Genomic DNA, 144179 nt, shown 5'->3' with positions numbered 1-144179 from the left:
TTCTTAAAATGACTTTATTGATTTGATGTTGACAATCATAAGGTCAAAAACCAAGGAGGCGAAGAGTTTGCACGGACTGTGCTGTTTCTTTTTTTTGTGACATCGCATCAGTAGAGAGTGCGTCAAATTAACAATGCATTCTGTCCTAAATGGCAGCGCATACGCTTTTTTATATTTCCTAAAGGCCAATGTGTCTAAGTTTGCTCATTAATATATTTTGACAGTGTATTTTTGTGAGAATGGTTTTAAACATATTACCCATGTTCATTTCCCATGTAGATATGTAACGTTTGGTGAGAATAAATAAAAAGTAACAACACATATAATAGTTATGTTGCATTGTTTATGATTAACAAAATTCATAGTTTATCTGAAATGTTCTACTTATACAGTCAATTTATTCCACTTCTGAAGGTGTACATTGTCGGTATTCTCCATTGCAATTGCCCCAGAGTGTAAGGTGTGCCAGTGCAACTGAAGGGTGGCAGACGAGCTCACGTAATGGGTGACAAGGCACATTCTCACCCTGATGCCGAGGCTCTTGTCATGAATATTCCCATCTTGTGCTTTTTCTCGTTCCTGCCAGTTTACTATTATTATTGGACACGTATGTAGAGGGAATGTGTGTCTTATTTTATGTCTATGAAAGGAAGGATGGTAAAGCCTTGAATGACACTGAGTGTTGATACTTTGGGTGACACGACAGGTGAGGAGCAGGGAACGTTAAATGTGACAGTGACTGCGGGGGATTGTGGGACAGGAAGATGGTTTAAGAATACAGAAACGACAAAAGCTTAGTCTTTCAATAATTTTATTTACATCAATGATTTACTCCGTTGAGCTGCAGTTTGGAAGATTACTTATTTACCCCCGGCGCAGCCTTTGATAAGATGCATTCAGAAGGAAAGGATGTTGCTGACAAAGTCAGGCGTTATTTTGAAAGTTTGGCTCCAGATGTGCTTATCCAGCTGCTCCTTCTTGTCAGTACTTGAGTGATCTTTATGTTCACCTCTGGATGAATTCGCAAAGTTTCTTTACAACGTTTTTGTCTCATGAACGCAGAACTCCCGAAGCTTTCCTAAAATTGCAGAAGACAGTTGTGATTAGTTATGCAGCACATGCTTTTACTCACATTGCTTTTTGGAAATCAGTAATACAAATCAGCTACAGATCTGGGAATCACTGAATAGTAAAAACGTTTAATGAGAGTGTCTTGCGCATATACTGGTGTAATGACCACGTCGGCTTTAGTGAAGCGTTTCTTAGCCTCTCTGATATGATCGACATGGCGTAGAGTAGATTCTGGATTGTTATATTACGTGCTACCTTACGCAAAATATGCTCATTAATTTGTTACAGATTCTAGGTGGACACGATTCCACACCAAGGAAAAAGGTGCCCCATGTAAATCGTTCATAATGTCTCCAAAATATATTTGTTAACTTTCAGACAAGTACTACTTAACTGTTTTATACAAAATTCTTATTTCAACATATGCGAGCCTAAATTAGGATTTCATCTCGGGTTAGCGAACCTTATCGTTGTAGCAAGAACAACTGCTTTTACGCTTTGAGCCAAAGCGCTTTAACAGACTAGTGAATGACCAAATCGACTGCTGACTGTGCAGATATCAATGACGTCATTACGCAAGCGTGACTCAAAATCACGTGACGGGCGCATTTGAAGCAAGCCTCGAAGCGGCGCTTCGATCTCCAGTGCTTCGAAAGCTTGACACAGTGTCGAAACCTGAGTATCGAGCGGCCCATCACTACTCGACACAGTGTCGAAACCAGAGTATCGAGCGGCCCATCACTAGTGTCCGGGCAAGTCTCACAATGGCGTCCGAACAGGGACCTTCCGCTTGTTTCAAAGTGGGGGACCCGACAAATAAAATTTTTGTGAGCTGCCCGGTACCTCAGTTGGCCACCCACACGTCCGGAATGGAGACGGTCCACACACGCACCGCGGACGTTCCGCGAATCGCCCTGAAGCCGTCAGAGACTCTACAGAGGGTTATCTTCCACCCAAGGGGGTTGAGATGTGCCAGCCAAGGCAGAAGAGAAGGGGATTCCCCAGCATTAGTCGTCGCTGGAGGGACTGCTATAGGCGCAAGTACTGACATGTCAGGAGAAGCTTACCTGGTGCCGCGTCAGTGGCTGGAGTGTGCCTATCCTGTCTGCGAAGCCGGGACGGCATCGCTAGGTGAAGGGGAGGATCTGCCGCGTCTCAGGAAGCCGAGGCAGGCTGGCTGCGAGGAGTCGCACAGACACCTTGGGAGAATGGAGCAGATGGCCGAAGACTGGAAGTCCCACCCCGTGACAGGCGGGGGATTGGACGGTGTGTGTCGTGTGCCCGTCGGAGATTGGCTGAAGACGGGACAGGCGAACGTCCATCTCGAGCGAGGGGAGGGTCCAGTGGAACCTGGAAGAAGGCTCCAGTGTGTACAGCCGGTGAGTAGGAATGATTTAAAATTAAATCCTCCACTGGCTGATACTATATTTGTACCTGCAGTTCCAGAGGAATCAGAGACAATGCTTCGATTAAGGCAGAGGATCAGGCAGGTGGAACACGACCTCCGTGTCTGTATAGACGAGCTGAAGAGGAAGGCGGTCGCGTCACAGCAGACGCAACGTCATAGGGAGGAAGAACGTGACGCTGGAAACTTTGGCCGGGGGTTTGTGGAGGTAAAGGTGAGTGAAACCGTTACTGAAAATAAAAAGGGAAGTGCGAGCGAATTCGTTCCAGGATCACGTGGTACCAGGGACTTAGTAGCTGCATCTCCAACAGTGGAAGCGAAACGAAAGACTGATCGCTGGGAAGGGGTGGAGCCCGGACGCCGGCTGACAAGTGCCGTGGGTCCTAGTGCTCTACCGCCAGAGCGAGCATCAGCCTCGCGTCAGTTTGCAGGGGCACAGATGGCAAGGGGTCTTTTCCTCTCCCGTAGGAAGATCCAAGCCATCAGAAAGCCCCAGAGGAATAGGAAGAATCGAAGGAGGAAAGCCGGTTCTTCCTACAGAGTGAGACATGAGCCCGTGAGCTCACGTAGTGTGATTGGTCGTCCTCTGCAGAGGCAGAGGGGTGCTCCAGATCCAGCGAGGGCGATTCTCCTAAGTACCCGGATGACGGGGAGTGGATCAAACTCGAGCGGGTGCCGAGGTTTTGGCGACCAGGGTGCTGGTCAAAGGGGGGAGCGTTGGCCCTATTTCAGAGAGGAAAAAGCCAGACAGTGGCGTCAGGGCAACGTCTCCGCCCCTGTGTCATTTTTTATATCCATATTTATTTTATATAGGACCAGGCCATGGAAGACAAGCAATTATGCCCGTTTCGTTGAATTTATACACTCGCGGGACAGGCCGCTATGAAGGACTGTTCTTCGCTGGTGGTTGGGCACTGTCACAGATGACTGGGGTCATTACCTGGCCAGGATGCCTGAAGGGACCGGAAAGGAACACTAACAGCTTCCGGGGCACAAGGGGGCAGCCGCCCTGGATAAAAAGAGGACCACGGGAAAGGGACAAAGAGGCTCTGACCTATTGGGAACCGTGGCCACCGCCAGGGGGCGCTTTAAGCCTCAGGAGACCTGGATATGGTTACTTCCGCCACACTCGGCAAGATGGAGGAAGGATCGGCCAGGGACGCCCGGAGTGCTTCTGGTTCAAAGACACAACGAGCATGAAGATATCATAAGCAATTAACACCTGCTAAATCAGAAGGACCATGAACTGTTAGGGACAGGGTGCTGTTCTTTGTTTGTTCTGGAAGCATCAGGAAATGATTTAATGTGATGCAGGTGATTAACTCGCAAAGACTTTTGATTTATTAACAAACATATTTCAGAACATTTGCAAAAGATGCATGTCTCAATTACTCCCAATTGCAACCTGCTGGTTTTGCTCTTCCTACTGTTCATGTAATTACATTGGATATCTGTTCATAACAACTTTATTTAAAATGTAAATTCACATAACACCCCCCCCTTTATCCATTTAATCAGTTCACTGCTTGTGTGCTTGTGTAATGCTGGGGTCAGAGGTCAAGAGTACTTGGACCACCATTGGAGCTTAATCTTTTCCATTGGCCCATTACAAAATCTTCAAATCTTTCAAGTATCTTGACAACCCTGCCACTTCTAGTGGATCTGTCTTGAACTTCATTTTACATTTGGTCTTCTATTTGGTGGCCTTCTGGAAGTGGTGTACCAGCATCTTCTCGTGTTTTGGCGCCTGTTCTGTACTATAGTAGTCTTCTTCCTGCTTTTCAACTTCAGAAGTGTTACCTTTAAGTGGCTTCTGATACCGCCTGTTACTTCTATACTTCTGACCTGTTGAAGTCACAATGTCACATGACCTTGGTTCCTGATGTTTCCACACCACCATTGTCTGTTTCTAGCCTTGAGGGGTTTCTACACTGACCATTGCTCCTGGACCAAGGATAGAAAGTGACTTTGTGTGCTGATCATACCCTTTATGTTTTTGTTGTTGCTGTGTTAGTCTCTGTTTTACTTTCTTTTGGTTTCTGGGTTTCAGCATGGGACTTGTTACAGGAGGGGTGCCTATGAAAACATGGCCCACCAATAACTCTGCTGATAAGAAACCTAATCATGTTACTGGTGTATTTCTAAGACTATGTAATGTAAGATGTGCATATGTGTTGGTCTGCAAAGCATTCTTAAACATTAGTTTGATTGTCTTTATTGTTCTGTCTGTCATACCATTTGGCAGAGGATATTCAGGGCTTGAAAAAGTCCATGTTATATCCCAGTCTTTTGCAAACTGCCACACCTCTGCAGTGTCAAAAGGAACGTGGTCACTCATCACTTCCTTGAATTCTATGCCTTGAAAACACAGCTTTCAGCCTTGCAATCGGTGTATGTGCTGTTTTGTTGCTTCCGCCTGTTTTATGGGCTTTGGCCACCCGTTTCTGTGCATAACCCTCAACGTTAGGAATATTTCATCTTCTGAGGTTGCTCACTGTAGCTGTTTATATAGCTCATCTCCAAGAGCTTTTGTTGCTTCCATGACATAAACCTCATCATCCACACAAGTATTCTTCATTATCATATGCTCAGGATAAGTCATCAACTATGAGCATATCCTTGCCAGATGTGTACTTTACTTGGATATCATAGTGTTGCAATTGAAGAGGCATCCTTTGCAGACGTGCCAGCATCTGTTATTAGGGCTTTATGAAGATTGCTTATGATCTGATTGGATGACTACTGGGGTGCCAAAGATGTACTGATGAAACTTCCTTGCCAGAAATACTACTGCCAGCAACTCTTTCTCAGTTTGTTCATAATTGCATTCTGACTATGTCAGAGCTCTGGATGCATACACAACAGGTTACCAAGCTTACAAAGGACATAAATCAAGTTCATCTTTTGAAGCATCAGCCTGAAAAGCTATCCTCTGCTGTGGATCATGAATAATTGGGTTGAAAATTTCCTTTAAATCTGCAAAATTGAAAACTAGTTAACATTAAAAAATACATTTTAGTGGTTGTTTTGTAACACATACAAGCTTCCAACTTCAGTCTTTTCCACTGTTTGCAAACTCAAGGCTGCTTAGATGATTTAAGCTAGGAACTTTTCCAGCAGACCCCCACGACCCTATGTTAGGATATAGTGGGTTGGATAATGACTGACTGACTGACATTACTTTCTTAAAAACATAATGAAAAAAACACAGCATAGTTCATGACCAAATAATCAGCACATTGGTGGAAGCTAGTGTAGTTCATATCTAGTTAGCCCAAATGTTTTTGATTCCATCTAGTATTGATTATGTGTAGGACAGATTAGTCTGGTGTGCTTTTTGGAAAAGATCAAAAGAGCAGCCATCTAATGAGCAGGTGTCATTACTGTTGAGCTCTCAACAATTTAATAAATTAGACCAAGACAATAACAAAAAATCAAAATTACAAATATCTATAATGTTGTACCCCATTGTTGTGATGTGTAAAATCTGAAATTTTGTGTCTATATATCCATTAAATTTTGTTCAAGCCAAACAAGATGAATTTAAATACAGGACACATGCATGGGCAACATCAAAGCATTATGTTTTCCTGAATTGTGCCAGTATTAATCATAGTAACATATGTTTAAACTGAGCAGGAATTCAGGAGATGCCTCAGGGTGTATTGATGATTTTATCACCTGTGAAGAGATGGGAACCAGGACTAAATTGGTTTACAGCTTGGGAAAGGAAGACATGCTGATGATTCAAGTGGTATCTGATTACTTTACAACCTGTGAACAGAAGGAGATGTCGTAGGACCAGAAATTGTGAAACTAGTTTACAGTTTGAGACAGGAGATTCTTAAAACATCAAACACTTTATTATTTGGAAAAAACGAATGTACTCATATAGATTAAAGAAGTTCATCCATCATATTGACAGCCCGGTGGCGCAGTGGGTTGCGCTGCTGCCTCGCAGTTGGGAGACCTGGGGACCTGGGTTCGCTTCCCGGGTCCTCCCTGTGTGGAGTTTGCATGTTCTCCCCGTGTCTGCGTGGGTTTCCTCCGGGCGCTCCGGTTTCCTGCCACAGTCCAAAGACATGCACGTTTAGGTGGATTGGCGATTCTAAATTGGCCCTAGTGTGTGCTTGGTGTTTGTGTGTGTCCTGTGGTGGGTTGGCACCCTGCCTGGGATTGGTTCTTGCCTTGTGCCCTGTGTTGGCTGGGATTGGCTCCAGCAGGACCCTGTGTTTGGATTCAGCGGGTTGGAAAATGGATGGATGGATGGATATTGACAGCCAGCCAATGTGGTGTATATAACAATCACGTGCTGTGAAACTCCTGTGGAATTTTATAATTAATATTCTTCGTCTGAGAGTGACGTCAAGAAGAGAAGAGAAAACAGTATCAGGAGAGGGCACCAGCAATGTGCGACCTCATGAACAACTTCGATTGCTAGATCAATGTTGCCCTTGGACATTTATCTTTGACATCTTTAACTTTTCATAATCCTTTTTCTAAAGACTATATATGTCCAGACTTTGCTATCAACATTTTCTTTTATGCTTTCCTCTATTGGTATTATTGCTCTTTAAAAAATAATGCATTGGTTTTAACTTTCTATACTTTGTCTTCATATCTAGAGTGATTGAAGTAATAAGGTAAATTTCTTAGAGCACTTGGAGCAGTGAGGAAGTGCCATATGATCCAAGCTGCAAGGTTTATTCTATCTATCTATCTATCTATCTATCTATTGAGCTGATGTAGAGATTTGTCCAATAATCAACTGTGTGTTAAAGTAAAACATTTACTGGTTCATAAATGGCTTATATCCAAGGGTGTTGGGCCTTTTTATGTTTGAATATATTCTTGTAGAGCAAAGAATATATCTAAGACATCACACGTTGTTCATGTCTATGATAAGTAAGTCTCTTGGAGTACTAGGGAAAGCAGACTGTGTATTTTTTATTCATGTGGTACATGTGTGGGCCACAGTCATGTGATCTTAAATCAAAGGCTGTTGTTTATCCCACCTGTTACTTTCCTGAAGCTGTTGCCCATAGTACATGTTGTGGGGCATCCAATAAATTTACTCATGCTGCAGACCTGAAATTACTTGATAACCAAAAAATAAGGTGTATAATTAGACCAAGAGATAAAACCAGACCCTCTACCAGGGGCACCTGTAGTAGAAAATTTAAACAAAAAAATATATCACCAGTTCAGAAGGAAGTATGCCGTTTTAAATGCTGCTTATTGAACATTCGCTCTCTTGGAAATTAAGATGTTTTGGTAAATGATATTATATTAAGAATAAAATCTGATCTGCGTCTTTTCACTGAAACCTGGCTTAGTAAATCTGACACTGTTCCCCTAGCTGAGGCATCACCAGATGGATACACATTCCTTCATAAATCTAGAGATACTGGTTGAGGAGGGGACCTTGTAATAATTATTTTTTTTTTATATATTTTATTGCATTTATTAAAATCAAATAACATTCCATATACGCAAGTGAAATTTTACAAAACTAGGTACGAATCAAATCAACCCCCACTCATGAGAAAGAGAGCTAGGCCAACAGAGTAAATTTTAATTGTAGGAAAAATAAGTAAATAAATAAATAGAAAATAAATAAATAAAGAGGATAAAAAAGGGAAGAGAATCCGCTTCCTCAATCTAAATGCTTATTCTAAAATGTTATTGATTAGATCCTGCCAGGTTTTAAAAAAGTTTTTGCACAGATCCTCTAAGTGAGAATTTGATTTTTTTCCAATTTTAGATAATATCTATATATAGGTATCTACTGTTTGTTTGTCCTTCTCTACTTTAAGCCCATCTGGAAGTACATCAAACACAGCTGTTAGTGGGTTAGGAGAGCATTGTGACTTCAAGGCTGTCTGAAAGGCTTTTAAAGATTTTGGTCCAAAATAATGTTAATTCTGTGCAGGCCCAAAACATATGCCCAAATGAGGCTGGAATTTGATTGTAATGTTTGCAGTTTGGATCATGCCATGGAAACATTTTGGACAATTTTAAACAAGACAGATGCGCTCGGTATATAATTTTAAGTTGAATGATTGTATACTTTGTGCATATGGAGCTCAAGTGAATTCTGTGCATTCCACTCCTTTTCTGAAATACTGAGCGAGAGATTCCTTTTCCACTGTACTCTAGGATCATTGAAAGGGAGGGATTTTAAAATGTTTTTTATATTACAGAAATGTTTTCTGAGTCCTCAAGACTGATCAATATTTTTCCAGAATAGAGGTAGGTGGGAGGTGAGGAAAATTGGGGAGGTTTTGTTTAGCAAAGTTTCTAATTTGGATGTAGCGAATGAAATGTGTTGCTGGAAAGTTAAATTTGGAGTGTAATTGTTTGTATGATGCAAAGACGTTGTCTATGTACAGATCTCTAAGTGATTTAATCCCATTTGTTTTCTAGACATTAAAAATTGCAAACATTAGGCCTTGTAATAATTCATTGTGTCAAAATGCAAATTGCTTCTAAAAATGTAGGCAACTTGAGATATTCATTTTAAATATTAAAATAAATTCCAACACAATTGTAATGCTAGTCTACAGACACCAGTGTCATATTCATTGTTCATGACTGAATTTGGCAACCTTTTATCTGATTTGGCTATAAATTATGGTCCTGAACTGTTGATGTGGTGATTTTAATGTACACACTGATGTGGAAACTAACACTTTCAGCAAATGTTTTACTTTTTTGTTAAATTTAGTAGGATTGTGTCAGATTGTCAAAGGTCCAACTCATAATCATAACCACACATTAGATTTAATTATAACTTACAAAGTTGAAATTCAAAATTTAAATATTTCTCCATTAAATGAAGTTATTTCAGATCACTACATAATTACATTTGATTTGGATCTGCCCTTTCCAATAAACTCACAGATTAAAACAAAGACAGTGCGACATCTAGAATGTGATTCTGCTTCAAAATTTATAGCTGCTTTGAGTAAGTCAAGTGTAATTGTGGAAAACCATTTAGATCAGTTAACATCAAATGTAAACATGGAAAACAATTTAGATCAGCTAACATCATATTATAATATGACATTGAGAGATGTTTTGGACAACAAAGCTTCTGGTCTTTCAAATTGCATCGACAGAGACTGTAAAAAACTATAAAAAACCTGTCTTTAAAGATCGCTCAGACTACTATTCTAAAATAATAGATAACAATAGAACAAAGTAGGGTAAAATGACACCTTTTATTGGCTAACTAAATAGATTACAAATGCAAGCTTTCAAGGCAGCTAAGGCTCCATTCACCCTACTTTCTCCTGTATCAATTTATGGCTAACATGGTACAACATTCTACTGCTATATATAACAATAATAATACTTTGGTACTGTTTAGAACAGTGGCTAATTTAGCAAATAGAAATTCAGCTCTACAGTGAAAAATACCAACAGACATTAGCAGCACAGACTTTATGAACTTCTTTAATGATAAAATTTAAAATATAAGATCCCAGATCTCAGCATCACAGTGCAAACCGCATACTAGCTTGGCAGAACCTGTCTCACATTGCATTCAACTCCAAAATTTTAATCCTGAGCAGGAAGTCTTGACTTTAATTTCTAATATGAAATCTACTACTTGTTCTCTAAATCCAGTGCTAGCGATCCAGTGATGTTCTTGCAGCACCTATTCTTAACATTATTAATAGTTCATTATTGCATGCCACAGTATCTGATGCACTAACAGTGTCAGTCATCAAGCCATTACTTAAAAAGTCAGATGTAGACTCACACATACTTAAGTATAGACCTGTTATAATTTTCCCTTTCTCTCTAAAATACTTGAAAAAGTAGTCACCAATCAGCTTCAGTCACACCTTATGCATCACAATTTATAAGAGAAATTCCAGTCTGGCTTCTACACTGATCATAGTATAGAAACAGCACTAACATGTTTTAAACAACATTCTGATATCCTCTGATGAAGGAAACTCCACTGTAATTATGTTGTTAGACTTAAGCACAGCGTTCAACACCATTGACCTTTCTATTTTACTGCACAGGCTGGAAAATGATGTTGGGCTTACAGACACTGTCCTTACCTGGTTTAGTTCTTATTTATCAAATCAATTCCAATATGTACAGAATGTGCTGACAGTACTCCATCATTATATACAGAACTGAGATATGGTGTCCAGCAAGGCTCAGTATTGGGACCTTTACTGTTTTCACTTTACATGATTCCACTTGGATCTATCATTTGAAAACATAATGTTAATATTTTCACTCATACTCAGATGTCACCCAGTTATACCTTTCTTTTAGACCAAATGAAGTTTCTCAGATGTTGGCTTTAATTAGTTGTGTTTGTGAATTAAAGGAGTGGATGGATGAGAACTACTTGTCTTTAAACAAAGATAAAACAGAGACGTTAATTATTGGAGGGAATGATAATGATCACAACAATATTTTGTCATCATTTAACTCAGTTTGAATCACCATTAATATTACTGAATCAGTGCGCAATCTAGGCGTTATTTTTGACTCTAGCATGTCATTTAAAGCGCACATTACAAAATTGTCTAAATCATGTTTCTTCCATCATAAAAATGTTAAGAAATTAAGGCGTTTTCTAAATGAGCGGGATTCTGTAGGATTGACTACTACAATGCAGTGTTCACTGGATGTTCAAACTGTTCCTTTATATAGCCTCCAGTTAATCCAAAATGCTGCTGTAAGAATTACTACAAGAACTAGAAAATACAAACACATAAATCCAGTTCTTAGATCCCGATTAAGTTTAGGGCAGATTTCAAAATCCTCCTTTTAACATATAAAGCCTTAAATGTTCAAGGTCTGGCTTACTTATCTGAACTTATACATATGACTTTACAAACCAGAATACTCATGAAGATCTCAAGATGCTGGTCTGCTTATGATTATGATTCCATCCATCCATCCATCCATTTTCCAACCCGCTGAATCCAAACATAGGGTCACGGGGGTCTGCTGGAGCCAATCCCAGCCAACACAGGGCACAAGGCAGGGAACCAATCCCGGGCAGGGTGCCAACCCACCGCAGGACACACACAAACACACCCACACACCAAGCACACACTAGGGCCAATTTAGAATCGCCAATCCACCTAACCTGCATGTCTTTGGACTGTGGGAGGAAACCGGAGCGCCCGGAGGAAACCCACGCAGACACGGGGAGAACATGCAAACTCCACGCAGGGTGGACCCGGGAAGCGAACCCAGGTCTCCTAACTGCGAGGCAACAGCACTACCACTGCGCCACCGTGCCACCCATTATGATTCCAAGAATTAATAAAATAACTGTGGGAGGTTAAGCTTTTAGTTACAGGGCCCCAAAACTGTGGAATGGTCCACCTGCTACTATAAGAGATGCCCCTTCGGTCTTAGCTGTCAAATCCCAGCTGAAGACTCACTACTTCAGTTTAGCACATCCTGACAAGAGCTGGGGCCTCATGTATAAACGGTGCGTACGCACAGAAATGTTGCGTACGAACCTTTCCACGCTCAAATCGCGATGTATAAAACCTAAACTTGGCCTAAAGCCACGCACATTTCCACGGTAACTCATACCTTGGCGTACGCAATTTCTCCGCTCGGTTTTGCAGACTGGCGGCACCCAGCGTCAAAGCAGTGCTACTGTTCCTATGTGGTTACTCTTTCTCAGATCCACATCCACGGCGGCGGCTTTGTCAAATACACTGAAATTAACCGCATATCGTTCATAAATTTAATGCATCTGATTGTAATTAACCTGTAACAATATAATGGTCCACAGAATGGTCAAACTACTGTTCCTGTGTGCTCATCCTTTCTTTCTTAGCTCCACATTCCTGACGCGGCTTTATAAATACACTGAAATTAACTGCATATTGTTTATTAGTGTAATGCATCTGATTGTAATTAACCTGCTGCAATATAATGGGCCAGGGAATAGCCATAGTATTCCAAATACCATAACTGCTTTAGCGTTGTTACGCTCACTGCATCTTGTTCTTCTTTTTGCTGTTCCCGTTAAGGGTTGCCACTGCGGATCATCTTTTTCCATATTACTCTCACTGCACCACTCGGAGTATTTATATCACTGTATCTGAGTGTGAATCACAGCAGCAGATGATCGGAAAGAGAATTATCGGTATATAGTTTCAAGTACACACTACCTCAACCACGGCAAAAAGCGTCAAAGCCTTTCCTGTACGGACCTTGCGTTTCAGAAACAGTTTCATCCCAAGAACTATAAACGCACTCAATCACCTCACTGTAAACTTGCACTACAGTTATAATATTGCACAACCTGCGCTACTTTATAAAGCGCGTATGATGACAATATCATTTTTAAGATGAAATGCAGCAAAATATGTTGCTTACAGTATACAGATAAAACTTTAACTTCATTTAAATAATCTGTATTGTTAATAAATAAACATGTGAGGACACGGTGCCGCAGCGTATAGCTGGTTCAAGGATAGCTCCTGCCTTGCGCTGTATTCTTGCTGGTGCTGACGTGACACTGGAAGGATAGACGAATAGAATAATTAAACATGTACTACGAAGATATTTCAATGTTCCTTAAAAGTTTTGAAGAATCGGCGTTCTAAGCTTACAAATGGCTTAACGTCTATTACAGAGCTGATTGTGTGGCGATTGGAGAAAGAAAAGTATGGACAGGAATTGGAGGTTTGAAAGAGACAGTACTTCTGTAATAAATTATTTCATCGAAGGTCGCACATGGTGCAGCAAGCCTCTTGCGTGAGATATGAACAATCACTGCGCCACTGTGTTCCCATGTTTAATAACATGCTTTCATTCCTATCATCATGAAAATGATATCACGTATACATCTCAGTATTTTAATTATTCAGAGAGCTGTAATATGTCGAATGTAATGCATTCTGTGCCCTGTCGGAGAAAGAGAAAGAACGGAAGCACGTAGTGATTCACACACACAGCACATAGAAGATCAAACACAGAAAAAAGCATTTAACATGCTACTTGAGAAACTAGTAAAATAAACGATTTTAAGATGAAGTTTATGATGTTCTACTTTAATGGCAAAATAAACAACGTGATTAAAGTGGAAATTTCGAGATTAAAGTTGACATTTCGTGCTTTTTTCCCACTGTGTGCCTATGTTTTTTGTTTGTACCCTAATAAGCTTTCATATGACACTCAGACGGTGGGCTACAACTCGCCTTTTCACAGCGACTTAGATATGTGATTTCTTTTTTATTTCGGGCACTGTGCGACTTTGTGAAGTTGAGCCTTCGAGTTTCTCCGACACTGTCACTCGATCAGCTTCCTTTTGTTGATTATACCACTGTTTAAACCAACAAATAGTACGTTTTTCATTTGCCTCCACTTGGTATTCGCTGAAATTCTTATATTTTCTCCCGTGCTTTTCCCATTGTCTTTTCACAGAAGGCTATTTATATTGATTTGCGTATTCAAAGAGGCGTAATTCTGGGAGGAGTTGGGGCGGGACAGAAGGCGCGTGCACGTGCGTTACTTTTCATGCAAATCGGGATTTATGTAGTGGAAGAACGTGAAAGTATGCGTGCGCACAGATTCCTGCATCTGGATTTTTCTGTGCGTACGCACAATCCCGCTTTTGTGCTTACGCCATGTTATAGTGTGAGTTCTACGCACGGCGTTATACATGAGGCCCCTGCTGATTAACTGTGCATACTGCATCTCTGTTGTTAATCATTAGCACTAAAACATAAGTAATATGATAGTTATAATTTGTTACTAACCTCACCTATTCTGTTTTTCTTCTCAGCATTGAAATGTGGCACTTGGTGCCACTGCCCTACTGCCAAGTTGTTTTGCTTGTAAAGTCATCTCTGATAGAGGATTGCAGGAATTGTCAGTTAGAGGGGTCCTTTTCATCATATTAGCTAGCCCAGTGCTGACTCAGCTGTGGAATGGCAAATAGGGGAGGGCAGCTTGATGGCCGAGGTCTCCAGGGACTGTGAACAAATCCGAATCTTATTATCTACTGTTGAATTCTGCTCTATACTTGTAATATTTCTATTGTGCTATTATATTATATTGAGGATTACTTGTTTTCTGTTCTGTGTATTGTATTGTATTTATCCCCTTTTTTTAACACGCACTGCACGCTCAACCTACCTGGAAAGGGGTCTTTCTTTGAGCTGCCTTTCCCAAGGTTTCTTCCATTGTTTCCCTACAAGGTTTTTTTTTGGGAATTTTTCCTTGTCTTCTTAGAGAGTCAAGGCTGGGGGGCTGTCAAAAGGCAGGGCCTGTTAAAGCCCATTGCGGCACTCCTTGTGTGATTTTGTGATATACAAAAATAAACTGTATTGTATTGTAAAGTGCTAGGGAATAACGTGCATGTGTATACATCTTTCATATGGTACTTTTGTGGTTAGGGTCTGTGTGTATGCGTATATGTAGGTATGTGTATTAATGTTAAGGTGCAAAAGTAGACCAACCCAGTAATGAACCTCATGAGCACACTTATCCCTGAAGAAAACGGGTAAAGGGTAAGTAGAGGAAAATATCACGATAACCCACCCATTTCTTCAAGTGAGTCAGTCTCTTATTTTTAAATGCTCAGATGTGATGTTGCAGATGCAGGTCTCCTGGACAGCTGTATAAAATACCCAACAGTAATCCTAGATGTATTATCGTGGAATTTGTGAGATGTACCAGGTATGATTTCTAGGTTCATTTACACCCCAGCTGGAAAATTAACACTGTGATGGAAACAGGAGCATTAGCGACCCCAAACCCCAACATGAACACACACAGAGTCCCAAGTTCAAATAAGGTATGGTTTTTATTAAAAAATACCTCTTCAAAGTAACACAAGCACATATTTTCTCTCTTCCAATCACCTCTCCACAATTCCTCTCACCGCAACATTACCCTTCTCCAGTTGAGTGTTTCTGTCAGTCCTACCAGCTCTGACTCACCTGGATAAGGAAGTGTAGTCCTTTTTATTGAAAACCCGGGAGTACTTCCAAGTCATACGGAAGTCCAATATAGCACAGAGCAGCTCTCCCTGCAGTGCCTCCTTGCAGCATGTCTAGACCCCAGCAGGGCTGTGCTACCTGACTACAATTCCTGGCATTCCCTGCTGATTCCTGAATGGGTGCTGATTTCGAGGGTTGCTGCCATAAGGGAATATCCCTGTCCTCTGCTTTTATCCTGGCCAGAGAAGGTACTGAAATCATGTCTGGCCGTGACACCTGTCCATTTGCCCAGTACCTCTCACCTGGGTAGGGTATCTTCTCCAGCTGGGATGTCCATCCATTCCTTAGGGCAGCCTTATCCAGGTGCGACCACCTTCTCTGTCTTGGCTGGGATGCCTTTCTGTATTCTTGGGGTCTCCTGTCCAGGTAAGGGTTCTTCCCAACTTCCTGCCAGGATGCTTGTCCATCCTGTATGCCTCCTACAACACACACACACACACACACACACACATACACACACATACTCATAGAGATCCCATCCAAATAAAGTCTTGGGTAATGCCAGTTGCCATTTGAACCACCATTTTCCACATAGAACCCCCTTCACATAAGTACTGTCACACATGCTCGATTAGAGGGCAGTCAAAGGACCCAATGTGCCACATGAACCCGCAAGACAGGGGAGTGGAACAGTGTACTAACCACACTCTCTTTTCTCTCTCAGGAAAGACGAACCACAAAAGAGCCCGGTACCATGAATTCACCTCCAGCCTTCCATTCAGACGGCTGGGCTACTTCCGCATTCCTCAGTCGCGTGCTGTCCCTTCCTGATAATGTCACCATCATCCCAGGATTCCCCGCTCCTCCCAGCATCCTTTCCTCCATCCCCTCCTCCATAAATACGCCCATCTAACCACCAGAACTTGTCTTGTAAATGTGTATAGTTGTGAAATCACTGAACAACCTTGACCGAATTTCACTATACGGGGATGGATCCCCAACCCTTAATGCTGTGTCTGTGTGCTTACTTTACAATATGTATAAGAGTGATGCCAAATGTCTGTCTCTCTTAGTACTCTGTATAAGGATTCACTATCTCCAGCACTAACAATCATATGGGTGTCCTCATGACACACAAAAGCTCAATTACTTTAGTTATTGGGCCACTTTCTAAAGAAGTCTTATTTCTACCGTACTTGTTCTAAATATAAAGGAGCGACCTCTCACTCTCAGCCTAGTAAACCCTATGGGCAAGAAAGTGGCAATCTTCCCACACTAGGTCTGCTAATATTTATTTAAAAAATTAAGGAAATAAAGACAAAGTATTTAAATGTAAAAACAACATGGTATTTATTAAATTATAGATATAAATAAGTATAAATAGAATAATAGAAAATGAAACAGATAGCAAAGTCTGAATGTATATAGTATTAGAAAAGCATACTGAAAAATTTGCAACATCAGGAGTGGGTGCTGTTCTGGGCAGGATTTTGATTTAGTGATCAATGTTGTTCATAGTTTACATTCTCCGATGTCCAGATGAAATGGTCACATATGTCTTGATTTCTGACATTGCATTGTATGTCATTGCTGCCTTGTGTGGTTGCCACTTGGTCTCTTAGATGAGCTATATTTGTGTTAAAATTTTCATGTGAGGCTTTGGGACATTTGACATTGCACACATTTGATTGGCTGGCTGTTTTTATAATGGATGACTATGCTCAAGGTCTTTGATATTTCTACATACATGGCACTGCTTTCCTTTCCCAAGCTATAAACTAATTGAAACAGCTTTGATCCGTATTTATTTTATGTTCTCAAGTTAAAAAAACTAATTGAAACAGATGCCTTAAGGTTATAAATTACTAGTTCAATACAAAAAGAATGTATGAAAGAGAAATACTTCCAATGTGAATTTAATTGATAGTTAAATTGTTTTTAAGAGTCCTGTAAATTCAGTTCAATCTGCTTCATTTGAGCCAAAAAAAATACAAATAATTTAAGCAGTCTGCAGTTTTAAAAATTGAGGATCTTCTAATCCAGGATACTTAAGTAAAAGTAGACACACCTTTCTTGAAAATGACTTAAGTAAAAGTTGCCCATGAGAAAACTAATCAAGCAGAAGTTTAAAGTATACAATTTACATGTACTTAAGTATCAAACATAAATATAGGATCTTTCCTTATTTTTATATAGTCATTTAAAGTTCTTACATACTGAAAATAATCCAGACTGCCTTCTTTTTGTCAAACAAACATTTTATTACAGTTTTTCTCAGTTGCTAAAACACTAAACCCCATTCTCTGAACCACATTCTCAGTGGCCTCAACTCATTTTTCGAACCAAATACTCTTTTTGCCAAAACCTCAAACACTGTTCAGGTACTTAGACACAATTTACAAAACTCATCCACTCTTTTTTCTAAACCTTAAACACATTCCCAGTCACTAAACACATTCCACAATGGCGGCAAAATGTGAACACAAATCCGACACATCTCTAGCACACAACAAATCAAAATTGAATACACATGTTTCTAATGACCAATTAGGCAGGATAAAAGTCAGTTCAGAGTGCACAGGTAGCACATGTGCATCCATCTACAATGGACAGAAACTCACAGAGAGGCAGAGGAGGAAGAGTTTGTGTGAGAGGTGGTGGACGAGGAGGGAGGGGATGAGGAAGACAAAGAACAGTCATCAGTGATGAAATTCAGGTAACTGTTGTACACCATGTCCTTGTTCATGTGATGACAATGAGGGAAGCTGGACAAAGAGTCCAACCCAATTCGAGCAGGTTCTCTGTGGTCGGCATCATCAGGACATTTAAAGAAGAGAACAGGTAATTGTTCCATGCTGTACAACATTTGACATACAGTATACTATACTGTAAGTACTGTAATGTTTGTTAGAATACTGTTTCTACTGGCTGTATACGTTTGTAAGTACATCATCCCCTCTGTAGAATTGAAGCACAATGAAATGAGGGTGAAAGGACCACTCTTTTCTCCTAACAACAAGAAGCACTCACTGTTGACATGGTGCTTCAAAATAATGCTATCCGACTCTGTGAAATCCAGCAGAGAGTGATTGAAGACTATGTCAACTTTGATGGAATCAACAGTGTGTCTCTGTCAACTATTGACCGTGTCCTCCAACACAACAGACTTAGCATGAAACAGGTGTACAGAGTACCCTTTGAGTGCAACTCTGCAAGAGTCAAATATCCACAGTTTTTATGAATTGCTAAAACACTAAACTAAACCACCTAGTGAAACACAATTTGCAGATCTCATTGACTCTTTGCAAAACACATTCTCATGCAATAAAACACATTTTGCACTACATTGCACTTGTGGTGCATAATGGTAACCCCGAGTAGCACAAGGTAAACACAAATAAAGCACAGTTGTCATAAATTAAACACTATGACTCAGAATTGATAACACTTGTTTCAAATGATGTGACACAACCAATATAAGCCAGTTCAGAGTGCACACAGGTTGTTGAAGGTTCATATCAACAATGGACAGAAACAATCACAGATGCAGAGGACAAGAGTGTGTAAGAGGTGGAAGAGGAGGGGGACAAGGAGGAGGAAGAGGGGAGTGAGGAAGATCAAGACAATGAGTAGTAGGGTAATTTCTGATAAAATGTGAGCTGCTGTCATAGACCGGGACAAAGGGTACAACCCAACGTCAGCAGACTCTCTGTGTCCACCATAGTCCGCAGATTCAGACAAGAGAACAGGTATAGTATAACTGTTTTTTTGTCTTTGAAAGTTCACAGTGGGCGGCATGGTGGCGCAGTGGGTAGCGCTGCTGCCTCGCAGTTGGGAGACCTGGGGACCCGGGTTCGCTTCCCGGGTCCTCCCTGCATGGAGTTTGTATGTTCTCCCCGTGTTTGCGTGGGTTTCCTCCCACAGTCCAAAGACATGCAGGTTAGGTGGATTGGCGATTCTAAATTGGCCCTAGTGTGTGATTGGTGTGTGGGTGTGTTTGTGTGTGTCCTGCGGTGGGTTGGCACCCTGCCCGGGATTGGTTCCTGCCTTGTGCCCTGTGTTGGCTGGGATTGGCTCCAGCAGACCCCCGTGACCCTGTGTTCGGATTCAGCGGGTTGGAAAATGGATGGATGGAAGTTCACAGTACTACTGTATGCAGATGTTTCAGTAGACTTGGAGGAAAGTCCATCAATGTTTATATTGTACTGCATGAATACTTTTGTAATTGCATTTTCACTTTTTGTAGAATTGCAAGACTGCCTGCCACAGGAGGGTGGAAGGAAAACTATGTTCAATCAGCAGCAAGAGGCCAATATAGTTGACATGGTCCAGCAAAACAGTAACATTAGACTGCGAGCAATACAGCAACAAGTTATTGAAGACAACACCGATTTTGAAGGAATCAACAGTGTCAGCCTTTCCACCATCGACCGTGTCCTCCAAAGCAACAGGGTGCGCATGAAGCAAGCATACAGAGTACCCATTGAGCGCAACTCAAAAAGGGTCAAAGGGCTGCGATTTCAGTATGTGCAAGTAAGCATACATTCAGACACATTTACAGTAGTCCAGATTGTTTACAGTATACAGTAATATTACTGTATTCATGCTACTGTGAAGCTCAATGACATCACAATATGTACAATGTATGCAAATCAAGAGTACATATAGTGCACTCTACAGCATAGGTCTGCCTTTCTGTAGCACTTACAAAACTAAATCTATTTCTACATATAGAGAATGTTTGAATTGGATTCCATGGACAGACCCCATGAATTTGTTTTGGTGGATGAAGCAGGGTTCAATCTCACAAAAAGGAGAAGGAGAGGCTGGAACATAATTGGTCAGTGGGCCATTGTTGAAGTCCCTGGCCAGCGTGGTGGCAATGTGACTATATGTTCTGCCATAAGCAACTGTGTGGTTCTACAAGATCATGTCACACTGTGGTCATATAACACCCAGCATCTTATAGTTATGTTATAATTTGAGACAATGTCAGTTTTCACCGTGCTGAACAGATAAAAGAATGGTATAACATCAACAAGCAATTTATCAACATGTACCTGCCACCGTACTCCCCTCTCCTCAACCCAATAGAGGAGTTTTTCCGTACATGGCGGTGGAAGGTGTATGACAGACAACCCTACACCAGGGTAAATCTCCTACAGGCCATGGAATGGGCCTGTGGTGACATAGGTGTGGAGTTGTGTCAAGGGTGGATTCGGCACATAAGAGGCTTCTTCCCTGATTGCCTGGCAAGGGAGAATATAGTATGTGATGTTGATGAAGTGCTGTGGCCTTACCAAGCCCAAAGATGTGAGGAAGTCCAATGACCAATCACTTGTTTACAGTCCTTTGATTTTGTACCATTTACAGTGCATTATAGACTGTAGACTGTAGTGTACTTTTCATTTACAGTATGTAAAATTCTATCTTTTCTCATACTTCATTTTATTTTATGTAGTGTAAATGGTGAATCCACTGAGTTATGAAATCTTTTTTGTTTTTTTTGGAGATGCAAAATGCATTTACTGTATTGTAAATAAACATTTCTCCTGGAGCCGTATGCCCAGAATACAGTTTTTTCGTTTTTTTGCTGTAGTGTATAATGACTTCTCAGTAGTGTTTATGTACCGACTGACTTGATGCATGATCTGAAAGCAGTGTTTGTTGAGCAAAGATAATATAGTTTTGAGAACATAGTTTGATTTTACAAGACGAGTCAAAGTTTTTGTGAGTGTAGCTTGAATTTTAGGGTTTGTGCTTATAGTGTTTTGAGAAAAGGAGAGGAGATTTTAGGAAATGTGTTTAAGCAATACAGAAAAACTGTAAGATGTCAGTATGTGCAAGTAAGTGTAACCTACAAACACTTTCAGCACTGATGCTTCCAGTACAATTCTTTGCTTTATTGGAGGCAATGGAACATGCCTGTGATGATGTAACAGTGAAGTCTTGTCAAGGCTGGATTTGGCACACCAGAGGGATTTTCCCCAATTGCCTGGCAAGGGAAAATATTCCCTGTGACATGATGTTGGAAAATAAATCTCTATGACAGGGATTGTGCAGTAATTTACTTATCATTTAGGTTTGTTTTTTCTATTTTTTGTTATGAAGCACGACCAAATGTAGATATCACTTTGCCTGTGATCATTTTTTGCTAATTGCATTTACAATAAATATTCTCTGTTACCTACATGCCCTGGATGCTGTGTCATACATTATTTTATGTAGTGTCTAACAAATGCTCTGTGGTGAATATATTTATACTTGCTGTGTGTATGATATGAACACATATTTGAACACAGAATTACTGGTTTTGAGGTGATAGTTTGGTTTTGATAGGAAAGTCTGAGGTTTTGTGAATGTAGTTTGAATTTTCTGATTTGTTTTAAAGGTTTTGAGAAAATGTGCAGAGGTTTCAAGAAATGTGTTTTAGCAATTGGAAAAAATGTAAAATAGACAGTTGTAGTAAAATACTCAAGTAAATGATTTTCTATCTCTAATAACTAAGGACCAAACCGTCTTCCTCCCGTGCCCTGCATACTCTTCTACATACCAACTCTTTAAAAACAATCGCTTTCAGTAATGGAGGAGCTCCCCGAAGACCTTTGAACAGCTGAGCTGCGAAATAGCGGGCACCCAGCACCTACTCTCGGGGGTTGCCGAACGAAGCGAGCATCAAAACACGTGTTGTGTCTAACCATGACAGAGCACACATGGGGGAAGGCCCCAGTCTAATGACCTGTCAGTTTTATCTCTCTTTGCTATAATGGATGCATTTATTTAAACAACACTTTAGGCTGCACTTTTGTTCTTGTTGTATTAGTGTGATAATAATAATATCATACATGTATCAAGAGATTTCTGTCCATACTAAAATTGCAGAGCGGTCAAATCTGATGCTCCGATCAATTAGTTATAGTCCCTCTGTGTTTTAGCTCATACCATACATTTGAGTGCATTTTTATCATTAAGTGGTATAATATATCATCTTAAATTTCAATTTCTTGTTCATATATAATATAGATGGAGTTTGAAATATGATGGCATACCTGAATTTGAGATATCTTAAAATGAGTGGGAAGTTATTTTCTCGAAATATAATTAAGATATCTCAAAAAGCATTTAAGATAACTTAAAATTCACTGTTGTTTAAGATATTTAAAATACATTTTTAGATATCTAAAATTAATTTCATGATATCTTAAAATGGGTCTCTGATCCATTTCAGATATCTAACAATGTATCTCAACTTGTATTTCAAGATATCTAAAATGCATTTTAAGATATCTTTAAAAAGACACTCAATTATTTCAAGATATCTCAATAGCATTTTCAGATATCTACAATACAATTAAAGATATCTGAAATACATTTCCAGATATCTCAAAACAGCTTCCTGTCCATTTTCAGATATCTCAAATACATTTTCAGATTGTAGCAGTGCTACTTTATAATAACTGCATCTCCCAGCAGTCCTTGCAGGGGCTGCTGGGGTCAAAGGTGGTCAAAGGAGGTTTAAAAGAGGGCAGAGGGCAAAAGGAAAAAAAGTTTGTTTTGTTTGGTGCGTTGTGTGTCGCGTTCATCTGTCGTGCTGCCTGCTGTTATTGGAACTCTAATTAATCATTGTGTCATGGACTGTATTTGTTTGTTGGGGTCTGGATCGTCTGTCTACCTATGCACTGAGGACTGTGTTGGATTCATTGGTTTTCCGGAAGAGTGGAGCACTCCTGAACCATCCATCCATCCATTTTCCAACTCGCTGAATCTGAACACAGGGTCACGGGGGTCTGCTGGAGCCAATCCCAGCCAACACAGGGCACAAGGCAGGAACCAATCCCAGGCAGGGTGCCAACCCACCGCAGTCCTGAACCATCCATCTGATTTCATCCTTTCAGTAACTACCGGTAGGACTGTGTTTTTCCTTCACCCTTTCAACCTACAGATCGCTGAGCTTAATTTCGTCACTTCCCATTTTTTCATCCAGATTGGTTTTCATGGACTTTGCTGTGTGGTGTTTGTGTGTATATATGTTAAATGTAATATCGCCGAAGGGGTCAGGGGTGGTATTACTGTTTTCATTTAGTTAATTGTGTTTCATTATACTTTTAATTGTTTGCCTTTCCCAGTGTGTTTTATTGGTCTCTGTTGTGAGTGTGTGTGGGTCAGTCCAAGGCTGGGGACGTTCCTGGGATCTCTTATATTAAAATAAATAAATCACCGTCAGCCTGGACGGTGTGAATCTTAGCGGCCCCTGACGGCTACAAGATATCTCAATATCACTTCCTGCTCATTTCAAGATATCTCAAATACATTTTAAGTTATCGATATTACTAAACGAGAATGGTAAACCGGATATGGACGCAGGGACATGGGCCGTGGACGCAAAAGACGTAGTGCGCAGGCGCCACACAAAGCCCCCCTCCAAGCAACGGAAAATAAGAAATGAGGCGCCGGGCCCATAGCACACAAAAAAAAGGAGTCAGACGCAGGCGCCACACAAACCCTTGGCACACAGCGCCACACGAAGCCCATAGCACACGAAACGGGACGCACACAAAAAAGAGGCTTCAGACCCACGACACACAAAGCCCCCCTCCACTAACAGAAATAAGAAATGAGGCAACGCGCCCCTAGCGCACCAAAAACAAAGGAGTCAGACGCAAGCGACAACACAGCGCCACACGAACCCCATAGCACACAAAACGGGACGCACACAAAAAAGAGGCTTCAGACACACGACACACAAAGCCCCACTCCACTAACAGAAATAAGAAATGAGGCAACGCGCCCCTAGCACACCAAAAACAAAGGAGTCAGACGCAAGCGCCACATAGCACACGAAACGGTATGCACACAAAAAAGAGGATTCAGACCCACCACACACAATGCCCCCCTCCACTAACACAAATAAAACATGAGGCAACGCGCCCCTAGCACACAAAAAAAAAGGAGTCAGACGCAAGCGCCACACAAAGCCCATTGCACACGAAACGGGACAGACTACGGACATAGCACACGAAACGGGACGTACACAAAAAGGAGAATTCAGACCCACGACACACAAAGCCCCCCTCCACTAACAGAAATAAAAAATGAGGCAATGCGCCCCTAGCCCCCCTGCCCAGAGTAAAACGAGAAAGACTACGAACCGTCTGACATGCCGTAAGCAGGATAAAGCGAGGTCAGAAGGAAATTCACATTCTCCAGCAGCAGCATACTGATACAATAAATAATATTAAATTAAAGAAAGATAATAATGCAGGTGAAAAACAGACAGTAACTTTGTATAAGAGCAAAATGGGAGAGACTACGAACCGTCAGAGTAGGAAACAAAGTAAAACGTCATAAAGAGGTTAAAGAACAGGGACAAACACATAGAGAGCAGGTTACAGAACAAAGCCCCCCTGCCCAGAGTAAAACGAGAAAGACTACGAACCGTCTGACATGCCGCAAGCAGGATAAAGCGAGGTCAGAAATAAAACACAGAGTAGATAGATAGATAGATAGATAGATAGATAGATAGATAGATAGATAGATAGATAGATAGATAGATAGATAGATAGATAGATAGATAGATAGATAGATAGATAGATAGATAGATAGATAGATAGATAGATAGATAGATACTTTATTAATCCCAATGGGAAATTCACATTCTCCAGCAGCAGCATACTGATACAATAAATAATATTAGATTAAAGAAAGATAATAATGCAGGTGAAAAACAGACAGTAACTTTGTATAATAATGTTAAATGTTAACATTTACCCCCCCGCGTGGAATTGAAGAGTCACATAGTTTGGGGGAGGAACGATCTCCTCAATCTGTCTGTCGCTGAAGCTGCTCTTCTGTCTGGAAAGTGATCAATAAATAAAAATAGTAAAATAAAAGTAGAAAAGCACACATTCACATACAGTCATACAAGGAGCTGCTGGAAACGAAGTAAAACTTTATAAAGGGATTAAAGAACGGGGACAAACACATGGAGAGCGAGTTACAGATGATGAAAACTGAAATGCAACAGCTTCAAAAAAACCTAGGCACGAAACACATACACACCGAGATACAGAATATAAAGGCAGAAACAACGACACTTAAACGTCCACACCACACAGCGCAGGCGGACCCGTACTCCACAATGCACCGCATAATAGTATGGACGGAGCTCCATTTTAACAGTGGGGGGCCCCAGAGTGACACGGGCGAACGCTCCGTATTAAACATGCGTCATCCTCACACGTGGCTGCCCAGCGGGCACGGGTTCAAAACGCTGGGGGTAGGCGAGCAAAGCGAGCAGGGGGCGGAGCCCCCTTGTCTTATAATAAACAAGAAGTCCCATTGAAATGCAGTTTTACAGGAAATGATTTTGAGATATCTTAAAATGCATGAAAGGTCAATTTAAGATATCTGAAAATTTGCATATTTGCTATTGACTTTAGAAAGCAGAGAAATTAAGCTGGTGGTTTATTATAATCCAAGTCCTGAAGTGGAAGTTCTGGAAAGGCAAAAAGGCAAGCAACAGGACTGGTATAGAGTTTGTCCTTCACCTATATCTCCACAGCTCTCACATGGCTAGATGAGCCAGGAAAGGTTCTGATAATTTGTCCTGTTATCCAGAGCACTCGGGGAAGATGAAGATCAATGAACATGACTACCATTCTCATTGAGAGATCTTTAGATTTCTATGCAACCTTTGTCTGGTCTGAAAGTTGAGTAAATAATACCTGAAAAAAATTGACCAGAATTGGTCAGTGAGCACTTGACTCTGTCTTCACCTTCGCTGCCCTATTAGCACTTCAGCAGGATATACAACCTGTGGCAGGAAACTATCAGGCTGTGCCATAAGCAGCAAACTGGGTGTAACTGGGTTCAAGTCAGCCAGATTTGGGGGACACAAATCCTAGAGGCTTGTTGTTCAGGATTCCATCTATTTCTATGTGGACAGTTTTAAGTATTTCCCCGCATATAACTGAATATACTGTGGTGTAAAGGGCATGATTCAAAGACCTTAGTTATTTTAACCCATGCACCACCAAAATGTGATGCTCCTAGTGGGTTGAAATGAATAATGATTTTCTGATTTGCCATCTGTTTCTGAAGGTTTGGACTGAGGGTGGCATATGCTTCTCTTAACTCCCTCTATCAACTATGGAATTTTGTGCCTTTGTCAGACAGTACCTCATAGGATGTGTCCCATTGGGCTATGAACCTTCTGAATTCCATTAGGGAAGAATCAGCGTTAACACTAGTCAGAAAATCCATTGGGTAGTGAGGCGCTTGAAGATGATGCCCTACCGTTTTCATAGTGCCTAAGTATTTTAAATTAGAATGGTCCAAAGCAATCCATTCCAGTGCTGAAAAAGGCAGGTTTTGTGAAGCTTCAGTCTTGCTGGAGGCGGGTCAGTACTTTTAGGGAAAAGGAGTTTTGCCTTCCACTTATGGTAATCATTGCAAATATGGTGGAATAATTCCTTCTCTGCCTCTTAGGATCCATATGTTTCTCCTAATTTGTCAAATACTATCTTAGGAAGTGGATGACAAGGTTTAGCATCATATTCTTGAATAAAGCATTTAGTTATTGGATGGTGAGGACCTAAAATAACAGGATCATTTTCTGGAAGCTCGATCTCTTTAATGAGCTACAATCGGCCTCCAACTTGAACAAGCTGACAGTACTCATCAGATTCTTGTGCTAAAGTAAAAAAGCGACTTGTGGCAGGAAAGGGCTTTCCAGCTTTTAGCACCTTGTGTTTCTCAGCAAAACTGTGTAATTGGGAACTTTGAAATATAAGTAATTTTGACAATAAATAATCTACAGCTGCAGGAGAACTGGTCTGAACATTTCTTCTGTTATGTTCTGAACTTACAGATATGATGTCATAGAAAATGCTCTTCTGTTGCACTACTTCATTTTCAGGAACAACAACTGTCAGCATTATTAGCCATTCTGCCTCTGGATTTTAAAGAAATAATGTGTCAAAATTCCATTAAGTGTGATATATACAATTCAACTGGTGTTTGACACCATGTAAGATCATCTACTGGAGTTCACATACCTCCTAGAAAGCTGGTGTGTTAATTGCTGGATTTCGGACATCTGGGTTCCCACAAATATTTTAAAGTGACATATAAAATAATAAATGAAGTAAACATTAATATTTTTCCATATAAATAGATTATAAAAATTACAGCCATACTTACACTTCTCATGGAATATGTTGGCAAAGGAGCAAATGAATCAGGTGCCTTTTAGAAAAAATCATATGTTGCTAACTAAATGTGAATTGCTGTCTAACTCCTCCAGACAACTATACAATAATCACAGGAAAAATATCACTTGTAATCACTCATGTTCTGTACTACACGTAATAAAAAAGATCACATGCTAATCTAAAAACTGTTGGTGCTGCAGTTATTTGAGTTAGCTGAAAAAAAGAATACAGTACACCTTCGAAATTTGCAGGGGTTACGTTCCTAAACCCTAAACCCTAAATATGCCCCCAAAACACTTTAATTTAATTTCAAACTCAGCTTACTACATTACCTAAAAAAATAGAATGTAAAGGTAAACCCATATACTGTACAGCACTGTACTGATATGTCACTCGCAATGCTAGAATGTAAAATACTGATGTTACTGCTATATGTACTGTAATTCATGCAAGTGCGTTTTCATTGCCAGAAGCTTTAGAAGGTGCAGGGCGTTTCGATGGCATCTTGGGGCTTTAACCCTTAAACTGCCACATACTTGGGGTTAATGCATCCGTGGACACCAAATACTTTTTTGCTGAGCTATTTAAGTAAACATCACAATTCACAAAGAAAAAGTGAAATTTTAATGGAACACATTTTTTTTCATCCAAAGAGCATCACAATTACTGCAACACTGATCATTTTACACACTGCCAATGAACTGTAATAACTATTTTAAAAACTACTGGAAGGATATGTACAAGGCGCAACTGACGCCATTGATGAAATTCAGTAAATCACTGAGCCAACTGCGCACACTGAACTGTATGCAAGCTAGCACACAGAGGTAAACACTGACACTGGCAGGCTAGTCTAGTGCAGCAGCTCAATCCCAGAGACAGTGAGGCTGCAGTGCTGCAGGGGCCGGCAGTGGTCATGAGCTGGCTGCTCAACGAATGTACGGCACTGACTGATCAGCTCCGGTGTGCTGGTAAATTGCACTGGGAACCAACAATAGCTGGTTGTGGCGTTCAATGAATGTACGTCGCCAAATATACTCTGCTCCTATGTGCTGGCAAATGGCACTGGGAAACGACTATAGCTAGTTGCGGCGGTTTAAGGATTAAGAAGAACAAAATGGAAAACACGAGAACACTCGGCTGGAGATGCGTCACAGGGCAGTAGTCAATCAGTAGAAAGGAGAAATGAATAACGCTGTAGTGGTCCAGTGCCACTAAGATTCACACCGTCAAGAAGACGGCGATTTATTTATTTTTAAGATGGAGATTCCAGGGACACACCCAGCCTTGACCCAACCCTCATGCACTCACAAACAGAGACAAAAACAAAGCAAACCAGTAAACAAACAGCAAATAAAGGATGTAATGAAACCAAATGAAAACAATGATACCACCCCTGTTCCCCTTACGGCGATCATACATTAAATACAACAAAGCACCAACAAAACACACACAATAAAGTCCATGAAAAACGGCAACGGATGAAATGTAATGATGAAAATAGATAGTCCAGAGATCTGCATGTTGAATGGGAATGTAAAGATAGTCCTACCGGTAGTTCCTGAAATGGTGAAGATGGGTGGACGGGTTCAGGAGCACTCCTTTCTTCGCAGGATAGCAATGAATCCACTTACAGTTCTCATGTACATAGGCAGATGGCAGACAATCCAGACCCCAACCATGAAACGATCCAGGACAAAACGAATAAGTACAGGTAACCCAACAGAAGGCAGGCAGAGAGACAGGAACTTGAAACACAAATTACAAATTTTTTTTTTTTTTGCTTTAGGTCACCGGCCCCTTTTTAAAAGCCACGCTGACATCCTTTGACCCCAACAGCCTCTGCTCCCTCAGCAGAACATAGACATAGAATTACTAGACGCCGCATGACCAGCAGCATCGTACGTCAACATCGCCGCCATATTGCGAGTGGCACTGCTGTGCAGTGAAGTAATGAATAATGTGCTGCTTGGGATTGTACAAACCGCTGTACGCTCCAAACCAGATTCTGGGGGATTACATTTCATAGGTAAGGCTGAACAATTGTTTTGGTTATATTTGGTCATTAGAAAATCCCGTTTTATAATCTTAGCACTCAAGGTCACCTTACAATAAAATTAAACAACATTAGTAAAATTGAAACAAGAGAATGATAAATCAAAAAGAAATAATTAGCAAACAAACAAAGATAACTGACAATAACAGTGCAAAATTCACAATTGGTATGCCAGTTTGAAAAGATAAGTTTTGAGGGCGGTTTTAAAATGTGCTATTGAATCGAGCTGACGTATGGGAGAGGGAAGAGAATACCAGAGTTGAGGAGCAGGAGAGGATGCTTGAGCTCCCATAGAACTGAGTTTGATGTGCGGTACAGAAAGTAGAGCTGCAGATGAGAATTTGAGTGAGTGAGAGGGAGTGTAGATCTGTAGGAGATCAGTGAGGTTGTGGAGAGCTTTAAATGTTAAGAGCAGTATTTTGTATTGTATTCTTTAGGGTCTACTGTGTAAACTCACTTGAAATTGCATTGCAATGGTTTTACACAACTTGGAATACAAAATGCACTGCCAGCATTTTGATGTGGGGAAAGGAGAACACATGAAGAGGCACATGGACAGAGTGAACTGCATGTAAAGATAACACTGCTGGAAGGAGGCTCATTCAGTATATTTCCACAGATGTGATGATGTACTGTATGCAAATGTGAGAATAAACAGTGGACCGTCCTTCTGAACATGGTAGAAATGATGGAACATAATACTTGGCTAGGAATTCGGTGTGCCTCTTAGAAAAAAAAGATATTTGAGTACAGCTATATTAAAATGCTGGTGTACATATTGAATCCTGTACATACACATCCATCCATCCATTTTCCAACCCGCTGAATCCAAACACAGGGTCACAGGGGTCTGCTGGAGCCAATCCCAGCCAACACAGGGCACAAGGCAGGAACCAATCCAGGGCAGGGCACCAACCCACCACAGGACACACACAAACACACCCACGGGCCAATTTAGAATCGCCAATCCACCTAACCTGCATGTCTTTGGACTGTGGGAGGAATCCGGAGCACCCGGAGGAAACCCACGCAGACACGGGGAGAACATGCAAACTCCACACAGGGAGGACCCGGGAAGCGAACCCAGGTCCCCAGGTCTCCCAACTGTGAGGCAGCATCGCTACCCACTGCGCCACCGTGCCGCCCGTACATACACATGCAAGTATAAAAACCATATACACAGAAGTGTCAGCCTTGGGCCTTGGACACCAGGGCTGCCATCTATCGCAAGGTACATTTTTGCAGCCCTATATATCTTTATTAGGCATGTGGTGATGCACATAATTCACGTATAGTACATTCTCTTGTACAGGCATCTCAGTACATTGCATTCTCTGAACATCTGACAATAAATAAATAAATGACAAATTGTTTTTGGAAAACATGAACAACAATGAAAAAGATTAGCTTTACAGTGCTTTAACTGCTAGGGCATTAAAACTTACACTCCAAATGCAATACTGCAAAGCTTAACCTCTGTTGCCTTATTGATGACACCTTTTTCACAACCTTAGACATATTTTTCTCCCACACACAGATTTACATATCTACTAAACACTCTTTTTATAACCCTAAACACAAGTGCCACAGTTAACCTTGACAACCATGCCATTGTCAGTGTCCCTAGGAAGCATGGTGGAAATGTCACCATATGTACTGAAATTGGTCACCATGCACAACTTGGTCCCTATAACACTCTCCATTTGCTAACATTCCTTGACAAACTCAAAAATATCTTCATCTTCCCACAGGAAGAGGAACCAGAGCAGCATTTTCATTTGGGATAATGTAAGTTTCCACCATGCTGCTCTGGTCCATAACTGGTTCACCAACAACCCATGTTTTGTAGTGCTGTACCTTCCTCCATAATCCCCTTTTCCAACTCCAATAGAGGAATTCATTTCTGCATGGTAGAGAAAAGCATAAGAAAGCAGACCCCATGAGCGTGTGGCACTACTCCAGGCAATGGAGAAGGCATGTCATGATATATGTGCTCTTCTGATTACTGTAAATAATCGTAAAAAACTAAGTGCTACTTTGAGCAGACCTGAAAATTCGACACCTTATGGTTTTTATTGATCACTTTGATGCAGTTCTCACATCAGGAATATCATTCTCCTTACTATTAATGCAGTTTTTAAATCTGTAACACATTTCCCCACTCATATTAGCGTTTCTCATTGTCTTTGAACACACTGTTACTGTTTCTTCACATACTTGACTACTAAAGATGTTTTGTCATTGTGTTGACGCATTTCTCATCTGACTCTGACATCTCATCAAAACAGTTTGCACTTTTTTCAGTCAGAACTACAGATATCTCACTCACCTTAATACTGTCCAGCATTGCATTAGTGTTTTCAATCAAATCACTTTAAACTTTTTTCAAATATGTATGAAAGAGCAAGGCCAATTACATATTGTCAGTGTTATTAGTAAATTGCCCTTCAATAGAACGCAAATAGAAAACTTGTTCTTAGAAGAGGTTTAGTTGAAACAAATAGAAACAAGCTTTAATTGTGATATTTCTTACTCAGACCGGATGCTGGCGCTGTCACCTGATCCTTTCTCCTTTTGTCCCTCAGCAGACCAGCCAAAGACGCTGCCTCTAAATGACATCACCACTGGTCTGTCCCCTGTTGACTTCACTTCCAGCACCCTCTGATGACGTCAGATCCAGTATTCAGAACCCATCTTCCTGCCACGTCAGTTCTTGTTCCTACATTCAGCAAAATTTAAAGAGCAGCTTTCAACATGTTGGTCAGTTCTGTTTTGGACTCCTGTCTGTAAAGACATGCTTATTTTTTTTCCCGTCAATTTTTTCAAGTATACAGGGTGGCCATCCCCAAACCTTTTTGTGACTCTTTTTTGTCTTCATTACATTCCAAATAGTATAATCTGTGACCGCTGTATAACAATTGGTAAACTGATCACCTTTGTATTGTCGGAATAGTACCATTGCCTCTTTCTGGTGGGAGAGGGCCACTTTTGTCACAGCAGATAGCAATTGTGGACATGGTGAGAGAAACAATGCATTTAGGCTAAAAGAGATCCAGTGAGCTGTTGTGGAGGACAATAGAATTTTTCAAAACATTGCCTCTGTGAGCTTCTCCACCTTAGACAGGGTCCTGAAAAGACATATTGTTTCTGCAAAACAGCTGCACAAAGTTCCATTTGAGAGGAACAGTGAGAGAGTAAAAGAGCTTAGGCACCTATACACACAGGTAAGTATATTCATATATTTTCTCTGTTTTCTAAGCTACACTATTCAAATGTTTCTAATGTGAACACACTTTTTGTGTTTTACAGAGAATACTTGAGTTGGAGGCCATTGAGACACCACACAATTTTGAGTATGTGGATGACACAGGATTTGACCTGAATAAAGTAAGGAGACGTGACAGGAATGTCAGAGGGCAATAGTGGATATGCCAGGCTATTGTGGGGGCAACATCTCAATGTGTGCTACTATTGCTAAACATGGGGTAATTCACCATTCTGCACCCACTGGGCCCTGCAACACAGACAGGCTTCTTCAGTTCTTAGATAGGATGTACAATGCCTTCCCAAAAATGAAAGGGTAATTGTGAGAGCCAACATACCACTTCATGTGGTAATTTTGGATGATATATGTTTTCACCCCTCAAACCTTGTTGAGGGAATGGTTTGAAACCCTCCAAGAAATGATAGTGGTGTTCCTGCTACCATTTCACCATTCCTCAACCAATTCTTCTTTGCTTGGAGGTGGAAGGTGTATGATTGACAGCCTCAGATTATATAGAATAATCAGATTTCTGTAGTAGAAGCAATATTTGTTGGCTGTGAGGATGTCACAACTGAAGCTTGCCAAGGCTGGGTGTGGAATGCAAAAAGATTTTACCCTCTGTGTTTCAGAAGGGAAGACATCAGGTGTGATGTAGACAGGATGACTCTTAAGAAATTTCATATTTTGACTTAATAGTAGTTTTAGAGTTATATATAAATATATACATATATGTAGTGTGACTTTAGTAAAGTAGTTGGTGCTATATTCTAAGTTTGTATATTTTTTCTTTGTGTATCTTATTGGTTTTCTCAGTTTCAGCAATTTTATTGTGTAAAGTTTTAAATAAATCCTTCATATTTCAATTTTGTGTTTAAATGTTTTACTCGACATTAGGCCTACATATTTTTAGTAAGGTTTTGATAAAAGTATAAAAACATTTAGTTTCTACGTCTTTAAACAGTGCTGAAAGGTTTTTATTCTTTGGTCACAGTGTTGAAGTGATTGACTGACTTTGCATGTTTTGACACATGTGAGAAAGATTTTGATTGTTTTAGTGTCTTCTGCACAGGTGAGTCTGTGTTATGAAAAATGCCTTAACTGTTTTGAGAGACATTCCTATGAATGGGAAAATCTTCTTCAGGCAATGGCGATGGGTTTTAATGACATAGCCTTAAAAGTCCTTCCAGGGATGGATTAACCACAGCAGGGGGGTAGTTGCCATGGTGTCTTGCTAAGGATGACATAGCATGTGATGTTGATATGGCCATTTGGTTTGACAAAGAGTGCTGACATGATGCAGATTAACTCATACTTTTTGTATTATTTTGCAAAACATATATTTTTGTATTTTTTATTTAATAGTTTTGTCACATTCTATTGATTGTATAATTTTGGGGATGAGTGGAATAGACGTTAAAAACACATTTATTATCTACTGAATCAACTTATGATTATCAGCATTGTGGTCCTTCTACATTCACAGTTTATACAGACTTGTGTATTTTTCCCTTGTGTAGTTTGCATCAATTCATCAAAATTTTTGTTTTGGCAACAGTGTTTTGCTTTGACTACACTGTTGTCAAGGTGGCAAAAGTGCTGTCTAAATCTATGGTCCATGTGTCTGTGTTTTGGTGAAAAAGTTTAATTTTGGGCAAAGTTAACATTTCTTTGAGACAATTTTTGGATTTTGACAGACAGAGGTACATTTTGGAGAATATAGTTTTTACATTTGTGTTTAGGGTTTTGTAAAAAGGTGACATAATTACAGAAAATGGATTTTTAGCATTACAATAAAACACAAAATAGGCATTAAAAACAAAATAAATGCATAATTCAAAACTGAATGTAAAATGAAACTCTGTGTCACTCCTGCCTGCTTCTCTTGGCTGTTGCAAACTGTCCTACAACTCAAACGGCTCCTGCTCTTTTTTAATTAAACATACAAGGTGTGATCTAAGAGATGTTTAAAAGACACTGTGACTGACAGCTCAGACAGATTTAAAAAATCAACAAAATTTTACAAATTTTTTAATCAAGTTGTCACAAAAACGACTAAGAGACATCAGAAAGGTTTGGAGCAGCCACCCGTATAATATGCCTGGCTGCAAAAGGTAATGGTTGAGAGTTGTTCACAGGTCAGAGTCCCAAAAAATCTGATTTAGGTAGTCAAAGATGGCAGCTTTATATGGCACCGACACATTATAATCACTAGGGAAAAGGGGGAAAACACAGATGAAGATTCAGCAACAACAACAACAGAAACAGTAATAGTAATAATAATATTCGGACTAGAGCATAGGAGACACAAACATGGCAAAGTAAAATTAAACAATCAAAACGCAACAAGTCTGCAACAGTGGACTCTGAAAACAATTCTGCAGAGTTATTTTGTTCCAAGTATAAGCATCTCTTAAATTGGCTTACTTTAAATTTTATGTTAAAACTCCACAAATATCATCTTGTGTTGTTCATCAGCGTTAGTGACTTTATGATTATTTTCTTCACATTCTCTCCTGATACGCTAAACAAATACAGTTGGCCTCTAGCTTGGAAAACTGATGCCATGTATTGATTAGATGGTGATACAGTACTGACTTATTTGCATTTATCCAGGATACAGTAAACATGAAGCCTGAGAAAATATTTAGAGATAATCATTATACAGTACTTTGATTTCATTGAATTTTGTAATTATATTATGCCAGTCAGTATAGTTGAAAAATAAAATTGTAATTGTGCTGTCACCATCAATGTAAACTACTTAGTTAGCTGGAGCCTCATGTATAATGGCGTGTGTAGAATTCACACTATAACATGGTGTACGGACAAAAGCGGAAATGTGGTTACGCACAAGAAAATCCAGATGCATAAATCTGTGCGTACGCCAACTTCCACATTCTTCTGCTACATAAATCCAGGTCAGTGTGAAAAGTAATGCACGTGCACGCGCCTCCTGTCCCGCCCCAACTCCCCCCAGAATTACGCTTCTTTGAATATGTAAATCAATTCAATTAAGCTCAGCCTTCTGCAAAAAGACAATGGTAAATGCACGGGGGAAAATAGAAGAATTTCAGCGAATACCAAGTGGAGGTAAGGAAAAACTTACTATTTGTTGGAATCCATTACATTCATAATATTACAGCTCTCTGAATAATTAAAATACTGAGATGTATATGTGATATCATTTTATTCATGTTATTAAACATGGGAACACGGCGGCACAGTGATTGTTCATGCCTCACGCAAGACGCTTGCTGCGCCATGTGCAACTTTCGATGAAATAATTTATTGTAGCAGTACTGTCTCTTTCAAACATACTAACCCCCAATTCCTGTCCTTACTTTTTTTTCCCCAAATACCCAATCAACACACAATCAGCTCTGTAATAGACGTTAAGCCATCTGTAAGCTTAGAACGCCGATTCTTCAAAACTTTTAAGGAATATTGAAATATCTTCGTAGTACGTGTTTAATTATTCTATACATTCAGTGTCACGCCAGACCCAGCAAGAATACAGCACAAGGCAGGAAAAATCCATGAACAAGCCAGATCCTTGCTAGCGCAGCGACACCATGTCATCACATGTTTAATTATTAAAAATATACTGTAGATTATTTAAATGAAGTTAAAGTTTTACCTGTATAATATAATAAACATTTTGCTGCATTTGATCTTAAAATGATATTGTCATCATATGTAAATACGTGCTTTATAAAGTGGCTCAGGTTGTACAATATTATAACTGTATCACAAGTTTACAGTGAGATAATTGTACTTATAAGTACAAACAGTTCTACAAGGAGCACTTGATGGACTGATTGAGTGCGTTTATATTTCTTGGGATGAAACTGTTTCTGAGCCGCGAGGTCCATACAGGAAAGGCTTTAAAGCGTTTGCCATGTGAGAGCAGTTCAAACAGGCAGCATGGCTGAGGCAGCGTGTGCTTGATGCTGTATACCGATAATTCTCTGCTTGTAGATCTCTGATTCCCCACTCAGATACAGTGATATAAATACTCCGAGTGGTGCAGTGAGAGTAATATGGAAAAGGATGATCCATTGTGGCAACCCCTAACAGGAGCAGCTGAAAGAAGAAAAAGAAGGTGCAGTGAGAGTAACAACGCTAAAGCAGCTATGGTATTTGGAATACTTTGGCTATTCCCTGAACCATTATATTGTTACAGGTTAATTACAATCAGATGCATTAAACTAATAAACAATATGCAGTTAGTTTTCAGTGTATATGATAAAGCATATTGGAGTTGAATCACTGGCCATATTAATTTAAATAGTCAAAAAACAGAGTTAAATACAGCCAGTTTTGATTTTTCCGCTCATTTTTACCATTTGATTCTTTGACGCTAGTAGTATGGCAAGGCGCTGCAAATTACATTATGAGAAATTTGAAACTTAAAATGAAAATATTTTTATAATTTTTGAAGATAGTAAATAAATAAGACACTAAATGTGTATGGTAAGTGTGACTTAAGAGAGTGAGAGTCAAAGGTTTGGGATACTGAGGTCTGCATAGAAAGCACTAAGTATAGGGTCATCATCAGACCTTTCCATGGCGAAACAATCTACTTTTGTGGAATTATGAAAAGTAAAAGGCAACTTATGTACAAATGAGCACTTTATATAAATTTTTAAAATTTTGCTGTTGTGATAGTAAAATCCATATGTGATTTCAATATCTCAATAGCTACTTGATTTTAAGAAGAACAGATGATTTATTTACCTGCTACTATTGACTTCTTCTGAAGCAGAAGAAAGAATTTTTCTTTTAAGGGTCTCTGCGCATTCTTGAGATCACACCCAGGTTCCCCAAAAATATATAGTGAACACTTTCAGCAATAGGACATTTCAACACATGCTGAGATCCATTCAAGATAAGGAAGCCATGTGCAATAGTATGGGCTAAATCCATTAAATGGGGTAAAAGTTTCAATTCAAATTTCATGGGGTTTTAGGAGAAGATTTAACGGGTAGGTTCTTTCAGAGGAAAGAAAGTACCTATTTTACCTGCAGAACAACGTGAAAGAACCATGAATGAAAAAATCAACTGTTAATTCTTGTACAATATGTATATCTTGTACAATATGTATATTCTGCATAAGAACAATTTGTAATTGATGTGGCTCAAAAGATAGGAACCTGGCTGTTAGAGTGAAAGATGGGGAGAAAATATGAATGAAGCTTTACTTTTTGCATCTGTAATGATACTAAGCTTATGGGTAAACCAATGGAGTTTGGAAAAACAAGTATACAGTGTATGTCTCAAGGAAAGCCAGCAAAAAGTTAAAGAGAAACTATGCTTTTACTGTTGTGAATCAGGTCTTATAGTAGCCAAGTGTAAGAAGTTGCAGGGAAACTAAATTTTGTATTTTAAGTGAGGATTAGTAGGGTGGGCACTTGTAATCATTTATGATTCATACTTGAATTAAGAATATCGATATTATGGAAGTGAGAGATTCAGCACCAGCAGAGAATTTTATTAGCTCTAATTTAGTGCATTTATTGGAAGTGCCAAGTGTACCTTTTAAAGTAACCCCTTGGGTTCTTTCAGTTGATTGGAAGCCAATTGGTTTGAATTTTTAGAACACACAGCATCCCCATTTCTTGTGCAAGAGTTATATCAGAAATTTCTCCCCTTTTCATCTTACAATTTCCTTTTCTCCAACTGTTTCTGAGTAATCCCTTAGTACAGCAACAAAATCCTGTTATTGATTGACAGCAGAAAGGCATTAAACAATGGAGTGCATATTGAATTCAGAATTATCTTAAGTTACCCATATTTTGTAAATTTCAAGTTGAACCTCCATTTCCTCAGGTATATTCTGAATACATAGACGTATTTAGTAAGACACAGACATTGGTATTATCCCCATTCTGCAAATTGATTCTGCTATTGATCTTTTATCTGACACTCTTCTCACTAAGGATAATGTATATGCCCTTTCCAAACTGGAGATTGAGGCCATAGAAAACTATATTCAAGAGAATCTTGATAATGGTTTCATTGCACCATCCAATAGTCCTATTGGGTCAGGATGTTTCTTCGTAGGGAAGAAGGATGAGGGATTAATGTACTGACTGTGAGAAGGGCATCCAGTCCAAATAATTAAAGAAAGATGATGAGGAGAAAAAACTGAGTCAAAGGGCAAAGCAATAGTCAAAAACAAAACTAAAAAATAAAGAAAAACCAAATCATAAACTAAAAATCGAAGTTCAGGAACAGAACTTTGTTTCAAAACACCAGTAACTAAAGTTCAAAGTAAGTAACATGCTAAGTTTGGTCAAATCTCAGATGCCACTGAGTATTTTAGGGTGATCTTTATACCAGTGCTTCGTAGGAAATCCTCATGGAAACACCAAATAGAGATCCCCTCTCAAAAAGTGTTTTCAGAATAAAATGGTGAAAATTATATAACTTCTTAACCAGGGCTCAAATTTCTGATTTTAGAATTTTATTATTTGGGTAACAAAATCCCCAAAACGATACTAAGATATATACTACAGCTTCAAGGATGCCCAAGGAAAAATAAAAATAAACTTCACATATAATAAGTAATTGTAACAATTCCGACTGTGCATGGTTTATCAGGGTCTTAACCAAATTATGGTGAAAAACAATCTTTCCTTTGATTTCTTCAGTTTTGAACCAAGTCACTGGGTACACCATTTTCTCTAAACTAGACTGAGAGTTATGTAAATCTGACTAAAGTTATGGGTTGCCAGACATCCTGATTTGAGCGGAGCTGTCCCAAGTTCAACAGAAAAATCCAGAGCCCCGCATTGCCTCTGAAAATGTACATAGAAAAAAATCTTAATTCAATTTTTCTCTTGAATATCTAGTTAACGAGACTCATTAAATTTTTGTAGACAGCCCGGCATACCACCTTTTATGGATAAAATCTGTAACTGTCAACTGAATCTGAGTGTTTGAACCATGTGTGTTTGTGTACATTGTGTGCTCATGTTGTACATTTCTCATGCTCATCATGTGTAATTCTTTTTGAAAGTGAAGTAAAGTGATGCTGATAAAAACTTTTCAACTAACAAGGTAGGTCATATCTGCATATCTATATTCTATTTACATACAGTATATTGTACCATAATACATGAAACATGGGTGGCGCAGTGGTAGCACTGTTGCCTTGCAGTTAGGAGACCCAGGTTCGCTTCCCGGGTCCTCCCTGTGTGAAGTTTGCATGTTTTCCCCGTGTCTGCGTGGGTTTCCTCAGGGTGCTCCAGTTTCCTCCCACAGTCCAAAGACATGCAGGTTAGATGGATTTGTGACTCTAAATTGTCCCGTGTGTGTGTATGCGTGCCTTGCCCGGGATTAGTTGTTGTCTTGCGCCCTGTGTTGGCTGGGATTGGCTCCAGCAGACCCCCATGACCCTGTATTTGGATTCAGCAGGTTGGAAAATGGATGGATGGATACATGAAACATAAAACATGTTACAAGTTAAACCAAACATACTCATACAGTATCTATATTTGAATGAAAAAGAAATAAGTGAGGTTATATGCAAAACAAAATGTTTACCATATATTCATATTTATGTTAGTTTAATATGTATCGAAATATTGCATTACTACTCATACTACTTTGTGACTATTATATTTATGTTCTCTGCTGTATCCATCCATCCATCCATCCATCCATTTTCTAACCCGCTGAATCCGAACACAGGGTCACGGGGGTCTGCTGGAGCCAATCCCAGTCAACACAGGGCACAAGGCAGGAACCAATCCCGGGCAGGGTGCCAACCCACCGCGGGATCTCTGTTATATATATGAACTTATTTACATATACTTATATGTTTAGAATGTATATTTTTATATATTTATCATTATAATTTAATTAAAACAATCTATTTTTTTTGTTTTCCTTAGTTCCTTACATCTTTTTTTTTTGTCACTTTGAAATGGTGGCTGTCCCAGTCTATGATTTTGGAAATTTGGCAACCCTGGGAAAGGGAATGATTGGAAGATAGCCATTTAATACTGTTACTATTAATTAAGGTTATAGAGCAATACCCTTTTGATTAGCCAATCTACTGGTGGTACTTCAGTCATTTGTTAGTTACATATTTCGTGATATACAGTATTAGGAGCATATGTTTTGGTGATATATGAATAATATTCCCATATTTTCAAATGATCTGGATACACATGTTAACCATTTAAAAGTGATTGAGCCCAAAACCACTTGATTGCATGAAAACCACTTACTGTATTTGTTAAACTGGAAACATGTGAATTTTATAGGGATAAAGCTTTGTTTCTGGGCTCTAACATTACTCATAATGGGTGGTTATGGCCAGGTGTAATGCCACTGCTATTCTAGAATGGAAAAAAACTGAAAACAAGAAACGAGTTCAGAAATTTGTGGGCTTTGCAAAATATTACTGCTGTTTCATGAAGAAATTTAGCTCTATTATTGTTCCAATTACTTTGTTAATAAGAAAGAGTGACAGATATTTTTTGTGGATTGCAGAAGCTCAGAAGTCCTTCAATAATCATATTTTTTTATTTAAAAAAGGCTCCTAAGTTGAGACATCAAGATTGTATTTCATTAATTATTGTGGAGGTTGACACGTCCAATATTGGAGTTGGCACAATACATTCTCAGAAATGTTATGATACTGGTTTAGTTCATCCTTGCCCTGTTTCCATCAAAACAACTTAGTCTGGCTGAGCATAACTATGATGTAGCTAATCAAGAACTACTGCAAATAAAATTAGCCTTGTAAGAATGGAGACTTTTATGTAAACTACTTTTCTATTAATGATTTTCACAGATCATAAGAACCTTACATATTTAAAAGACACTAAGAAACTTAATGATTGTCATGTCAGATGGGCTTTATTCTTAAGCCATTTAACTTTTTGATTTTGTATCATCCTGGGCATAATGAGAGTAAGGCTCATTCCTTCGAGAATTCATCAACTTAATGAAGTATCTAATAGTCTAGAGCTGATTTTGCCTACACACAAAAAATAGGCATCACTTTGATAGCTTCTATAGAAAGTGTTGAAGATTTTCTTGTTCTCATTCTTGAAAATGTTCAGGTGTCCTGGGTTCACTCAAACTTTAGCAAACATTAAGCAAACTTTTTGGTGGAAAAATATGATACTTCTATATATATTTCAACCTATGATGTGTGTTGAAGCAAAACCTTTTAGGGTTTCCAATTGGACTGTTGCATCTTGTACCAGATCCTAATCATCTATGGGAGGCAATCTTCAATATGTGTTATTACTGAACTTACCTGATCCAATAGATTCACAACAATATTAGTTTTGCTGTATCACTTTTTGAAATATATGCATTTTTTCTCAATTAAAAGGGTTACCTTCTGCTTGAGTTCTGGTTGATTTATTTCTATGGTGCATTATATGCCTTCATAGGTTTCCATCTTCATTTGTGTCAGACTGCAGTGCTTAATTTGTATGTTGCTTCTTGTTTTGGTTGTTTTATTATTGGACGGCTTGTGTAGCTAATTTGATCAGATAATCATCCTGAATCTAATGGATTGACAGAAAGAGTCAATTAGAACATGGAAAAATCTGTTCTTTTCATATGTGACTTCTTACTCTAACTTGACTATATTAATATTAGTGGCCAGATTTGCATGATACTTATTGTAGAGTTAGGTCCATAAATATTTGGACAGTGACACAATTCTCATAATTTTGGCTCTGTACACCACCATAATGGATTCATAATAAAGCAATCATTATGTGATTGAAGTGTAGATTTTCAGCTTTAAGTTAAGGGGTTTACCAAAAATATTGAATGAATAAAGGAGTGACAGCCCTGCATAGCCCCGTCCCAACCCCAATTTCAAGGGGCTTATAAGTATATGGACAAACTAGCATAATCATAAATATAATAATCATTTTAAATATTTGGTTGAAAATACTTTACAGTCAATGAAAATGACTGAACCCACCTCCATCTTCAAGTGCTGGGTTTCCACCTTAGTGCATTGTGGATGTATACTTTCAAATGCCTCTATGGTTTTCAGTCTTGATTGCTAGATTTTACATCTGCATCCTCTTCTGTCCTCAGTGTGGCAGAGCGCTTTGTTGGGTTAAGGGAACAGTGGTGACTTGTTAGGGAGAATCTGAAGACAGTGGGTGCCTCTGCAAAATTGTTCAGAGACATCAGGACAGCAGCACCAAATTTTAAGGTTGGGCAGAGGGTTTGACTTGCTATGGGAGGTATCAGCCTATGGATTCCATGCTTCTACATGGGTTGTTAGGGACGTAGATTGGATGTCATGACCTCAGTGTTAATTACAGGAAAGGGTCATAGGGTCAATTTATACAGCCATTTTCCATCTGATATTGGACAATAAACTCCTAAAATAATTTCTTGCAATTTTTTGTTATTTATTCTTTTTCTAGCAATGGCCCTTTAGCTTTCACTTTGATTCTCATATTTTGTTTTGGTTTTGATGTTTGAGCGGTTGATTTCCTTGTTTTCCATTCTAGCATTTCTTGCTTCCCGGTCAGATATTAAAAATGCTGTCTCCAGTCATTTGAGATATTACACTGACCAGTTTGTACATTAAATTTTTAATGCTAAAGTGTAGTTTGGCCATCCTATCCCTGAGGGTTTCATAAATCTTTGGCTTTTGTGCCTTTTGGAGATATGCCCTTTTGGCACTCATAAAACTAACTGCTGCAGCAAAGTTGGTTGTGTAACTTTTAGTATTGTCAGCAAGTTACTTCATGTTTTTGAGCAACCACCTTAACTGTTTTTTAACGACATTGCATATCGACAACTACCTCAAATATCAAATGCTAAAGATACTGTATGCAAAAATCAGTTCATAGCAGCACAGAATACTGTTAGGAAAGTCCATTATGTCTGTGATAATTTTCAGCCAATAAAACACATGTTGTGCAGTTCTCAACTCATTAACTTCTAATAGTTTCATTCATGAGCTTAATTCTAGTCTCCATACACTAAGATCTTGGGAAGAGCAGAGAAAGAGATGCTTGTCCCCTTCTTTCTTGGCCCCTACTACCCCACACTGACCATGTCCTGACTGAGAAAGGTACAGTCAATATTTACTTAAAAAAATAAAAAAGTGATTTGTAGACGGGGTCAGATTAGTGCCAGATTTTAAAACTGCTCACAATAAGCAAGTAATAATGCAAGTAATAATATAACTTATGCAACAACAGGGGAAAACACTGCACACAATTTTAAAGCATTATTTGGATGCTAATGTTAAGCCTAAAATAAAGGATATCTGGCCTTTTCCAGGCACTTCTGTGCATAAAGGAAAATAATATAACAATCTTGCATAAAAAAATGAACAAAAAAAAAACCCCAAAGGGTTTGAACTTTCCTAAGAAAACTGGTAGTGATGTGTCCAGAAAGAAACACTTATTTTCTTTCTTCGTAGATGATATGGAGAACTAAATTAGTAAGGCAGTGAAAATGTCTTGTGTTGGTAAAGAGGATAAGAACACAATAAAGGCCATATCAGCGCATCAGTACAATCAAAACATAGAAAATAAATAAAGAAAAAGCAAGGGTGGTTTTTAACTACAGTATGCAAGCCCAACATTTCATAAGACAGCCTCAGGGCTGAGGCAGAGGGTATGGGCAAGGCATGGGTGTTGTTTTTTCCACAATAATTTCATTGACCTCAACATCCATTGTCAATCCAAGATGCTTATTTTACTTGTGGGGAGCAGGGACTTCTGAAAAATTAATGCAATCAGTTTAACCAGTGTTTCTTCCTGTGCTAACCTCTTTTGTTCTCTCTATTCCAGCCAACTAGATTTGTAATTAACACTGGCAACTCAATGCAAAGGCTATAGTCCACCAGCATCTTAAATAAGGAAAGTGTCTAGAATTACATGATGTTCTGTTGTTAACTCTCCTACATTAAGATATTTAAGTTACTAAGTTATTTATTTAGTTATTATTTACCACTCTTGACATGACGAAGGAGTACTGGCAGGTTCTTTTTACGGACTCCGCCAAGGTTAAGACTGTGTTTAGCATCCCTAGTGGTTACTGGCAGTATCATGTCCTTCCATTTGGGTTGCATGGGGCACCCGCGACCTTCCAACGTCTGGTGGGTAAAGTGCTCCGTCATCATAACTCTTATTACACACATGGAGGGAATACTACAGCAGGTCCAAGCAGTATTGCAGACATTAGAGGAAGCTGGCCTTCGTATTAATCCAAAGAAATGTTTCTTTGGTATGAACATAGCCAAGTATTTAGGCTACCTAGTGGGCCGGGGTACTGTGAGGTCACAGTGTTCCAAAGTAGACGTTATCTTCAAATGGCCCCGCCAAAAGACCAAGAGGCAAGTCCAAACTTTTCTCAGCTTAGTGGGTTACTACCGTCAGTTTATATCTCGATTTTCTGAAAGAGCAGCGCCCTTGACTAATCTTACAAAGAAGAGGGCCCCAAACACTGTGTTATGGGATGATAACAAAGAAACTGCATTTAGTGACTTAAAACAGGCCCTGACATCGGCACCGATTTTTAAGGCTCCTAAATTTTCTTTGCCTTTTATTCTCCAGATGGACGTTTTGGACCCAGGCCTGGGGGCTGTGCTAAGCCAAATTGTTGACAGTGTCGAGCATCCTGACATGTTCCTGAGCCGGAAATTGCTGAAATGGGAAACCAGGCATGCGGCGGTGGAACGGAAGGCCTTGGCGATCAAATGGATGACTTACACAGCTGAGGTATTACCTCTTGGACTGTGAGTTCACCTTGGTTACAGGTCATGTACCTTTACAGTGGATGACCTTACAAAAGAGATTGAAGCCACAGGTCACGAGGTGGTTTTTAGACCTGCAGCTTTACAAGTTTTCACTTACTTCACACCAAAGCTGATACTCTTTCTCTGGTTCACGATCACTTGGTCAGGAATGCCTGACCTAATGGGTCTGGGCTGAGGGGGAGGCTGTGTCATGCATGTGCGCCTGGTAGGCAGCTAAAGGGCTCAAAAAAGGACAATTCTATGCTGGACCAGGGGGTGGCAGAGTGCACTGATCCTTTCTCTTTTTCCTCTGCAGACCAACCATGGGAAATTCTGCCTGGGCTCTGTGTTGTCACTTTTGGTTTTGGGCCCAATGATATCACTTCATGTTCTGGACCCAGTGACATCACTTCCAGTTACAGCCCAGAATACATCACTTCCAATTCCTGTCTGGATAATGTCATTTCCCCTGTCCAGCTTTAAAACTGCCATGTTTTATATGTTTCGCCAGTTTTGATTTGGACTAATGTCTGTTGAGACCTTTTTGAACAAACCTTTGCTTTTTGACAGCCTATTTTCAAGTATATTGGTGGCTGCCCCAGACCTTTTTGCTGTGTTGTTTGAATCATTTCACACACGTCAAGAGGTCTGGAAGTGGCTGAGAGAGAAAGGATTACCAGAGAAATACATGAGGATTGCCCAGAAAATTTATAAGAGAGACTACCTGGGATTACATGAGGGACTTGTGTTGAAAGTAATGTTGGGGTAACAGACAAGACGCCACTTTGAGTAGGTCTACACCAGGGATTTTCTTTAAGTCCTTACCTCTTTGATCTGGTTATGGATGCATTGAGTCATGGGATTAAAGACTAATCCCCCTGATGCTTGCTTTTTGCTGATGTATAGCACTAGGAAGTGGAGAAAAAGTTGGAAAAATTTACTTTTGAAGGGCTTTGGAAGATAGAGAACTGAAAATAAATAGGAAGAAGACAAAATATATGATGATCTGGACACAGAAGTTAGCCTGCAAGGAGAGCTATTGAAAAGAGTGACTAAATTTAGATATCTAGGATCAGTGGTAGCCAAAGATGAAAAATTAGAAGCAGAGATAACCCATAAAGTTTAATGTGGATGGAGCAATTGTAAGAACATATCAGGTGTATTGTGTGATTGATAAATTAAGGTGAAGGTGAAAAATAAAGGTTTTTAAGAAAGTTGTAAGGTGAGCAATGATATATGGAGTTGAGACATGGGCAGTAAAGGGAGCACAGAAAAAGAAGTTTGATGTGTCAGAAATGGGAATATTGAGATGGATGTGTTGAGGACAGAGTAAGAAATGAGACAATCACAGGTACAACAAAAGTGGGAGAGATATCTAAGAACGTACAGAAAAGTAGGTTGAAGAGGTATGGACATGTTATGAGGAGAGACAATGAATATGCTGGCAAAAGAATGAGAAAGGAAGGGAGGATAAAGCAGAGGTGGAAGGACAGAGTAAAAGAAGGCTGGAAGGAAAAGGCTCTGACTGTGGAGGAGGTGCAGGATGGAGTTTATGGAGAAATTTGATCAAGCACATCAACCGACCATAATAGTGGAAAAAGATGAAAAGGAAGAAAAAGAAAAAGCACCCCTAATGCTGGCGCACGGCCTTTACAAATAAATCTTTCTCTTTTTTAATTAAGAATTATTAATGTTTTTAAGTATTGTTAATGTTTTTAATGTAGTTAATATTAATAATTAGAAATGTTCATATTTGGCCTGTGTCAACACAGACCCTTGCATTGGCAATTCACTCAATTGCCTCTCAAACAAACTGTGAACTCGAGAAATGTCACATAGTAAAATATCTGATGGCTGCATATGTCTACAGTATAACATCTGAGAAAATAAGAGACTCTGAGGAATGTAAGATGGGATCTATTAAACATTTGTATATTCACCTAGATAAAACTAACAAGCTTGTCTGGAAATGGAACATCCGGAACAAGGATAAAAGTAAAGTGGGGAGGATTTAGACTTGACCTGATTTCATATAATGAGAAATATTCCATGTAACTGTCTGAACTGTTATATCTAAAAACAACTTATGAGAAGTTCAGGTACTGTGATATTGTGGGTACTGTGGAGAACTGGTTTACACCTCCTATTTCAAATGCTATTTAAATGCTGGGTGAGTTTCATCAGAGTGATTGGAAAAAGCAGGAGGGGGATTAGAGATTTTTGTTCAGTGCAATGGTGAAAAAAGAACCACAGTATAATTAAAACTAAAATGTGTGGATGAAATGCAGACTGAATTTGTCCATGTTACTGTCCAGGAAAGTAAGTAACATCCTGGATGACTCAGTGCCAGAAACAATTCACTCTGTACCAAGATCTTTTTGATTACTGCAAACAATGAATCAAATGTCTTTTAGGCGTGTTCCATTCATGGACACTACAAACTGGACCTGTGCTTACAAATAATAATGACTTAAAATATAAACCTGTGGCACAATCCAAGCAGGCCTGACCTCATCTTACTGCCACCTATAAGCCTGTTATTCACAGCAGCAGTTCTCTGTTATCCAAGCCAGAATGTTTTATATACTGTATATGTTTTTTGTGGTTTGTTTTTATTTACTTTTGGGAGCTTCCATAAAAATTGTAATTTCCCCTTGGGGACAAAAAACTACAATCTAATCTAATTTTATTCCTGCTGCCATTATCATTGGGCATGCATGTGCTTTAGAAGTCTAGCAACATCTAGTAATAACTAGTAACGTGCATAGTTCAAGTGACAAAAACTGAACAGATGTTATATTGCATACATTTAGTTTTAATCAGGTTAAAGTTTTGCAAGCTTAATATAGATGTGTTAACACAGGCAGAGTGGTAGCAGAAAGCTACCATTCCCACCTCACTGCAATGGCATCTGCATGGGTTTGCATATTCTCCCCATGTATTTACAGACTGATTAATATCAATCAGTGTGTTTAACTGTGGAAAATAATCCTGTTTTAATAATGAATACAGGAAATGTGTCAGTAATACTTGTCAATTATCAAAAATATTTTTCATTCATGTGCTGTGAAGTAAATTCCATTTACACCCTTTCTCCTGGGCATACAGCTTGTTAAATATGGAAGTGCAAATCTTAGAATGATGACGTGGCATTATTTCAGTGATTGTTGTGTATTGTCCACAGAACACAGACAGCAATTCACATCTCAGGAGCAGCATTCAGTAATGTCAACAATAGTGTATGGAGAGAATTTTTCATGGTGAAAAGTATACACTAGCGGAAACCACATCCCTGGGGCTGAAAGGCCACCACAGTGGAAGATGACTTATGAAGTGAAGCACACAGCTGGTCTCTTTCTAAAAGGGCAGAATCTCACAAAAAATGTTTTGGCTTTTGCCTTTTTTCCTTCCTAAAATAACATGGATACACTATTTTGCAATATGTGTGCAATCTCAAGACACAGATGTGATAACACTCTGGCTTTAACCCTTAGATGCATACCTCAGGTAACTAGTGATGTATGATGTCTTGTTTGTAACTGTCTTTATATTATTTAATGCAGCTTTGAGTTGATCTCTCGGATATGCCTCATATTGTTTGTCCATAACAATTTACCAGCAAAATAAATAAATAAAATTATTTACCACTACTTTTTTATGACTATTTATTTCCAAAAAATGGTACAGCATTGCTATCGATGTAAGAATGTAATAGTGTTATAAAAATACAATGTTATAATAGTGTTATAAAATACATGTCTATCTGCATACAACTGGATGCTAGCTTCCCGAAGATCATGTTTGCAATTCTGGTATGTTATTTAACACAGTTTGGACACTGCCTCAAAGGTTTACAATACAATATAATACAATTTATTTTTGTTTAGCTCAAAATGACACAAGGAGTGTCGCAATGGGCTTTAACAGACCCTGCATTTTGACAGCCATGCATCCTTGACTCTCTAAGAAGACAAGGAAAAATTCCCCCAAAAAAACCCTTATAGGGAAAAAGTGGAAGAAAGCTTGGGAAAGGCAGTTCAAAGAGAAACCCTTTCCAGGTAGGTTGGGCATGCAGTGGGTGTCAAAAAAATGGGGTCAATACAATACACAGAATAGAACACAAGTAATCCTTAAAACAATATAATAGTGCAATAGAAATATTACAAGTACAGAATTCAACAGTAGATTATATCACATAATATGGTTTGGATTTGTTCAGAGTCCTGGAGACCTCGGCAATCAAGCTACCTCCCCCTATTGGCCATTCTGAGCTGAGTCAGCTGTCGGACAGCCAATCCGATGAAAGGAACGTTCTACCCAATGATTCCTGCAATCCTCCATCAGAGATGACTTTTCCTTAGGGAAGCTAAACAACTTGGCAGTAGGGCAGTGGCCACATTTGAGTACCGAGAAAAGAAACAGAATATGTGAGGGTTAGTAACAAATTATAATTATCATGTGTGGCACAGGAGGAGGGCTCATGACTCCTCCAGACCACAAGGGGGCGACCGCCCTGGTTCTATTGGGGGCCACAGGTACAGAGCTTGGAACCTCAACCCTGTAGGGGCCCGTGATCACCGCCAGGGGGCGCCTGATGCCTTGGGAGCCCTGGACCTCAGCACTTCCGCCAAACCCGGAAGTGCGAGGATTGGGGACACCCAGACGACTTCCGGGTATGCAGCCAGAGCTTCCGCCACACAGGGGTGTGTCAACGGAGGCTCCTCAGGAAGCCCCTGGAGTCCATCTGGGGGTATATAAAAGAGGCCGCCTCCCTCCATTCATTGGCAAGAGTTGGGTGGAAGTAGGACGGAGCTCAGAGGAGAGGAGTGGTGGTGGACCAGAGACAGCAAAGGCATTGTGGTGGCCAAGGACTGAAGGGGTGATTGGTGCCAAGGCACTGGGTTTGTGCACTTCGTAACTTGTAAATATTGTAAATAAACGTGTGTGTGGTGAAACCATCATGTCTACCTGTCTGTGTCCTGGCAGTTCCCCACACATGTTACTTATGTTTTAGTGCCAATGACTAACAACAGAGATGCAGTATGCACAGTTTATCAGCAGCTTTAGTCAAGATGTGCTAAACTGAAGTAGTGAGTCTTCTGCAGGGATCTGAATGCTGAGACCGAAGGGGCATCTATTATAGTAGCAGGCAGACCATTCCACAGTTTAGGGTCCCTGTAACTAAAAGCACAACCTCCCACTGTTGTTTTATTAATCTTTGGGATCATAAGCAGACCGGAATCTTGAGATCTTAATGTGCTCTAAGGTTTGTAAGCAATCATAAGTTCAGACAAGTATGCCAGATGTTGGCCATTTAAGGCTTTATATGTTAATAGGAGGATTTTGAAATCTGCCCTAAACTTTACCAGAAGCCAGTGTAAGGATTTAAGAAGTGGAGTTATGTGTTTGCATTTTCTTGTTCTTGCAATAATTCTTGCAGCAGCATTCTGGATTAACTGGAAACTTTGTAAAGAACAATTTGAACATCCAGTGAACACTGCACTGCAGTAGTCAATCCTACTAGAAATAAATGCATGAATTGATTTTTCAGAATCCTGCTTATTTATAAAATGCCTTAATTTCCCAACATTTTTAAGATGGAAGAAACATAATTTAGACAGCTTTGTGATGTGAGCTTTAGAAGACATGCTAGAGTCAAAGATAACTCCCAGATTACGGGCTGATTCAGTAAAATTAACGGTGATGACAAAATGATGACAAAATATTGTTGTGATCAGCATCATTCCCTCCACTAATTAACATCTCTGTTTTATCTTTGTTTAAAGACAAGTAGTTCTCATCCATCCACTACTTTAACTCATTAACACAACTAATTAAAATAAATTTCAAATAAATTGTGATGCGTAAGGTGTTACTTAAGTTGATTGGTGACTATTTTTTCAAGTATTTTAGAAAGAAAGGGTAAATTTAAAAGGGGTCTATAATTATTAAGTACATGTGGATCTAGGTTTGACTTTTTAAGTAATGGTTTAATGTGTGACACTTTTAGTGCATCAGGTACTGTGCCATGCAATAATGAACTATTCATAATGTTAAGAACAAGCACTGCAAGAACATCCATTACACTTTTTACTAGTTTTGTTGGCACTGGATCCAGGGAACAAGTAGTAGGTTTCATTTTAGGAATTAAAGTTAACACCTCCTGTTTTGTCACAGGATTAAAATTTGTAAAGTGTCGAATGCATGCTGTGACAGGGTCTGCCAAGCTAGTATGTGGTTTGCACTGTGATGTTAAGATCTGGGATCTTATATCTTAAATTTTCTCTTTAAAGAAGTTCATAAATTATGTACTGCTAATGTCTGTTGGTATTTTGCACTGTAGATCTGAATTCCAATTTGTTAAATTAGCCACTGTTCTAAATAGTACCCGAGAATTACTATTATTGTTATCTATTATTTTAGTTAAAGAGAGCTTTGTTATATTTTTAACACTCTCTGTCCATGCAATTTGAAAGACCTGCAGCTTTGTTGTTCTCCATCTACACATCAGTTTTCGACACTCTAATTTAAGAGCTCAAGTGTTTTAATCTGTAAGTGTATTGGTAAGGGAAGATCCAAATCAAACATAATTAAGTAGTGATCAGAAATAACTTCATTTAATGGAGTAATATTTAAATTTTGAATTTCAACTTTGTAAGTTATAGTTAAATCTAATGTGTGGTTATGATTATTAGTTGGACCTTTAACAATCTGACAAAATCCTACTGAATTTAACAAATAAGTAAAACATTTACTAAAAGTGTCAGTTTCCACATCAATGTTTACATTAAAATACCCCATGAACACTATGTGATCATAGTTTATAGCCAAATTGCTTGACACACTACATTCATAATGGATAACACGGTACAGTACCCTAGTACTACAGACATGCAAGACACTGAAATGTTCAGCTACTACATGGAATTGGAGACCCGGTGGAAGAAACTGGCACACATGGACAGCAACATCTTCTTCTTAATGAAATGCAAAAGGATAATCTTATCCCAAAAGGCATCATGATAAGAAATCCAACAAAACATACCTATAATACTCGGTTTGCCAAGCAACTTTGATCTAGGACTACTGCAAGGATAAGAAACCACTTAATCAAAATTTTCTATAACATTAAGAAGAACACACAAGGAGAAATCCACAACCTTATCCTACACCTTGGAAATGACAGGAAAAGGTAAAGGAGCTACATCTATATTACAAAAGACTCCAGAAATTCCTTATTGTCAACAAAAGAAAAAGCTGCATAGACTGTGAGAGAAAGCTGGACATTCAATTGCAAAAAACAAAGAGCAACAGACCTGCATTGTTAATCTCCCCTCATACACACCAAATGAAGCAGAGTTTTCAGTACTTACAAAGGGACTCTCATATTGTCCTGCAGAGCACATTGACAACATCAGACTCTGCAGTGATATGGAAGAATTCCTCAGAAAACTCAGACAAGCAGTTACAACAACCCCACTAATAAATCCACATGGACACCAGAAACTGGCAGAAACATCCCCCTTGTACAATTATTGTGGACGAAGGTTATAGGGTAACAGCAGATATAGGGTGTGGTGGATTGCTGGCTTTCGATTCCGGTTCTCACCCCCAGGCCGCCAGGAGGAGCTCTCCCAACAGCGTGAACGTCCCCCGAGTTCCAACAGGGCCTCATGGACTATGTAGTTTTTATACGCAGCCCTGCTGGATACCTTGGGGGCCACCAGGAGTCACTGTAGGAGGACTCGGAGGCTCTTATGTGCCCTATAACCCAGGAGTATATCATGGTCACGTGACAGGAAGATACGATGTGCTCCCGGGTTGAAGAAAAGGACTGTTTACCCTGACCCGGAAGGGATAAGGAACTGTGGACGGATTGGACAGGAACACCTCCGGGTCAGGGTGTATAAAAGGACGATGGGAAATCCCAGACGTTGAGCTGAGCTGGGTGGAAGGGTGGCAACGCGTCTGGGAGTGTGGAGGATTATTGTTTATTATTATTATTATTGAGTATTGTGGAGAGGAGGGTGCTTTGTGCACTATTATTATTATTATTAATAAACCATTATTTGGACTTTTACCTGGTGTCTGACGTCTAGTCTGAGGGTTCAAGGGGTCACGGAGACCTCTATCTGTCACAAGGGTAAAAAAGCAATTTCTTTATTCTTAGTGAGCAGAGAGAGAGGTTACTGCAGCCCCTGTAAGTTTTGTGTCACTGACAGTTACCAAGCAATAGCCCCCCTTTTGGGGAGGTGAGTTTCCTTTTTATAGAGAGTTACGGTGACAGCTTTATCATGAGGTAATGTTACACAATTCTTTGGGGGAATTTAGTAATATTACAACACATTTGTTCAAAACAACTTAAGAAGAAGTGAAAGAACCTATTACTGTTGTTTAAACAAAACTCACAGACGTTTGAACTTTAAAAAAGATTAGCAGTTTCTCTGAGTACAGACTATATGTCTGCAGTTTGACAAAATTGTTGCAAGTTTGTTCTTTCGGCTTTGCACACTTATTAATAAACAATAATCTTTAGTTCATTAGTTTAAGTAAGTCATATTAATAATCAATTAATCCATAGCCTATTAATACAATCTAGTAATATACTTATAGTTAAAATGATTATACAGGTAATGGTTTCCCTCTTTTAACAATCTTAATGCATTTATATGGTTAACACAAGAACGCTTACACTTGCAAATATATATACATATATATTTTCTTAGCATCATCTGGTTTGCATAATAATAATATATTTTCCATCCACCCAGATGCACACAGATAGTAATCATCAAGGCATTTTAGATTTGTTTATCTAAGTACAAAAATAGGTCAAAAGGTCCTCAGTCCAAGATTCTTTGTTCAACTATTATTTATTATTCCACATTATATAGACTGTTTCCAACAGAGAGTGAAAACAGGGATCTTCAATAGGCAGCAAAATCGGATAGAAAACATTACTATTGATGAGCAAACAGCCATACATTCACTAAGGGAAAACACAGAAATCATTATCAAACCAGCAGAGAAAGGAGGTGCTTTAGTTATCATGAACACATCAGACTATATACAAGAGTCACAAAGGCAATTGTCCAGTACTATGCATTATTACAAACTACAGGAAGACCCCACAGACCTCTACAAGAAGGAGCTAACAAAGATAGTAAGTAGCTTTCCTCTTGACATCAGGGATCATGTAAACAGTTTAATTCCTGAGAACCCCAAAATGGGTTACTTCTATATGCTTCCTAAGATCCACAAAGAAGGGAACCCAGGAAGGCCTATAATCTCAGGAATTGGCTCCCTTACAGAAAATGTTTCAGGTTGGGTGGAGAACATCCTTAAACTCCTCGCCCTCAATAGAACCAGCTACATCCAGGACACCACTGATTTCTTAAAAGAACTGTCTGGTATAGGCCCCTTAACATGAGGGAACCTTACTAGCCACAATGGATGTTGAGGCACTTTACACAAACATCCCCCATGATGATTGCATATTGACATGTGTGTCAGTCCAAGAGATGAAAACAATCCCAGACAACCTGTCTACAGGTCCACATTGTATTGAAAAACTCATCAGAAACTTCAAAAGACTTTGTTGGACAGTTATCTTATCCAAAGATCTTGACTAGACATTGTTCTCCTCTCTTGCTTAAAGAATCTTAGCCTGAAGCAGTCTATTCATTTTTTACATTTAAGATGTCTCACTTAAAGGTTTTCCAATGTTGTATCTGTCCTGGTGTCTATATAAACACAGGGAACTCCAGTTTCTGTATTACTTCTTGCCTGAAGAAAGGGCCTGAGTTGCCTCGAATGCCTGCATATTGTAATCTTTTTAGTTAGCCAGTAAAGGTGTCACTTTGCTTGAGTCCTGAACAACTCTAAATTAACTAAATACTTTTGGCAGGTGAAGCTGTCTACATTGTTGACCAGAAGACCTGAACTGTACATGATGCAGGACACACAACATATAAATGTGCCCTCGACGGGCAGAGAACAGATGGAACTTACATTTAGCATTCATCTTCTCTGTTTGTGCAGTAAGATCCAAGCCTATGGGTATTAGTTGATGAGACTGGGATAAGAGCAGTGATTGGGGCGCTGTATCTGCTTGGAGTGTACTGCTCCAGGAATGAGTACAAAAGCTCACCTTGGTCCAGTGTTCTTAGTGGCAGATCAGTCTTCAGAGCAGCATTCTGTGTAAATAGATTTGAGCAGTAATGGTATTCCTGTGATTTGATGATCATGAAATATGCATAGCAGGGAAAGTCATAGACAAATCTGGTCCATTTCAGGATCTTTGGCGTGTCTTTATTGAGAACTGCAGAACAAACTATATGGTTAATGCATATGTCACAGTTGATGAACAGCTTTACCCAGTGCTTTCCAAACTTGATCCTGGGGACCCACTGTGGCGGCAGGTTTTTGTTCCAACCAGCTTCTGTTTTATAAATGCACCAAGCAGTTATATGGAAATAATGTATCATGTTCTTTTTAATAATATTTACATCTTGATTTTCATTCTACTTGCCAACTGTTATAATTGTTTAATTAATCCATTATTTACTAATTAGTGGGTCTGATGCTAAAGTAGTTGCAGCCTTTGATTATTCAGTGTTGTTTGCCTGCATCTCTGCTCTGCTCATTTTTAATTGTCATTAATAAGATACAACGAAGGGGGAAAACTGCATATAGAAAGAGCATAATATAATGAAATCAACAAAAGAGAGGTAAGCATTTAAATCTATAGAAAAAGCAGAAATATTTCTAAATGTCTTATAAATCTAAAAATAATGCTGCTGTGGTTTTCTGAATGTAGAGTAAGAGAAAAAATACCAGCTAATTAAATGATATCAGTGTTATCAGGTGATGTCACTGATTAGGAATCTGGTTAGAACAAAAACCTGCAGCCACAGTGGGTCCCCAGTAGTGATGGGAACTCCGGCTCTTTTCAAAGCTTCGGCTCTTTTGGATCGGCTCCCTTTAAAGAGCCGGCTCTTACGGCTCCCGAATGGCTCTTCGTTTAGTATCACTTGGATGCTTATATTTTAGCCTAATTAAACAATTATGAATGGTTTCCCTCCATCCATCCATCCATCCATTTTCCAACCCACTGAATCCGAACACAGGGTCACGGGGGTCTGCTGGAGCCAATCCCAGCCAACACAGGGTACAAGGCAGGGAACCAATCCCGGGCAGGGTGCCAACCCACCACAGTATGAATGGTTTGTGTATAAGCAATTTCTTATTCATTGTTTTCAGACATTACGTATTTTTATGCATTTTTTCATTACAATAAATACACAGTTACTATTGTTTAACATTTTAATAAAAGCTTTAAATGAACAACTTAACACAGCAAACAAATTAAATAAAGGCCAAACTCAACAACAACAACACAACACTATGAGTCTTTGAATAAAAGTTTTTAGGCCAGGTTGGCATTCTGAAATGCCAGATGCCTCAGCTTAGATGGGCTGATGCAATTTCTTCTCTCCGTGATTATTTGTCCTGTTTTTGAGAAGACTCTTTCTGAGGGGACCGATGTAGCGACAATGCAAAGTCTTCCTACCATTACCTTAACCAGGCGTGGGTAGACTGCAGCCTTGGCCTCCCACCAGCTCAGTGGGTCTTCAGATCTTTGGATGAGGGGCTCCTCAAGATAGGACCTCAACTCCAGCATAGCATCAGCTGTGGGAATTCTCCTTGCAGTGTCTCCTGTTGCTCTTTCGTCAAAGAGCCTCCACACAGCAGAAGCTTGTGGTTCCTGTGAACATGCCCTTGCTCCAATTTCTTCCTCTTGGCCCTCTGATGGAGGAGCAGACAGGCTGCTGGGGTTGCATCTTGCTGCTGCTGCACTTATTCTTTGAAATGCCTCATCCACAGCTCTGTTGGCATTAAATGCTACCTTTTTTCCAGAGCAGTGGTTTCTGAAAGCACAGTGTTGTACTCCATCCTCAGATATATAGTTATGGAATAATTGTTTGGGACAAAGTTTTTCTGCTAGGGAGAACATATATGGGGTTTAAGGCCTGTACAAAAGTTGTAAATCATCTGTCTTCCACAATGGAAAATGGTTAAAAGTCGCTAGCTATCATTTTAGCCAGCTCCTCATTGACACTTATTTGTTTGTTTGGCGTCATTTGTTTTGGAATAAATGTGCTTATTTTGGTTTGAACTGAAGACTGTGTTATACCTGCAGTTTTCGGTAAGACAGTGGATGCTGCAGCAGAAGTACTTGGCTCTTTTCCAGGGTCAGTGGATGGCAGGAGAGAGGGCACGTTCTCCTCCAGTTGCACGGATGGGTGGGTGGTTCTTATATGTCTGTGCAGGTTTGTTGTTGACCCTGCTCTAACGGATATTTTCATATTACAAATTCTGCACTTAGCTTTGCAGTCTTCAATATCACTGAAATGCAGCCAGATGCTGCTTCTTTTTTGGCTTTCACTCATTTCTTCACTCTTCTTTTTTTCTTCACGATGCGCTTGCATTTAAATCTGGCTCCTCGTCTGTCGCTGCGACAGCGCCGCTCTGTGTACCTGGCCTGTACCAACACTCGCTGTCTTCGGAGCGTCTGCCCCCTTCCTTCTTTCACATAATGGTACGATCCTAGTCCAATGTGTTGTTCGTGAACGAGTCGGCATTATGAGCCAATGTTCTGTGCGCCCATATAAGTCCCGCCCCTGCCGAATGGATTTTCAGCAGAGCTGAGCAGGAGCGGCTGAAGCTTCGGCTCTGCTCGATGGGCATCGTCTCCTCTCGTTCGCTTCAAAGCATCGGCTCTTAGAGCCAGCTCGTTCGCGAACGACACATCAATAGTCCCCAGGACTGAATTAGGGGAACACTGGCTTAATCCATTTGGAGGATGCTATGGCTTTAGACAGCATTTGCCAAGTAAGCCTGACAAATATGGCTTGAAACTATTTCTTATGGGTGATTATGACAGCCCTGGTCAGCTCCATACTCCAAGGTAATTTCCAGGAGCCACTTGCACTTAGAACAGTAGATAACATACACGAGGATTAAATGGGTAAATGAGGACAAACACAATCAGCAAAGGGTTGGTGCAAAGTGTTTTCAGTGCTTTTATTTAAAATAACAAACAGTGTCCAAAGTGCAATGCAGAAGATCTTCAGATAAATATTGAACCCTAAAATCAAAGTGAAAGTCCATGAGTTATAGGAGGCACATAAGATGGATGAGCAGCCCGACCAGGAGTCCAGAAGATTTCTTAACTGGATGGGAGGAACCAAATAAATTTACTTTATACCTTCCCTGGCTACGACAGAAGAAGAGGACCTGGGGATGTTTATTCCCACCAGGTGCTAGATAGCAGCAGCCCTCTGTATTGGTGCCCATTGAGGAACCAGCAGGGAATGCCGGGAGTTGTACCGGCAGCACAGCCCTGCTGGGGTCCGTGGGAGCCGTAAGGGGGTGCTGCTGGGAGATGCACCCCCCAAAATATGGGACTTCCATATGACTTGGAAGTACTTCCATCAGGCAGCGGCCCTGGCACTGGAAATACTCCCGGGTCCTTAATTAAAGGGACTGCACTCCCTTATCCAGGTGAGTAGGAGCTGGGAGGATGTGGAGCAACACTCAACCAGAGGAGGGCAGTGCTGTGGTGAGAAAAGAGAGAGTATTGTGGAAAGAGAGAACCTATGATCTGTGCTAGTGCTAATTTTGGAAGTCATTTTGGTTAATAAACCTTCCATTATTTGAACCCAGGACTCTTTGTGTGTTCGTGTTCGGGGTTTAGGGCTCGCTGATGGCCCGGTTTCTATCACAGAGTAAAAACTGAAATAAATAATCTGAAGATAAAACAATGCTAAAAACAACATTACTCTTCTTTCTCTCCTATCACTAAGCCCAGCACAATTTCCCTTCTCTTGTCTCCCCAGCTCACGCAATGTATTGCTCAGCCAGCAGAGATACCCACAGTTGAGGTCCTTGCTTTCGACTCCTATCTTGGCTGCCTCTATAGGTGTCTACCAGACTTCTCAGAGTTGACTGTCATCCCGTCACCCCTCACGCTCTCCTTGCATCCTATAGATCCCTAACGAGGAAACTTCCACCATTGTACCCACTCCTCTAGCAAATTGGCAGGTAATGATCCACATCTAGAGCAATGATCATTCACTCTACTGAGTGCTTTGCCTCCTCTCGCTCAAGCTGTCTGTCAAGAACCTGATACTGTGCTCACTCATGCATCTGTTTTTTTCTTTCCCTTCTTTTTTCTGGCGGAACATCTGTGCAGCAATCATAGCTCCAGCACTAATGAGGGAACTTACTGCCACAGTGGGTCTGCAGGACCAAGTTTGGGAACCACTAATCTAAACAATTCATTGGAAAACAATCATGTGTCTTTCTTCAAAAAAGTAACCTGTCCAGGCATTAGGCACTATTAAAATGAACTGGGATTTGGGCAGTAATAATTTCTGTGCACGATGCCAAAGGAGAACTTCAAAATAATTTCCAAAATGTCTTGTATGACTTGTCACACATGCAGGCTTGGTGGGTCTCTGAAACATACTTTTACTAATGGTAAACTGGAAAGTATATCTCAGGGGTGTAATGATTGTTTATTGAGAATCCATTTCCCTCCATAGAATGGATGAACGGCAGTAGAAAAAGCCTGAATACTTCGGCGAGCCCTGCGTGTTCCAGTCAATTGAGATAAAATAGCCAGAGGTACTCTGCAGAAGCTGTCAGTCAACAATAGCAGCTAAGATAAAATGTATGTCCTGCATTTCTCTGGAGAGACACTAGGGGATGCCAAATCCTTATTTTTCCTCTATGGGCCTGTCCTTTTTGTCAGTTGTCCTGTTTTGTGTGGCAGCATTAAATAATGATACATTTTAATAATAATACATTTTATTTATATAGCACCTTTCCCATGCTCAAGGCACTTACAGAATATAATAAAGAACGGCAGAATATACAGTATATAGCATTGTACAAACCAGATAAATAAATAAAGAAAATTAAGACAGTAAATTCTGAAAATAATAAACAGAGTCTTTCCAGATGGAGCCCCTGGCATCTTATGAATGTATTGGCTATTATTTTACAGGCCTCATGAAACCAGCTGCACATTTTAATTATAATCCATGAACACCATTTAAAAAAAATCACCCTTCACAGATTCATTTTTTCAGGTAAACACAAGGATAAGCACTGAGATTTTTTAGAGTTAAATACACATCTGTTCTCTGAATCTGTTCTTTATAGTCCAGGACAGTCAAAGCAGAATCAGGCAAAATCCTGGAATCAAACCTGAATTTAAAACACTCTGTTACACCCTTAACAGACAGACTTAGTCTTTTGTATTTATTTATGAGTGGTTTTTTTATCCCAGTGTATTTTACAATAGTATAATAGTAATAATAAGTACTCTTACCTGAAGAAAACCTGTATAATCATATTAAAAGGCCTTCATAAGGGCTGCACTACCACCACCACCACCATTACCAACCACCATCACCTCCAGCATTGACTTAGCTCCATGTGTCAGCATTTCACTGCCATAAGGTGCTAAACATCTCCAACTGACAGACTAACTCAATCAGAAGAGTTGTGACAGAGGTAGGATAAAAACAAGGCCACCTGGCTGTGTACAACATGCTGGGGTGGATGAACATTGTTCGTGTTGTCAGCAACAGTCATATCCCAGGCATCAAGGAAAGTCACATTGAGCCCATGAAATACTTCTCTTTGGGCCAGATTTTGGATGTAGCCATGCCAGTTACTGAAACGGAGAGTCTCAGAGGTCAGCTCTCGAATATTCTCCAGTTTAATGAAGACCCTTGTTTTCGGACTGCGGGCCTTCAGTCTTTCAATTGCTTTGCGGATGTTTAGAAGCCTCCTTATATGAAGCTCCAAGGGAAATGGACGGAAGTGTTGTCCAACTGTAATCACTACAATTATATTTTCCCCACCAGCAATTTTGTCTACTTCTCTGGACACATAGTTACCTTCCTTAATAACATTTAAATGTACTGTAATCCAAGGATGGCCATGCTTCCTCCAGTCAATGGTTATATTTCTTTGTTCATCAACAGCAAGCATTGGGGCTCTACTCTTGAATTTCTCAGTGGTCTTCAAGTATTTTAAATCTGTCAAAATAAAAGAAAAAAAATTACACCATACCTTGTATGCTAAGCCTAAGGAATAGAGTAAGTCATTGTGACAAAGCCTGACATTTTTACATTCATTCTTAACTGCTTACACAATGCCACAGAAGAATGTCCTAACAACCTAGGAGTGGTGCTGGCAGTCAGCTGCAACAATAAAGAGATACAGAGTTTTAACAAGGATTATGAGCCCCTGCAGCTGTAAATCTCCAAATGTGACAGCACAGTCTCATTTGTTTATTGTCTTTTCTACTGCCAGTGGGCCTTAACCATATAAAGCAGGCTTATTCATATGGTAGCCCACGGGCCACATGTGGCCCAGAAGCAACCTCTGAGTGGCCCAGCCTGTAGTCCTGCCAGAAATGCAGAGAAAAAATGAGAAAAAAACATTTTGTGAGCCATCAGAAATTCCTAGACAAATTCCTACAGTAGTACAGAGATGAGTGCAACACTTCGTGTAGTCTAGCAAAATTCAACCCACAATGCAGTGCATTGTTGGTTTGCCAGGTGGAAGGTGCTGGAACAGAAATGCCCCATCTCCGCATTGGTGAGAGGAAGGGGAGGGCCCACATATGCAGGAAGTGGCACGTGTGAATGAACGAGCAAATAGAGGAGAACAAGTGTGACAGAGTGGCGTGCTCCTGGGCAATAACACTGAAGCAGAAGATGAGCTGTGCAGAGGAGTTAAATAAGTCTGATTGCAGTTAGAAAGTTGAAGCATCTCCCAAGGCCAGAACAGTGGGAGTTTAGTTAGAAGGTAAAAACTCATCAGTTTTAAACTCCTGAAACGTGTACTGGTGTCATTCCTCCCTGAATGGCCATGGGAGACACCTCAACTTTTCAAATGCAATTGTTTAACTCTCTTACTAAGAAATAAGAGTTTAATAAATGTAGGATTATTTTATTTTATCCTCTGATTTTGCATTACCAAGATAACATTTTCTTTGTAATTTGGTAGTTTAAATGGATAATGAATTTGTGGATTACAACTATATATATATATATATATATATATATATATATATATATTTGTTGTAATAACATTTTCATCAGATACTACAGTAATGAGTGTAAAATTAATTTGGTATTTTAGAATGTTCTATACAGGTATTTATTTATATATTATTTACAAAATGTGTAAGCACAAATATAATAATATATAAATATAACAGTATAATAGAATATTAAATAGGTTCATTGCTTAATGGTACTTTAATTTTGCAAGAGAATACATGTAATTTTTTATTATAGATAAAAAGAACTTTGTCCCTATTGTGATATTTGGCACATAGTGTATATACTAGGGGGCTCCGCCCCCTGCTCACTTCGCTCGCCAACCCCTGGCGTTGGGGCATGACAAAGAGTGAGATGTATGAATTAGAAATAGAATAGTGTGCAGGTTTGGATGATGCCTATATAAATAAAAAATAGAGTGTTTGGCATAGAGTAATGTTTTATTGTAATATTTCTTTGTATACAACATTAGTAGTAAAGATGGTGTCTTGTCTTTGAATGAGTCTTCCTTGGCATGGATCATTTATAACTTTAACTTTAACGTCAGATGAACGTCGAACACGTGAGAAGGCAACATAAAGTTGTCCATGTCCAAAAACGGGTTCAGAGAGGTAGATGTCAACCTTGTCCATGGTTTGTCCTTGTGATTTGTTGATGGTCATGGCAAATGCAGGTTTAATGGGGAACTGTCGGCGTTTCAATGTAAAAGGTAATTCTAGGTCAGAACTCGTAAGGTCAATTCTAGGAATGAGAACAGTATCGTTAGCATGTGATTCTGTAAGAACTGTTGCTTGAATAACATTGTGTGTCATGGTGTTGACGACTAACCGTGTGCCATTGCATAAACCCTGTTTAGTGTTAAGGTTTCTTAATAGCATGATTATTGTTCTGTTTTTAAGGGTAAGGTTGTGTTGTGGTCATCCGTCCGGGTTAATAGTGTTCAAATATTCTAAGGGGAAATTCAGATGTTCATTGTCGTCATAAGAGTCAACTTTGTCAGAGCTTAGAAAGAGCCGTGTCTCTCCAGGAAGTAATGAAATGACCTGGTTGTTAATGTGATTAACATTAATATTTTTTGGACATAATATAGTGCGTTGTGTTAACCACATATGCGAAAGCAGTATGGGCCATTGCCATTTGGTGGCCTGATATTTACTCCGGTAGATGCAAAAGCAAATGAACTATTGTAGGATCTAATGCAGTTCATAAAGTTTTTACTTTCAGGCACATCGTTAGTTAGAAGCTTCTGTAGATATTCAGGATATGAATGTAAAGGAGGCAGTCTAATCTGCCCCTTTTGACAACAACGTGTAAATTCATTATTTGTATTGCCAGTTGTTTCTTCTGGGAAGTTAAGTGAATGACAATGATTGCAAATGACATTCATTAATCCCAATGAATTTTCCTCAATAGTGGACTCATTATTGAAGGCGTTGTCAGCCAATTGGCGTAAGCGTTTAGCAGGTGTCTGGCGTTGATGTCCGCGATGGGCATGTTTTGCTTGTGGTGTTTGAGTGCCGCGTTGTTGCATGTCCATTATTTGTGACGCGCTATTTTTGACTTTTAATTGATTCGCCTCCGCTTTGCGAAAAGTCCGTTTCAGTCTACGTCGTGCATTGTTTGTATCGAGCCTTGTCCGTTTTTGTATGTCGGTCAGTTGAGCTTTCTGCTTTTGGAGTCTTGCTTGCTTGTTTTCTGGAAGGTCATATGTGTGTTGTACACGTCTGCATTCATTTATTCTGTCTCTTCGCTCCCTTTTTTGTATGTCTGAGACGCGAGCTCTTTCTTTTGAAATCATGCTTGTTTCGATGCAGCACTTTGAGACGCGCGCTGTATGCGTCTACGTTCATTGTGTCTGTCCATTTGGGCACGTCTCTGTAACGGGGTTACTTGAGCTTTGCGTTTTTTGATCCGAGACATTTTTTCTCCCGGAGTTTCCTTAGCGCGTTGTATGCGCCGCCGTGTATTTTCTTGTTTCATTCGTGTTCGTGTGTTTGGTCCCGTTATCCAATCCGAATCGTTTTGTACCCGTGACCATGTATTCATGTCTTGTTTGTTCCTCAGCGTGCGAAATATGGATAAGTAATAAGGAGGATCGCACTCACTGTTAATATGGAGCCTTTTCTGCAGTTGAACGGTTAATAGTGCTTTATTGTAAGGAGATACACCTATGCTGCCTAGTGTGAAGGTGTTGAGATGACGTATGTTTAATATGAACGTTTCCTTTAGATATGTGGCTTTGGGTGTCACTTCTTATTGATGTGTGTGTAGCGGGTGAGGATTTTTGTTGCGCGAGCGTCTTCTTTCTTTTTGTGTTCCACGGGCTTGTTCAATCCCCCTCTTTGTGTGTGTCCTGTCCGTTGCTTGTTGGGTGTGTGGGGTGGTTTTGTGTTCTTTTTTTTTGTGTTCCAGGGGCTTGTTAAATCCCCCTCTTGGTGTGTGTCCCGTCCCGGGGGGGGGGGGGGGGGTGCCTTGCTGTTGTGCGCGAGCGTCTTCTTTTTTTTTGTGTGCTAGTTTCGTGTGCAATGGGTTTCGTGCGGCGCCTACTACTTTTTTCTGTGCCTTTTCCTTTTTTCTGTGCTCTTGGCGCCTCATTTCTTTGACTCCTTTTTTCTGTGGTCTTGTCCGCCTCTCGCGGCCCCTCATTTCTTGGGGCGCCTGCGCAGTACGTCTTTTTGCGGCTACGGCCCATGGCCGGATGTCCCTGCGTCCATCCGGTTTAGCATTCTCGGTTAGTAATATGGATATGCATGTGTGTGTGTGTATATATGTATATATTTTGCGAGCCTTCAGTATAATATATACAGTATAATATTCATAGCATTCGTAGTCTGAAATCCGATCCGATTGTATGGGTGATTACCTACCAGGTAACGCATGTGGTTGGTCTGCAAGTTGGCATACGTCCGCCACGCCCTCTCAGTCACGAGAAGCAGTTCATAGAATGTTATATAGTTTACTGTCAAATAATGCAAAGAGTACAGACACATGTTTCGCCCTTATTTGGGGTCGTCAGGTGTACACACTCCACTGCATCCCCTTGTGGGGATCGAACCTCCGACGTCAGGTATTAAAATGGATGGATCATGAGAAGGTAGTAAAATGAGGGCCCTAGTGCTTACAACCTTCTTCAATAAAAGGTGAAGATATTTATTACAAGTTTCCATAGAAGCTTTCAGATAGACGGGTTCATGAACATTACGAACAGAACACAGTGTGTTAAAAAGTACACAGGGGTTGTGAGAGTTAGAGAAAATTTCATCAGAAAAAAATTTTGATCTAGCAGCTTTCAGAACTTTCTGATAACAACACCAACTTTCTCTCAAGATTTCAAAAGAAACCTGCAAACTGTCCTTTTTTCCACCTCCATTCAGCTCTTCTGCATTCCTGTTTAAAGGCACGGGTATAAGCATTTAACCATGGCTCTGAGCTAGGCTTAGTTGCCTGCTTTTTTAATTGAGCCACAGAGTCCAAAACAGTTTGACAAGCAGAATTAAATTGAAGTGTTAGCTCCTAAGTATTGAAAGACACAGAGGGCTGTGAGGTAATTTCATAATTAAAAACAGCAAAAAACTGAACAGCAGTGGAAGATTTAAGAGCACGGCAGCACCGAACATGAGCGCATGGTTTAGCAGATTGACAGAGAGGAACAAAATTAAACAAGACAGGCAAATGGTCTGAAAACACTGCATCACCAATTTCCTGATTAAGAACAGATTCACCACGAGGTAAGACAAGATCCAATGTATGCCCACGTTCCTGAGCAGGACCATTTACAAACTGAATTAGATTAAAAGAGTCCATTAAATCTAAAAATTTCTTCACCAAAGGCTTCTCAGTACAATAAATATGAATATTAAAATCCCCAACAATTAAAACTTGGTCATATTTTGACATAAATTCAGCCAAGAAATCAGAAAATTCACTTATAAAATCCTTATTATACTTTGGTGGACAGTAGAACAGGACAGGAGAACGACCCAACTCAAAAAGACTCAGTTCAAAACTGGAAAAAGAAACAGCTAAAGACGGCTGTTTAAAATTGAAGTTGGATTTGAAGACAGTTGCTAAACCTCCACCATGACCCAAGAACCGTGGGGAATTAAAATACGAGCAGTCACACTGCAACAATTCTGAAAAATATGTGTGTTTGTGTTGTAGCGTATCCCAATTTCTTTTACTTTGGTTAAATTCTAGAAAAAAGCACACTTGTTTTGTTATATCTGTGTCTTTTGTGAAAGTGTTTATTTGATATTTGGACCTCACACTTCACGTCAGCATTTAGCCAATTATTAGTAGAATATGAAAAATGTTTCTGTTCTAGTTATGTGTTCAAAATTTCTTGAATCGCATTTCCTGTCATCCTACATTTACACAGATCGTTGTAGACACGGAACACACATGAAATGCATGTGTTCCAATTAACAATATATTATTTACCCTATACAATTCATGGCATGTCATACCCAGATAAACAGACTTGAGCTGGGAGAACTTTGTGTACAAATAAAGCTGCGTCGGTGGGGTACAGGATAGCAGGCTGTCTGCTGCCAGTGCTGATAGACACATTTGCAAAACAAAAGACACTGATAAGGAGGTGCGAGGAAATTTAAAGTGGCCCAGCATTATGAGCTTTATCATAGGCTTCAGGGATTCTACTGTTAACTCCTTGGTTTTGTCCTTGTACAGGAGCGGTGGTGATTAATGGGTTGGAAGGAGGCCGCACTGATAGATTCCAGCAGCAACATTTCCATTGTTGCTTGCCAATACGTGCTTCCACAAGATTGGCTTAAAGAAACGACCAGTCTAACCTGTATTCACAGGGACACTCGATGGTACAAGTCTGCCAACTGTGTGGTCAGCTATGAAGGCACCGTACGAACCATGCGGGTGGCGGTTCTGCAAAATCATCTGTTCCTTGTGATACTCGGTAGAGATTGCTCAGATAATAAAAGCGGTGGCACAAACCTCACTCCCTCTCGATCTTTGGACCTTGTAATGGACGGAAACGCTCTGCCCCAAACTATCTCCATGCAATGTAATCCACTGGCATTAGGCAATCATATGGGAAATCAGAGTGAACGAGTGGAGGCCAAAATGATGTGGCCAGAAATATCATCTATCGATGACACGTCATCCACAATATTCTTAGAAATCGCCTTAGTCAATGGGTGGGCCTCTCTGGCAGGGTCTTAAATTGGTTTGAGTCCTACCTAGAAGGTAGAAACTTCTTTGTTAGTTGTGGTAATTATATACTTCAATGACACATGATATTCCATATGGTGTTCCATAAGGCTCTATCCTGGGTCCGCTGCTATTTTCGATTTACATGCTTCCATTAGGTCAGATTATCTTGGGGCATAACGTGAGCTACCACAGCTATGCTGATGACACGCAACTATATTTATCAATAGCACCTGATGACCCTGACTCTGTTGATCCACTGACACAATGTCTTACTTGTGTTTCTGAATGGATGAGTAGTAATTTTCTCAAACTAAATAAAGAGAAAATTGAAATTTTAGTGATTGGCAATAATGGATATAATGAGGTTATTAGAAATAAACTTGATGCATTAGGATTAAAAGTCAAGATGAAGGTAAAGAATTTAGGGGTAACTGTTGACTGTGACCTGAATTTTAAATCACATATTAATCAGATCACTAGGACAGCATTTTTTCACTTAAGAAATATAGCAAAAGTTAGACCTCTTAATATCATTGAAAGATGCTGAGAAATTAGTTCATGTTTTTGTTTTCATTCGACTAGATTACTGTAACATAATTCCTCTCAGGACTACCCAAAAAAGACATAAATTGATTGCAACTAATGCAGAATGCAGCTGCTAGAATCCTAACTAGGAAAAGAAAATCTGAGCACATTTTTCCAGTTTTGATGTCACTACACTGGTTGCCTGTGTCATTCAGAATTGACTTTAAAATACTGCTTATGGTTTACAAAACCTTTAATAATCTCACTCCATCTTATGTTTTGGAAAGTCTGACACCTTACACTCCAAATCATAACCTTAGATCTTAAAATGAGTGTCTGCTTAGAATTCCAAGAGCCGAACTTAAAAGAAGTGGTGAGGCGGCCTTCTGCTGTTATGCACCTAAAATCTGGAATAGCTTCCCAATAGGAATTCACCAGGCTAATACAGTGGAGCACTTTAAAACACTGCTAAAAGCACATTACTTTAACATGGTTTTCTCATAGCTTCATTTTAGTTTAATTCTGATGCTCTGTATATTCAATTAATTATCATTACTATTCATGGTGGCTCCAAAATCCATACTTACCCCTACTCTGTCTTCTGTTCTTATTCCGTTTTTTTGTTGTGGCGACCTGCGCCACCACCACCTAATCAAAGCACCGTGATGTCCCTACATTGATGGATTAAAGGCCGGAAGAACACATGAACATCATCATCAAGTCCTTCCATGAGAACCCTGAATACAATGAGGACTGACTGATGTCATTTATGTTAGGTAAAATGTCTAGAGGGGGATGAGTGGTCTCATGGCCTGGAACCCCTGAAGATTATATTTTTTCTGCAGCCGTCTGGAGATTTTTTTGTTTTTTCTGTCCTCCCTGGCCATCTGACCTTACTTTTATTCTATGTTAATTAGTGTTCTCTTATTTTAATTCTTATTTTGTCTTTTTTTTCTCTTTCTTCATCATGTAAAGCACTTTGAGCTACATTATTTGTATGAAAATGTGCTATATAAATAAATGTTGTTGTTGTCCAGATCAGAAACTCTACCCCTTGAAGTCAATTCTGATCCCCTTTCTTCTTTACACTTTCAATTTAGATTAACGCCGCATCCTTTAAACGGGAGCAGTGGAGTGATGACTCCCTTAAATTTGCTAGAAATGCAGTAGTCTATGTAAACGGCCAGTGCACGGATCTTCCCATGCCCAACGGGCCCCACTTTGTCGTTAATAATAACTTATTATATCGAGTAGCTGAGCATGAGGGGAAGATGAGGTCTTTGTTGCTCATTCCACAAACGTTCCAGCGGCAGGTTTGTGAACTAACACATACACACCAAATGGGAGCGGAAAAAATGCTGGAGAGGATTAAATACCAATTCTATTGGCCAGGGGTTAACGAGAAGGTCCACCATTTCTGTATTTCCTGTCTGGAATGTCAGTTAAGGCAGGTTCCTAGGAGGGACCGTGCTCCTCTAAGCCTGATTCCCCTTGTTGACGTTCCCTTTGAGCGCATTGGGGTTGACATTGTAGGAACCTTGGATCACTCTGCCCGAGGAAATAAATATATGTTAGTCCTCGCGGATTATGCTATTCATTTCCCAGAAGGCTAATTAAAAAAATATCGCATGGGAACTTGTAGCGGTCTTTGCCTAGGTGGACATCCCTAAATAAATCTTAACAAATCAAGGGACACCCTTTACCTCAGGAAAACGTTTAGGGAAGTTTCCAAATTACTTGGAGTAAAACATCTCAAGACTGTAGTGTATCATCCTCAGACTGACGGTGTAGTCAAGCGGTTCAGTCAGACCCTAAAAACAAATCCTACGCAAGGTGGTCAGCCCGGATGTAAGGACTGTAACTGGGATCAGTTACTTCCCCTCATTTCTTTTCGCTTATCAGGAGGTCCCTCAGGCCTCAACAGGGTTTTTCCTTTCAACTTTGGTTGAAAACTTTTAACATGATTGGTTACACCTAGTCGCTAACAGGACTTGGCAGATTTTGATTGATAGTCCTGTTTGTTTAGGATGTACTTGACTTTTTAAATGTATGTTTTTCATTTTTATTTTTTGGGAGCTATGTGAACGCTTAAAAGGAAGGAGAAAAAGAACAATGGCCTATATATATATATATATATATATATATATATATATATATATATATATATATATATATATATATATATATATATATACATATATTATGATCCAGGAAACAGTATTGTAAGGGAAAAGTTATGCCATAAATATAGCACTTCTCTTAAGGGGTTATGTAAAGGACAAGAAACACATTTTATCATAGTGAATAATAAAATAACAGCGTCAGCTTTTAGGCATAAGCTCAGAAGGATATGAGACTCAGACACATACAATACAATACAATACAATACAGTTTATTTTTGTATAGCCCAAAATCACACAGGACGTGCCGCAATGGGCTTTAACAGGCCCTGCCTCTTGACAGCCCCCCAGCCTTGACTCTCTAAGAAGACAAGGAAAAACTCCCAAAAAAACCTAGTAGGGAAAAATGGAAGAAACCTTGGGAAAGGCAGTTCAAAGAGAGACCCCTTTCCAGGTTGATTGGGCGTGCAGTGGGTGTCAAAAGAAGGGGGTCAATACAATACAATACAGTACAGTGCATAGAACAATTTTTCAATATAGTAAGAAATAAAAAAAAATATATAAATTTTAGAAGTACAGAGTAGAATTTAACAGTAAATGATATATCCCATAATAAGATTTATATTTGTATAGAGTCCTGGAGACATCATCCTTCAAGCTGCCTCCCCCATTTGGCCATTCCACAGCTGAAACAGTGCTGGGCCAGCCAATCCGATGAAAGGACCCCTCTCTCCCACGATTCCTGCGATCCTCCATCTGGGATGACTTTTCCTTAGGCAGGCAAAACAACTTGGCAGGTGGGCCATGGCACCAAGTGCCACATTTGAGTACCGAACACATGCCAGGTACACACTGGAGCAGGGTTCAAATTTAACTCTTACACACTCAAAGAGAGGAGCTGGAATCAGTGATCCTGTCCATTCCTGAGGTAGTTAGTAAAAAACCCGGCCGGACCTCACTGGTTGAGCATGACATCATAATCAAACCAGGGGTGATAGTCAGTGAACACCCTTATTGCCTCCCGGAAGTAAATAGGTTGTGGAACTTGAGATCAAGAAAATGTTGGAACAAGATTTGACTGAGGAGAGCTGTAGTCTCTGGTCCAGCCCCATCATCTCAGTCTCTAAACCTGATGGAAGTTGGAGGTTTTGCAATGACCTCTGTCGGTTTAATCAAGTTTCCCAATTCGACGCCTAGCCCATGCCTCATGTGAACGACCTCCTCGAGGTGCAAAATACTTGACCATGCTTAACATGACAAAGGGGTACTGGCAAATTCCTTTAATGGAATCTGCTCAAGTCAAAACTGTGTTTAGCACCCCTAGCAGACACTGGCAGTATAGTGTTCTTCCATTGGGTTTAAACAGGGCACCAGCCATATTCCAACGTCTGGTGGGTAGAGTCCTATGGCCCCATAATTCCAACAGCACCGCCTACCTGGATGACATTGTCATCTATTCCGATACATGGAACAACACCTACAGCAGGTACAAGCTGTACTTCAAGCACCAGGTGAAACTGGCCTATGGATTATTTCCGAGAAATGTTTATTTGGATTTTCGGAGGCCAAATTTTTGACATAAATGACATAAATGGGCTACAAAGAGGAGGTACAGTGAAACAACAATGAGACAACAGTTCTCCCAAGTTGAAGCCATCCTGAACTGGCCACATCTTTACGGAGACTGATGGTGAGACGCCACAAATGATTGTCTCACCCACTTAGGTCACCTTAGATCCGGTTTCCTCTTTACATTTTTCATTTTTCACAAACTCCAGGGGCTTGATGTATAAACGGTACATATGCACAAAAATGTTGCATACGCCCATTTCCACGCTCACATCGTGATGTATAAAAACTAATCTTGGCATAATGCCACGCACATTCTCATGCCAGCTCAAACCATAGTGTACGCAAGTTTTTGGCTCGGTTTTGCAAACTGGCAGCACTCAATGTCAAAGCAGTACTACTGTTCCTGGGTGACTTCCCTTTATTTTTTAGATTCCCATCCCTTATGCTGCTTTATTAAATACACTAACATTAACTGCATATTGTTTTTAAGTTTAAGGCATCTGATTGTAATCAACCCATAACCATATAATGGTGCACGGAATGGCCAAACTATTCCAAATACTATGAGTATTTTAACCCCACTGCATCTGAGTGTGGAATCACAGCTCTACAGCAGCTTATCGGAAAGCTCCACCACAGAATTTGTCAATAGCGGAGAGAATTATTGGGGTACAGCTTCCAGCACACACTGCTTCAGCCATGTGCACAGTCTATTCGAACTTCTCCCATTCGGCAAATGCTTTAGAGCCTTTCCTGCATGAACCTAACGGTTCAGAAACAGTTTCATCCCAAGAGATATAAACATACTCAATTGGTCCATCAAGTGCTCCTGGTAGAACTGTTTGTACTTATAAGTACAATTACCTCACTGTAAACTTGCATTACAGTTGTAATATTGCACATCCTGGGCCACTTATGCTTTCATATTGTATCATTTTCATTTTTTATCGTATTGTTATTATTATTATTATTATGTTGCTATTTTACCATTTTATAGGAAAAAAAGTTAAAGGAGGATTTGCATATTGAATCTTATTGTACCATACAATAACAATAAAGAAATTCAATTCAGTTCAATAGAAGAGAGCACGTATTTACATATGATGATGACTGGCTTCTAAGTCGATTTAGATTTCCAGGCACTATCTTCTTGGAGCTATTGATATCATTTTTAAGATGAAATGCAGTAAAGTATATAAATTACATTATACAGATAATTTTTTAACGTCATTTAAATAATGTATACTCTTATTAAACGTGTGGACACGGTGGACATTCAGGGATTGGTCCTGTCTCGTGCTGTATGCTTCCTGGGACTGGCACAACCCTGGATGGATAGATGAATAGAATAATTAAACATGTACTACAAATATATTTCAATTTTTCTTAAAAGTTTTGAAGAATCAGCGTTGTAAGCTTACAGATGGCTTTAAATTTATTAAAGAGCTGATTATGTGGCAATTGGTTACTTGGAGAAAGAAAAGGAAAGACAGGAATTGGGGGTTAGTACGTTTGAAAGAGACAGTACTGCTGCAATAAATTATTTCATTGAGGGTCACGTAAGCATCTTGCAGGAGGCAGGAACAATCTCTGGATGGGGGGCCTTCTTGTCTCTACCATTGCGCCACTGTGGCCCCATGTTCAATACATACATTAATTAATTTCATCATGAAAATGATATCAAGTATACATCTTAGTATTTACATTGTTCAGAGAGCTGTAATATCATGAATGTAATGTATTCTGTGTCCTGTCGGTGTAAGAGAAAGCCTGTTTAAGAAGCAAGTAGTGATTCTCACACATAGAGTACAGAATAAGCATTTAATATGTTACTTTAGCTATGATGGGATTTGAGAAACTAGTTAATTAAAAGATTTTAAGATTAGGTTTATGACATTTTCCTTTAATGACAAAATAAACTACGTGATTAAAGTGGAAATGTCGAGATTAAAGTTGACATTTTGAGCTTTTTTTTCCACTGTGTCCCTATTTTTTTTCTCTGTACCCTAATAAGCTTCCATATGACACTCAGATGGAGAATGACTCGCCTTTTCACGGCGACTTTGATATCTAACCACTTCTTTTTTATTTTGGGCACTGTGCAACTTTCTGAACTTGAACTTTCAAACAACTTCATTTTGTCATTTTTGTCGTTTATACCACTGCTTACACCAACAAATAGTACATTTTTCCTTACCTCCACTTGGTATTCACTGATATTCTTATTTTATTCCCTGTGTTTTTGCCATTGTCTTTTCACAGAACGCTGAACTTAAACGAATATTTATATTGATTTGCATATTCAAAGAGGTGTAATTCTGGGAGTAGTTCACGCAGAAGTGTGTGAAAGTTGGCTTAAACACGGTTTTCTACATCTGATTTTTTTTGTGTGTGTGCACATTTAGACTTTTGTCCATACGCCATGTTTTAGTGTGAAGTCTACACACGGTGTCATGCATGAAGTCCCAGCTTCTTTTAGAAGAGAGCAATAGAATGATTATTTACTAAAGTTTTCCAAGAATGCAGTAGTTCTGATCAACAGACAGCATGTTGAATATCCCAGCCACCAGGGCCGCATTCAACAACTTGTTATATTGCATAGCTGAACATGTGGATGAGCTGAGGTCATTGCTGCTAGCCTCCAGAACCTTTCAGTGGCAGGTTTGCAAACTAGCTCACACCATTCTCCTAGTCACCCATTTGGGAGCTTAGAAGACACTTGAATGCATTAAGCTCATATTTTATTGGCCAGGAATTAATGATGAGGTTTGCTGCTTTTGTGCTTCATATCCAGAGTGCCAGTAATGGCAGATTCCTCAGAAGGATTGTGCTCCTTTTGTCCCTGTGCTGGTCACTGACATTTCATTTGAGCGCATAGGGGTTTATATAGTAGGACCACTCAAACCTTCAGCCTGAAGACATAAATACATCCTCAATTGTGGTGGACAATGAAACATGATATCCTAAGACTGATCCCTTGAGAGTAGTTAATTCCAAAAACATCTCACAGGGATTGTTGGGGGTCTTTGTGAATGTTGGCATCTCTAAGGATATCTTAACAGACCAAGGGATGCCCTTCATTTCTGAGACATTCAAGGAGGATGCCAGATTATTCAGAATTTAGCACCTAAAAACTTCAGCATACCAAACACAATATGACGGTTTAGCTGAGCAGTACAACCAGATTCTCAAGCAGATGCTACACAAGATGGTCAGCGAAGATGGGAAGAGCTGGGACCAGTTACTCTCCCTTGTGCCATTTTCTTACCAGGAAGTGCTGCAAGCCTTCAGAGATGGATGGCAATATTGGACAAACTAAAGGAATGTTGGGAGGAAGAGGCACTTCCTTCCACAAATACTTCGGAATATATTGCACAATTATACAATAAATTCAATAAAATTCAGCCAATTCTAAAGAAAATATGAAGCAGGTGCAATCAGTATAGGCCCACTGTTACGACTGTGGCATGAGCCTCTGCGAATTTGTGTCATATTTCTCACTTCCACTTCTCATTGTTGGCACACTGGAAAGGTCCACACCAAATCAAGGAGAGAAAAAAGCTGGTCAACAATTTGGTGAAACAACCAAATTATGGGGCCAACTGACTTATAAAGACTCTACTGAAACAATGGAAGGAAGAGGAACCTGATCCTTATTCTGGTCAGCACCATTCTTTCTATTCTCAAGGAGCATCCTTGAAGAGCTTGAAGCACCCATTGTCCTTCCCAGAAGTGGTGATGACCTGGATCTGATCACATACAATATCATAACGGATCCTGGTATAATAGTCCAAGAATGCCCATACAGACATCAGGAAGGATCAGAAGTCTGTACCTTCTCCTCTTCTCCCTCTGCAGAACAGAAGATTGACAGCTAATCCATTGGTGACCTTTTAACCCATGTTCTCCGTTTGAGATTGAACTCCGGTCTGAAAGGACACCTCTGCAATTATTCCATGCTTTTCTTGTGCTTATTTTTCCAATTATATAAGGTCACCAAGGTTGTGTCTTTGTTTGTCATATAGTATCTTTTACTATATATAAATATAGGACTGCTACTTTTTATGCTAGGTTTTTTTATAATTTTCACTAATTTTACAAAGTATTTGCATTAATGCTAATTTACAATAATAGTAATAATTATTCCAAAAATAATTATAATTTAAAATACCAAGTATTAAATATGCAATTCAAGAAATGCCAAGGTTATAAAGAACATGCTGACCGGAGTAGAATTAGGCTGAAATAGGATAAAGAACATGCTTGCTGTTAGGGAAACAGTACTAAAACTAAAGTTAATCTACATCTTGCACCTCAAGAAAATAAAGAAACAAGGATGTTCACTGTAAAGACAGCCTCTGAGAATCTGAAGGTAGAATGTAAGATGTTAAACCCAAACATTGCATAAAAATAAAAGTACATAAAATATAGAAAGTGTAATAGGGTTAATGGGAGTCTGACAGTTGAATTGGGTGTTCGTAAGTTAGTGTCTTTACCTCCCACAACACATTATCAAATTTTGCCACCCTTTGCAATTTACTAGTTCACCTAAGTCAGCCCTGGGCATAATAGTTATTTACATGTAATAAACATCATCAGTAATGTTTTCACCAAAAAGACAAATCATAGATCCATAATAGACATTTTTTTAATAAATGTGTTCTTACTGTAATAAATGCCACAATTATAACTAAATTGTCAAAATTATTCAATGAATGGCTTGTGCCACTGTGGTGGGTTGGCACCCTGCCCGGGATTGGTTCCTGCCTTGTGCCCTGTGTTGGCTGGGATTGGCTCCAGCAGACCCCCGTGACCCTGTGTTCAGATTCAGCGGGTTGGACAATGGATGGATGGATGTGTCAATTACGCTTTCACTTCAAAAAATTATGCTTGCTCCTAAAATATACGCTTGCACTTCTGAAAGTTATGCTTTCTTCTGAAAAACAAGTACAATTCTCAGGCGTGAACAAACTGTCAAAAATGCATAATCGGACGCACAAGACATTCGCTATCGAGGAAGAAACAATCGATTTTTGTTACTACGTATATGCCACAAAGGTAGAATGCTGGAGTTATTTTTAACAGTGATCGTACTTCATACTTAGCCCCCTTACAGTGCTCCAAAGGGCAAAATGCAAAAAAACAAAATAAAACTGTCACAATGAAATTAATCAAACAATGACAACATACAATTAACAATAAAAAGTGAGAGCATTAATTAACGGTAGTGCATTTTAAACTTTACATAACGTCTTAGCCGAGCGTCCAGATGTTTTTTTATATGTGTATAAGAAAGTGAGGTGTTGCGGAAGGATGCCAAGCTTTGGATTTCGGCACTCTTGGTAAGATTTGGGGTTGGGGCTGGTGGCACAGAATTATGACACAATCACTACAAAGCCCTCTTGGAGGAGATGAATATATACAAAACAGACAAATGATCGGGGACTTTGCACAATATAAACTTCTGAAGCAGCACTCCAGTGAAGGCACTGCTTTTAAGTGAGTTGTTTTTTAACTCTCACGATTTTGCTATGGAAGCACAGAGTTGGATTAACAACTGAGTGCAAAGAAAGTTACGCCCTTATAATGGAGGAATATTTAGGACAAAAATAAATCTGCAAAATAAATCAAAGAACTGTGAAATATGACAATAAATACATAATAACATTAAATATGGGAGTTTTGCAACTTCTCCCCCTGTCTGTGCGGGTTTCCTCCCACGGTCCAAAGACATGCAGGTTAGGTGCTTTGGTGGTACTAATTTGTGCGTGTATGTATGTTTGCCCTGCGATGGACTGGCGCCCTATGCTAGCTGGGATAGGCTTTAGCAAACCCTCACGACCCTGTTCAGGACTAAGCGGGTTTGAAAGTGACTGACTGATATAAAGGAATAAGGAAGAAAAGGCATATTTTGTGACCCACTTAATTATTTATACTTGCATTTCATGATGTTATTATTTATTTTTTGTCACATTTCACAATACTTTTATTTATTTTAATTTTATTTATTTATTTGTGTATTTATTCATGCATCAATCCAATTTCTAAACCCACTTTATCCTGAGTGGAGGCAGAGTCACAGGGAAGCTGGAGGCTATCCCAGAAGAATAAAGCTCATTTCTTTTCTTTTGTCTGTGCCAATTAAATATCACAAAAATCTCACTCATCATATTACAGTGTGCCAACTTTGCCATTCAGTATGACCCATGCAACCATGTTGGGACAAGAAAAACTCAACTGAAATTTTAAAACGGCATCCATCTTGTCACAAAGTCCAGCCCCATTTAACCCTTTACAATGGCAATTTAGCATTACAGTGAAACCTATTCATTGGATATGGCAAGTTTGCCAGCTAATCTGATCGATGAAATCATTTTGGACCAGGCAAATCTCAACTGCAACATAAAAAAGGAATCTTGTCACAAAGCTATGAAAAAAGGGTGGAAAAATGCTGCACAACCCTCTACAGCACCTGTTAAACACCATTAAAAATGGGGATGTGACAAATTCACCAGTCAATCTGAGACAGGTAGTCACACTGGTCTGTGTAAAACTCAACTGCAATTTAACAAAGGAATCTGCATTTTCTCAAAACTAGTGTAGCCCAATGCCATCTAACCCACTGCAGTGCCCATTAAACATCTAATTCCATTCACTAGATATGGAAATGTGCCAACTTTTCCTGCCAATTTGACCCATGTACCCAACTCAGATATAACAAAGGCATCTGTCTTGTCACAAAGCCTTGAAAATGGTGGCTGCCCAACATCATCTAACGCTTTACTGTGCCCATTAAACATAATTAAAGTACATTAAATATGTCTCATTAAATATGACAGTGTTACAAGTTTGTTATTGAGCTGGACAAAACTGAACTGTCATTTAACAAAGGCACCTGTCTTGTCACAAAACTTTGAAAATGAAGTTGGTCCAATTTGATGTAACTCCTTTGTATCTGATCAGATAAAATGTGGAAAGGTGATTTCTTTTTTTCAAATAAAGGGCCCATTTTACTGATGCACATTAATGTCTTTTTATGCAGCAGAATATTTTGCCTAGCTCTTAATATTGAATAAATAAGTGCTTCGCACAGGTTGTGTAAATAAGAAACTGGCTGGAAGCAAATAACTTCAGGCTCACGTGAAACGGTCATGTTTTCCCCATATCTACGTGGGCTTTACGGCAGAAGTCCCGGAGACTGACAGGTGAAGTAAATAAAGGGTCCAATGACGTACCCCCACGTTGGATTAGCATCACAGCTAGGGCTGATTGCCCACGGATATTCACTAAATGCTGCTAGGGAAAACTCCAGTCCTCGAGACCTCCAGTTAGATCACAAACACTCAACACCGAGGCAGCAATTGAACCGACAACCAAAGCCTCAGCCCGTATATATGGAGTAGGATCACTGACAAAAATAACTCTATTGTTCCACCTTTGTGACAAATATGTAGTAACAAAAATCGATTTTTTCTTCTTCGATAGAGAATACCTTGTATGTCCAGTAACATATTTTTGACAGTTTGTTCAGACCTGAGAATTGTGCTCGTAATTTTCAGAAGCAAGAGTAACTTTCAGAAGCCCAAGCATATTTTATAGAAGCAAGCGCAATTTTCAGAAGCGCAAACAGAATTTTCAGACGCAACAATAACTTTCAGTTGCACAAGCGTAATTAACAAGTGTGAAATGTAAATTTGACTTAAATTATTACGAATTATTTTTGACAGCGATCTTACTCCATAGAAATTGCACACAAAGACTTTTATCAAGTGCATGATAAATAAACAGATTTTTTAATGGAGATGTGAAAACAAAGGTGCAGCAACAATTAGAGGGACTTTCATTGTAAGTGTTCAGTCCCTTTTGTTATTGCACTGGTGTTTACTTTTTACTTTTGGTTATTTCACCACTTACATTTTTTCAGTATCTTTGAGGCCTACTAAACTACAGTATGTTAAACAACTTTTATAATAGTTTTTTGTCATGTGAGGTGCTTGCGTGAAGGCAGGATTTGGACTGTTTGTACAGCAGCAAAAGTGGAGTCGTAATGTTTATGTAATTATGCTGTAAAATCAGTTTCCATCTGCTATTATGAAACATTTAATATGATTTAGTAAGAGTGAAATAATGTTTCTGAATACAGACCCTGCACAGTACAATATGCACTAAGACAAATGCCTCTGATTATGACAACTCCCAAATAAGAAAAACCCACTTGTTCACATCATCTGCACCTGCAGTCTGAATGAAACCATAAACTCTCAACTTGTCATTATAAACACAATTAAAATGTGGCAAGTGCACAAAGCTGGGTGTGTATGGATTCTGGGGTGGGATATGCAAACATGTTAGTACAAAGAAGATGGGCTGGCTCAGCTTTGGACAGGTTAAGTTAACAGCATACTTTAACAAAAAAAATAAATTTGTAATGTTAATAAAGTGGCTTACTTTTTAGTTTACTTGTGAGATGTTCAAGCCACTGGCGCACTGTAGAGTCACCCCTAAAGTATAAGTCTTTTCCCTGAAGACAGCTATTGATATCATTGTCATTTTGAAAGCTTCTGCAGTTACAAAATGAAGGATACCAGTGGCCAGAATGGAAAAACCCACTTGGAACTGGTTGCAGAGTTCCCAGATAGCACTTTTCACTGGATAATAGGAGTTCATCTGCAATACAAAACACAACACAACATTTATTTATAAATGGTGTTTCATTTATGAGCTTAAACAGGAAACACTGAAACTCAGTGTGATTTTTAAATGCTGTTCATTTTTGACAGGCATACTATTACCAGAAACAGGTTCTCTATTAACTTTGCTTAACTGCAGTGAATAATTATCTATCCATATTCTTAATCTTGTTTATCTATTTTAAGGCCAAATGAAAGTACAGACAATAAAGAGAAGAACTTAAAAAAATCATTTTCATATATTATTGCTCCCCTACAGAAAAAAAAGGTTCTTTAGTTATATCATTTAATCAAATTTATTCCTGCTAGACATCACACAGACACTTAGTTAAATTTTTAAATGCACAGTAATTACGAGTAGCAGCACTGTGTTACACAGGAAACATTTATGATCCCTTGTAAGGCAATCGTTGACCTCAACATTTGTAGTAAACTGGAAACTTTTGAATGGTTTAATGAAGGGGTTCAGTAAGAATTTACCTAAATAAAAAAACCAAACACTTTAAGCACTGATCAGTCTGAAGCAAGGGTTTATTGCTAGACACACACAAATGCCCTATAACCTGCTAGGGTCTTGCTGCAGCTCCTAAGATGTGTGTGTATTTATTACATTGAGCAATGCATAAGCTAGGTAATAGTCAGAAATAAGCAAAAAAGGTTAAAGCAGTTATGAGCTATATGAGCTCAAATAAAATATAAGTCAAGACTGCTGCATGGTTAGAAAAACAATTTAACCCTTAGCACTCATCCTTCAAGATTTTAACAACAGAATACTTCATCAACTCCTACACTCATCCCCTGTTGGCCTCTGTGGCCAAAATATACACAGAAACAGATTGATCCCTACCATGTTCTCATAACAGGTCAAGTGGATGGGATAAGGTTGGAAGAATGAGGAAGGGGACCACATAAAATATTTTAACCACAGGTAACTCTGTTGGTTACTTAACCATATATAAACAAACACCTAAGGTTGTTAACAGAAGAATACATCTACCCACAACAATAATAAGTATGATTTGAAAGATTTTCCACAACCAATCAAGAATACATGACAACCAGTCCATTATACCAGAATCAGGATTAAGTTCATATGCAGGTGAATTGGCCTTAGTTGCATTTGGATGTGATAAGCTAAAGATGAAATGTTGGTTCTCATATCAGGAATATAGGTGCAACATGAAGTTTCACCTATATTCCTGATACAGAACAGACTCAAATGCCAGTATCATAATAAAGGCCTTTCAATTGTGAAGAACCAATGTTCCTCATTGCACAAATTTTATCTGACATTTGACTTAAATCAGTATATATAGCGTTGGCAACAAACTGTATGGGAACTGGTGCACCCTTCTAGTCAATAGAAATGATCACTCTGTTTGCCCTTTTGCTTTTGTAATGGAGTAGCTGTGGCTCTAAAAAGTCAGAATGAACATTAACATGTAAAAAGAGAGAGGCCAAATAACAAGTGCCGCACCACCCCTTGGGCAACAACAGATATGCATATTTCTCACATGCTAAATAAGTTCTGTTAAGAGCCACTGGAGCTGAAGACCAGATAAACTCATACCATGCAAATTCACAAGGAATTAGATGTCTGTTAAATTTATCAAATATTTCATTCTGGTCTCCAGAAAAATTGAAGGCAACAATCAAAAGGGAACAGTCAACCCTGCCCTTTTCATGGATAAATAGGGCACAGGGCAATTACAGCAGTCTGATGAATGCATAAAGTCCATAAAGACCCAATTTATCAAGGGGTAACCTTGTACATGCTCATGCTGAGAGCCAAGGCCATGGCAAAACTAGGTAAAAGATCAAAGCTAGAATTAGTTCCTTGCCTTTATAATTCATGAGTTATAATACACAGGTTATAATTCACAAATTCACTAGTTCCCCTTTTTTGTTCCCTTGAACAATAACAATTATTACCATAGTCTACAGATTTATGTATGTTTGCATTAGCACAGTAATAGACCAATATAACCAAACCTAGGAGGTAAAGGTCAAAACGGTTTGCACAAACCACTTAAAACTACACTATCAAAACAAGAGAATAAAGTAAATGGTTAATAAATAACCCTGTACTTATCCTTTTATTATGCCAACAGATTGAATTGTTCAGCTTATTTAAATGTTTCAGATTAAGTATTACATTATTAACTAATAAAATTGCTCTGATATTAATGTAAACCTCAAAGCGTGCCCTGTCCTGCTGTTAAGGCCACAGGGCACACCCATTATGATTACATCTCAAAGTGTACTTGATCCATGGTCTAGATGACATCTCCCTTGCCCTGGGTCACCTCAGGAATGTTCATTTTCTTTCTTACCTCTCTTCTCGGGAGGCAGCTATAACTTGATGCTGGAACTTGATGACATTGAAATGAATGGAGGTTTGGTCTCTCCTCTTTTTAGTAGTTGTGTTCACCTGCTGGTAAAAGGCTTAAGTATGTTCTCATGAATTAACAGTATTGCAATATTCTAACAATAATTGGTGAACGTTTTGGAAGATCCTATAGGAGAGGGCAGCGTTTCTCGCACCAGTCAAACTATTAGTAAATTTGTGTGGTACCTGGTCTAAAGTTCTGCTTTTGCTAGGGGTACTCCTTCATTAACAATTAGAATAGATGGCCATTTTGATTGAATTCCTACTTGTCTCTTTGTAAATTTGTTTTTAATGGTTAAAGTGAATTCTGAAGATAATAAGCATAATGTGTATGATTCCATTCATTGTATCCATTATGTTTACAATAGATCCCTCAATAAAAAATGTTCCTCTATAGTTGTATGTAATTAGGCCATTGCTGTGGACTTCAGTCAATGGAAAAAATATATTGATTACAACAAGTAAATCATCATAATATAAATAGTCAATAAGTCAATCTTAATATACAGTATACCAAGGGAAAAAAACATTCAATTTGTCTCACAATTTTCAAACTATTGGCACGTAACCTTTGCTGTTATAAAAATAACTTGCAAACTAAAATTCATTTAAAATCAACCTAAATTTAAAATCAAAAGGGTATCAGTGAGACCGGTCCCATTAATATTACAAGTTGATATGTCCAGGTAAGGAAAAACAAAAGAAAAGAGAAGGCAGAGTGGTTTGGAGGATACTAGTTAAAGAGTCATGTTCTATGGTGGTTTATGTAGAAATTATTTGGAGAGAACTTTACTACTCTTTCTTATTCCAGTCTTGACTTGGAGCCTGGACAGGGATTCTCGCCCACCCCCTTTCATAGAGCAATGGATGGTAATATAACACCAATGTCCTCCAGAGAACACATTTCAGTCAGTATAGCAAGCAGAAGTTAAGTAAGAAATCCACATCCTGGACTGGTAAATTTTTAATTATTTTTTAGAAATGAGATCAAAATAAGCTAAAACAGTTAAGCTCCACATTCCTCTCTACTACTTACAGAAAACTGTCACCTTTTTTTTCAGTCACAGGTTTTGATAGATTTTCATTATGTTTAAGGCTAACAGGACAATTCATACAAAATATTTTATATAATTTTTCTACAGAAAGTCCCTTAATTATTTCAAAGTGTATCGGAGCCACGTAAGTGTTGTTGGTTAAAGTATTTGCACCCAGTCGCGTCTCGTCACAGCACCCCGTTTAAGCTAGTATGTGTTTGTTTAAATGTCATCCCCGTAATGAGAAACAGGGAAGAATGTTGTGGGAAGGCAGCGACCCCTGGAAATGTCAGAACCGAAGTTTTGCCAGTTACATCCAGCTCATTATTATTTAAACAGTAAGGAGGGAAAGAAGAGAGGGAGAGGAGAGAGAGAAGGAGATTCACCTAACAAACCACAGATCATCATTTTTCTGCCTTTATTCAGATTGCTCCTTCTTCCCAGTTTGCTTCTCATTCAGCCGGATTTACTACAACGTGTTCATCGCCAGAAACCCCAGGGTTGGACATTATTTTCCACCATCGCCGAGGAAGCATGGTGAGATCGTTCTGTATTCATTCAGGAGAGCCAAACACAAACATTTTTGAGCAGTTATCAGTAATTTGGACAAGTTATTTACCTGGACTCATTTTCACATTCGTTAACATTTCAGTAATCATTCATTGGCATTACTTGTATTGTGTGTTTGTTATACGTGTGCAGGGGCAAGGGAGGTTTTGTTATTGTGTATATGGTGTTTTCACTTTGCTGGTATGGTGGAGAAATATATATAGATATTTTTTACGTCGGGGATTTGTATTATTGTATTTGTCATTGTGTTATTTAATATATTACTGCACTTGATTTACATATCTGATATTTTTTGCTTGTGTTTAACCGTTGATTGGGGGGGGGGGGGGAAATATTATTTGTCAGTGGTACGGCTTGATTTACATATCTGATATTTTTTGCTTGTGTTTAACCGTCGATTGGGGGAGGGAAATATTATTTGTCAGCGGTACGGCTTGGGGGGGGGGGATATTATTTGTCAGATGTACGGCTTGGTATAAGTAGGTTCTCCTCAGTAATTTATCCAGGCCACGGGTCCTGGTAGTGTGGCTGTCGGCTGGGTAAGGGGTCAGCCGTTTTATAAGTGGTGCCTTCTCTGAGGACTATCAATCTAACTAAGCTGTCTGCCCGAAATTTTTTTCCTTTCTTGTTTATCACCATGTCATTTAGTGGTGCCAGTGGCTTCGCCCTGGTGTGAGGAAGGAGCAGCCGGGGCTTGTCACAGTCAGAGCATGTTCAGTGGTGCAGGAGGTGGTGGATTCTTTACAGTCGCTGAAACTTGAAGATCACTATGGACCTGAAGAGGAGGGCCAGGAAGATGCTTCGCCTCCGTGGGAAGATCTGGCACAGCAACTTGCTCGATTGAATGAACGGGTCAGTGAGGTAGCCGAAAGTGCATTAGAACTCGTGGACGCCTTACGGGCCCGCATCAGCAGCTCCAAGGAGGATATGAAAGAATATATAAATGAACAACTTAAACTCCTGGGGTAAGAGATTGTGCTGTGCCTCCAGAGGCGAGATCAACGCTGGCAAGAATCTCTTCAGGGGGAAGTCAGAAGGAGTCTCCAGACATACTGTCAGTCACCTATCCACTCTACGCATCAGGGGTCTCAAGGCGCTATATATGTTAACCGGCCCGCCACCCCTGGGGTACGCCTGGCCTTTCCCAAGTTGGGGGCTCAATATACTACCGACGATGTCTTCAATTTACAAAAGGTCTCTTAGATCAGCAGAAATTCATAATTCAGAAAGCATTTGATAAGGTGCCACATGAGAGGTTGGGCATCAAACTAAAAGAAGTGGGAGTTCAGGGTGATGTTTTTAGATGGGTGCACAATTGGCTCAGACACAGAAAGCAGAGGGTGATGGTGCGAGGAACTTTATCAGAATTGGCTGATGTTAAGAGTGGTGTTCCACAGGGGTCAGTGCTAGGGCTGCTGCTATTTTTAATATATATAAATGATTTAGATAGGAATATTTTGCAGATGATACCAAGATAGGTGGATTAGCAGATAATTTGGAATCTGTTAAATCATTACAGAAGGACCTGGACAGCACACAGGCTTGGGCAGATGCAATTTAATGTCAGTAAATATAAAGTATTACACATAGGAAGTAAAAATGTTAGGTTTGAATACACAATGGGCGATATGAAAATTGAAAGTACACCTTATGAGAATGATTTAGAAGTCATAATGGACTCTATGCTATCAACTTCCCAAAAGTGTTCAGAAGCCATTACGAAGGCAATCAGAATGTTATGTTATATAGCACGATGTATGGAGTAAAAGTCCAAGGAGGTTATGCTCAATCTTTATTACATACTGGTGAGGCCTCATCTGGAGTACTGTGTGCAGTTTTGGTCTTCAGGCTCTCTTTGAACAACTTTGCTGTTTTTCTTACACACTTATCTACAGTTTCATCAAACATAATACTTCTGGGGGATTTCAATATACATCTGGATAATATCAATGTCCCTATTACTAGAGACTTTACATCCTGCCTTGAGAGTTTTGGATTCCAGCAGCATACTGATGTTCCTACTCATTTCAAAGGACATATCTCGGACTTGATTTGCTGTTCTGGAGTTACCCCGCTTGATTGTACTGCAGATGAACTCCCCATAACTGATCATTTTCTTATGTCACTCAATGTTAAACTTGTACTTTACAATACTAAGCTTTCCCGTCTCATGTCTTTCCGTAATATAAAGAATCTCAGCTTAGACTCTCTTTCCTCTAGTATTGATTCCCTTATGGACATTCATATTTTATCCACTCCTGAAGAACTGGTCTCACACTATAACACTGGACTTAATGGTATTCTTAACTCTGTCGCTCCATTGGTTCACGCCTGAACTTTGGCTTTTGAAAGCCAAAGGCCGGCAACTTGAACGGTTGTATAAAGGTTCACAAAGAGATGTACAAAAACCATATACTTTATTACAAGGACTGTATTGCCCAAAACTAAATCTAACTATTATACTCACATTATTTCTTCCAATGAAGGCAACACCAAGTCATTGTTTTCACTGCTTAATAATATCACACAACCCCCAGAATCTTTACCTTCTCACCTTTACTCAACTGAATTTTGCAATTCCCTTATGTCCTTTTTTAATGAAAAATCCAGAAGATTCTCCAGTCTCTCGGTACAGATTCCTCCAGTACTTCATTTGAATTTCACCCACCAACTCACTCATTTTCCTCTTTTCCACATCCTACTTTCTCAGAAATCTCAGATCTTGTCTGTAAGTCTAAGCCGCCCACCTGTCAACTGGACCCCCTTCCTACAGTTCTGGTCAAAGCCTGCCTCCCCTCTCTGGTCCCTCTTATTTCTGCTATAATCCACTCTTCTCTCACTACTGGTACTGTTCCTTCATCTTTTAAAACTGCTGCAATAACCCAAATACTGAAAAAACCTGGTGCCGATGCGACTAATTTCAGTAATTTTCGTCCTATTTCTAATCTACCCTTCATTTCCAAAATTCTTGAAAAAATAGTGGCTATTCAACTTCACTCTCATTTATCTCAAAATAATCTGTATGAACAGTTCCAGTCTGGTTTTCATCCCCTCCACAGTACAGAACCGGCACTTATAAAAATGACTAATGACCTCCTTATGGCAGCTTTTTCTGGTTTAATCACTGTTCTCATCCTCCTTGATCTGAGTGTAGCCTTTGACACTATTTGTCACACTACTCTTCTCAATAGATTATCTTCGATTGGCATTACCCACACTCCACTAGATTGGTTCAGATCCTACCTCTCAGGCCGCACTCAGTTTGTTCAACTTAAAACTTTCACATCCCAACCCACCGCTGTTATTTCAGGTGTGCCCCAGGTCTCTGTCCTGGGCCCCTCCTTTTCATTATTTACCTCCTTCCCCTTCGAAATATCTTTCGTAAATATTACACTAACTTCCACTGTTATGCTGATGACACCCAGTTCTGTCTCACTAGCAAACCTACTGTTTTCTATCCACCCTCCTCACTTATTGATTGCATAGCAGAAATCAAATCCTAGTTTTCTTCAAATTTTCTTAAACTAAATAGTGACAAAACTGAGGTTCTCCTCATTGGTACAAAATCAACATTATCCAAAACTGATAATTTTTCATTTGTTATTGATTATTCCTCTGTATCCCTTTCCCCACAGGTTAAGAGTCTGGGTGTCATCCTTGACAGTACTTTATCCTTTTAGTCCCACATCAATAACACCTCCCGGTCTGCATATTTCCACTTGCGTAACATTAAACGTATTCGCCGCCCCCTCACTCCCCACACCACTGCTGTCCTTGTTCATAGCCTTGTCACTTCCCGTCACGATTATTGCAATTCCCTTTTCTTTGGTCTTTCTCGCAAATCTCTTAATAAACTTCAACTGGTCCAGAGTTCAGCTGCCCGCATCATTACTAGAACCCCCTCTATTCACCATGTCACTCCTGTTTTGCAGCAGCACCATTGGCTTCCACTTAAGTTCCGCATTCAATTCAAAATTCTTCTGTTAACTTTTAAGGCTATCCACAGCCTTGCCCCTCCATATATGTCTGACCCCCTCCATGTTGTCATTCCCTCCCATACCCTTAGATCCTCTTCCTCCATCCACTTGACTGTCCCCTTTGTCCGTATTACCACTATGGGGAGCAGAACATTCAGTTGCTCTGCTCCCCAGCTCTGGAACTTGCTACCACCTGAGCTTAGAAATATTGAATCATTTTCTCTTTTCAAATCTAAATTTGAAATTGATTTCTTTTACCCATAACTTCCTATTAAGGCTGGTTGTTCTTGTACACTTTTTAATTATTATCTTCTGGGATTTTCCTTGCAGCCTTTTCAGAGTATTGGTTCTGTAGAAAAAGGACAGTTTACCTTTTGTTGGTTAATCCCCCTTTTGTTTAGCATATCTTAGTATGAAACATTACCTGAACTGGGAGCCATTGCTCATCACCAGCTTTCTAGATGTCCTAGAGAATATGACTCCTTTTACTTTAAGTTTAATTTAAAATTACTTAAAGACCCCTTCTTCCATTTGAGTCTGTCCACTATTCAAAGGGAAAGTAGTAGACACATTTATATCAACTCTGGAGACTTTTTGTTGGACCTAATTATATAATTTTCAGTTTGAACTCAAAACATGTACATTTATACATCCATCCATCCATTATCCAACCCGCTATATCCTAACACAGGGTCACAGGGGTCTGCTGGAGCCAATCCCAGCCAACACAGGGAACAAGGCAGGAACCAATCCCGGGCAGGGTTCCAACCCACTGCAGACATTTATACATGCTTTTATCAATTACTTCATCTTTTCAAACAACAAAACATATTTTCACACATTGTCTTTAAATGACTCTGAGTATGTTATGCAGTATGAGACAGTTTAAGTGAATCTGAGAATATGTTTGGTTAAACTGTGTATAACACTTTTTAACTTACTCAAGTTTTTATTATTATTATTATTATTTAGCATCCATTATTTAAAGCATTTACGCACAATTTTGCCTATCATGTTTAAACTAATTTCACTCTACACGGAAAATATACAATCTTGAATCTTTATTTCCTATTACCGGGCACTGTGCCACCATAATACACCTCCTGAATAGTTCTTAAGTTACCTAATAACTCATGTTCAATATCTACACTTAATACACATTCTACACTTCCCAAAGTCATCACAACGTACTTGCCAACTCCTACATTAGTAAATGGCCCAAAAAGAAAGAGAGTGAAAACACTCTTTGTAGAAGACCTGCAGTACTGTTTCATTTGACTGAATTGACTACATTATTATTGGGTCATTATTACAGTATTATTATAATAGAAAATTCTACTGTTGAAATGTTTCTTTTCAGTTTTTTGGGAGTACACCTGCTTCACCAGTGTGTTATTGCACTCCTCGTTTCCTCATTTCCTTATTCTACCTTTACTGGTCTACTTAAATATAGGCAAAAACTCTTTCCACAGAGGTTGCAATAAAGATTTTAAATTAATTTAATTTCTTATGATGAATCTGGCCAATGTTTGCACATTTTTAATGGGTCAACCATACTACGCAAATTATCATCCTTTCTACATCGGTTTTCTGTCTTGGTATTACTGTATTGTGTTCTCTAGGTGAACTTGAAGTCTACATTAGTGAAAGGTAGATTCAGAGATTGGAAGGATCCCATTTGGAGCTGTTGTAAGAACCAGGTTAGCAAAGAGCACATAAATATTCAAGAAAGATTTGACACACTTAAGTCAAACAACATTCTAAAAAAAATCCACATTGCAGTTAAATGTATTTCTGTGTCAAAAGTGAGTAATCATATTACTTTTTCTGAAACCTCTATACATACAGTATGTTTATGATCTGAAGTAATCAACATGCATGGCTTCTGGAAATTCAGAAGGAGCGACAGTACATCTAGACACCAGTACTTAGAGTTGACCATTGACAGACACAGGCTGGTGCTCAAAACCAAAGTTAGTGAATGAAGACTCGATATTTCTTGATGTGATATTGGAGACACTTGCCTAAAAGCCTAATAATTTCTGTGGCAAATTTAGGCAAATAAGTTTTTTGTTCTGTCATTAACATTTGGAAAATTATTCAAGATATACTTTTCCTGCAAAACTTTTCTTTTCTTTTATTAAAAGCCTACTAAGAAAACCTGACATATTTTCTACTCAGACATTGTTACTAACAGTGTGCTATAGGGCTAATTCTAAGTCTTGCAAAGTAAACTTGACGCTGATACTGGAGTGCAAATTGGTTTTACAGAATTGCTTTGGGTGCGTGTGTGTATACATTATACCAAAGATTGTAGGTTGAATTTTACAAGATGTGTGCCTACTTCTTTTGCTGTAATGAATGTAGGCTGCCACTGTGCATTATTTTTAAGCTGTTTCTGCTACTTCATGTAAGTTGTTGTTGATTAACTGTTATATCTGTTACTGTATGTATAACATTTTTCTGAATATGTGCAACTCTTGCTGTTAATTTCCTAAGTAGAAAATTGTGTTCAGAAATTCTTAAACATAACCAAATTATTTTAATCTTTAGGTTTTGTAAGCTTATTCATACTAAATGATAAACAGTGACTGACAATATTTATAATATGTTTTTTAATAATTTTACAAAAGTTAAATTTACTATGGTTGAAAATTATGGCAGTCCTGCCCAACTGTTTCTAAGCAACCACAATTTGTAATTTTTGCCTTTTTACTTCTTAACTGTTCTTTAATTTGTTTCAGTTATTAAGTCTCTCCTATTTTCTTTCCCTTCTTAACGTTGTTGGGGTACCTTGGAGTGAAACCTAATGGTACAGTTTTTGTGGTATTCTAATTTAATCACCATCAGATGCCTCTGCCTAGATTCAAATGAGACTAACCTGGGAGAGTGTATATATAGTGTATTTGTTTTGTTAAATATTATGTTTCTGGATGTTTGATGTACATTATTTTGTGTTGTATTTTGACTGTGTTGTAACTATCTCACTTTAGGCTTTCAGTGGAGCTGCAGTTAAGAAGAATATATTAAATTTAATGTGAACCTAGCCTGGCTGTGTTATGTTACAACCTTACATGCTGTACAAAATGGGTGGCTCATGCTGCATGTTACATTTGCTACTCTTTATTTAAAGTCTTCAAATCAAACTCATTTTGGACTTATCAAGCTGATGTGGATTATATAGAGTCATTATTGTCATGTGAACAGAATACAATCAAATTCAACATGCAACACAAGTAAAACATCTTCCAAAACTCCAGTCGTCCTTACCTGGAAAATCTCAGAGCACAGTTTACAACATATCTATAATTAGGAGACACGTTAAATTTCATTCAAATATTGGTAATAATATATATATATATATATATATATATATATATATATATATATATATATATATATATATATATATATATATATTTATATATATATATATATATTAAAGAGAGGAATGAAGGTCAGTAGGAACAAGACAGAATACATGTGTGTGAATGAGAAGAAGGTCAGTGGAATGGTGATGATGCAGGGAGTAGAGTTGGCAAAGGGGAGTGTGGAAGAGAGGTGAAAAAGAGAGTGCAGGCAAGGGTGGAATGGGTGGAGAAGAGTGTCAGGAGTAATTTGTGACAGACGGGTATCAGCAAGAGTGAAAGGATGGTCTACAGGATGGTAGTGAGACCAGCTATGTTATATGGGTTGTAGATGGTGGCACTAACCAGAAAGCAGGAGACAGAGCTGGAGGTAGCAGAGTTAAAGATGCTAAGATTTGCACTGGGTGTAACAAGGATGGATAAGACCAGAAACGAGTACATTAGAGGGTCAGCTCAAGTTGGACGGTTTGGAGACAAAGTCAGAGAGGCAAGATTGTGTTGATTTGGACATGTGCAGAGGAGAGATGTCGAGTATATTGGGAAAATGATGCTAAGGATAGAGCTGCCAGGCAAGAGAAAAAGAGAAAAGCCTAAGAGAAGATTTATGGATGTGGTGACATAGGACATGCAGGTGATGGGTGTAACAGAATAAGATACAGAGGACAGGAAGAAATGGAAAAAGAAAATCCGCTGTGACAACTCCTAACAGATGCAGCCAAAAGAAGAAGAAGAAGACTGGTAACAATAATATATAAAAAGCACATACTGTACAAATAAACATTAATACCAGATATCAATTTAATTATGTGCCTTTATACTTTTGTTTAACTTTTAACTTACTGCCTGAACATTTGCTTGAACTCCACCATTTCTCATTATCAGTCTGTCATTTATTAGATACCTGGAGAATCTTATAATCTGTTCTGTCCCAATCTTTTGAAAGGAAAACATTTTTATGCCTTGCTGTGGAAAGTGCTATTTAAAACAATCAGACCCTTGGTAACTTCTCTTTGCAAGGGTCCTGCACTATAATCACATTGTCTCTAAAGCATGACAGTATCAATATGCAACCAGCTTTATATTATATACAGTAGTTGTGTATTTTGAGATAGAATGTTTAGTATTTTAATTACTTATTCTAATTATATTTGTGTCTTCAGTTAATACTTACTATTTATTGAAAAAACTGAAATTGTAGGGAAGTCATTAGGGATTGTCACAGCAATATTTGACCTTGAAATAAACAGACAAAAAGTTTTGATGAGATTATATTTATCATTCTACCAAGTGTTTTTACTTGTCCTTCTCACTTTACCACTGTGCTTCCATTATATAGAAAGTTGGTTAAATTTTAATTTGAAAGAATGACAGATATCCGTTAAAGATGGCAATACTTCTGTGTAATGCATTCAGGCACTGGTTGCTGGATTTATTAATGGGCAAATCTCTGGTGATTAAAACATGCATCAGCACCTCTTCCACACTGTAACACCTTAAGACAGTACTTATATTTCTACATTTTTAGCAACGTGGTTCTTTTCATATCTGATTGTACAATTCATGGTAATGATTAGAATGATCACCAACAACCACAAGATAGCAAGTATTACTCAGGAAACAGATCTCATACAATGGTGTAATGACAAAAGTTAAACTCAAAAGTCATCAAGACTCATTATAGACTCCAGAAAACACAGAAATAGTTTCATATTAGTAAGAATTAATGGAGTAACAATGCACACCTTTCTCACTTTCTCTCTGTCTTTCTTACCTGCACTATATGCCTTACTTATTGCATTTTGAGAACCTTATACTTACAGGACCTGTCCTTTTGCCATTAGTTGGATTTACTATTAATTCCTGTGTTTTACAAAAATATTGTATTATTTGAAAGAAAACTGAAATAATATCCAGATACATGATTAGTCATTAGTTTTGATTAATTTGTGAACGTAATATGCTAGTGGCAACTCTATTTATAGTCAACAGTTGTCATTACTAGATGGACAAGGCACTTTACAAAGCGCTCAATAAGTGCAGGGCAGTAGGGAACTCCTAATAAATTATTTGGAGACCTCCAAGTTGTTAGATGGCTGTGTGAAGCCCCATGACATTATGGCTTGTCTGGGGATTAGCTCTAAACTAGAACTTGAGGAATAACTGTAGCCACTCGGTGGAGCTATTTATCAATGGTCCCAGGCCTTTTACTGTATATATCACCTAGGATGCTGAAAGAAATGCATGAAGTTAACCTGGAATTAGTAAAGGGGCAGGACTTTAAAGCCCTGTTGGTCAACAGACCAGGAATCCTAGCTTTGAAAAAAATTTCAAATGGTGGAAGAAAGTGAAGGCTACAATTTTTTTGAAGGTGAACAAGGAGAGTTAAATGATATTTAAGTAGTTCAACCAGCCATAAGAACTCTCTCACTTTCAAAGTGCTTTTAAGTTAAATTATACCAATGTACATTGAAAGAGCAGTTAATATCGACCCATTCATCTAGTTTTGCATCTGTTTTTCATTTTGAGTATAAATTATCTTGTTTCAAACCTAATTAATGTTTTTCACACTTAATGAACAATGAATGTAATAGTAATATTTTGCTATAATATAGCTTTTAGAAATAACGAATTTTAAAATTTTTTAGTCAGAGCAGAAAGAAATTTAAACATGAGCACAGTCTTACCGGTCCAATAACTTTATTTCATTTTTCGTCAGGTAGGATGTTATACTGTTTCTTGACTGGAAGAATGTCAGCGTTTCACAGGAAAGGGTCAATGGCTTCAGACAAGAATAAGTCTCTTTTTCTCTCTCGTCAACATAGAGGCAAACTGATTGACTGGATTTCAGGTAAGAATAACATTCTGTTTTCTCCTGTACTGAATTGTTTGTGAATATGCCAGTGTAAGAGATTTTATCATAGTCCATCTGCTTGGCTCGCCATATGGCAGCCACTGCCTCACTTGGATGCACAAGCTGCACCACTACTTCCACTTGGCCTGGCCAAAACAATTTGAAGTCAATATGGTAAATGCCATTGTTTAGGTCCTTTACAACTCCTGAAGCAGCAGCCTTATGTTCTGGAGATCGAATGCGTGCCAAAATGAAGTCTCCCCCATAAGTCTTGAGATTTCCATTGTGATCACAAATGTCCACTTGGATTCGAATGGTCTCTCCGATGGTATAGTTTTGCTTTGGGTGCAGCAACGTGGCTCGGCTTTTCTTAGCATTGGAGGTTTGATCAAACTCTTTATAGTTTACTTGAGGTACATACTTTAGTAGTGCTTGGAGGATGTCTCCTTCAGTTTTCTCTGTAGATCTTGTTTTCTGCAGAAACCAAATATAAAAAATGAAAATACGTTTGGTACATTAATTTTCACAAACCTCTCTTTTAAAGTGGTTAAATAATTATTAGGTAGTATATAAAGATAATTATTTTATAATATGTACATAAATAATTTATTTGTATACTAGCAGTGTTACCCACTTCCCCTGCTACATTTCTTAAGAAAATGGGTGTTAGTAATATCACTTAGTCAGTTATATCAGGGGAAAAAGGTGATCCACTGTGGCAACCACTAACGGGAGCAGCCAAAAGAAGAAGAAGAAGTTATATCAGGAGTATTATGTAACTAACTAAGTGCTTTTCTGTATACAATACTTGCAGGTGTTTTTTTTATGAAGGGCTAATATTGACAGTCAGGCAGTGTGCTGTATTGCTTAAGGCTTTGGACCTAGAATTTCAAACCATGAGATTTTGGGTTTAAATCCTGCTACTGACACTGTGAGACCATGAGCAAATCACTTTGCATGCTTGTGTTCCAATTAGAAAAAAACAATCCAATTGTATCTCAAATGTTGCAAGCTGCCTTAGATAAAAGCACCAGTCAAATAATAATAATAATAATAATAATAATAATAATAATAATAATAATAGGGCGACACGGTGGCGCAGTGGTATCGCTGCTGACTCACAGTAAGGAGACCTGGGTTTGCTTACCAGGTCCTCCTGGCGTGGAATTTGTATGTTCTCCCCGTGTCTGTGTGGGTTTCCTCTGGGTTCTCCGGTTTCCTCCCACAGTCCAAAGACACGCAGATTAGGTGCATTGGTTATCCTAAAATTGTCCCTTGTGTGTGCTTGGTGTGTGGGTGTCTGTGTGTGTGTGTGTGCCAGCAGTGGGCTGGCGCCCTGCCCGGGATTTGTTCCTGCCTTGTGCCCTGTGTTGGCTGGGATTGGCTCCAGCAGACCCCCGTGACCCTGCGTTAGGCCATAGTGGGTTGGACAATGACTGACTGACTAATAATAATAATATGTCACTGGGGTTGCTTACTGTTGAACTTGCTATGCCTAATTGTCCATGAGTAAAACGGTTCTGCATTAGACCAATTCCTGCTTTTTTCTATTTTTCCTAGTGACTGTTGATGCTCGTTGTAAAACACACTTTTACGGGAAAGTGTATTCTTTTGAATTGAAATGCTTATTCAGCTATGTAAGTTGCAGCTGCTCACCTTTTTACTGGAATCAAACTGATTCCAGCATGTACAGAAATGTGCTGACAGTATTCCATCCTTATATACAGAAGTGATACATGGTGTCCCACAGGACTCAGTACTGTTTTCACTTTACAGGTTTCCATTGGGAACTATCATTAGAAAACATTATGATAATTTAGTAAATTAGTAAATACATAAAATATAAGTAATATGATATTTATAAATTTTTTCTGACCCTCCCCAATTCTGTTTTTCTTCTTGGAATTCTCATTTGGCACTGCTCTACTGTCAAGTTGTTTACCTGTCTTCGGAAAATATGTCAGATAAAGCAGCACTGGAATCAGTGAGTTAGCTGATGTCTCCAGGACTGTCACTGTATCTGGTTTGTCTAATTCTTTTTCTGAAATTTCAATGGTCATTAGTCATTATTTTTGTGTTACTGCTTCACAGTGCTCAAATACACCCCCTTACACACTCATCATTTATATGTTGGTCCTTAATGGCACTCAATAACCATACCAATTCATCATTTGTGGGAGAGTGCTTCACAGTGCTCAATACCACACTGAAGGCAGTCAACAGATAACCAAAAATGAGAACTGGTATGCTTCTAAGAGTGCCAGTAGTCAACAGCAAAAAACATCCATCCATCCATCCATTTCCCAACCCGCTGAATCCGAACACAGGGTCAGCACTTGCTAACCATTGAGCTTTGCATATGTATTGAGTTTCACTGAAATTTCTTTTTCCATTTTACAATGTGTTCATGTCTCTTTTTCCTGCAGCCTCTTTTTAAAAACACATATCAAGTGATTTTTTTTGTATAACATAACTAAATTTCAATTCAATCTGTCAAGGTAATTCTGAGATTTTTCAATTACAATTTTATGTAGGTGTATGTAGTGTATAATGCCACAGCTGTCACAAAATCTTCAATTATAAATAAAACCTTGTAGATAAAGAGTCATGAAGAACAAAGTATAAAGGCTTGTCTTATTTACATTGTCACTGCGTTCATGTTCCAAGAAATATTCTGAGTTTATTATAAAATTTTAGGTTACAACAAAAAAGACATGTAAAATACAAATAAAGGAATAAAAAAGCTTAGTAAACATTGGGTTACAACATAAAACCTGTAAATTACAAACCAAATGCAAATAAAAATGTAACTGATTAACTTTCAATGGATAGGATATGATCCTGGTGATGAAACAAGCTACAATATTTACACAAAACAGATACCTACTGAGACAATGAGGACAGCATATGGTATGTTAGCTTTCTGTTGACAGCATTACCTCTTTATCTTATCTGTACATTTTAAGCTCAGAGTGTATTGATTTGTGTGTGTTATTCTTAATTGTGAAGATTCCCTGGATTTAATTTGCTGGATTTGTCTACCTACCTGCCTAACTACAGTGTATATACTGTACCAGCAAAAACCAGCACACTCTTAAAAATAAATGTGCTACAGTGGTTCTACTAAGCGATGTCATAGTGAAGACATTTTTAGTTCCATAAGTAACCATCCATTTAATGGATTCAGAAAGAGACCTTTTTTATTTATATCTGTAATATGTTCCATAAATAACCATGAAAAGATGATATCAGATTTGTGAAATGCCAGTAGGTTCATGATTTTAAAAGGATTCCTGCTGCATACAATAACACAGGCTAAGTTTAGGTTTTCTTGATCTGTTAGTATTCTGTTAGATAGCCTGCTATATTTAAGAGTAAATCAATAAGTAAAGGCAATTTGAAAATTTTGTGGTACCAACAATAGACAGAGGCTGATAAAAAACAACATGTCCACGATAGCTTATGAGGAGCTGAAACATGTGCAGTGCAGCGCGGCACTCTACCATTAGTCTAGTTGAAGCAAAGGTCATATGAATATGGGTATTCCATTGCAGCATTGTACCATTGTTGAGCAACTTGCTGTAAGGAGGATTTCTTTGGGCAGAAGGAGTGAAACCTGGTGAAATTCACCAAAGGATGTTGGCTCAGTAGGGAAATTAAACCAGCATGAAAAGTTTATGAATAGGTGGAAAAGTTTAACGCGGGAAGAGCAAGCGTAACCAATGAAACTTGATCTCATTGACCATCAACATTGCACACACAAGCCCACATCAACATGGGAAATGCCTTGATCAAAAAATAAAAATGTTGTCCACTGTTGTTGCACATTTGGATACTCAGCTATGGATCTCCACATTTCATAGTGCATAATGACTTGGGGTCCCGTAAAGTTTGTGAAAGATGTGTATCTCTATCCAGGAGGGGGTGCTAGCTCCCTGGTTGGAATAAGTTCTCTTGTAATTGAGGCATGTTACATAAACTGAAACTATATAGATATAATATACAAAGGCAATACCCCTCCCTTAGTGATACGGCAGTAAGAAATCATATAGGAGAAATAACAGCTTTCTTTAGTGGCGGTTTATGCGGCATAACAGACGGAAAGCCATGAGAAGACCTTGTGAAGAGTCTACCATTTTCGTCTCTGCGTCCGTCCGTCAGCTTCAAAGGTGTGCCGGGCAATGTTCCAAGGTTTTATGGCCTTTATTCATGTTCAGGCCAACCATTTAGGTAAATCATGCAATTCCAAACAAGGAAAAGAAGATCTAATGTCAAGCTGATCTCTGTCACACAGAAATAGTTCAATGCCCATTTTCACAGTTCTAAATGATGAGCCCCTGTGTGCTAAATCTGGCCTTGTGTTAGCTGTACATATGAGAAGAAGTAGATTATAAAATATTTTTTTGTACAGAGCACAGTGATATATTAAACATATAAACTTATTACAGTATCCAAACAGCTTACTGACCTGCACAAGCCAAACTGCCTTTACGTTTTAATTTACCCTTATATTGAAATGTATGCTTAGGAAAAAAGTTGTAACTTATGAATTTTTAAAAAGCCCAGTGAACAAATTTCATATGTACAGAACTATTCCCAGAATGAAATGCTCCTTTGTCAAGCAGTGGTTCTATGAGGAACCAAACAACCTAGTAAAGTGCTATTGACAAACTATTGTAAGAGTGCAGACATACTGGAAAGTGCTTGAAAGACATAAGCCCAGGTGAGGCAATATACAAAAATCCTGGAATACATTTAATATTAGCTGTTCATTCTGTGAAAACAGAGAAATACCCAAGTTTTTGCTCTCTTTTAGCATTATTTTCATTCAAAAATATGGTAGCAATGATCATAAGTAGAAAAAAAACAGTTTTAAGCACAATTTAAAGATAACTTTTTTGCTGTGACAGGTCCTTCATACGGCAAATCAAAAATTGGATTAACTCTGTTTGTTTAGACAATTAGTCATTTCCAATTGAGCTTCAGTCTCTGCAAGCATCACTGTAGTTAATGCATGGGTAAAATCAGCAGCATGGCCACTAAATTTACTTCCTTGGCACCTAAGTGATAAATTCAAACCCATAACCAATACTCAGCACTTTGATACTGAGAGTAAGTTTTACTTACTGACTGACAATGAAGTATCCATGCTGGCACATATGATATAATTTTACAGCAATCTGAGTGTGATTTTGTTTTGTTCTTATTTTTTCTAATAAAAAACTTCTGCTCTTTAATAATTCTTTATGAAAGCTTTGACTATGAGGATTCTGATTTTTTTTTTTTGCATAAAAAGTATTTAACGTTGTTGAAAATAGTTTGTGCCATTTTGATGCAATCTTGTTTTGTTATAGGTGCTGCCATTTTGTGAGTCCAATGCTATGACACAACTTCAAGGTTGATAGGGGTGTGATCATTCTCATTTTCTGGTCCTTCTGTTTCAAAAATATTGTTTCTTCATTTGAGTGAGCATAGAAGTTTGAACCTCTACAACGAGTGACCCTGAGTTGTAATGTGTAGGACCTATGTAGTCTAATGACAAAACTTGTGTCTGATATGTGTACCAACATGTTTGATGTTCTCCTTTTACTAGCAAAAGAGATAGAAACAATTAAAGGGAAATTGTGGGAAGTACAAACAATAAGACTTTGTTAAAAATTAAAAAAAAGATAAGAAATAGCGCAAAGAATTCTGCTTTTTTGAGAGTTGGTGGGATGGGCCATAATACTCAAAATGTACTATTGATTCCCACATTAGTCAATGGAGAGGAAAAATTGATAACAGATTCAGGAGCAACAGGCAGATAATTTCATTAATTCTGGCCTAGTCAAAATATTTAAAGAACACAAATTCTCCCTGCAATATAAATCTAAAGTCATGGCAGTTGAAGAAGAGTAGATAGAGCCTGGTTTTCTTGATTTTATCACTCTTCCTTTAAAGGATTGAGTAGATGCTTTACATGTAGAAAAAGCTACGTTCTTCATTATTCATTCTTCCTTCTCTCAGATAATTGGGGGAGTTCCTTGGATCCAAAGACACAATCCAACTATTGACTGAAGATTAAAAAACATCATGCAGTGAGTTCTTGCTTAAATAAGGGATTGCCAATTGTAGCATGTAGCATCACTATGCATTTAGCAAAAGTAAGTCTTTTGAACTTCCACCAAATTGTAAATATGACTGTGCCATAGAACTACTTTCTGATGTGCCATTACCAAACGAAAAGGATTACATTAAGCAGTAACATCCATTGAATGCATTATCAAAGCCAGAACACTCTACTGTGGAACAATAAGATACAAGAGGATTATTTATTAAGCCATCTAACAGTCTTATTGGTGCTGGGATTTTCATTGTAAAGAAACAATATGGAAGATTATGCTTTTGTATCGATTTTTGCTATTTAAACATGATTACAGTAAAAGAAATAAAAAAAAGATCCAACTCTTCCTCCAGTGGGCAGTATCACGAGGAAGCTGCCATCTATCCAGGCAAGCTTTAGCTAACAGCCCCTGGACAAACAGCCAGTCCAACACAGGGTGAACACATTCACACACAAGGGGCAGTTTAACAACACTAATTGAGGAAAACACAATGGACACAGGGAGAACATTCAAGCTCCATGCAAAGAACACTGGAGATATGAACCGTGGTTTTCTTATTGCACGACAGCAACACTATCAGTACAACACCCTTCCATTATTTCATCCTTGTTAAATCAAGTTACTATCTGATAGTCAACCGTCAAAAATTGATCTTTTCCAAATATACCAGTTACTGATAAACTATTCATTTTTAGTAGGATTGACTAATGCAATGCGTTATTCACCGACTGTTCAAATAGTTCTTTATGCAGCTTTCAGGACTTTCATCAGGACAAGGTCAAAATGATTCTGCAAGAATTATTACAAGAACCGGAAAGTACAAAAGCATACCTCCATTTCTCAAGTCCTAACACTGGCCCCCAGTTAGGCTTAGGGCTAATTTCTAGATCCTCCTTTTAACATAAAAAACCTTAAATGGCTAATGCCCCGCTCACTTATCTGATATTATCATTACTTACTAACCAGAGCGCACATTAAGATCTCATGATGCTGAACTTGTAATTCCAAGGATTAATAATATTTACAGTGGGAAATCAAGCTATTAGTTACAGAGATCAAAGCTGTGGAATGATCTTCCTGCTAATTATTGAGCTCAACTTTTAAATTCAGGCTGAGGACTCACTACTTTAGTCTAGAATAGACTAAAGCTACTGATTTGCTGTGCATACTACATCTTTGTTTGTTAGTCAAAAATATAAGTAAAACAATATTTAAAAACCGTTACTAACTCTCCTCTATTCTCTGTATCTTAATATGACACTTGGTGCCACTGCTCTATTGACAAGCTGTTCTCCTGCCTATGGAAAAGTCATTTTAGATAAAGGAACATTTGAATCATTGGATTGAAAGATTCTCTCATCAGAATGGACTTTCCAGCACAGACTGTACTATAGAAAGCCCAGGAGGGGTTGGGTGGCTAGTAGGCCGTGGTCTCCAGGACTGTGACTATGTCTGACTTTGTCTATGACTTTCTCTTTAGCAGCTAGATGGAGAACTTCTGGCTGCTTTGTCTTTTACATCTTATTACTAAATAAGGAGCCATTAACACACTGAATGCAGCTGTTTAAGATTGAAATAAGCAATTAAGGGCGGGGAGACTTAACAAGTGAGACCACTAAAATGAAGCATCAAACTATCACTTAAGCAATAAGTGTTTCATCAGCAATAATTGATTACTCATTAAGAAACTGGGTTGGAACAAAAACCTGCAACCACTGCGGCTCTCCAGGACTGATGTTGCCTACCCCTGGTCTAGAGGGATGGACAAATTGTAAATGCATATGGTAGTCTGCTGGCCTACCACCTTTGTTAACCTGGCAGTCCAACTTTATGTTAGCCCAACTTTATATATGGGTTGGAGGATTATGTGCAACTTTTACAGCAAAGTTTTTTGTACAGTTTTGTTGTCAATGACTGCATAGCACTCTTCTACCACAATATAAGCACAATTGGCATATTGAAAAAAAATATTTAAACAAATAGATGATTTTTAAAGGATTGTTTCATGTTGCAGTGTGGTATTTTTCCAACATACACAAAAAAAGTGAATCAAAAATTAACGTAAGCATTGCATTAATATTGTATTCTCAAATGTTATTTTCAGAGCTAATTTTGAGCACACCAATTAATTCTCTGTGAAACACCTCATCAGACGGACTATAGTTATTCTGAGATGCAATATAGCCTTGGAGAGGGCATATTCAGAGCAAAACCTCCCCTGGAACATGACAGGGCAACCCCCCTGGCCCACAGTACTTCCGCCACACCCACAAGTCCTGCCGGAAGAAGATCTAGGAGCACCTGGAGCACTTCCAGGTGCCCTAAAAAAGGGGCCGCCTCACTCCACTCAAGGAGAAAGAGTCAGGAGGACTTGTTGGGAGAGAAGTAGAGGCGGCAGAGCAAGACAGAAGGAAAAAGAAAGGACTGTGTTTTGGTTTTGGTGTTTTGTGTACCGTGCTCTGTAGTGGGGAGTGAAGAACAAGTGCTGCCCCACTTGAAATAAACGTGTGTGCCAGATAGAACTTGTGTCTCACGTCTGTCTGTGTTGGGTAAGGTGGCCGATATGCCACCTGGTGGTCCATAACAGATGCATTAAAGTTTGTCATGCTTGGACCATTAAGAGGGTCCTCATGTTATTAAAGATGAGGTTTATCCCTGAAAAGGCTAATAATAGTGGGGAATATTTTCACAACCTGTTAGGAGCCCACAGTACATACCATTAATGGTGAGCATCTTATTTTTTATAAGATTCCTACAATTTCTGTGAATGTATAAGGCAAGATATGTTTGTAATGGTGTGTAACCTTCGGATTTTTAAAGGTTGATGGTCATTTCCTAAGTATTGAACAGGAACATTGTTGAAACATTCAACATGTGATCAACAAGCTAGTGAATATTTTAGGGCAATTTTCTCAGCTGTAGTAAGATCTATCAGTTGAAAAGACTTAGCTGTTGCATTAGTATACATTTTTGTTTCTAAATTGTACATTTCATGAAATGACTCAGAACTGCATTTGGTATATATTGCAGGCTGATTGCAGTCATTACTACTTTGATGAAAATCACCTGTAATCTAAAAAGTTCTTTCATTATTTGAAAAATTTATTTTTTTAATTTCATCATAATGTTACTTGTAATTATGAATTCTTTCACTTGTATCTGGTAATGAAGCAGTATTGGAAGAGTTCTCCTTGTCCTCTCATTTTTTAATTCAACAACAACAACAACAACATTTATTTATATAGCACATTTTCATACAAACAATGTAGCTCAAAGTGCTGTACAAGATGTCAAAAAGAATGTTACAAGAAAAGAAAAACAAATAAGATTAGGCAATAATATTAAAGAATAAGGAACAAAGGTAAAACAAATAAATCTATGCGATCTTAAAAAAACAGATACATTTCAAGTAGAAGAGTAGGGTCCGTATATACAATATTATGATCTCTCTAAAGAGGAGTCCACTGATAACAAAAAAAACCCTACAAAACTCCAGCTAAGTTGGAGTAAAAAATAAAATCTGCAGGAGTTCTAAAGCCAAAAGACCACCCAGTCCCACTGGAAATTCTACCTAACAAAACTGTTCTTAATTTATTCCTCTTTGTATAACTGGTGATTTTCTATTCTAGTTAACATTCTGGCTGCTTCATTCTGCACTTATTGCAACTGATTGATGGCTTTCTTAGGTAGTCCTGTTTGGAGTACATTACAGTAATTCTAGTCAATTAAAAACAAAAGCATGAACTAATTTTCCAGCATCTTGTAATGTTGTAAGAGGTCTACCTTTTATTTAATTACTTAAGTGAAAAAATGGAGTCCTAGTAATCTGGTTAATATGTGACTTAAAGTTTAGGCCAGAGTCAATGATCCCTCTGATTTCTTTACCTCTGGCTTGACTTTTACACCTAAGGGATCAAGTTTAACTCTAATACATGTCTATTTCCATATTTGCCAATCACTAAGATTTCTGTTTTTTCTTTTTAAGTTTGAGAAAGTTACTACTCATCCAAAAATACTGCTAAGACATTGGATCAGAGAACCAAGGGCATTAGGGTCATCTTGCACTATCGATAAATAAAGCTATAGCTGTGTGTTTATCTGCATAGCTGTGGTAGCTCATCTTGTGTTTGGAGATAATCTAGAAGCATGTAGATTGAAAAAAGCAGTGGACCCAGAATAGATCCTTGTGGTACACCATATATAAAAAATCATGGATCACCAAAGTACAATCCCCACAGCTAGCAAAGAATTTTCTACTTTGTAAATAAGACTGAAACTAATTTAAGATGCTGACGGAGAAGCCCACCTATTGTTTATGGCTATTTATAAAAATATTGTGGTCTATGTTGTGAAATGTTTCACTCAAGTCTAAGAAACCAGGAATAAATTTATGGGCCCTATCCACATTAAATCATTTAGTGCTTTAACCAGTGCTGTTTCTGTAGTATGATTTGCACTAAAACCTGACTGAAACTTGTCAAGAACAGAATGTTTAATCAAATAATCATTTAGCTGCTTAAAAACTGTCTTTTTTACAATTTTATTTAAGAAAGGCAGGTTAGGAAATGGTAAACTTGTCTGATGTATAATCATTTTGGAGCAGTTTTAGAAACGGGCAAAGTAGTAAAGCAAAATATACAATGAGGAAGTAAGACAAATGTTAACAATTATTAAAAATTAACACATATCTAACATTTAATTTTACTGTCATTAGTTACCAATGTTTGGTAACACTTTTCCTTCTTTAGAAAATAAACAGAGGAACAGGCTAACAGGATGAATCTAGCAGCAAAACTGGGCAGCCAATAATCAGGTCATTGTGCAGCATACAGTTGTGCTTGAAAGTTTGTGAACCCTTTAGAATTTTCTATATTTCTGCATAAAAATGATCTAAAACATCATCAGATTTTCACTCAAGTCCTAAAAGTAGAGAAAGAGAAACCAGTTAAACAAATAAGACAAAAAAATTATACTTGGTCTTTTATTTATTGAGGAAAATAATTGAATATTACATATTTGTGAGTGGCAAAAGTATGTGAACCTTTGCTTTCAGTATCTGGTGTGACCCCCCATTGCAGCAATAACTGCAACTAAACTGTTGATCAGTCCTGCACAGTGGCCTAGAGGAATTTTAGCCCATTCCTCCGTACAGAACAGCTTCAACTCTGGGATGTTGGTAGATTTCCTCACATTAACTGCTCGCTTCAGGTCCTTCCACAATATTTCGATTGGATTAAGGTCAGGACTTTGACTTGGCCATTCCAAAACATTAACTTTATTCACAAACTTTCAAGCACAACTGTACTAGATCAGGGGTGGGCAGATTCAGTCCTGGAGGGCCGCAGTGGTTGCAGGTTTTTGTTCCAACCCAGTTGCTTAATTAAAAAACAATCCTTGTCAATTATTTAATTGCATGGCTTGCTAGTGCTTTAACTCTGCTATGTCAAGTCATTCTCATATCCTAGATTTATTTTCCTTTCTAAGGATATCATCCAAATGATTCTCAGTGCTTCACATTTTTCTCTTCACTTTCCTTCCAAGTATTTAATTAAACCAACTAGTGCATGATAAATACACACAGGTGTAAATGAAAACAAGCTAAATGGAGAAATGCTGGTCTCTTTTGTCATTTGCATGGTATTGCTAATTAGGAGCAATTAAAAACCAAGAATACAGCTGTTTAAGACTAAAATAAGCAATAAGGGTTCAAAACCTTAACGAGCGAGATAACTAAAGTGAAGCTGAAGTGTTACTTGAGCAATAAGGGCTTCTTATTAAGCAATTGGGTTGGAGCAAAAACCTGCAGCCACTGTGGCCCTCCAGGACTGAATCTGCCCACCCCTGTACTAGATGATAAATTTAAAATAAACTGATGATGTTTTTCTTTTAAAGTATTTGGTATACTGTATTAATCCCCAAGTGGAAATTGTCTTTTGTTTTTTGTCAAAGCAATACACCTGCATTGTAAGTTTGCAATACCAATCAATAATCAGCATTATGTACTTTATGCAGCATTTACATGCATTATAAGAACATTATTGAGGAAATGGGGAGGAAAACACCAAATAACTGATATAACCAAACAGTGACAAAACAACATAAAGTGCAATTTTCTCTATAAAGTATGCTGAGTCGCTTTTGTTCAGAAGATGGTAGAAGAAGAATGATTCAAGAAGCTGTGTATGAGTGAGTAAAAATAATTGTTAACTTTTACTATTTCTTGTTGGTAGACATGTATTAAAATCCATTTTATAATAAATGAGATCTAATTTTAAACTTTGATGCCAATACAGCATCTTGATTTGTAGCAATTTTAAATCGACTTTGAATGAATGATTTTTGAATCATCTTAATAATATTATCGAATACCACTATGTGTGCTGACCTTCAGCAATCTCAGTGACCTCAGCACCAATCCCCCACGTACCAAACACCACACTGTAGATGCTTTCCACTGTCCATGTTTTCACCATGAATTGTATGTAACTTGTGTGTTACTTTTGTACTGCTTTTTTTATCTGGATTCAAATGTAACTGTATGTTTTGTAAATGTAAATTGTTGAAAGGCTTTTTTAGGTGCATTCTCATAGATTTGCGAAGCACCTATTGCTAAATCCTTGTCTTCCTACATGAATCAACTCAATCCCCCATGGAGCAATTTTTTGAAATGTGGCATGATTATTCTTCAAAAATAGTTTTCGAGACAGTTCAATTTTCATTGAGATATACTGAACAGATGGTGCTTTAAAAAGTTTTAAAATTTCAGATTGTCACATTGAAAAGTGTTTGTGAACTTGTCTATCTTTAAATGGAGAAATATTGTGTGACTTAAAGTACAAATTAGTTTACTGTTTCAATGTTACCTTGAGAACGTTTGCTTAAACTTGTAGATTTCAAATGTTTTATGTTCAAATGTTTTACTCTTTTATTCATCAGATAGGCGCTCAAATGCCCAATACAGGTCATTCAGATGCTGGGGAGGGCAAGCAGCACACACAGCAGTGCCTCTTTCCTGTTGCTTCGGGGGAGTTAACCAAAGTGGCTAAAAATGTAATAATTTTCCTGGAAGTAAATGGAAGGTGAAAGAAATTGTGCAAGCATATACACTTTTAAAAATATGGATTCTTCAATGGCATTTTATGGTTGTTTACAGGGTTGTGTGGTTCATAGTAGTTAAGTTGCCTGACAAAGCATCATTTCATTCTTGAAGGCTTGTTTGAATATGAAATTGTTTCTTTGTGCTTTGAAAAATGTGCTAATATGTAGGAAAAAACGGAAATCTTTAATGCAGGGTAGTCTTCCTAGCAGGACACTAAGAGATTAACAAAACATGGAGTTAGCCTGTGATATTGTATGCAGCAAGAGTCCTGTTCAAATCATTACTTATTGGTATTTCACAAATAAGTTACCATCTATTTATGGTTATTTACTGTGTAAAGACTACATTTGCAAGAGATGCCAGCTGATCCAGCACCTCTAGCTTAGGGTTGCTGAACTGGAGGAGGAGTTGGCTGGCCTGCTTTGTAGTAGAGAAGTGGCGTACCTGGCTCAGGTGTCCTATAGAGAGACACTGTTCTCCCCTAAGGTGGTGTGGAAGAAGACTCTAGACTGGACAGGTCTATTTTCAGGTCGTTGAAGAGCTGAACAGCGTCTTTGAAGATTCTAAGGTTGCAGGCAGGCAGGAGGAGCCCCAACGGGGCACTTCAAATCCAGTTTCCAGAAAGAGAGAGGTAGTGATAGCTGAGGACTCAGTCATAAGGGGGATTGAAGCACAAGTTTGCTCCAGAGAGAGAGAGTATTCTACAGTATGTGTCTTTCTGTGTACACAAACGGGAGACCTCCTTAGACAGGTTGATAAGTTCTTGGGCAGAGCAGGGATGGATACAGATGTCATTGCCCATGTTGGAACAGATAACACATACATAAGGATAGTCTGTCAGTTCTGCAATCCAAACTGAAAGAGTTATATGCAGGGCTGAAGAGCAGAACTGACAAGGCAGTCTTCTCTGAAGTTCTTCCTGTGCTACACCAGGTAAAATTAAGGAGAGAAGAAGGCTTAATGCGTAGTTGAAAACTTGGAAGTGTTGTGTCTACAAAGTACACCGTTTCTCACTTGCTAGAATGCTCTTTATTTATCAAGTCTCGAAAACACAACAATCAAAGGTGCACGCTATTCTCACACATGCGCAAAAACATATGCGCTCACTTTCCATGCGTGCATGCAATTACCATTACAAACATCATGTTATCCAACAGGAAGCATATTAATTCATGGTGGTGTAATGCCAAGAAAAAAGAGTTGAGTTCCCTGGCCTAGAGCTGTCACCTGATATTGGATCATATATTCATCAATAGTCTTTTATAATTAAGCATTTGTTTTGAATAATAAGTCTGCTCTTGTCCAAAATGATGCTGTGAGACTGGTGTTAACAGAAGATCCAAGATCCAAGATAATGCCCAATATTGCAGATTTGGGTTTATATTATAGTGTGTCTGTGATGTAAAAAAGTTTGTGAACTCCTGCCCTAAAATATTCAGCAGCACCACAGAAAAGTGTCATGTATTGGGCAAAACCCTGTAATCTGTTAAATGAAAAAGGCAAGTCTGGAAAATAAGTGTGTTGGATCATTTGAATAATTTTTGGGGCTTACTAGTGCAGTGAGAGAAGCAAACATTTAAGAAAGCACTACAGAGATGACCTTGTGACTTCCAGATCATGTTTCCTACTGTGGACGTGATTCTAGAGAAAGTAAAATTTGAATTAATGTTAAAGGGTAGTCCATCACTGAAGATGAATTGGACAAGAGCAGGGAAGCAGTGAGGGAGTGTGGACGTGAGTGGGAGATTGTGTGGGTGCTTGAGACACTGTATTTTAATGGAAAAATGCTGGAAACCTATTTAGCTAAGCCAGAAACAGCAAGCGTTTTTCTGCTTGTTTTTGTTAATTGGTGTTCTTCCATTGTTATTTACTTCATGTCATCTCAGTTTACCTTTGTATAATGCTCTTCATTGAGTGCAGGTTCAGAATGCTGTAACAAGTGTACAGGTAAAATACAATTACAAACTTTACAAATGACCAATTACTGTATGTAAGACACGCAGAATATAGACCCACAGTAAAACAATTGTTTTGATCCTTTCTTTAGTTAGTTTGCTTTAAATAAATCAATTGTAAAATAAAGTTTTTCTTTGCACACAAAGGTGCCCATTGTCATACTAAATAAATGTAAGGCTTTGTTTGTATTTTACCATTAATATTTGTAAAAATGTTTATGCACTCTGCATCAGTATTCAGTGAATAGTGCTAAACACAAAATTTAAATACTAAACTTGTAGAGCCTGCATCAACATCAAAGGACGTGACAACAGAAGATTACTTGTAACTTTTCATAACTTTCATCTACTTAAAGAATTTGTCTTCTGGAATCCTTGGTGCAGTTGTCAACCAGTCAGTACTTGGTAGTAAGCTGAGTAACCTGAGATATCAACTACATAGACCAGAAAATCCCAAATGACAAGTGATGATGTCCTAGTGGTTGTTTCTCCTATGAACATTTCCTAACTCTCTCCAGTAAAAAACAACTTCAAGGAAATTAGCTTCTTCACCACTCATTACAGAATCTTATGAGGATCTAATTGATCTCTTCCAAGTACAAGAACCATCCTCCTGTTCATTATAAAAAGAAGAGAAAGGTGCAGTGATAAGCAATGTAGGTTAAGAAATTGATGGAAGTGCTATGTCTGTGACTGGTCACAGCGAAGAGATACAGAATTTTCAAAAGGAGTACATAAAAATATTAAATCAATAAACCAAGCAGTCAAATGGAGTATTTTTTTGCTTAACATTGACTTATTTTCATAATTTTATTAAGTTTTAACTATTGATTTCACCATGTTACTCTTAGACTGGCAACTTAACTAGGTAGAAGGAGCCCAACAAAGTATTGGGTTTTGGGCAGGGTTCAGGTTAGTTTTTACAAGTGTTCTTAGGCTCTTTCCATGGTTGTTGATTCTTTTTTGACAAGTGAAGATAAATTATGATTTTTTTTTTTTATTCCTTACAGTTATTTTTTATTATAAGACATTGTGGACACCAGGGGATGCTCCAGCTCCCCAAACACTCAACACAGACAGGTTCAGACACAAGTTAAAAGGCAACAGTTTTCATTCCTGGGAAACTCTTCTCTGTGTTTCCTACACCACAAGCACAAGTACAGCAATAAGCAGCACACAGCAATGCTTTTCTTCTTCTCTATCTCACACTCCAAGTCCCATGATGTCCTGTGAGATTTCGTGGAGCTACTGCAACGCAGGGGGGCTGTCGTCTAATATTCCGGGGGAGACAATGTCCTGTGCATGCTGTCTCCTCCTGTCGTTCCATCCTGAGGGTGTCCTTCACAATATTTATAACTTTTAAATATCTTAATTTCTTGTTCTCTCTTTCACTTGTATGTCAGTTAAAGAAACAGGTTCTGCTTCATAAAAAAAACTTTTAATTTTCTTTGTTAAAAGTCAAATGTACACGAGAGAATGGTGGTATATACTGAATATTTCCAGTAGATGATAATTCCCAGTGGCTTACTGAGTATCTGTCCCATAATACACACTATTTGGGGTAAACATGTTTGATTTGATGTACCATCATGTGAACTCTTGCTCTTAGAATGGAAAGGCATTGCCTGTGGTTATTCAGTGTAATTAGATGGTAAATCTTTTATTTGCTCTGTTCTCATGTTAAGATGTTTTATGTCAGGAAAATAATTTTTTTCCTGAGCATAGTGGGAGAAATATCCTTCCTGTGATCAGCATCAGAAGTAATAAACAAACACTTTTTTGGGGAAATCGTAAATATCATTTTGCCACTGGTGTTACTTCCAAACTTCCTGTAAAATTAAAAGCTGCAAAAATTAAAATTTGCACTGTTTTGTATTCATGATGTAACAAACCATGCCTGGGAAAGAGCCACTTTTCCCTTATTAAGCCATTGCCTACCATAAGGTCATATCATATCTATGAGCAGCAGAAAAAGCTTTCAAAGAGTTGGCCAATGTGTGGGATAAATTCTGTAATAAGTATAAATATTTACTACTATGTACATTTGGGTCTTGTATGTGAAGACTGACTGACTTCTGTGTCTATATTCTTGGTATTATGTTAAATCTATTAAAATGATCGTAGGATTCTGTTCATCTAGTATGTAGACCTGAGAATTGCATCTTTAAAGTTTAGTAATGATCTCTAGTGCACTCTGATATGGTGCAAGACTATGTGTAACATGGTTGAGGTGTTCCCCAATTTTTGAAACTATGATTCTGTTCCTAAAAATGATGGTTTAAAGGGTGGCGTTTACCCAAGTGTATGATTAATTTAATTATATTGAGTACCTCTGCGTTGGAAACTCAAACATTCAAAATCACTCACAGGGTTACTTCTCAAACCACATCTTGACATTCAGTTTTAAAACCAGAATAATTTGCATAACACAGTTAAGAAATACATTACTTTGCATCAGTTAGCATACAGATAATAGTATAATCCATAAAACAGTTTGTAGATTTAAAGGTCCCAAATAAATTAGATAGATTAGAAGCCTTTGGCAAACATTTTATCATAAAATAGGAACTTCTCATCATCTACATACTATATAATAAAACACTGTTGTCTCTATGTGTGTGTGTGTGTGTGTGTGTGTCTAGTTGTTTGAGTGATATAATTGGTAAGTTTGGCTTTGTTGTCTTAGAGGTAGGGACATGATAATTAGAGTTATCAAGTTTAGTTCACGATTGTGACAATGTTTTTTCTATTATTGTAAAAATAAGACACAACCCAAGTCAACTTCAAAGACAGGAAATATTTGTGAGAATACGAATGTTTTCACAGCAGATAATGGGGCATCTACAGTACCATTAATGGTAGTCAAAAAGTGGAAAGAAGGTGAGCAAGACACTTCAAAATGACAAAATTTGAGAAGCAGACTTTATGGAAAAACAACTGAGAGAGAAAGCGCTGAGCAAGACAGGTTGGGACACACAAGCATACTTTGAAAAGGCATAGGAGGAACACTGAGGGTACATGTTAAGTAAGGGATGCCAAATACCATTTTTTAAGTATATAATACTATACTTTAAAGTTTAAAAGTTTAGTGTATAATACTATTTTTAAAAGTTTAATTGTCATATGATGTCATCATCGCCACGATAAATGTGCTGGAAACAAATGGTACAGGAAAAGCAAACTCAGCAACACTCATAGAAAGTTTTACCTAGCAAAGGCATAAAAGACAAATAACGTCAGCACTAAACATACAGTTTATGCAAGTAAAGGTTGAAATGGATATTACGAATGCTGAAAGAATGTTAAAGACAAATACTTTGCAAAAGCAATAAAATATGATTCAGAGGGATTATTTCAATATTTTAATAATAAAATATTAGTGAAGAAACGAGGTGAAGGTATGCAGTGCATTCAGAGCACTGAAGGCAAATTATAATATACAGACTAAAACAGCAAATCCTCTAAACTTACATGTTTGTGAGGTTTAGACATATGAAGAAGTTGATAATGTCCTAACAGTAATAGGGACTTTGAAGGAGGTAATTAGTGATTTGGAAATTGTAAAGGGAAAAGTGCTGCTTAGGTTAAATAGTGAAATCTAAAAAATCACTGTGACCACATTCTTGACACATACTTTTTGAAAATTCTTGCATGATTTGAAAATTCCAATGGACTGGAATTTCACAAACATTATCCCAGCATAAAAAAAATATTGATTGAGCCAATCCAAGTATCTATGATCAAGTGAACTTAACGTGCATTACAGAAAATTTATTGGAAACAATCATTAAGGAAAATATTGAGCATCAATTATCAAGAACAACTAAATTAGTGAACTGTCAGAATGTTTTTTTTTTTTGATGCAAGAGTTGCAAATGACATTATTTATCTTGATTTTTTAGAAAGATTTCCATAAGACAGTACATGAAAGGGTAGTGATCAAATTAAAAATTGGGATTATTATTATTAGTATTCAGTATGTACTGTAGATGCCCAATTGATGGTGAAACACCATGAAGAAAGGGTGATGATGAGAGATTTTTTTTTAATGGATGGAGTCAAAAGTGGTTTCAGGGACCAGTTATCAGTGCTGGGACTGCTGCTGTTTTCAATATATACATGATCTGGAAAATACTAGATAAATAACAAGCTGGTTAAGTTTGCAGATGATATCAAACTATACTATATGGACAAAAGTATTGGGATGCCTGATCATTGCACAACAGGGACTTTAATGTCATTGCATTCAAATACATAGACTTTAATATGGAGTTGATCTCCCCTTTGCAGCTATAACAACTTGCTCTCTTCTTGGATGGCTTCCACATGAGTTTGGAGTATTTCTATGGGAATTTGTGCCCATTCATTCTGTAGAGCATTTATGAGGTCACGCACTGATGTTGGATGAGAAGACCTGTCTTGCAATCTCCTTTCCAGATCATCCTAAAGATGTTTGATGGGGTTGAGGTCAGAGCTCTGTGGGGACCAGTCAAGTTCTTCCACACTGAACTCATATAACCATGTCTTTATGGACCTTGTTTTGTGCACTGGGGCACACTCATGCTGGAAAAAGGCCCTCACCAAACTGTTTCCACAAAGTTGGAAGCATAGTGTTGTCCAAAATGTCTTGGTATGCTGAAGCATTAAGATTGCCCTTTCACTGGAAGTAAGGGGCCTAGCCCAAACCCTGAAAAACAGCCACACACCATTATCCTTCCTCCACCAAACTTCACAGTTGGCACAGTGCAGTCAGGCAGGTAACATTCTCCTGGCATCTGTCAAACCCAGACTTGCCCATCTGACTGCCAAACAGAGAAGCATGATTTTTCACTTCATTGAACATATTTCCACTGCTCCACAGTCCAGTAGCAGTGTACTTTATACCACTCCATCTGATGCTTGGCATTGGACTTGATGATGTGAGAACTGCATGCAGCTGCTCGACCATGGAAACCCATTCCATGAAGCTCCCGCCACACAGTTTTTGTGCCTACATTAAAGCCAGTGGAAGTTCGGAACTCTTCAGCTATGGAATCACCTTAGCAGTCAATGACCCCGCACTGTAAATATGTGGCCTTGCACTTTGTGGCTGATTTGCTGTTATTCCTAAACTCTTCCACTTTCCAATAATACCACTTACTGGTGACCGTTGAATACCCAGAAGGGATGAAATTTCATGAACCGTCTTATTGCAAAGGTGGCATCTTATCAGAGTAACACAGTTCTGAGCTCTTCAGAATGAACTGTTTTGCTTAACATCCATCCATCCATCCATTTTCCAACCCGCTGAATCCGAACACAGGGTCACGGGGGTCTGCTGGAGCCAATCCCAGCCAACACAGGGAACAAGGCAGGAAACAATCCTGGGCAGGGTGCCAACCCACCGCAGGACACACACAAACACACCCACACACCAAGCACACACTAGGGCCAATTTAGAATCGCCAATCCACCTAACCTGCATGTCTTTGGAATGTGGGAGGAAACCGGAGCGCCCAGAGGAAACCCACGCAGACACGGGGAGAACCTTAACAAATGTTTGTAAATGAAGACTGAATGACAAGGTGCTTGATTTTATACCCCAGAGATAATGGGTTTGATTGAAACCCCTGCATTCAATAATTAAGAAGTGTGTCCCAATACTTTTGTCCATATAGTGTAGGTGTAATGGAAAATATTGTAGTTTCAGCCAAATCATCATAGGGACCTGGACACAATATAATCTTGGGCAGATTTGTAGCAGATGAAATTAAAAGAAGTTGATACAAAAAGAATTACATGTAGAAGCAAAAAAATATGTTTTAATATACAAAGGGAGGTTTATAAGGACCTGAGAAGGACCTTGGAACTCTAGTGCATGCATCACTATCAACCTTCAGGTAGTGTACAGATGCCATTAGAGGCATCATTAGAAAGCTACTAGAGTGTTGGGTTATATAGCCTAGTCTTTGAAGTGCTAGTCAAAGGACGCTATACTTAAACTATATAATACACTACTGGGTCCTCATCTGGAGTGCTGTATTCTGTTTTGGTTCTCATGTTACAAAAAAGATATAGTAGTGCTATACAATTTAGAGAGAAGAGCAACAAGACTGAAATGTATAAAATATGAGAACAGATTAAAGAAACTGAACATTTAGCTTAATCAAGAAGAAATTAATTGACATGATTGAATTGTTTAAAATTATGAAGTGAATTGGTACTGTATAGTTCAATGGTTTGAGAAATGGTGACCCCAACAGTCCTGGTCAGTTTTTTGAAAAAACGATAATTCCAATTTTGAATTTTACCTTTAAATGACCTAATGTAGTTTTTTTTTTAAATACGAATAACTCAAAATATTATTTAATAGTTGCCTAAAAGTAATCCTATTTCAATTGTTATTGACTAGAGCTGTAGTTCTCAGACTGTGCAGTACATGAGTGACTTTTAGGTGATACATGAGGAAACAGAATAAGTAAATAAATAAATGTGTTTCAATTGATTTGTTTTCATCTTGCTGCGAGATTGCACACCAATTCCAAATCTCCCACCATTCACGTGACATCTGAGTTAACAGATTTCTCTTGCTCTCCTCATGTTCGAGCCAATCCATGCCAAATGAGCTGATGGATTTTTGTGAAATACCGTCTTAATAGGTGAGTGCCAAGTTTCTCACCTTCTCTTTGCTGTGTTTCTGTCTCACCGCTGTTCTTACATTAAAAAATAATTATTTAAAAAATGTTGAGAAAACCTGGCCTAGAGATGTCACACATCACACATTCATCATTAGTCTGCTGTAGTTGAGCATTTGCTTTTATTGATGGGTCTGCTACGAGTATTATACTAAACCATGCTGTGTGACTACTGTTAGCAGTAACCAAGACATAAGATCATGCTCTCTGCCTTGCAGTATTGGCTTTATTATAGGGTGGGGCTCTGACCAGATGGTACAACATCTTGGGAACCTTTGCTTAGAAAGGTTTCGGAATCGCTAGCATAGTAGATCCTTGCTGTTATTTGAAAATACATTCTTAAGGGTTATAATTCTCCATTGTTCTAACATTATAAGTATTTCTCCTTCTTTCAGGTGTTGATTGATTTGTCAAGTTTCCCTTAAATCTATGTCTTTCTTGCATATTGTGAGATTTTTGTAGCTCTTTTGAGACCCTCACCAACAGTCTCAACATATCCTTCGAGGGTTGCTTGTCCATTGGTGAGACAACCATAGGTCCGCAGCGCCACCTAGGCATCTATAGGTTCATATCCTCTTCGTATAACATGCCTGTCACCCGATGGGTGACGCAGGGAACATTATAACCCGGCCACTGACCTGGCCCCATCTCTGGTCATTTGCTGTGTCTTTGTGTATTGAAGTAGTAGCTCCCATTTGAATAAATACCCTGACTGTTCCTGTTTTAATTGGAAAGTTAGTTTTCTTGATGCCTTTAGACCAGGGGTCTCCAATCACAGTCCTGGAGGGCCGCAGTGGCTGCAGGTTTTTGCTCCAACCCAATTGCTTAATAAGAAGCACTAATTGCTCACGTAACACTTCTGCTTCACTTTAGTTGTCTCGCTCATTAAGATTTTGAATGCTTATTGCTTATTTTCATCTTAAACAGCTGCATTCATTCAGTTTTTAATGGATCCTAATTAGCAATAACATGCGAATGACAAAAGAGACCAGCATTTCTCCATTTGGCTTGTTACCATTTACGCCTGTGTGTATTTATCTTGCATTATTTGGTTTAATTAAATACTTGGAAGGAAAGTAAAGACAAAAAAGTGAATGATTGAGAATTGCTCGTCCATTTTAGCCTTCAAATCATTTGGATGATATCCTTAGAAAGGGATAGAAAGTCTAGGATATGAGAATGACCTGACATAGCAGAGTTAAAGCACTAACAAGCCATGAAATTAAATTATTGGCAGAATTGCTTTCTAATTAAGCAACCGGGTTAGAACAAAAACCTGTAGACACTGCGGCCCTTCAGGACTGTGATTGGAGACCCCTGCTTTAGACTCAAAGTCTTCTCCCGGGTGCAGGACAGTGACTCACACATCACAGTATGTATACACAGAGAAGACTGCTGTTGGAAATTTAATCATGGATATTTTTATGCTGTGTGTGAATATTTGCAATATTTCATGATGGACAGAACTTATTTACTGTCTTTGGTGAGTGCCCATAGGTAGTCATTATCTCAGTCCTAATGCCTGAAATCATTCCTTCTCTATGCCAAGGGACAGTCGTGTATTCTGCTGTGTGCATCTTCTTTATCTCAGTCTCTCCCTGGCTGTTTTTTTCCCCCTCTTGGCATGGTGGTGGGTAGCATGTGCTTGAGTGTTGTGTGAATATGTTGATTAGAAAGAAAGAGGGAAGGAGAAAAATATGTGAAATGATAATGATGGCTTAAGAGGAGAGGGCCTGGAGGCAGCAACCACCTTTGAAAAGGAGTGACAGAGAGAGAGAGAGAGAGAGAGAGAGAAAGAAAGAAGTAATATTGGAACAAACCAGACAGCTCAGCATTAATTATCTTTGATTTTTTCTTTCTAACCTTCATCAGCCTTTTGTACTCCATCTTTTATGTCACCAATTAGCTTCCCAATTAAAGACATTGAAATCTGCTTGAGCAAAGCAGTTGAGTTAAAATATGCACTTGTGATTTTTTTTCTTTATAATGTCCATTCATTTATCCATCTGTATTCAGAATTCACTTACTCAATTTTCCTAGAAAACAGAAAGTGCTGAATTCTATGATGACAGTTTTATTTTGAGCAAACGGAAAGAAAGTTAAAAACATATGATTCTAATTTGTCCAAAAAAGAAATTTTGAGATTTTGAAGCTGAATATGCACATATACTGCTATTAGTTTTTGTAAATATACATGCATTCTAATAAATGCCCTTCCACTTGGTATAATGAGTATGAGTGTTTGAAGAAATATGATCAGTATCAGACATTCAGCTGTGCCCATTTTTTAATGTGAAAGATGGTATATAGAGCATGTAAGAGCCAATCTTAGAAAGTTAATGCTATAAGTTAAACTCATTTTAGTGTTTCCTTAATTTGAATAAAATATCATTTTCTTTCATAACCTTTTATCCCTTGAAAGTTAACATGAGAGAGAACCTTCTTAGCTATATCTGTAATACAGTGTATTAGTTAAGTCAGTTGGAATAGGCACATTGCCGGCATGGACTGAAAGACCCATTTGCAGTTTGTAAATGGAATAGGCATACAGTTTTCTGACCATTTAGAAATTGTTCAACTGTATGAACAAACATAAAGAATGAAGCAAGATATAAGCTTTAAACAGAACTTTTCTTAAACAAGAACTTTTATTTACTTTGCTATATCAAATTTTCTCCATTTTTGTGTGAACTGTTTTACTTTGAAATTGTACTAAAGCTTTTAAAAAATGATTATATTTTGTCTGTGGAATCATTTCAACGTGTCAAGCTATTGCCTGAATCCCATGAAGCAAACTAAAGCTGCAGAGCTTTGGTAATTTCAGGTAAACAAAGCTACAGAGCAATTGATTGATAATGATTGGAAAGTACTTTGCATGGAAATTCATATTACAAAGCAAGATAAAATAATGAATTAAACATACATTTTAAGTGTTGTGATTGGCAGGATAACCAGAAGACAATTTTAAAACATAAACTCTGAAAACTGCCTTGCTTTCTAAGCAAAGCAATATTTCTTTTCTCATTTCGTCACTGAGAAAGAAAAGCCAAAGCCATTCTAAAAAGTGAAAGGCATAACAATACCCATTTTGGAAGTGATCAAGGAAAGGAAAAGGCCATAACCAAAGCAGCGAGATCCTTCTTTTTGTTTGCTTTGGAAAGACTAAACTCTGACTGTAATGACTGCTACATACTGTGTATTTTTATATACTGTATATTTAGAAAAATGTTTGGATTCACACTGCAAAAAATAAAATCAATGCAAGTGAAAACTTTTTATATAATGCCATTTTTTTCCTATTTTTAAAATATATTGACTCATCAAAAGATTTGTATTTAAAATTTTGTTTATTTTAGGAAACTTTGTCAAGTAAATTTTGCTTGCCTCATCGACATACTTGTTTCCTAAATAAAAGCAAAACAACTATTTTATTTTAACCATAGTTTCCCACGTCTTGTATATTGTTACATTTTGTTTGGGTTTATATGTCTTTTTTTTGTCCAGTAATTGACAATTCAATGCTACCTCTGTTACGAAGTCCACTGAGAACGATGCTTCTTTATAATAAAGTCACAGAGTTCTTTAAGCCACAAAATAGTGCATGCACAAGTTCAATGAGATGTCAGCTGGGGGTCTGGGGTATCATTGGGCAACCTCCGTATAAGGAATAGTCACTGCATTTTATTAATTCTGTGCTTACTATAAAACATTAAGTTATTGTATGTAATCTCTCAGGTATGTCACGCGTAGTGTACTTTTTTCAATAATTTTATAAAGTACCCTAAGTTCTTGTCAATAAGCCGCGGCTTATCTAAGGAAAAAAGTTGTGAAAATGAAAAAATAGAATATCGGCTTATACATAAATCCGGCTTATACATCCATCGCGGGGGTTGCGTTCCAGAGCCACCCGCGAAATAAGAATATCCGCGAAGTAGAAACCATATGTTTATATGGTTATTTTTATATTGTCATGCTTGGGTCACAGATTTGCGCAGAAACACAGGAGGTTGTAGAGAGACAGGAACGTTATTCAAACACTGCAAACAAACATTTGTCTCTTTTTCAAAAGTTTAAACTGTGCTCCATGACAAGACAGAGATGACAGTTCCGTCTCACAATTAAAAGAATGCAAACATATCTTCCTCTTCAAAGGAGTGAAGCAAACAAATCAATATGTCTGTTTGGCTTTTAAGTATGCGAAGCACCGCAGCACAAAGCTGTTGAAGGCGGCAGCTCACACCCCCTCCGTCAGGAGCAGACAAAGAGAGAGAGAGGGAGACAGAGTTTGTTTTTCAGTCAAAAATCAATACGTGCCCTTCGAGATTTTAAGTATGCGAAGCACTGTGCAGCATGTCTTTTCAGGAATCAGCTTTACAAAAGATAGCAACGTGAAGATAATCTTTCAGCATTTTTAGACGAGCGTCTGTATCGTCTAGGTGTGCAAACAGCCCCCCTGCTCAATCCCCCTACGTCAGGATCACAGATAGTCAGCGCAAGAGAGACAGAAAAGTAAGCAATCTAGCTTCTCAGCCATCTGCCAATAGCGTCCCTTGTATGAAATCAACTGGGCAAACCAACTGAGGAAGCATGTACCAGAAATTAAAAGACCCATTGTCCGCAGAAATCCGCGATATATATTTAAATATGCTTACATATAAAATCACAATTTAAATGACCGCTTCGCGCTCGTGTTGACTCGGCGACGCCCAGAGCAGAAAGAACGCGCTCCGGCCGCTCCAACCGCGCCATGCGGGGAGTGAGAGAGACGGCAATATCTCACACTCTCTCCCCCCTTAAAGAAATTAAATGGGCGCGAGTGAGAGCACTGACCTCCCTCCCTTCTATTAGTTATAGGTTATAGTACGTTCGGCTTATCCATGAGTCCGGCTTATCTATGATACGATTTTATTTTAAAAATTCGTATGATTTTTGGTCTCCGGCTAATACATGAGTCCGGCTTATAGACAAGAACTTAGGGTAATAAATATAATTTGCCCAGTATGTAATGCAAATGGAAAGCAACTTCTTCAGAAAATAAAACTTTGATTACAAAGGGTAGAAAAGAAATTCCATATGGTGGAATAAATAGAATTAGCACCCGACCATGAAAATAGCTAGTATAGAGCATGAAAGAGGAGAAATGGATAGATAGCCCTTACCTGCAAATATTGCTTGTCTGTTGCTAAAATTCATTAGCCTGGGTGCTGGCAACAGATGAGTCTCCCTAAGAATTCTTGCTTTTATTGGTTCATGAAGTTCAGTAAAGTGGTGCAAATTTAAAAATGTGTTTTCAATGCAACAACACTCAGAGTACTTAATATGTCGACTAACAAGGCATCTTTTAACATTGTGTATGGGTCCTGAAGTTTACAGGCAATAATAAATAATCCTGAACCATGTGTCAGCTAGTTACTGTATCATCAGATAATATTAAAACTATTACACATAATACTAATCCATCATTACTCCAGTTTTAATGTAAGTGGAAATTGATGTAATGCTAACTAGCTTACTGGAAGCTGGAAGGACAAATTTAGATTTCTAAATGACAGCTCTATTTTTAATTTAGCTTACTTAAGATTTTATTATTTAATCTTTAATCTTCTTATTTAGATTTAAGTATATTTAATTTTCTATTTTTAATTTTCAGTATTTAAGGACTCTATTTCTCCAAATTAAATATCTGTCTTATGCAAGTGCATAATATTTATGCATTACCCCATAACTATTAGGAAATAGCAGAGACAAGATAAGATGGATTGGTCCCATTCATTAGATAATCTACAAATGTTCTGAATACGATGGAAAGTTTTACTGCTTAAGAGATATCTGGTTAAACCTGATCAAGTTGTTAACATCGCATCCTCATTAGTGGAATTACCACATGCAGTATAGGCTGCCATGTCATGCTTGTCAGTTACTTTAACGATAAAAACTGTGTTGGGCTGGATAGTGTCTACCGGAGAAAAAAATAATAATCTTTCACTGAAAAATTTTAAAACCCCATCATTCATTCATTTTTAATTAATACAATGGTATGTGCATTGTCAGCTAATCTTTTATGCACAGCCTGAATTGGGCAAACTTTATTTGCTGTTGAAAGCCTGGATGTTTCTCTTTTGAAAAATTTAAATAAAATTTATACAAAGTACAGTAAATATCTGAAAATGTGCAATGGTAAATAATACAAAAATAAAGTAAAAGTTTTTTTTTAACTAACTCACATTGATTTTGTAATCTTGAAATAAGTTAAATCATAATTCACTTACATTAGAAATCCTTGGTTGTGGGGATGGCAAAAAAAAGTTGACCTGGAAAACAAAAAAGTATATTCCTATGAAGTGGCATAGAGAAAGCATGCATCATTCTAAGTTTTAAACACAAAATCTTTAACACCAAAAAGTAAAAGGGTAAGCCATTAGATTTTTCTACACCATATAGAGTGTGGCAGACGGCCAGGACGCCCCGTTGGTGCTGAATCCGGGGGAACAGACATGGACTGCACACTACGTCCCCTGGAACGCTTGGTGGCAGCCCCCTGGGTTGCATCGCGGCCACAGTCATGGAACACCACAGCTCAGTCCTGTTGGACTCCGTGGCCACCGCCAGGGGGGAGCTGCGCTGCTTTCTGAGCCTGTGTGGGCTGTGATGCAGCCACACCCGGAAGTGCAGCCTGAAGTAGGTCAACGAGCACCTGGAGCACCTCCAGGGGTGCTATTAGAGGAGTCTGCAGCCACTACTCTAGGCGCCAGAGTCGGAAGGAGGACGACAAAGCTAACTGGGAGGAGTGGAGGAAGAAGAGTGTGTTTTTGGGTGTTTTTTCTTTTGTTGTGTTTTGGGGACTGTGTAGGGCCTGTGGGACATGGAGAAGACGTGCCCCACGGCTGAAGACAAAAATAAAACCTTTTTGTTTATTTTTATACATGCCTCTGCTGTCAGTCTGTGTCGGGTCAGCGCCTATATAACGCCTTTGCCACAACAGCAAATGACACCTTGTATTCTTCAGATTTTTATTTTAAAGAAAATTATTATTTTACATTAGTTTTTTTCATTTTTGGATATGTATATGGTAGTAATAAGTAACATTTATTAATATGAGGCCAATGGCATGATGGTGCACTGTCCCAGAAGAGACGGTCCAAATCGTAGTCTAGTCCCTATCTGTATAGAGTTTGCACATTCTCCTATCTGTGTGCATTTCTGATTCCCAACCCTTATCTCAAAGAAAGTGCCATTGCTAGGTTAATTTGCACCCTAGGCCAAGCTTATTAGTACATCCCTTGTTTTACAAATAAGTTACTTTTTTTAAATTGAAATCATAGAAAAAGGAAACAATAATTTAATTATTATATATCTATTATATATCATATTTATTAGACATAAATTACACATAGATTACATAATCAAAATGCAATTTTTCTTCCCTTCTGCTTCACAAAATGTTTCACTAAATCCTTAAAATCCAGTATGAAAGCTAGATCATATTCAATTGAAATTGCTGCCAAATCTACAAGTCTGTTTTTCAACATTGGTGAGCACAAGTAAGTTTTGATAAGTTTTAACTATGAAAAACTACATTCTCCAATTGCCACTGAAACTGGAAGTGTTAGCAGCAGGTAATGATAACATTAGGTACACAGTCAACCAATTTTTGTTGTACTATGAAGTGAAGCACTTCTTGTGGTGCAAATATATTTCGAGAAAGAACCCTCTTGTTTTTCTAGTTTGTTGGCTTTCTCTGCTTTTCTTTTTTGGTTCTGAGCTCCAGATGGTCATTTTTTATGGGAAAGGTTAACTATGCTATAAAAGAAATACATTTTCTAAATATTTATTTAGATTAAAATGTAACGTTTATTATGTTACCTCTATGAATTGTATGAATAAATAGAAATACTGTAAAAAAAAAAAAAAAACTCAGAATATAAAACAAAATTGAATCACTGGTTGACTCGATGCAGTATACAACAATTTGTAAGTTTGAATGCATAAATATATCACTCAAGCCACAATACTCCGACACTTACAGTTGTTTGCGCATCAGAAAGCTGCGCTTCTCCTGCCAAAAGCAAAACTACTCTGGGCAGACGGATGTGCGCAGCGAGAGTTAGCTGCAATATCTGAAGTACAAAGTGGGAATGTATACCTTTCTCACTCTGTCTCATTTTATTTTATTTTATTTTATTATTTTCTAATTATTGGTTTATAAAGAAATACAAATACAGACCACTTCAGAAATCAAACAACAGTTGGCTATTGAAAAATGCCACTAAAGGCCAACCGACTGTTTGGTAGCTAACCTGTGCACTGGGGTTTACCCCTGGGTTCAGTCACCCTAAATTCTACGAATATGTGACTTGTCCCACAACAGGCCAAAACACATTGGATAATGTTTAATGTTTACAGCAATGTTATTTGGGCCAGTCTAACCACTTACTTCTTTTTCTCACATCTGTATACAGACCTCTTATTAGCAAAACAAAGCCAACTGTTAAAATCATCCCAACCTGGCCTGAAGTGGTTTCTATTTAATTTTAGGACTGTTTTGAGCACAACAAGACATATTGGAGTACACATCCACTGTCCTATTTTATATATAGAACTGTGTAGACAGTGTCACTGCTAGCAAGCACATTTGATGCTTTTCAAACAGCAAACCATGGATGACCAAAGATGTCAAGTTTCAGCTAAAAGAGTGCTATACAGCCTTTAGGTTCTGGAAATTGTGAATTATATAGTTCTGCCAGGTCCAATTTGAAGAGAGCCATTAAGAATGCAAAAGCAGATTAAAGGCAGAATGTTGAAGGTCATTTCAATGATGGAGACTCCCGATGTGTATGACAAGGCATGCAGAATTTTACCAATTATAAAGGCAGCAAAGACTCATTCATCAGCAGTAGCAACTCACTAGCAGAGGGACTCCATCACTTTTTTGCCCATTTTGAGGTGAATGAGGTGACTGAGGCAGAGATCAGGACGGCACCGTCATCAACTATTAACAGTATGGCATTTACTGTTAACACGAATGATGTCAGACGAGCACTTCTCAGTGTCAGCCCATGAAAATCCACTGGCCCAGGAAGGGCATTCAAAGATTTTGCGGATCAGCTGGCAGAGGTGTTCAGCACCATCTTTATTCTCTCTCTGTCACAATGCACTGTCTCAAAATGCCTTAAGTGTGCCATCATTGTTCCTGTTCCAAAGGAGACAGTAATCAGCAGCCTTAATGATTACAGACCTGTAGCTCTCAACCCCACTATAATGAAGTGCTTTGAGAAGCTAGTCCAGAGGCACATCAAATCTTCAGTCCCACCCACATTAGACCAGCACCAATTTGCCTACAAAGTCAGCAGGTCAACAGAGGATGTCATTAATACAGCTCTCCACAATGCACTGACACACTTGGGCATACATGAGGATGTTATTTGTGAACTTCAGTTCTGTCTTAAACAAGATCATCCTTAGCAGGATGGTAACCACACTGATCAACCTGGGTGTCAATCAGCACACATGTAGAATGGATCAAGGACTTCTTAAAAAACCAAACACAGACTATTAGGCTGGGGACCTACTACTCCCCGACCCTGAAACTCAGCACTGGTGCTCCACAGGGCTGCATGCTGAATCCCCTTCTTTATTGCTTATATACTCACAATTTATATACTCAAAATTTTGTACCAATACACAGCATAAAAACAATAATCAAGTTTGCAGATGGCACCACTGTGGTAGGTCTGATACATAACAGTGATGATTTTGCCTGTGGGGATGAGGTCAGCAAACTGTTTGAATGGTGCTTCATTAACAAATTGGCACTCAACACTGAAAAACAAAGGAGCTGATTTTTTCTTAAGGATACTGAGGAAGGCTAGCCTGTCCAAGCAGCTGTCAGTGTCCTTCTATTGCTGCTCTGTGGAAAGCATACTCACCTGTGGCACCCTGGTATGGTATGTTGGCTGCTCTGTGGCTGACAAGAAGGCTCTTCAGAGAGTCATCAAATCAGCAAAAAAAATTACCAACACCCAGTTACCTTCAGTAGAGGACATATACAGAACACAATGTTCACAAAGGGCCAAAAAAATCAACAGGGACCCATTTCAACCTGGCCACCACCTTTTTACTCTGCTGCCTTCTGGAAGGCATTATAGTTCTATTAAGACACATATTTCCACACTACTGAGAAGCTTCTACCCGAGTGCTATTAGAAAACTAGAGGTTTCTTAAATAACTGTTTACTGCATCTAAGTGCTTTTGATCTAATGTCTTTCACTGTCACCCATAGCATCAATGGGACAAAAGTGCAATATCTTGGAGACTCACTGCAACTACTATAAAATGGAACTATTCCACTATTTAATATTTAAATATTTCCATCTGCAATGTTTTATTGGTTTATATAAATGCATGTGTGTATGTATACAGTATTAATGTATGTATGTGTTTATATTAATGCATATGTTTTGGTGCTCGGCCTGGACACAGACAGGCAGACATCATTAGTACACCCAACACATGTTTATTTACAATACTATATACAATAAAGTGCCACACACAACCCCAAAACTCCCCCAAAGTTCAGGCCTCTCACTTAATGCCTCTCTCTCTCTTCAGGCCACCTCCTTTCCTCTTCTCCCAAGCTCTGTCATTCTCCGCTCCTGACTCAAGCCACTGAACGGAGGGAGGCGGCCCCTTTTATAATCACCCGGATGTGCTCTAGGTGCCTCCCGATTAACCTCCACCGGCACTTCCTAGTGTGGTGGAAGTACCGACCACGCACCCAGAAGCATTGCGGGTGTCCCTGGTCATCTTCCCCCCAGCACTTCCGGGTGTGGTGGAAGTGCTGAGGACCAGGGTTCTCCAGGCATTGGGGCGACCCCTGGCGGTGACCACGGGCTCCTATAGGGGTTGAGCTTCCAAGCTCATTTCCCGTGGTCCCCAAAGCCACCGGGGCGGTTGCCCCCTCGTGGTCTAGAAGAGGTGTAATCCCTCCTCTGGTCCTTCCGGCATCCCGGCTGGGTGCCACCCCCAGCCGCTTGCCACAATGTGTATGTGTGAATAAAAGTCAGAGCATATGTTGAATCCGTAATAAATTATGTTTTTATTTTATTGTATTTACTATTCAGGGGACACACCAAATGTTTGTTGTGTATCTGTGCAATGACAATAAAAGGCCTTCAATTCTATAAAATTTACTTATCCTCAGTATTTTTTACAGTCTTTTAGAGTTAATAATGTTTATTTGGCTATTAATTTCCTGAACATATCTAATGCTTTACACAAGGCTGGATCTGCCATCTAGGTAACCTTGTGAATACTGTGAAAGCTGTTTAATATACTTTACTAAAATTCAGTTTAAGAATACTGACTCAGGCAGAGATATTGAAATTAATGGATTTGTCTGAATGGCAAGACAGGAACTCAGCATCTGGTAAACAGATGGCTGGAGAGTTTTGCCTATAAAATATATTAATAAAAGATGGTGTAATATTATCACTGTGAAGGAGCGCACCAGTATACTGAATAATGGTGCTTGAAGTTTATCATCATGTCATAATTCAGCTGTAGCTGAAATGATTTTTAAATCTATCCAGACCTAGGAACCAAATGACCTGGTTCATTCAGACTTATAATGGGGAATTTCACTTTATTGTCACTCTACCATTTGTATGTGAAAACTGATACTAGAGGAAACAACAAACTGGACAAATATTAAGAAACTATCTCTGGTGCTTATCTTGTTGCAAAAAGCAGATGTGGGAAGTTGAGCACATTATGATCCACTTACTATCAAAATACAAGCAGAAACTGAAACATGAGCCCTATCTTAGTGAGGACATGTAGTTTCACCTGGAAAGCATTAGGGAAAGAGGCCTTATTTTAGGAGTATATTATAGACCACCCAATACAGACAGTAATTTCAACACACATCTTTTTTAGTAATATCAAAAAGGCAAATTTACAGGAGGACATTATAGTCATGGGGGATTTTTTATAAGTAATCAGTGAGTGTTTTTTAACAAGTATGTTGAAGCACCAACGCGAGGTGAAGCTTGTCTGGATTTGTTATTTTGTAATATTTAAGATAAAATTGAAGATGTAGAGGTGATTGAACCACTAGGGTCAAGTGAACATAATGTAATAAAGTTCTCTGTGTTTTGTAAGAGTGTGGATGCAAAGACTAAAATTGTTAAGTTTAACTTTGGTAGGGCAAATTTTGAGCAGATCGGTCAAAGTCTAAGGAGGATAGATCGGGATAAGCTTTTAAGTGTTGAGACAGTTGAGGAGCAGTGGAACAGGTTTAAAAACCTAATCAGAACTGGCCGATGTTAAGAATGGTTTTCCACAGGGATCAGTGTTAGGGCTGCTGCTATTTTTAATATATATAAATGATTTAGATAGAAATATAAGTAACAAGCTGGTTAAGTTAGCAGGTGATACCAAGATAGGAGGTTTGGCAGATAATCTGGAATCTGTTAAATTCTTACAGAAGGACTTAGACAGCATACAGGCTATGGTAGCTTTGTGTCAGATGAAATTTAATGTCAATGTAAAGTATTACACAAAGGAAGTACAGAATGTTAGATTTGAATACACAATGGGAGTTTTGAAAATCGAGAGTACACCTTATGAGAAGGATTTAGGATTGATAGTGGTCATAATGCTATCAACTTTCCGACAGTGTTCAGAAGCCATTAAGAAGGCAAACAGAATGTTAAGTTATATAGCACAATGTGTGGAGTACAAGTCCAAGGAGGTTAAGCTTAAGCTTTATAACACACTGCTGTGGCCTCATCTGGAGTACTATGTGCAGTTTTGGTTTCCAGACTATGTAAAGGACATAGCAGTGCTAGAAAAGGTCAAGAGAAGAGCAACAAGGCTGATTCCAGCGTTAAAAGAAAGATATGAAGTTATGAAGAAAGATTAAAATAGCTGAGCCTTTTCAGTTTAAGCAAACGAAGATTAAGAGGAGGCATGATTGAAATGTTTAAAATTATGAAGGGAATTAGTTCAGTGGATCGAGACTGTTATTTTAAAATGAGTCTATCAAGAACAAGGGGACACAGTTGGAAACTTCTTAAGAGTAAATTTCTCACAAACATTAGGAAGTTTTTCTTTACACAGTGTGAAAGAAAAATTAACTGCTTGCAAACTACTTAGGTTTAATAGTTGACAAAGCCGTTTTGCTATAACGGCAGGTTATTCATATAGGCGTCTGTCATAAGACAGGGTGCAGTAAGCTGACCAAGGACAATTTCCAGTTTCTTAGGAATGCATCTATTTGACACAGGAAAGATGACCTTTCCTTCTTTAGGATCTATCTGATCAGTGAAAAAAAATAAGAGCAGATGGCCCATTAGCGTACTAAAACAAAATGCTTAAGTAAACAATTATATGTTTATTTTTAAGAAATAAGGCGAAGGTGGAGGAAGAAGAAATTATAAAAAGCCAATAGAAAAAAATTTAATTTTGCTCTTCTGCCTTGCAACGTAGAATCCAGGTACTCATCTGTGACTGAATAAAAATCTAATTGATTGAACTTGTCCTGTCTTCCTCTAGGTTTTTTTTTTCTTCCACAACAGAGAACCATAGACACTTGGAATAAGCTACCATGTAGCCTGGTAGACAGTAAGACTTTAGGGACTTTCAAAACTAGACTGGATGTTTTTTAGAAGAATTAGCGAGCTTTGTTGGGCTGAATGACCTGTTCTCATCTAGATTGTCATAATGTTATGATATTCTAATAAAAAATATACCTTAGAGAAAACACAGCACTGTAGCAAAGAGAGCAGAGCAGACAAACAAGAGTGTTTCTCCTGCACTGACTGAGCTATTCTGGCATCTTCACAGACAATACATATGGCTACACAACACTGTCATTAAATACTGTATATAAAACTCTATGCATCAAAGATTATTTAGGAGGAAACTGTCAAGGTGCACTGAAATAGTAAGCCAGGGCTCACAAAAATATAAAAGCACTGCTTTTATAGAAGAAAAGCAGGTTTTATAGTGAAAAATGGGAAAGTCAATTAAGGAAAGTAAAATAATGTATAGGGTTGAAAATCAAGAGGTGCATGGTTTAATAATAACAATGCAAGTCAATTCTGAAAAGATCTGAAAAATGAATGCAGGTTTCTAAAAAAGGTGTGACCTTTCCAGTAGATAAAGACTGCAAGGTGATAAATAACCTTGCAGAGAAAAAAGCAAGTTGCCACTGTCATGGGCGGCTGGGTGCCAGCCGGGACGCCTATATAGCGGCTCTGCCAGGAGAGGACAACCGCCCTGGTTGCTATGGGGGTCATGGGAACCGAGCTGGGAAGCTCAACCCTATAGGGGCCCGTGGCAACCGCCAGGGGGCTTGTTCTGGATGCTGAAGCCCTGGAAGCCAGCACTTCCACCACACCAGGAAGTGCTGGCGGAAGGTATTCCAGGGTCACCCAGAGTGCTTCCTGTTGCTCAGCCGGCACTTCTGCCACACCAGGAAGTGCCGGCGGATGTTCATCAAGGGGCACCTGGAGCATATCTGGGGCAACATAAAAGAGGCCGCCTTCCAACAGTTGGGAGCTGGTGTCGGGAGGAAGGAGACAAGGCTTGGGAGGTTGGAGAGAAGGCAGCCTGAAGAGGAGCATTGGAAGACTCAGCAAGAGAGGTGTTTGGTGCTGGAAGCACTGTGTGCTGTGCAGGACTTGGGACTTTTACTTGTAAATAGTGTAAATAAATTGTGTGTGGTGGACTTAAGACAGTGTCTGTCTGTCTGTGGTTGGGCTGGCTTTCACACCAATGTTACCTATATAATGAATCATTTCTGTTTATGAGTAATGAATGACATCGGATTCAGATTTACTTAATGGGATTAAAATATCTGAAAATAACTGACAATTATAATTGCAGAGTTAACAGAACTAAAAGGCCTCTGTATGACATAGGAATCATTTAAGGAATTACTCTTCTTATAGAACAATCAGCTTTTTTCTATGCAGTTATGTGGATTTAGGAAAAACAACATATAAAAAACAGGATTAATAATGCCATAACAATCCCCTCATCAATCTATCTTGTAAAGCTATCTGTTTAAATTGGTGTAATATTTGCAAACAGTGTCTTTTAGTGGTTATGGACTTGGACTATGACCCACCAGGAAAACAAACACATAATTTAACTCGTCAAAAGTCATAGTCTAAGCCAACTTTATTGTCATGTTAACCATATACAAGTATACAGATAGACGAAATTGTGAAGCTCAGGGTCCACAGTGTAACAACATGAAGTGCAAATAATAAATTAAAAATAGAATTAAAATTAAAAATTAAAATTTTAAACTAAAACACAAACAAGACAAGACATTGTGAAAAGACAAGACAAAGAAGTAGCAACAATATTGATGTGTAGTAAGCAATACGAACATTGATGCAATGTATGATATTTGCAATCTAGAAACATAAATATAGTCAATAGATTTGTAATTTAATACATAAATAATAAATAATAGATATAGATAATACAGAAATTATCAGTGTATGATAATAGTTGTTTAAAACATGTGTAAACAATGACAGGTCAGAATGTTTCACAGCAGAAAGGATATCAAGAGTGTCAAAAATTTAAAGGTCAGTATGAGATTTTCAGTTCTTTTCTACATGCACACTCGTCTTTGCAGGAAAGTGTTTTTAGAGGTGGTTGAGGCAGTGTGGAAGATCCCAGGGGGCAGCACGGTGTTAAGGAGTCTGACAACTTGGGGGTAAAAACTATCCTGCAGCCTGGAAGATCTGGCTTAGATGCTGCAGTATCTTCTCTTGGATGGCAGAAGTGTGAAAAGTCCATGTGAGGGTGTAATGGGTCCTGCACAATGCTGCAGGCCTTGAGGACGCTGCGTTTGTAAAATATGTCCTTTAGTGAATCGAGAGGCACCCCAATAATGTTCTCTGCTGTCTTCACTATCCTTTGCAGGCACTTGCGGTCGTATATGTTGCAGTTGCCATACCAGACAGTGATGCAGCTGGTCAGAACACTCTCAATGGTGTCTCTGTAGAACATGGTGAGGATGGAAGGGGGAAGACTTGCTCACTTCAACCGCCTCAGGAAGTGTAGTTTCTGCTGGGCTTTCTTGATTAGTGATCAGGTGTTATGTGTCCATGTAAGTTCCTCAGTTATGCGCATACCGAGGAACTTGGTACTCCTAACAGTCTCCACATCTAAACCGTTGATGCTGAGTGGGATGTGGGCAGGATGTGATTTTCTGAAGTCCCCGATTATCTCTTTTTTCTTGTCGACATTGAGAGATAGATTGTTGTCTTCACAACATGCAGACAGCCGTTCCACCTCATCTCTGTATGCTGTTTCATCATCCCTGCTTATCAGTCCCAGCACCGTCGTATCATCTGCAAACTTAATGATGAGGTTGGTGTTGTGCATGGCTGTGCAGTCGTGAGTCAGCAGGGTGAAGAGCAGTGGACTAAGCACACAGCCCTGCAGCACTCAAGTGCTCAGTGTGGTGATGCTGGAAATGTTGCAGCCCATCCAAACTGACTGGGGCCTCTCTGTCAAGAAGTCCAGGATCCAATTGCAGAGAGTGATGTTCAGGCCCAACTTGCTCAGTTTTACAACCAGCTTTTGAGGGATGATTGTGTTGAAGGCGGAGCTAAAGTCTATGACTAGCATCCTGACATATGTGTCTTTTTATCCAGATGTGTCAGGGAGAGGTAAATGGAAGAACATATGGCATCCTCAGTTGACCTGTTTGAGCGGTATGCAAACTGAAGAGGGTCAAGGGTGGCAGGGAGATTAGTCTTTATGTGTGACATGACTAACCTTTTGAGGCACTTCATGATGATTGGCATGAGTGCAACTGGTCGGTAGTCATTCAAGCATGTCACTGATGACTTCTTCGGCACTGGTATGATGGTGGTCGACTTCAAGCATGCTGGCACTGACGACTTGCTCAGAGATGTGTTGAAGATTTCTGTGAGAACACATTCTTTGAGCACACAACCAGGTTTGTTGTCAGGTCCTGCAGCCTTGCGTGGATTGACTCTGGATAGAGTCCTCTTCACATCAGTTATGGAGAGACAGAGTACCTGGTCAGTGCAGGGAGGTGTTGCTTTTCTCGCAGGTTCTTTGTTCTGCGCCTCAAACCGTGCAAAGAAGTTGTTCAGCTCATCTGGTAGGGAGGCATCACCATCGCTGCTGTGTGGGTTGGGCTTGTAGTTTGTAATTGTCTGAACACCCTGCCACATACGACATGTGTCTCTGGTGCTGCTGAAGTGTTTGTTAATCCTTTGGGCAGTGGCCCACTTAGCTTTCCTTATAGAGTGAGACAGGTTGAAGGCTGCATTTCTGGTCTTCAGCAGCTTGTGCACTTCTCTCGTCATCCAGGGCATTTGGTTGGCTCTTGTGGTAACATCCTTGGTAACAGTAACATCCTCTATGCATTTGGAGATGTAGCCAGTCACAGAGTCTGTGTACTCCTTCAGATTGATGGACTCACCATCCATAGAGCCTCCCTGAAAATGTCCCAGTCTGTCAATTCGAAGCAGTCTTGGAGAGTTGAAACAGCACCAACCTGCCACACTCTGATGTTTTTGCGGGCTGGTTTAGTGCGCTTCAGCAAGGACTTGTATGCAGGAACCATAAACACGCTGATATGGTCTGAATAGCCAAGGTGGGGTGGGGTAGGGCCTTGTAGGCGTCAGGAGCGCTTGTATAAACATTGTCCAGACAGCTTCCCCCTCTAGTAGCAAAGTTCACATTCTGGAAGAATTTTGGGAGAACTGACTTCAAGTTGGCATGATTGAAGTATCCCGCAATAATGAAAAATGCCTCGGGGTGCGTCATTTGCAGTTTGCTGATGATCTCATAGAGTTCTGCTAGTACCTGGATAGCATTTGCGCTAGGCGGGAGGTAGACGGCAACCACCAGCATGCAACTGTATTCCCTCGGCAGGTAAAAAGGAGGCACCTTACCGATAAAACCTCTAACAGTGTCGCACGACTAAGGCAGCATTCGTACACCACTCTCTGTTCACATAAACACACAGTCCCCCCGCGGGTCTTACCGGACTAAGAGGTGTCTCTGTCTGCTCGGAAGATGGTCAGTCCATCTAGCTGGATGGCCGAGTCTGCAATGTTTTCCTGGAGCCATGTCTCAGTGAAAATAAAGATGCAACAGTCGCTCATTTTCCACTGCTTGGCCCGCTGCAGCTTTATGTAATCCAGCTTGTTGTCTAGCGATCGGACGTTCGCGAGCAGAAAGGCTGGTATCACAGGTCTAGTGGAGTTAGTTTTTAGCCTTGTGCTAACACCGCCGCATTTCCCTCGTTTCTGCTTCCAATCGCTACGCTTGCATTTCTGCCAGTTCAGCTTCTCAGGCTGCCGAAGTAAGCAAAGGCTGTGGACTGTCTCTGTCACCTCGCTGGATATTTCAGCGCAGTTTCTTAGGAAATCGAGCAGGATTTGCGAGCAAATCTATGTCTGCGTACCACAATCAGTTAAATCTACTTCTTTTCTTATACTATTTGAGCTCTGTAAGCTGAAGCCTGCATAGGCACCACCATCTTGTTAATCTTGCTAAACTTGCCTGTGCTTCAGTTGTAAAAATATGTACATTTTATGATAGTTAAGCATCTGTTAGCACACTGAGGTAGTGTTAAACTTTAAACAGAGTTTGAGTTTGCTTACCTTGTGTGGACTATAAGTGGCTGGCCAAAAAGATTAACATATTGTCACACATACACTCCTATGGATTATCCTCTGGGCTCTTCTGAAGTACATACTTCCACTCTGAGTTGAGTGGGTGTGCTAGTGCTAGGCATATCTTCTCCTTTTCCTTCCACAGTGCAGAGAAGAAGCCCATTTATGGCAATTGACTTTGTCCCTCCCAGTTTCCCTGTCACATATTCCATGGTTTCTAGAAGGAGGCATCATTTAATATCAAAGTGGACTACAGGACAGAGCTCCTTCCCACTGAGTCTATCCTAGGCTTATTAACCAAGTGAAAAGTTTCCTCATGATGACCATACTTTTTTGTTTGTTTAACACCATCAAGCACTTTTTTTTGTTAGATTTTCACCTTATTAAATGGGGACAACTGGGTATTTTCTCTTTGTGGACCTACATTTTCTTTCCAATGACCATAAGTGACGTAGTTAGAATTATGGCAAATCAGGTGAACCTGGTTGAAGAAATCCACCAACTCATAGAACAGGTGAATCAATTTCAAGTCCAGCAAGCAGAGCTGCTGGACACCAATGCATGCCATAACACTGTACAAGCCATACATGTTGTGTGTGTCCAAGGGCCTGCACAGTTGTTTGGCTTAATGCGGGCCCAGGATGATATGGAAACATACTTGTTTATCTTTGTGCAGACTGCCTCCAGCCGGCTGTGGCCTCAACATGAGTAGGCACACCTTCTTGCAACTTTCTTTTCTGGTGAAGTTCAGAGGACCTATTACGATCTAGAGGAACCAATTATTACATCCTGATTTGGGAGATCTTCATATGCAATGGCCTGTCCTCCTCCTGTCAGGCACAGGCACTAGGTCTGGAGGACACACAGCTGAAAATATTGTTGATATGGTGACAATGGACTATCTGATCCACACCCTCTCTGAACATCTAGTCTGTCAAGTTAGGAGACAACCTTGGATGGACATGCAGAGCCTAGTCAAGATCATTGAGTGTCACCTCACTGCCAGTCAGATGGAATGACCAGAGAAGTGAAGGAAGGGACGAGCTGGCAGAGCCCCACATTCCGAGGGCAAAGCAAATTCCTGGAGATGTGATCAAACCCCCCTCACAGCTCTGCTGCTACCGGTGTGGTGAACCTAGACACACTGTCATTAATTGCCCCCTCATGGAAGACATGATGGAATGTGGTTGAGCAATGTAAGAAACTGCCCAGTGGCCATATTTAACCTTCTCACCCTTCCATTTTCAGGCCAAGTATGAACAAATGAACACCCAGTTCTCAGGTGTACCTTACCATTTTCTGTTGTATCTTGGTCCAAGGGCAATTGTGTCAACAGCGTGTGGTGGTGCTCCTGAGGCCATTTTATGCTCTGATCCTGGGCCAGGACTGGCCACAGGTCAAACCCGACAGGTATCAATGGTGTCTAAATGTTGAGACAAGCTCATCTCTGGATGACAACCACCATGTAAATGAATAGGTAAATGCATGGCTACCCTGTATGAAGAGGCAGATCTCTGAGCCAACGAGGATGGCACCAGGTCAGATTAATCCGCTCCCATGACTCTTGACCCCTCTCTATCAGTAGAAGCCACACCTTATCTGCTTGCCTCACTGCAACTTCAGTTTTATTATTTGCCCTCTTCCTTTAAATGCGTGCAATGAAATGATGACTTCCTGAATTTTGCAAGGAATGCAGTAACCTCAGTAGGTGGTCACCCCACCTCTAATTTCATACCATCTTGGCTTCACTTTCACTTTATCCTGACCGATATCTGTTATAAAGGGTGGTCCAAGGGGAGATCCAGAGCCTACTCCTCTTCCCACGTTGATAGGGAGATTTGTGACCTGGCCCATGCCCACATATTAGAAACATATCTTGGGGTGGAAAAAACCTTGTAGCGCATCACAGCATGCTTCTATTGGTCTAGTGTGTACACAGAGGTGTTGCGCTTTTGTAGGTCTTGTCTGGATTGCCAACTAACCCAAATTCCTGGGAAGGACTCTGCATTCCTTGTACCCTTGCCTATAATTGATATTCCCTTTGAGTTGATCGGTCTTGAGATCATTGCCCCACTCAAACCCTCTGCAAGGGGGCATATGTTTATCCTCATCCTTCTGAACTACGCCAGCTGATGTCCAGAGGCTATACCCCTGTGGGTGGTTAAATCTAAGACTATTGCCCTGGAACTTGTAGGGGCCTTTTCATGACTCAACTACTTAGTGTACTAGCCCAACAGAAGAGAGCAGGTCTAATGCATTAACCTGCTGAAGCCTTGTTATGACCGTACAAACAACACAGAAGCAATTATTCCTACTATCACACTAACTGCTAACACCGAACAGCTGAACTTTGGGGAGACCCATAGCCCCCTGCTGAGAAAGGAACTGGGAGCCATCATTTCCTCTGTCACTGACATCACGGACCTTAAGCCGATCCGCACACTGCCCATACTGCCTCCCAGAGGACAAGCAGGTAGAGGTAGAGGTAGAGCTTGAAATACAACACATGCTGGACCTCAGAGTCATAGATGCAAGTAATAGCCTGTGGTCCAGTCCTATTGTGTTAGTCCCCAAACCCGACGGCAGCTAGCGTTATCTATAATGACTTCTGTCACCTCAATCAAGTTTTCTGTTTCAATGCCTACCCCATGCAAAGGGTTGATGACCTCCGGGAGTTTCTGTGAGCTGCCCGGTACCTGTCCACCCTTGATATGACAAAAGGCTATTGGCAAATTTCCCTGACAGACTCTGAGAAGGATAAAAATGTGTTCAGCAACCCCTAGCAGCCACTGGGAGCATCATTTTCTTCCATTCAGGCTGCATGGAACCCCAGCACTCTTTTATTGTCTGGTGGACAGAGTGATCTAACCTTACAATGCCTATAGTGCTGTCTATCTGGATGATAATGATATATATTACATCACCTGAAAGAAGTATTTGCAACACATTTTGAATGTCCTAAATGCCATACCGGCCTCTAGATCATTCCCAAGAAGTGCTATTTCTGGTTGACTGAGGCAAAATATATATGTGGTGGTCAGAGGTTGGTTCTAACCCCAGGGGTCCATAGATGCCGCCATTATGTGAATTTCCCCTTGGGATTAATAAAGTATCTATCTATCTATCTATCTATCTATCTATCTATCTATCTATCTATCTATCTATCTATCTATCTATCTATCTATCTATCTATCTATCTATCTATCTATCTATCTATCTATCTATCTATTAGTGAGTGGCCCCAGTTGAAATGACAGTTTTAAGCTTTCTTAGATTTAGTGGGGTATTATTGCTGGTTTGTTCTCCATTTTTCAGAGCAGGCCATGCCTTTGATGGAATTGAGGAGGAAGGCTCCCAACACAGTGTTATGGAACATCCAAACTGAGACTGCATTATGTGACCTGAAGAGAGTGCTGATGTCAGCTCCTGTATTAAGTGGTCCAAACTTTTCCCTGACCTTTTATCTCCAGACCGATGCATAGAACACCAGCCTAGGAGCCATGTTAAGTTGAACACTTCGTTATGAACCTCAGCTGGAAACTGCTGGATTGGGAGATGATGTCTGTCATGTGAGGGATAGCCAGGAACCTTACCCAGGTGTGATACCCACAGAGTAGAAGGACCAGAGGAGATACTGTACATAGGGAATTGTCTCCCCTGGATCGCTAGATGGCAGCCCCCTGGGTTGCAGTATCCCCATGGATTCCCACAGGGCATCATTGGAACTATTGTTCTTTTTCTCAGCCCTGTTGTGTTCCGTGTTTGCCCGCAGGGGGACTAGAGAACCCTACTTGGTCTGGCTCCAGCATAACCTGGAAGCTTGTTTGTTTGTTTAATACTATTGAGTGCTTGTTTTTACAGGATTTATACCTTATGAAATGGGGATGACTGGGTTGGTGCCCCAATATTTTATCATTGTGGATCCACAGTTCCTTTTAACGACCACAATACATATTTATACTCAAATATGGCATTTTTGCTACAGCCTCATACTTGACTGTTACTAGCTTGTAAATCCAGATGAGAATCAACTTTTCAGTATACTATGAGTTTGATGTGTGTCTGTAAATACAGCTCATGTGCTTCACTTTACACTTCTCCTGGTGTCCTGGGCAGTTTCTTCCACAGTAATAAGCTGCTAATTTTTTCCTTGGTTATCATTTGAACAAGAAGGCACATAAGCCTTGAATAAAGTGGAGCTCTTTGAGGCGGAGCTCTTTGAGGCGGAGCTCTTTGAGGCACAAACACTATGGGAGCCAGATATGGTCCAAGAAGATCTTACTCTTTTAGGAAGTCAGACATTGCTCCCTTTATGAACGCTTTATGAAAGTGGGAGTAACAAATTAAATCATGTCTCCTGGAAAACTCTATTAATCAACCCTGTACTACTTTCTCAAACTCAATTTTGGTTATGCCCTCATATGATTTCTATTTGAAAGTGTTTCTTTCTGTTTAGCTGATTGATGACTTCAAAAATGTACTCTTACCTTGCTCATTTTATGAAACATGGTAATGAAAGACAAGGCAAAAAAGAGAATAAGCAGCAGAACTCTTTTTCTTGTTGGACAGTGTTGTAGCATATTTGCCACAGTGCTGCTGATGGCAGCTTTTGGGGAAATTAGATGTTCTCCATCCATTTGAACTGTCAAAAACAAAATAAAAACATTTAAACAATATCAATACATTCTTTCACCAGTGATTTGCTAAATTACCTTAAAGATTTAATTTATTTCATGACATTTTTAAAAGATAACAGAAACATGATAACTTTTTAAAATTAAATATTAGAACACTAATTACAAAATGGTACTTAGTCATAATAGATTGGCAGCAAACAGGACAATCTTTCTATAGAGGCTTTCATGACTAACATCATTCTACCATTATTTGAAATGGTACATACAACATAGAGAAATAGATCTTTTGAACTCCACAGCACGTATAGACGTAACAGAGTAAGTAACAAATGTGTAATCTTGGGAATCCTTCTATGCACTTCTCCTTTCAAACTCCCAACCAGTTCAACTAATGTGATGTGTATATATATATATATATATATATATAATTTATATATATATATATATATATAATTTATATATATATACAGTATATACAGTATATCATTCATATGGAACTTTTGTGGTTATCGTGTGTGTGTATGTGTATATTTATATATATGTATGTATGTGTGTGTTAATCTTAAGGTGTGAGAATAGACCAACCTAGTAATGAACCTAGTGAGTACACTTATCCCTTAAGAAAATAAGTAAAGGGTGAGTAGAGAGGAATATCACGATAATACACACACACACACACACACACGCACACAACGCATTCCAAAAAAGTTGGGACATGGCTGTTTATGGCCAGTAATTAAGTAAAATAATTAAATAATAATGTTATTTCAAACAGGTGATGCCAACAGGTGATTGTAATCATGATTTGGAACAAAAGCAGTATGTAAGAAAGGCAGAGTCTGAGCAAAGATGGGCAGAGGATCTCCAGTTTATCAACAGATGCATGAGAAAATAATTGAATTATTTCAGTGTGTAAATGGTGCTAGCCTAAGCTGAACACCCATGATCTCCAATTCCTCAGAAGACACTGTATCAAGAACCATCACTTATTAATATAATCACATGGGCAAGGTGGATTACATTGGCAAACCTTTGCCAAGCACTACAATACGGAGTTGCATTCACAAATGCCACTAAAAACTTTACTGTGCAAAAATGTAGCGTTATATTAACCATGTCCAGACTTCTCTGGGCTTGGAGGCATCTGGGAAGGACCATCACTCAGCAGAAATGTGTATTGTGGTCAGATGAATCAGTAGTCCAGATCTTTTTTAAATGGATGCTGCATGCTCCTGACCAAAGACAAAAAGGACTGCTAACTGTTATTAAACAAGTCCAAAAGCCAGGGTCTGTCATGGTTGTGTCAGTGCCCTTGGCGAAGGTAATTTATACTTCCATGATGGCAAGGCCGTTTTAACAGCTTCATAGGCCCCTGGGCAAAGTAGAGCACTGGGACCCCTGTTTTAATAGCAAAACAGAAACATACATAGGCATCATAAAAAATGTGGGCTCCCTGGGCAACTGCTCAGTGTGCTCATGTGTTAAGACAGCCCTGTGTGATGGCAGCATTAATGCAGAAAAGTACATTGAGATTTTAGAGCAACATATGCTGCCTTCAGTATGACATCTTTTCCATGGATGTCCATGCATTTTTCAACAAGACAATACAAAACCACATTCTGCATACATTACAAAGGCATAGCTATTGTAAAAGAGGGTGCAGGTACCTGACTGACCTGCCTACAATCCTGACCTGTCCTCAACAGAGAATGTGTGGAGAATTTTGAAATGAAAAATGTAGCAATGACAATATACTGTTGCACACCTTAAGTAGTGTTTTCAGGAAGAATGGGACAAAATAACACCTGAAGCACTTCATTGCTTGGTATCCTCAGTACCAAAATGTCTTTTAAGTGTTTCAAAAAGGAATGGTGACATTACAAAGTGGTGAATACTTTTTTGGAATGTGTTGCAGGCTTGAAATGCAGGAATGGATTTATATTATGAAATGAAGCTGACCGGACAAAACATGAAATATCTTGGGTTCGTACTGTATGCAATGAAATAAAAGCCGAAATAAAATTCGGTAAAATTTTCTACTAAATACTGAGCAAAGGGTCTGAATACTTAGGACCATGTGATATTTCAGTTTTTCTTTTTTAATAAATCTGCAACAATTTCAAAAATTCTTTTTTTGTCTGTCAATATGGGGTGCTGTGTGTACATTACTGAGGGAAAAAATTAATTTAAACGATTTTAGCAAATGGCTGCAATATGACAAAGAGTGAAAAATTGAAGGGGGTCTGAATACTTTCCGTACCCACTGTATGTATATATATATATATATATATATATATGACCAAAAAGTTCGCCAAACTTTTGCATCTGTTCACGACCACACACTCGTTTGATGAACAAGCCAGTTTCCCTTCCGGTTTGTACGTGTTGCATTGTTTTCGGTCAGACGTGCGTGCTTTCTCTGTGAACTCTTTGTACGTTATTTTGTTTCCCTTTCGGTTCGTATGCACCGATGATTTCCGCACGTGTTCAGTCTCTCCCTGTAGTACATTGTTCTCGGTCAGACGTGCATCGCGCAGAGGAACTCTACCTCAAAACTGTAACCTCCTCTCCACCCAGCTTCCTGCTCACTTCCTTCATGCCAGAACTCGACTCATGCAATGTTAGTTTTCTTGGTTGTTTATGGTTAGTTTTTTTTTAATTAAGGAGTTTTCAAATGTTCATTTTTTTCCCTGTGCTTAAAACTCATTAAAAAAAGTGTTTACAGCGAGCGGTTCGTAAGGCTATAGCGTGAACTCCTGCAATGTTAGTTTTCTCTGTTCAAGGTTTTCTCAGTGTTATTCAATGTTTTTACATTTAGTTTACTATTACACTGTGCAATCTATGGTATAATTAACTATTTTTGTGCTTAAAAATCTTTAAAAAATATATATACATACAGTTCGTACGGTCCGGAATGGATTAATTGTATTTACATACAATCCTATGGGGGAAATTACTTCAGGTTGCGACCAGAGTTTTGGAACGAATTACGGTCGTGACCCAAGGTTCCACTGAATATATATATATATATATATATATATATATATATATATATATATATATATATAGTGCATCCGGAAAGTATTCACAGCACATCACTTTTTCCACATTTTGTTATTTTATAGCCTTATTCCAAAATGGATTAAATTGATTTTTTTCCTCAGAATTCTACACACAACACCCCATAATGACAACGTGAAAAAGTTTACTTGAAGTTTTTGCAAATTTATTAAAAATAAAAAAACTGAGAAATCACATGTACGTAAGTATTCACAGCCTTTGCTCAATACTTTGTCGATGCACCTTTGGCAGCAATTACAGCCTCAAGTCTTTTTGAATATGATGCCACAAGATTGGCACACCTATCCTTGGCCAGTTTCGCCCATTCCTCTTTGCAGCACCTCTCAAGCTCCATTAGGTTGGATGGGAAGCGTCGGTGCACAGTCATTTTAAGATCTCTCCAGAGATGTTCAATCGGATTCAAGTCTGGGCTCTGGCTGGGCCACTCAAGGACATTCACAGAGTTGTCCTGAAGCCACTCCTTTTGATATCTTGGCTGTGTGCTTAGGGTTGTAGTCTTGCTAAAAGATGAACCGTCGCCCCAGTCTGAGGTCAAGAGCGCTCTGGAGCAGGTTTTCATCCAGGATGTCTCTGTACATTGCTGCAGTCATCTTTCCCTTTATTTTGACTAGTCTCCCAGTCCCTGCCGCTGAAAAACATCCCCATAGCATGATGCTGATGCACCACCATGCTTCACTGTAGGGATGGTATTGGCCTGGTGATGAGCGTGCCTGGTTTCCTCCAAACGTGACCCCTGGCATTCACACCAAAGAGTTCAATCTTTGTCTCATCAGACCAGAGAATTTTCTTTCTCATGGTCTGAGAGTCCT

At 38.9% G+C, this 144179-nt stretch overlaps 1 protein-coding gene across 1 annotated transcript; it reads right to left on the bottom strand.

Moving 5' to 3' along the window:
* Window positions 1-61230: 61230 nt before the first annotated feature.
* On the bottom strand, window positions 61231-140288 carry LOC114660780 (NXPE family member 2-like). The gene is made up of 6 exons (XM_028813671.2): window positions 140140-140288; window positions 123239-123280; window positions 94971-95611; window positions 93458-93519; window positions 80707-80925; window positions 61231-61822 (listed from the first exon to the last, which is right to left on the bottom strand). Exons 1-6 carry the CDS (start codon window positions 140230-140232, stop codon window positions 61269-61271), a joined length of 1611 nt encoding a protein of 536 aa, XP_028669504.1. The 5' UTR covers window positions 140233-140288; the 3' UTR covers window positions 61231-61268.
* Window positions 140289-144179: the final 3891 nt, after the last annotated feature.

This window comes from Erpetoichthys calabaricus, chromosome 11 (genome assembly GCF_900747795.2).
Source record: "Erpetoichthys calabaricus chromosome 11, fErpCal1.3, whole genome shotgun sequence".
Classification (NCBI taxonomy): Eukaryota; Metazoa; Chordata; class Cladistia; order Polypteriformes; family Polypteridae; genus Erpetoichthys; species Erpetoichthys calabaricus.
This window is presented reverse-complemented; position numbering and strand designations above follow the sequence as displayed.

Coding starts and splice junctions, on each gene's coding strand:
- LOC114660780 (XM_028813671.2), bottom strand. CDS start 140,232: ATGCTACAACACTGTCCAACAAGAAAAAGAGTTCTGCTGCTTATTCTC. Junction 93,520..94,970: donor GAAATAAAGTTATTGGACCG/GTAAGACTGTGC, acceptor GTTTATTTCAAG/GTCAAATATTGCTGTGACAA. Junction 61,823..80,706: donor TCTCACAAGTAAACTAAAAA/GTAAGCCACTTT, acceptor TTATTTTGACAG/ATTTAAAATACTTGAAGACC.